General features: G+C 44.8%; 8 protein-coding genes, 2 long non-coding RNA genes and 2 pseudogenes across 20 annotated transcripts; 5 read left to right on the top strand and 7 right to left on the bottom strand.

Annotated features, from left to right (window-relative positions):
• Positions 1-1,669: 1,669 nt before the first annotated feature.
• Positions 1,670-3,303, bottom strand: LOC136481211 (uncharacterized). 2 transcript variants are annotated; one of them, XM_066478565.1, is made up of 4 exons: positions 2,771-3,303; positions 2,396-2,428; positions 2,109-2,298; positions 1,670-2,019 (listed from the first exon to the last, which is right to left on the bottom strand). In XM_066478565.1, exons 2-4 carry the CDS (start codon positions 2,425-2,427, stop codon positions 1,723-1,725), a joined length of 519 nt encoding a protein of 172 aa, XP_066334662.1. In that variant the 5' UTR covers position 2,428; positions 2,771-3,303; the 3' UTR covers positions 1,670-1,722. The 2 variants fall into 2 exon arrangements, with proteins under 2 accessions (XP_066334662.1, XP_066334661.1); XM_066478564.1 differs by having other exon boundaries at positions 2,396-3,303.
• A 17,091-nt stretch (positions 3,304-20,394) lies between these two features.
• LOC136481459 (uncharacterized) lies at positions 20,395-21,417 on the bottom strand. The gene is made up of 3 exons (XR_010764722.1): positions 20,972-21,417; positions 20,637-20,727; positions 20,395-20,466 (listed from the first exon to the last, which is right to left on the bottom strand). It is a non-coding gene; the product is annotated as an uncharacterized lncRNA (long non-coding RNA).
• A 23,064-nt stretch (positions 21,418-44,481) lies between these two features.
• Positions 44,482-50,051, top strand: LOC136483298 (protein STRICTOSIDINE SYNTHASE-LIKE 2-like). 9 transcript variants are annotated; one of them, XM_066480314.1, is made up of 4 exons: positions 44,482-44,971; positions 48,956-49,250; positions 49,438-49,521; positions 49,598-50,051. In XM_066480314.1, exons 1-2 carry the CDS (start codon positions 44,709-44,711, stop codon positions 48,966-48,968), a joined length of 276 nt encoding a protein of 91 aa, XP_066336411.1. In that variant the 5' UTR covers positions 44,482-44,708; the 3' UTR covers positions 48,969-49,250; positions 49,438-49,521; positions 49,598-50,051. The 9 variants fall into 9 exon arrangements, 6 of the variants coding, with proteins under 6 accessions (XP_066336411.1, XP_066336406.1, XP_066336410.1 ...); XM_066480313.1 differs by lacking the exon at positions 44,482-44,971 and adding an exon at positions 45,012-45,988; XM_066480310.1 differs by lacking the exons at positions 44,482-44,971; positions 48,956-49,250 and adding exons at positions 45,013-45,988; positions 46,706-46,932.
• Positions 50,052-60,009: 9,958 nt separating this feature from the next.
• On the bottom strand, positions 60,010-66,782 carry LOC136483296 (suppressor of mec-8 and unc-52 protein homolog 2-like; annotated as a pseudogene).
• A 1,584-nt stretch (positions 66,783-68,366) lies between these two features.
• On the bottom strand, positions 68,367-72,741 carry LOC136479076 (uncharacterized; annotated as a pseudogene).
• Positions 72,742-77,967: 5,226 nt separating this feature from the next.
• LOC136479075 (E3 ubiquitin-protein ligase RING1-like) lies at positions 77,968-78,381 on the top strand. The gene has a single exon (XM_066477055.1). It carries the CDS (start codon positions 77,968-77,970, stop codon positions 78,379-78,381), a length of 414 nt encoding a protein of 137 aa, XP_066333152.1.
• Positions 78,382-79,283: 902 nt separating this feature from the next.
• Positions 79,284-81,537, bottom strand: LOC136481210 (uncharacterized). Its single transcript, XR_010764649.1, has 3 exons — positions 81,496-81,537; positions 79,569-79,636; positions 79,284-79,370 (listed from the first exon to the last, which is right to left on the bottom strand). It is a non-coding gene; the product is annotated as an uncharacterized lncRNA (long non-coding RNA).
• A 2,558-nt stretch (positions 81,538-84,095) lies between these two features.
• On the bottom strand, positions 84,096-85,393 carry LOC136479074 (disease resistance protein RGA5-like). The gene is made up of 2 exons (XM_066477054.1): positions 84,669-85,393; positions 84,096-84,363 (listed from the first exon to the last, which is right to left on the bottom strand). Exons 1-2 carry the CDS (start codon positions 85,391-85,393, stop codon positions 84,096-84,098), a joined length of 993 nt encoding a protein of 330 aa, XP_066333151.1.
• A 2,050-nt stretch (positions 85,394-87,443) lies between these two features.
• On the top strand, positions 87,444-93,089 carry LOC136479073 (uncharacterized). The gene is made up of 4 exons (XM_066477053.1): positions 87,444-87,585; positions 91,514-91,714; positions 92,362-92,456; positions 92,544-93,089. Exons 1-4 carry the CDS (start codon positions 87,444-87,446, stop codon positions 93,087-93,089), a joined length of 984 nt encoding a protein of 327 aa, XP_066333150.1.
• Positions 93,090-95,399: 2,310 nt separating this feature from the next.
• On the top strand, positions 95,400-100,772 carry LOC136481209 (2-isopropylmalate synthase A-like). The gene is made up of 12 exons (XM_066478563.1): positions 95,400-96,509; positions 96,867-97,080; positions 97,173-97,253; positions 97,386-97,475; positions 97,568-97,654; positions 97,971-98,071; positions 98,635-98,668; positions 98,777-98,851; positions 99,130-99,213; positions 99,296-99,430; positions 100,123-100,268; positions 100,358-100,772. The coding sequence occupies exons 1-12, from the start codon at positions 95,815-95,817 to the stop codon at positions 100,497-100,499; spliced, it is 1,884 nt and encodes a 627-aa protein (XP_066334660.1). The 5' UTR covers positions 95,400-95,814; the 3' UTR covers positions 100,500-100,772.
• A 3,485-nt stretch (positions 100,773-104,257) lies between these two features.
• On the top strand, positions 104,258-104,782 carry LOC136479072 (uncharacterized). The gene has a single exon (XM_066477051.1). It carries the CDS (start codon positions 104,258-104,260, stop codon positions 104,780-104,782), a length of 525 nt encoding a protein of 174 aa, XP_066333148.1.
• A 15,709-nt stretch (positions 104,783-120,491) lies between these two features.
• LOC136481208 (protein FLX-like 3) lies at positions 120,492-123,782 on the bottom strand. 2 transcript variants are annotated; one of them, XM_066478561.1, is made up of 4 exons: positions 123,648-123,782; positions 121,208-121,735; positions 120,882-121,015; positions 120,492-120,803 (listed from the first exon to the last, which is right to left on the bottom strand). In XM_066478561.1, exons 2-4 carry the CDS (start codon positions 121,726-121,728, stop codon positions 120,562-120,564), a joined length of 897 nt encoding a protein of 298 aa, XP_066334658.1. In that variant the 5' UTR covers positions 121,729-121,735; positions 123,648-123,782; the 3' UTR covers positions 120,492-120,561. The 2 variants fall into 2 exon arrangements, with proteins under 2 accessions (XP_066334658.1, XP_066334659.1); XM_066478562.1 differs by having other exon boundaries at positions 120,492-120,792.
• Positions 123,783-143,326: the final 19,544 nt, after the last annotated feature.

Here is a 143,326-nt window from a genome sequence, read left to right as displayed (position 1 = left end):
ATTATGCCCCGTGGTGAAGCATATGCCAACCATTACGGTGTCTGCATTGGTTGAGATCATCTTCCAACGGTATAATTACTATGTCAAGTATGGGAAAGCATGGAGGGCAAAGCAGCGTGCACTGGAAATAATATTTGGAAATTGGGAAGAAGCTTATGAGCGCCTCCCTGTAATGTTGAACGCAATGAGGGCCGTAAATCCTGGGATGCACTTCGAGTATTTACCTAAGGAGGGTGAAACAAGGAATGGTAGCCAGGTATTTGGAAGGGCGTTTTGGGCGTTCGGGCAGAGTATCGAAGCATTCAAGCATTGCAGGCCCGTCGTCTCAATTGACGGGACCTTTCTTACAGGGAAATTTGAAGGCACAATGCTTATTTGTATTGGGACAGATGCAGAGGACCAGCTTGTGCCATTGGCCTTTGCGATTGTTCGGAAGGAGGACACGGATAGTTGGTGTTGGTTTCTCAGGCTAGTAAGACAAGTGGTAATTGGTCTGGGACGTGATGTTTGTGTGATATCCGATAGGCATGCTGGCATTCTGAATGCCGTAGAACAAGAGATTCCTGGTTACGGCAAAATACATCACCGGTGGTGCACCAGACACCTTGCTCAGAATCTTATAAGGCGTGATCACACAAAGGACAACTTCAAATTATTTGAGGAGGTTTGCAGGCAGCAAGAGGTTCAATTATTCAAAGATAAGTTAGATACCCTGAAGTTAGCCACAAATGTTGATGGCAGGCAATTCTTGAGCGAGTTGATGGCGTCGAAGGATAAGTGGTCACTTGCATATGACACGGGTGGTTGGAGATGGGGCTTCATGACTAGTAACATGGCAGAGATGTTCAACAGCCTTCTAAGAGGTTGTCGTGGTCTGCCTGTGACTGCTATTGCCTCATTCACCTTCTACAAGTTGAATTCTTGGTTCGTTTCGAGGAAGAAGCATGCGAGGTCTCTATGGACAGCAGGCAAAGCTTGGCCACTTTTAGCATCTCAGGAACTAGCTTTCTCAAAGAAAAAGTCTAAACGACAGAAGGGTTCATGTTTCGATCCGATCAACCATGGATATGAGATTCTAGAGGGTGGCGGAACTAACATTGGTGGTGAAGACCGTGGTGCTCGAAAACATAAAGTAGTGATCAATGAGAACAAGTGTACGTGTGGAAAACCGATCATATACCATAGGCCTTGCTCCCACATGAAGGCAGGTTCACCATGAATGCTACGTGACAAAAAACATGTGTGCCTACTCATTTATTGAATCTGAAAAGGCTAGATGCTTCATCTGAAAAGCCTACAACCATGACTGGTCATTTCATCTGAAAAGGCTACACCTGTGTTTTGTCACTACATCTTAATGCAGTACATCACTCTGATATTAATTCATTGCGTCTACAGATACAACAGTAAACGAATCTAGGCTTTTCAGTGAGTTTTCAAATAGACTAGTACCCCTTTCAGTGACTGCAACAGTACTTGTAGCCCTTTCAGTGACTGCAACAACACAAGTAGTCTTTTCAGTTATACAAACAGTACCACTACAGTCTTCGGATAGTTAACGAAGTACATGGCATAAGACCATCTGAAATAAAATCATAGTGCATTACAACATAATAAAAAAATTCCAGGGAATAAGTTCATCTGAAATAAAAGCAGAGTGCATTACAACATAGTAAAAAAAGTCCAGGGCTACACGACATCGCTCGTGAATGAACCAAATACCTACTGAGTGCAACGGGGCCACTTTCCCTTCCTCTCGGCATCGGGATTCTCCTCCATCGCTGCCTTCGCTCGGCGCACACGCTCAATCTTCTTCTCCCTCTCCGCCCGGTACGCAGCAACACGCCTCCTTTCCTCCTCTTCCTTATGCTCCTTTTCTATAGCCTCCAGTCTGCGTCTCTGCTCAAACCTCTCCTTAACCTCCGCATCCCACTCCTTCAGGCCTTCTAGACGCTGCTTGTCCGACTCCTTGATCTCAGTGTCAATCCACTGCTCAAAGTCACACAGTGGTGGAACGGTCTGCAAGAAAAACAAATTGTTACAAAACAAATAAATAAGCAATACTTAATATCACAAGAAAATTAATTAACAAAATAAAAATTCCTCACAAACGATGCACGGCGTTGTTGCTTTGTAGGTTCCCATGCATAATTGGGACACATCCAGTACCTCTGCCTATATGTTTCCTCATCTTCAGAGATGTCTACCTTGCAAGGATCACCACAAAAGCACATTGGTCGAGGAACACCTTCAGGGAGAGGCTTTAGGTCGTAGGGATTTGCCCTCTGGCGACCATAGCTACAATTGAAAGAATTTAGTCATATTAACGGAGAACCAAACCTAAACCTAGGGTTTTCTATTTGTTGCACAGATAATGAATAAACATTGGGATTACCTTGGAATACGAGCTTTACCACGTCTTGGCATCCTAACGTTACGAAGAAAACGTCTTGGTCATAACAAATTGAAATGTAATGACCAACAAATTAATAAAATACATAGTAACCCTAATGACCAACAAATAACTAACCCTAATGACACCTATAATAAACAAATAACCCTAATGACCAAAATAACTAGAAACCAAACTAACCTAACATGTTCATCACATATAACAGTTAAACAACAATGCACTCAATCATCCTAAGCCATACATTTTGCAAATGCATACACAAATATACCAAATCACCAAACAACCATGATTCCAAATGATTAGGGACAATGTAAGCACATCTACGCGGATAGAATGGAGGAGGGCAGGGACCATTACCTCGAGGAAGCTTCGGGAGACGAGATCCGGGCACCGGGGGTCGATTTTGGAGGTTAGAGTTTCGTGGGGGCCGTGGGGGATTTGGGAGCCGTGGGGGAATGGAGGAAGGGAGGGAAGAAGAAGAAGGGGCCTCGGCGCGGCCTAAAGGGTCCAGACCTCGGCGTTGAGTCGGATCACGCCGAGGTCTGGAGGCTCGGCGTTAAGTGACCCAACGCCGAGCTTCTGGGCCACCGTCCTCTGTTGGGCCGCCTGGGCCGCGCTCCGGATGGGGCCAGAGCTCGGCGCTCTGTCCGACCGCGCCGATGTTGGGTACTTGGCGTCGGCTGACACGACGCCGACGTCTCGGACCCACGCGCCAACGTGGCGACGACGACCCCGGTCGTCCGTGACGTGGCAGAACCTCGGCGTGGCGTGACACGACGCCGAGCCTCATATCTCGGCGTCATGTGCTAAGACGCCTAAAAATGGTCTATTTTCAGAAATTGTTTTGGCGTTGGTATTTTTCTAGAAATTGTTTTCAAAAGAGATCAAAATACGAAAATTTCACGACCTAGGTAGGCAGGTTTCACTCCAAGAGACCCGACCAGCTGACCTACGTACACTTTCACTTTTGAGATTCGAGGGTGGGTTAGGATGTACGTTTAAATCCTATTGCTCAGAAAACAGCATCACTTGTGTTGCCCTGCGAGATTTTCTAACATGTAGCTGATGATGATCTATTGAAAATTATGGTCCGTCACGGTTCCAATTAATCCCCTTCTGTCACGACTAATTTATCTGTTGCAGGGGCTAAATTAGCATGGAAATCAAGGTGTGGTTCACCCCTCAAGCTAGCAATACATAAATTTTCCTTGTGATATATATGGTGGATACTGGATATTAGTCATGTTACTTACAAAGTCTTGCTAATTAAATTGTGTGGTGCCTATATGAACAGCCAACAGGGGGTAAAATAACATGGCGTCCCTCCTCTAAATGGGCCTATTTTTAACGAAGTATTTCTCATATTTGAAAATCCGTGACAGATGAGGAGTTATTACTCTTTTGTGTACTGGTGGTACATGAATCACTGATGAAACTTTTTGCTCCTCCTTAGCTTGTTCATTCAGATTGCATTGGCAACACTCCTGTCTCATGTAAAAATAATAAAAATTTACTGGCATAATTTGGTCTTACAAATTAAAATGACTACTTGCGTATATATGTACAATGTAAGCGGTCAGCTACCTGATATATATAGCGTTATACGAACGCATGCATGCATGAATGGAAGTTACAGTAACTTTTGAACTTCCTTTTTTCATTATAGCCTGCACTAGTAGAAAACAGACCTTTTGTCTCGGCACCATTTTTGGAGTTACTCCCGGCATTTTTTTGAACCCGGGAGTGAAGGAGATTTAATCCCGGCTATACCCTCGAGCCGGGAGTAAATGTCGCTGCCCAACGCTGCTGGCTCGGCAGGCAAACCTTTAGTCCCGGTTAGAGGCTATAACCGGGACTAAAGATCGATATTTAGTCCCGGCTAGAGCCACTAACCGGGACTAAATGTTTAGTCCCGGCTGGAGGCTTTAGACGGGAATAAATATTGCTCTTTGTTCCTGGTTATAACCTCTAACCGGGAATAAAGCTTCCGCCTGTAGTTATTAAAAAAACAAATAGTTTTAGTTTATTAGTTTCATTTATATTCTTTTCTTAAGTATACTTTGATTTTTAGAGTCTTTTGTTGAAAAAATAGTTTTAGATTTTAGGGGAAAATTATAATTTTCACACATAAGTTTTTAAGTTTTATTTTACCGTATTTCGACACAAAATTCTAGTGTTTTCAATCTATAATTCACCGTATTTCGTCTCACGCGGCACAAAGAAAAATGTAATAATAAAAATAATTATCAGAAAAACCTAAGATCTTGTGTGGGCCCATATTTTGGGGGTAAATGACTGCCAAAAAAATTTCAAGTCATTTTGACATAGGCGGAGTCAACGTGCTTCACAGAGGTATATAGAACCTTTCGTCGAACCCTATCTATACACCTAGGTTCTCTAGGATTCTGAGGTCCATGTGCTTTCCAGTGCCGGATTGGTCTCAAACTTTTTCTCAAGACTGCAAATGCCCTGTGTGAGGCCACCGCCAAGTTTGAGATTTTTCTGAGCTGGTTTGGTGCTTTTTGCACTTTAATTGAATTTCCACGCGAATTCACCGATTAATTATACGTTGAACTAAGTCCACCCCCGAAAAGATCCAGAATGGTGCCAAACTTTGCCAAATGGTCTCTTGTGCCCTAGGTGACAAATCTCTGTGGAGGTCAACGCAAAATTATAGTGTTTTCAATCTATAATTCACCGTATTTCGTCTCACGCGGCACAAAGAAAAATGTAATAATAAAAATAATTATCAGAAAAACCTAAGATCTTGTGTGGGCCCATATTTTGGGGATAAATGACTGCCAAAAAATTTTCAAGCCATTTTGACATAGGTGGAGTCAACGTGCTTCACAGAGGTATATAGAACCTTTCGTCGAACCCTATCTATACACCTAGGTTCTCTAGGATTATGAGGTCCATGTGCTTTCCAGTGCCAGATTGGTCTCAAACTTTTTCTCAAGACTGCAAATGCCTTGTGTGAGGCCACCGCCAAGTTTGAGATTTTTCTGAGCTGGTTTGGTGCTTTTTGCACTTTAATTGAATTTCCGCGTGAATTCACCGATTAATTATACGTTGAACTAAGTCCACCCCCGAAAAGATCCAGAATGGTGCCAAACTTTGCCAAATGGTCTCTTGTGCCCTAGGTGACAAATCTCTGTGGAGGTCAACGTAAAATTCTAGTGTTTTCAATCTATAATTCACCGTATTTCGTCTCACGCGGCACAAAGAAAAATGTAATAATAAAAATAATTATCAGAAAAACCTAAGATCTTGTGTGGGCCCATATTTTGGGGGTAAATGACTACCAAAAAATTTTCAAGCCATTTTGACATAGGCGGAGTCGACATGCTTCACAGAGATATATAAAACCTTTCGTTGAACCCTATCTATACACCTAAGTTCTCTAGAATTCTGAGGTCCATGTGCTTTTCAGTGCTGGATTGGTCTCAAACTTTTTCTCAAGACTGCAAATGCCCTGTGTGAGGCCACCGCCAAATTTGAGATTTTTCTGAGCTGGTTTGGTGCTTTTTGCACTTTAATTGAATTTCCACGCGAATTCACCGATTAATTATACGTTGAACTGAGTCCACCCCCGAAAAGATCCGGAATGGTGCTAAACTTTGCCAAATGGTCTCTTGTGCCCTAGGTGACAAATCTCTGTGGAGGTCGACGCAAAATTATAGTGTTTTCAATGTATAATTCACCGTATTTCGTCTCACGCGGCACAAAGAAAAATGTAATAATAAAAATAATTATCAGAAAAACCTAAAATCTTGTGTGGGCCCATATTTTGGAGGGTAAATGACTGCCAAAAAAATTTCAAGCCATTTTGACATAGGCGGAGTCGTGCTTCACAGAGGTATATAGAACATTTCGTCGAACCTTATCTATACACCTAGGTTCTTTAGGATTTTGAGGTCCTTGTGCTTTCTAGTGTTGGATTGGTCTCAAACTTTTTCTCAAGACTGCAAATGTCCTGTGTGAGGCCACCGCCAAGTTTGAGATTTTTCTGAGCTGGTTTGGTGCTTTTTGCACTTTAATTGAATTTCTGCGCGAATTCACCGATTAATTATACGTTGAACTAAGTCCACCCCCGAAAAGATTCGGAATGGTGCCAAACTTTACCAAATGGTCTCTTGTGCCCTAGGTGACAAATCTCTGTGGAGGTCGATGCAAAATTCTAGTGTTTTCAATCTATAATTCACCGTATTTCGTCTGACGCGGCACAAAGAAAAATGTAATAATAAAAATAATTATCAGAAAAACCTAAGATCTTGTGTGGACCCATATTTTGGGGGTAAATGACTGCCAAAAAATTTCAAGCCATTTCGACATAGGCGGAGTTGACGTGCTTCACAGAGGTATATAGAACCTTTCGTCGAACCCTATCTATACACATGGGTTCTCTGGGATTCTGAGGTCTATGTGCTTTCCAGTGCAGGATTGGTCTCAAACTTTTTCTCAAGAATGCAAATGCCCTATGTGAGGCCACCGCCAAGTTTGAGATTTTTCTGAGCTGGTTTGGTGCTTTTTGCACTTTAATTGAATTTCCGCGCGAATTCACCGATTAATTATACAATTATTGATGAAGAACTTAAAGATTTACGTTAAAATGACGTGAAAACAAATTTCTTGTCGAAAACCAATAGATTTATTGATTTTAATTAAAGTCTATATTTTTGCATTAACGAAAATAGTGATTATTAGTTGCATTATGTTCAATATTTATAATTAAAAAGACAATAGTTTAGGTCACATATTTTCTTGTGTGCAGTAAATCAAAATAAATTTTATTACTTTTTAAAAAAAATATTATGCCTAGTATTTAATTTACTAAGCAAATAATAAGAATTTAACATTTAAATAAAAAGAAATATATATAATACACTAACCAACCAAAAAACTGACGCGAAGTGAATTTTCCGGCCCCCTTTAGTCCCAGTTTCGATCACGGCCCGGGACGAAAGGTGGGCTGCATTTGGCAGCCCGCCAAAAATTACCTTTAGTCCCGGCTGGTTATTGGAGCCGGGACTAAAGGTGGACCTTTAGTCCCGGCTAGTGGTTGGAGCCAGGACTAAAGGTGACCTTTAGTCTCGGGCAGTGTTAGGAGCCGGGACTAAAGGTCCCTCTCCTATATACGCCAGCTCCCTTCTCTTCCTCCTCTCACTTCTCGTCTTCGACTTCATCGTCATCAGTGAGCTGCGCCGTCACCAACCGTCGTCGATTCGGCTCCCTGTCACTAGATCGTGGATCCCGGCCACCCCGACGTCACCCTCCTCGCCGGAGGAGCCCCCGACACCGCGCCCGTCACTGGAGGAGCCCCCGAGACGACGCCCCACGCGCGCCGCCTCTCGCCGCGGCCACCACGCCGGCCTACACGCGCCACCGGCCTCCCCATCGACGCCCCCCCCCCGTAGGCACTCCACGACGCCGGCACGCGCCTCCCCACTGACGACGCCCCGCGCGGGCACTCCACGACGCCCGCGCGCCGCCTCTCGCCAGCATCTGCATGACGCCCCGTGCGCGTCGCCTCTCGCCGCGGCCCACGCCGGCCTCCACGCGCCACCGGCCTCCCCACCGATGGTGGCCCCCCGCAGGCACACTCCACGTGACGCCCGCGCTCGCCTCCCCAGCCACCGACGCTGGCCGGCCGCCCCGCGCAGGTACCACCGCCCCCGGCCATCAATAAGTATATAATTATTTATAAATTTTATTTTTTATATATATGAAATGTATATGGAAGTATATGAAATTATTTGTATGAAATGTATAAATTTATGTTATATATAATGTTATATATAATACTAAATTTCATTTTATATGTATGAAATTATATGTATGAAATGTATAAATTTACAAGTATAATACTAATTAAATTTCATTTTATATGTATGAAATTATAATAATGGGTTATATATATATATATATATGAAATGTATAAATTTATATTTATATCTATGAAATGTGTATGAAATTATATGGCTAAACCCTAAACCACCCTATATATATGTAATCCATTAAAATTATATATATGACATGTATAATTTTTACTTAGGAAAAAATCTATTGTGGAGTATGAAAAAAAATTATATATCTATGAAATGTGTATGAAATGTCTATGAAACCCTAATTGCATAATTATTGTTTTATAATTGTTTAGGCTCTCTATGGCCGACCCGAGAGACGATGACCTGGAGGCGGAAATGATGGATATTATCAACGCCGGCACTGAACATTGTGCCGATGTTGATAATGACCAGCAGGAAGATGACGGGAGTCAATACTTGAATCTCGTTCATATTGTTGAGGAAGTTGTTCATGAAGATAATTCTGACGAGGTATATATTTCTCAATATCTAGCTCTCATTTATTTATTATGCATACATGTAGCCCACTGAATCTCGATCATATTGTTGAGGAAGTTATTATGCATACTTGAATCCAAATATTTTTTATGTTATTTGGTAGTTGTTGGAAAAAGGTCTGTCAGGAACACCATATGAAACGCAAAGTGCCACTGAAAGTAGTGCTATACAAAGTAAGTACTATATACCTACCTTAGTTTAATTTCCCTATGCTCGGATGATGACGAATCTTTTTTCGTAAAGTGGGTTCTGCGGTAGCCCCAGGGGACCAATCTCTGTGGATACTATGTTTGTGAGTTTATGAGAGTATGCTAAAAAAGAACTAGTCTAGAGGAAAAAAGGGTAAGTGTACACACACACACACACACACACACACATATATATATATATATATATATATATATATATATATATATATATATATATTCTTCATACATATATATATATATATATACTAATATACTTTTTCTTTATCTCATATCTCAAATTGAAGACTCATTGGTTGAAGGAAAAAACCCTAGACACACATCATCTCAAAGCAGTCCAAGAGACAATAGGTGGATTTCTGAATGATCAGGTCTTAACTCCCGGCGGCGAGTTTTACTATGACCCAAATATGTGATGATGAAAGCCAAATTTCATATTGATCCAAAGAACATGTGATGATGAAATGTACAATTAATGCAAACTTTACATGTGACGATGAAATATAATATTATGTTTTAGTTTACTTTTACTTGTGTTGCTTGCGTGCATTGATCGAGCGAAAACTTTACAGTACGCGCGCGTATACGTATATTACTTTGCAGCGAATAATGCGTATTCGAAAACCAAATTAAAACAAAAAAGAATCATCAATTGAAATAAGCAGGAAAAGAAAAAAAAAGACCCTTTAGTCCCGGTTGGTAATACCAACCGGGAATAAAGGGGCTAGCCCAAGCGCTGGCGTGGCTACCTTTTTAGTCCCGGTTGGTATGACTAAAGGTCTACTTCTATTCCCGGCTACTAACTCTTTATTCCCGAACTCCTATTCCCGGCTACGTAACCGGGAATAAAGGGGGTTGGCAGCCAGGAATAGAAGCCTTTTTTTACTAGTGCTGCTGTTATTTTGGAAAATGGTTACCAGTCTTCGCTAGCGCAGCATGCACAAATGCACGATCTTTCACTCTCTCATCACGGTATTTTACTGTTCACTTGTTCAGTACTCCACAGTCCACACACACATTTATTTATAAATCACTGAGAGCAACACTCCAGCAGAATTTGAGAAGCCTCCTCAAATATCCCTCTCAGCCCCCATTCCTGCATCCGTCTAGATGGAGCCCCTATACTTTACGATTGTTTTTGTCCGCCCCCCCCCCCCCCCCCCCCCCCCCCCCACGTCCGTGTGGATCCAGCCACGTCTTCTCCGCCGTCCTCTCCTCGTCATGTGTCTCCCCGGCAGTCTTGCCTGATTTGCACCGCCAGCTACCCCTTTCTCGGGCCCCTCCTCAGCAGCTCAAGCGACCCTTCCCGCGCTCTCCGAGCTTGGTGCACCCTCCCCGACCGACAAGCCATCTTGGCATGGCGCCCCTCCACCGCGGGAGTCCCTTTGGCATAGTGCTCCTCCCCGGGTGGAGGTCCTCCGCGCCGACCTCGACTGGCAATGGGCCCTCCTGACGTAGCGAACACACAGGCATCATCCTCCCTGGCAGGAGCTCCTCTGGCATGACACTAAGCCCCACCATGATGAGAGGCGCTTGCGCCTTGAGCTTCTCGCCCTCCCGCCCAACTCCTCGTCAGGAAAGTCACCGTGGTCGTGCGCATCGTGACAAAGGGAGAAGAGAGGGAGAAATGGTAGATGGTGGGTTCTAGAGGAGTAGAAGCTCTAATTTGAAGGTTGTTATTAGAGTTGAGCCCCCCAAAAAAACAGACTTGAGGTCAGGAAGCCCTCAAATCTAAAACAGAGGCCCTGATTTGATGATCGTTGCTAGAGATGCTCTAAGAAAAGTTGTTCCTACTTTATTCAGATTGCATTGGCCAAATGCTCCTCCCTTAGGTTAAAAGTGATAATTTATTATGCCTTAGACTTTTTGTCACGCGCGACGGGAGGCTGCCTCCTAATCCCCCTCACACACCGCCCCTACGATTATTGTGGTACCCCTTGTAAGGGATCGTGATGCCTAAGAGGGGGTGAATTAGGCAACTTAAAAATTTATTTCTAACTATGGCCTCTAATTCTACCTTAACAAAAACTATGCAAGAAAGTAATATATCTAAACGTGCAACTACGGTTTTACTAATGTGTTGCTATCTCTACCGTAAAAGAGTCTTGCAACCTAGATTCCAACCCTATCAGCTAGCCTATCAACTAAACTAGGAAAGTAAAGCACACAACCTAGGTCACAATGTAAATGCAGAAGGTAAAGATGAGGTAGAGATACAAACTCCCGTCGACAACTCCGATATTTTTACCAAGGTATCAAGAAGCACTCAAGCTTTCCCCTAGACCTCGTTAGAGCCCCTCGCAAGAGCCAAGCTCCTGGTCGGGTAACTCCGTGGATAGCCCCTGGCCTTCCCCACGCGCAAGTGGGTCTCCGGTGTGCCTTCCGGCAAGCCTCTCCTGGACCGCTTCCCACCGTCTTCACTATCAAGTTTCCGACCAAACCGTCGTGGGCCTTGTTCCCTTCGGTACACGGTGGCGGCCACACCACAAACGCGGTTGGTGTGATCTCGCAAGACTACAAGCCCATCCGATGTACAATAATGGTGCCCGCAAGCACCGAGTGATAAGAGGTCTACAAACCTCACTAAACACTAGGCCTAAACCTAAGGCAAGCGCATAAGCGGTGGTCTAATCAACCAAATCACTTCGCAAAGCACCTACGCTAATCACCTAATGAATCAATAAGCACTATGCAAGTGGAGATCACTAAAATGATGTATCAACACCCTTGGTATGTTTCCTCAGCTCTTCACTCCTCAATTGGCCCGTTGGGGGGGGTCTATTTATAAGTCCCATTGAGAAAGTAGTCATTGTGGATGAAAACCAGCTTTCTGCCATTGACCGGACGCGCAGGTCGTCCTGATCAGACGCATCCAGTCGTCCTTACCATTGAAGCCGGTTGTTGGCGCTCACTGTTGATCGGACTCTCTAGCGAGTCCGGTCGCTTACCATCTGACGCGTTCGGTCAACATTTTGCCGCTCTGGAACCTTTCTAGACTCGATCGGACGCCACTGGCTGGCACGCTCGGTCGTCCACAGCTGTTGTGTCCAGTTCTCACTGAGTTGTTGCCGCGACGATGAACAGTGAAGTCCGTGCGTCTGGCCACTACATCGCTCAGCGTCCGGCTAGGTTCCTATCTTCGTGCGTGGACTTTGCTTGGTTTCTTGGGTCTTCTCTTGTGCTTCTAGAGTCTTGCTTATGGTGTTGATCGTCGGATCATCATATCGTCTTCGTCCAAGTCACGTCTTGCACCCTATTGAACAACAAAACAATTACTTGCAAAGTCATTAGTTTAATTTAGTTGTGTTGGTCATCAAACACCAAAATCCAAAGTAAATAGGCATAGGGTTCATTTTCCTTACACCTCTCCTTAATTCTCGTGCGACGGCCTCGCCAGCGCTAATTAGGAATGGGGATTCCCTCTGTCGTTTAAATATAATAGTTTTTTAGGCTTCTAGATTACATTGAATAAAGTTTGTTCTATGAGTTGCCGGTTACCATCACCTTCATCGGTTGCTTGCCAGATCTTATTTATCCTAGAGATCTTTGGTGCGGGTGTGGCTCTAGGCATCCAATCCGGTGGTCTTCACGTTGCTCCTACTTTTGCAGGGTCAATGCGATTGGAGTGGTAATCGATCGAGTTCCTCATTTGCATCATTGTGTTACAGGTTAACTAGATTCCGATCTCATGACGGTCGAGTAGGTATCCGGGCTTCAATAACCAACAGTACTAGTATTGGCAGCGGAAGATTGATTGTCCCTTGATCATCTTCAACGATGGTGCGGACGATGTTGTTCTTTCAACGTATCAGATGCGTCCTGGGAACTAAACTTCCCGTGGCATATACGGTGTTTTCAAGTTTTGGTACCTGTCATTAAGCTAAGGGTGATTGGAGGGTTATGCTCCTTTGGCTATTGTCCGCGTTGTTGAGTTCGTTCCAATAGGTTGGAATTAGATACTTGTCAACATGGTTTAGAGGTGAAGATTGTTATCAGGGAGGCTAATATACCCTAAACAGTGATGTATTGTGCTACCTTATTAATAGAATTTGATACCTTCCCCTTCGAAAAAGAAAGTAATAAATTATTGGCATGATTTGATCTTAAAATCACTACGTGTATGTTTAGCCACTTCTGAGCGAGGCTGCTGCAGCTCTGTTTTAACCATTCTGAACAAGATGTAGAGATAAATACACAGTGCATGCAGCCGAAGCACGCACAATCCTGAAGCGTACGATCCGGTATGCTTTGACCGCGGCTCAAAGTGCACACAGAAGTTAGACCAACGCCCCGTTCGCTTGGCTGATAAGTCATGGCTGAAAATACTGTTGGTTGATTTGTTGTGAAAGAAAAATATTGTTCGTTGAATGAAAAAGTACGGCTTATAAGCCAAGCGAACAGAGCGAAGGAATTGATCGGCGGGCCTCCAACCAGAATTGGTCCTTGCAAATGAGGAAGAATCGGTCGTGCTGGGTGTAGGGTGCGCAACATATATCATGCTGAACTATTGTGAATGTACAGTTAGGGAACACAGTAAAAAGCTCACCTCTTTATGAGCGAGAATTTTCTTGCTGTTTTTATTTCCAAGCATGTGGATTAAAGCCAAAGGTATGAGCTTTGCATACTGCATCAAGAAATACGTAATAATTCATCGCATCAGTTATATGAGTGAACCAGCTTTACATCGGTGCAGTTTAGTTAATTGGAGCGTCTAGTTATCTTGTACTAATATCTAATATCTTTATAGCTCTGGATCACAACAAAGCTCAAGAGAGGAATTTCTACAGACATTTTAGCATGATAACTACACATGCATGTGCTTTCCTATATGAGCATTTTTCTCAATTGCTTAGCACCTACCAAAGAGATAGGCTCACTTCGTGAAATGTTGATCAAGCCGTCATGGATGAGCCAAATGCTTCACAACATCAGCCAAAAATGAATTTGAGTTCAGTTAGAATAGGATTATAAGAGGCTACATTAAAAAATAAAAGAAAATGACAATGGTAAAACAGACTAAATCATTCATCGTGAAGACGTTACATTAGCCTATGGTGGATTCAGAAAACTTCTTGGTCTGCAGGGCTGAGTGGAGCACAGTAGCACACTGAGTTGTTTTTTTCTCCAACATCCGTTCTGTGCACGATAATGGCTAACCCAATCTGTGCACTTACCCTATCGTGCATGGAGAGGATGAGGTGGCCGGTGGCGTCGAGGAGGACGTGCCAGTGACGGACGCTCAAGATGGCGCTCTTGCCCCGCAGCACGACGGCGACGTTGGCGTTGGTGAGGTTGACGTCACCGTCAGAGAGGCTGATGTCCCTGGGCGAGGGTGGCTGCTGTGCACGATGGCGAGGACGACGGTGACGGCGCGCGCGCCATGAGGACGACGGTGACGACATGGGTGTGATGAGCGCGCGCACCACCGCGAGGGTGAGGGTCAGGGTGAGGACTACGGGGAAGAGGGAATGATCTTTCCTTTTGTGCTGGAGCGAGGCGTGGGGGAGACAGATCGATGATTGAGCCGCTATCTTCGTGCGGGGAACGACGAGATCAGAATTCAGAAGCACCGCACGCGTGATTTGTGTTTTCTTCTTTCGCTGGCATCGAGCGGCAGGTGGGGATCGCACGGGAGAGAGGCAGAACGATGACCCTAAAAATTGTCGCACCATTCGGTTCTCACTACCCCAGATCTTAACATCACTGTCGGTTTAAAAAACCCCTTCACTGTCGGATTTTGAACCGACAGTGATGTGGGATTGACACCACTGCCGGTTCTTATGAACCAACGGTGATGTGAAACCGCAGTGATGTGGTTTTTATAAAAGCCAAAAAATTCATTGAAAAAATAGGGAATTTTTTTAATACCAGGAGAGGCCCCACTGGACAGCCACACGGTCGCGCGTCGCAAGTCACAAGTCAAGCGATTTTTCGCCCGAAAAACGCGTGCTTCGCGGCCACTGGTGCTCGAACCCCCTGTCGTGCTGCTTCGCGTCTTCGGCCCCTAAGCACTCCACCTGCAAACTATTTGTATCCAAATGAGATTTTCGTCCTAGCCATTTTATGTTCATCTAATTTTAAAATGAGTATTTAGGACCGTAAACGAATTCAAATAAAAAAATTATCAACTACAAAGTTTTATAATTTTTGGAGATCTACAACTTTTATTTTGGAAGTTTCTACGTCCGAGGTCGTTTACAAAATTTAAATTTCAAATATGAGAAATTCAAACATAGTTTTCCATGAAAAGATGATTTCAAATCAAAAAGTTAACAACTACCAAGTTTCATAACTTTTTGAGATCTACAAATTTCATTTTTGTTGTTTGTCCATCCGAGGTCATTTAAAAAATTCAAATTTCAAATTTTTTTGAAATTCAAACGTGGTTTTCCTTGAGAAGATGGTTTCAAATCAAAAAGTTGTCAACTACAAAGTTTTCATAACTTTTTGGGATCTACAACTTTTATTTTGGTAGTTTCTTTATCCAAAGTCGTTTACAAAATTTAAATTTCAAATTTTAGAAATTCAAACGTAATTTTACTTGACAAGATGATTTCAAATCCAAATGTTGTCAACTATAGAGTTTCATAACTTTCTGAGATCTACAACTTCTATTTTAGTCATTTGATCATTTATTCATCTGATATAGTGGTAGTAATATTGTTCACAAATATTACATATCCCTCTTATTATTTATGAAACTATAAGAGAGATGTAAATTTTATGAACAATGTTATTACCACTTTATCGGATGAAGAAATAACCAAAATAAAAGTTGTAGATCTTGATAAGTTCTACAACTTCTATATTCATGATTTTTTCAGCTGAAATCATTTACTGTTCCAAAATGACGTTTGAAGTTGCTATTTTTTAAAATTCAAAATTCAAATAGATAAAACGGTCACATAAAAAGATGATAAAATAATAGCGATAAGAACACAATAAATTGATAGACCATGATTTTAGAAATTTTTAGAAAAAATCATCAAGTTTGAAGTTAGTATGAGGGAGAACGACTGGTTATAAGTTTTTGCCAGAGATTAAAAAGAGAAATCAGAGTTGTTCAACAATTTCAAATTTTAATTTCAAACAGCATTTTCAAGTAGTAAATGATCTCAAATGAAAAGGTTTTCAACTACAAAGTTGCATTACTTTTCGAGATCTACAACTTTTGTTTTGGGTGTTTCCCCATCTGAGGCCGTTTGAAAAATTCAAATTTTAAATTTTAGAATCAAACGTAATTTTCGTTAGATATATTGTTTCAAATGAAAATATTTGGACATCCAAATGATCTCAAATTTAAAAAGTTTGAACTACAAAGTTGTAGATCTCGTCGAGTACTACAAGTTTGATATAAAGTTCGTCTTCATCGGATATCATATGAGAAACTTATGAAGTTTTCTTGCAGCATATCACTATCGGTTCAAGTCACGAACCGATAGTGATAATATCATGACCCAATATCACTGTCGGTTCTTGGCTAAAACCGACAGTGATATGAACCGATAGTGAATACCCGGATATCAGTGTCGGTTGGTCCTATCACTGTCGGTTTTAGCCAAAAACCGACAGTGATGGTCTATCATTGTCTATCACTGTCGGTTTTTTTTTTAAATTCGGTAGTGATGAGGCCGACAGTGATGTCCAATTCTATAGTAGTGTCTCTTGGTTTTGTTCTTTTTAGTTATAGGAAGTAGGAAAAAAGAAAAACATTTTACTTGTGTGCCATTAAAAAAATTTGTAATTACACACAACCATTAAAAAAGGTGACCGTATACAGGTGCCACTGCTCTAAACTTCTTTGCCTTACAAGCCATTCCATCCAAATGCAGCGCTAACTGTGTCTAACGGATGGGAGAAAAGACAAGCATGCCCTTAGGAAGAAGATGCTATCTGATGGTGGTTTGGCGCCAATCTGATGGGCCTTAGGCGCCAAAAACTCTCCCTGGGTGGCTCCTATAAATAGATAGCACTGAGGAAGGTGGTCAGGCAGTGCCAGCACCAGCTGCTATCCCTACTCCAACTCCAATGGCTCTCATCCAGGAAGGTGGTCAGGCTGGTGGAGTAGTGCAAGATATGGTTATGCAGCAGCTCAGATGGATTGAGAAGTTGATCTTTGTTGCCATCTTCCTTGCCTTGTATGCAATTATGAAGAAGTAGGGTCCTATGTATGTGTGTGTCACTGTGTTTGTATGCTTGAATCAATGAATGAATGAGTCAATGATGGATGGATAAATGTAGTCCAAAAATATAAAATTCTCAGATTGTTCATTCACCAACATGTAAACCTTAATACATTACAAACATAAGTAGTGCTCATGGTTTAGATTGTTCACCAACATGCAAACCATAAACCACAATTTCATCTAACATCGGTAGTTTGTCCAGAGCAAGTCCCATAAACTACATGTCCTGATCATGCAAAATATTACAGCTCCATAACATCAGCATTTCATACCATACAAATGATTTCATACCACAAAAGCCAAGGTGTTCTCTAGGAGTACAACACCAATGCATCATCAAAACAACATGGTGGAGTCACATTTGTTTATTCCAGCAGCAGTTGTTTCTTACTTCTGGTATTTTCAACTGGGCTAGAAGGGTCAGCTGGAGCCTTGCTGCTTGTTCCCCTAGCTGGAGTGGTAGACAATCTTTCCTTGGTATAAGCTTCTTCTTCAATCCAATCTTTCTCCTTGGTGTATGAACTGTAGCAGTTTAAGCTTCCTGTGGCTCATGCTGAACTACAACATCTTCATTATAAGGGGCAAGGTGCACAACTTGAATAGGAATTGGTTCGTTGGATCCAGTTCCAGATCTTGTGGTACATGAAACATGAAGTTTAGTGTGGGCTGTTGGCATTGCAAAAAATTAGAAAGAAATGGAGAAGTGGCATACCTGCTAGAGAAAGGAGTAATAGTAGAGACTGAAGTACTTGTTGTTGTTCCCTTAGATTTGGAGACAGATAATGAAGAAGAGGATTTTCTCTTTCTTTTCTTGTGTACATCATTCTCCACTGCTTCATTGGGAGGGAACACCATCCCTATGGCCACAATAATGCTTGTCTCTGTGTTAGCTTTAGCTGCTTTTTTCTGCCTCTTCTTTGTTAGACCTATGTAGGTGAAATTTTAGTTATGTTAGATTATTTGCTGTTGCTGTACATTTGCTGGTTTCAAAAAAAAACTGATGAACATGCATGGGTGCATTTGAGTTTTTGGCAGATCAGACCCATTACAGCATTTGCTGTCAACCGTACATGTGTTGGGTCTTGGCCTCTCCGGTCTTGGTGAGATGCCACTACATTAATTAACTAGTGGAATGCGCGCGCCCTTGCACGCGTCGGGTAAGTGTATGTGCTGTAAATAGAAAACATGTCTTGGCAATGTTTACAACTGTCTTATGTTCTCTCCATACAACCTCAAAGACAACATGAATCATCCGATCGATATTTCACAATTCATTAAGGCCCAACTACAGCTTCGTAACAAAGCAAAGTAAATGTGGTCATTATGTGAACCTAAGGTAACAAATGTAGGTGTCTCAACTAATTTCAAAGTTACACATTCATGTACAATTATCATGTGCTAGATTCATGATCCAAAGAGTCCTTAGAGTTTAATCCCATACAAATCCAGACCAACGAAACGGGCTGTAGATGTTGGCGTTTGGTTGTTTTTATGCACTATTCACTGTAAGGAGCACATATTCTGGTACAAAACAAAAGTAGAGAATGGGGGTTCAGAGGACCAAATGAAGTGGAATGCTGAAGGGACAGGCATACGCCTTCTGTTTGTGTGCAAGAGAAACATACCTATTGAAGTGGCACAGATGAAGGCCGGAGCCACACAGGCGCCTAGGATGTGGAAACAAAATGTCGATCAATCTGAAATCAACAGGGAAAATGGTTGCCGAAACATTAAGTTTGGATCTATCTACTGTAAAAAAATACTTGTTTAAAAAGCACTTCAAATTATAGCAGAAAAAGTCACAGTTTTGCAGATAAATGTAGAGCATGATGACTGTTAGCCGTGTCAGTTTATGGCATGGTGAATGTACCTGCCATCCACGGTAGATGAGCCAATTCATGCTGTTTGCATCACGGTAAGCTTTGGTGGTATATATGTTACCATGAAAATGGCGACATATAAGTTAAATGGTACTGCAATCTCTTTTGCAATTTCATCTGGGTGCATGCTGTATGCGTTTAGTCTTCCAATGGCTGTGTATTGTTGATGTGTATCTGAAATTGGTTAATGGCGATGGTAATTCATGATGTACCCTTTGTATTGGGTATAGATAATTGGCATACGATGGTGACGTAGTACCTTTGCTGTTTTGTGGTGCTTCCATAGAGGACCGATGGATGTACCGTGCTTTGAACAGGTGTGGCTGAAGCCTGTAATATGCATTAGATATTATATGAATATGTCAATAGATGACATGTCAGTAAAAAAAGATCATGTTTTTTGGGGCTACAATGCTAATGGTTCACCTGTCTGGCAGCAAGACACTATTGTGTTTCAACCTATGTTCTAGAACTATAGTAATTAGGTGTGTTATTAGCAAGAAGGGAAGCCTTTTCTTTAAGGAAAGGGAAATACTATAGCTTAACTGTAGAAGTATGTGGCCACCTCAAACTATGCATGAAGATATGATCGGAGATACATGCAGTAGACGATGCATTTGTCTCAGTACTGTCAAGAGTGATTTGCTTGAATACAGTACTGAGACATGGATTCATTCTATGATAAGACAAAATAATTTTGATTGACCTCATTTGCTATCTTATTTAGTGAAGCGGAACTTTCCTTAGAAAATAAAAATAGCTGATGGGAGCATTTGCTTTAATTTGTAGCAGGTTATGCACTATGTAAAAAGAAAGTCAAGTTATGAACGTTTAAGGTTTAAATGAACCAGAAGTGTTCATTAAGCACATCGGTGACTTGGATTTCGAAAGGCATTAATATTAGTTGAAACTAATTAGAGTACCAGAACTGTCATTTGTCCAGTGCACGTAGCTCCCGCTTGCGCAAGGTCAGGGGAAGGGTCCGACCACTTGGGTCTTTTGTACGTAGCCTTTCCATGCATTTCTGCAAGAGGCTGTTTCCAGGACTCGAACCCGTGAGCTCATGGTCACAAGGCAGCAGCTTTACCACTGCGCCAAGGCTCCCCTTCTAAGACAAGCTAACATTCACAAATCATATTCCATTCATCGTATATCAGCAGTTGCTTTGTGATATAGGATTATGGTTGTTCACTTCTTTTCCCATTTTTCAGATCAATCTAATCCTAGAATATATGAATAAGTGAGAAGCTTTAAAGATAATAAGAGTGCAAAAAATCTGTGCGAAGTTACTGAAGCAGTAAGTATATATTGTAGTAAAGAACCCTAACAAATTTACCTGAGCAACCAATATCCAAAAATCTCAAATCACAGGCATCCATCAGACACAATCATAGGAGGGTACAGTTAAGGATTTAGCTGCAGCAACGAATGAAAACAATTTTTGGATGCATTACCATACTCAAAGGGTATTGTTGAACTAACCTGCACAAACCTCAGATTTAGAAACACTATAAGCAGTACCATATATGTGCAAGTTGGTTGAAATTGGAATCATAAAAAGATGTTAGGTTCATGTTGATCCCCACCTATTCGAGCACAGCATTCAGTACCACTCCGTAGGCTTTCTCTGTTTCCATTAATATGATATCCTTGTTTTTATCTTCAAAAGAGCTTTGCCTGAAACCAGGTATCCATAAAACAAAGGTAACGATTCATATAGCGGGATACAGATGCATTTGTTGGGAAAGATTTCATGTAATAGAATTACTAAGAACAAATCGGCTTCACACTATATATATGCGCAGCTGTTGGCATGGACTATTGCAAGGCTGTAGAAAAACTAACAACACCCGAAAGTAAGATCTTAGAGGAAACTACTGCTGAGAAGAACTATGACACACTAAGTAAATAAATGGCTCACCTTCATGACCATAACCCTCTCTGTACGAAATAAGCCTAGGCAGTAGTGTGAATTGCATGTACACTTGATCCCTAGGCACCAGGACGTATAACAACTGAATTGAAACAAAGTGCGAGATTAGTAGGCACAATAGGCTGTAATTAGATCAGATCCGAATACAAACGGATTAGGCTCGGGTCTGGGTGCTCGGCTTGGCACAGCAGGAAGGGAAGCGAAAGGGTGGGCGTACCTGGTGGAGCAAACACAGGCCAACACCAATCAGCAACACAATAGAAGAAAGAAGAGGAGGGTTCTAGGGAGGGGCTTGGGGAATGAGAATACATTTTTACGGGCGCAATAGAAGCGTGACCTTTGGACGCAGTTGGAGCTTGGCCGATGCAGCAACCAATGAAAGGAAAACATTTTATGTTCCCTGTTTAGTTTCCAATCCTTGAATAGAATCTGTATTGTTTCCAACAGTCACCAACAACAGTTTTCTAGCAGCAGTTCCATTTATGACTATTATCTAAACCAAACTATAAACTGTTGAGTCCACTATCATCATCATTAGTTGAATTTTAAACTAATAACTTCTATCAATATCTATAATTACTACAGGCAAAGCTATATATGCAGGATGATCGGCTTGATTTTCTATTAGCACCAAGCCCATGATTGATGGCTGAAACTTAACAGAGTTTATCAAACTTGGTGGCCCTTTCAGTCCACCTAGCTAACTAAGGTTCCTGAGGTAGTTATCTATCTACATGCACACATATTCTATACAACATGTTGTAGGAGTGTCAAATATTCGTAAACAAACTAATCCATGAGTTCTAGGATCTATCAAAGTCAAAGGCAATGGATTCTGATGTCCCAATTATCTAATAACCAAACAACTCAACTGAAATACATGGAGTACGTAAATTTAGAGCAACAACTAATGTTGCTGATGAATCGATCATCAGCTGACTTCCCCTTATCTAGCATATTTTCTTAGAAACTATGCCCATAAAACATGTGCAGGTCGGCTGTAGTTTGCAAACATTATGTGAAGCAAAACGAAACACAGAGATAAGTTAGAAAATAAGTTCAGCTAGGGAACTCATACTCATTTATGTTGTACATCATTTTGGGATAGGGAGCAGAAATAGGAAGTTGAAATCATGACGTATGGAAGCAAACGAAAGACCTCCTATTTGGAGAACCAAAGACACATGTACTGAAGTAAATTAAAAACAATAAAGAAAATTAACCTTTAGGCAGCAGGGTAGCAGCTAACATCTATGATCAGCTAAACAAACCTTGAGCGGTATAGAGGAGGAAGCTAGAAAATAAAATCAGGAGCTCATTAGACCTGTATTTATGAAAACTCTAAACATTTCAACTATACTACTGAATTCGAAGCACATGTGCTGTAGTAGCCGACGATTTTTTGGAAATGTTGTCGCTTGCAACAGAACATTGATTCAATTATCATGTAATAAAAACGCTATGCATGGCAACTGAAAAACCAAGTAGATGTTGGTTCTGTCCTGCATGGAATGGCTAGCATGTGTGATGTAATAAACTGGAATGATTGTAAGGTAATATAATGCATGATAAAAGAAAAAGGCCTTACAGCTGTTTGACTTTATAGGACAAATAGAACAACGATGCATAGTGGGCCCCTTAATGGTAGCATGGTTCATTCTAGATGGTCAAAATCCTATAGCTCACATTGACGCAAATTTGCAGGAAAGCAGTGAGCTATAAATAAACAATAGTGGTATTGTTGTACAACTATTTATATAGCGTATATGTCGAGATAAGTCATAAGTGGGTCGGCAGCGGCAAGGAGCATGTACTGCACGATAGTTAAATAAGCACATTTGGACCAGCTCAAACTTGATACCATCTTCAATTAGAGGAACTGGAAACTGCGAAATCCAATAAGATATCCAAAACAATTTGGAATTTGATTCTGAATATCTTCACGCCATCTGAACACATATTACACCTTATTTGAACACAGAAAACAAAGGAAAGGACATATATATGAGTACATAAGTAGGCAGCATTTCGATCTATTATTATGAAATAATCTAAACTAACATCTAAGGAAGGCAGAGGAAGAGGATAACATACCAAAACGATAAACTGAACCCTAGGTGTCCTCCCGAGGATTGAGTAGGCGTTCCCCCTGGATGATTAAGGGAGCCCAACCTACAAAATAGAGCCATATTAGAATTGGCGTTGAAAAATATGATGACACAACAAATATCCCATTGATTTCATTTTATGCATTTTTTGAGGTACACGATAGAGCGAAGGACTAACTGGATACATTTTGTCACTTTTTAATTGTACGGTATATGGACATTGTCCAATTAGTCAATTTGGTTGCATCATCTTAGACAGCAAGCAGTTGCATAGAACTTAGAATTTACGAATGTATCGTGAAATAGGTAGAACTGATAAAGGAGATGGTGCGAAAATACCAATAATCAAGAAACATGAACAATCTTCCTCTGAAATCATCAAATTCTCCAATGAAAACCGGCATGAACAAATTTTGTCATGGAGAGGCCTGCATTGGCAGCTGCCACCTGAGAAAAGGTAACCACATATTACCTGAGAACCTGAAGACAAAAGGAAGGTGAACTAAGACCATTAGGAATTGATAAGCTAAACTTTGGGTGGCAAGCATGCAGCTTATCAAGCTCTCTAGAGTATTAGCACATATATTTAAAGTTAACTTCTGAGGCAAATATGTGGACTGCTATATCTGGAATGACCATAGACATGAATAGTGTAGCATGGCATATACAAAACTTAGGATCTTAGTAACAGTAACAACATGCTATTAGTATGATTCCCGTATACAAAGACCAAATTTGATAGCGCAAGATTATTGACATCTCAGTGTTATAATATGGCTGGTTCAAAAAACAAAAACACATACACTGGCACTGAGATATGCAGAAAAGAGATTGAGACTGAATTTTCTAGACTCAGTATCTGCTCTATGCACCGAAAAGAAACATTCCTTATTATAAATGAGCCATCTGGCAAGTTGCCAACCTGTGAAGCAACCGTGTTATGGTTTATCCTAACATAGTTCTGTTTTTAATCTGCACTATTTTCATCCAGCATCATATTTTAAAGGGAGGAGGGTAAGGCGGAAGTGACTAAAAAAATAAAGGTAGCAGAAATTTTGACAGGGTCCATCATGCAGAAAATTGTTTTGAACTCTCAAATATCCATTTCAGCATTCAGAAAATTAAGCAAAGAAAGAAATAGGCGTTGACCATGTAATGTCCACCTAGCTGCATCGTCTGCGTCTTGGAGTCGGCAAAGCACTCCTTATTCCCCATAGAGTAATCTGAATAATGACAACAACCTTATGTAACCAAAAAAAAGGATTTCTTAGCTTGTTGGCAGAAGACTGAAACTCATTTTAAAATAGGGGAAAGGATCGTTAACTGAAAAAAACAGAGACCCCTACTTTAACAGCACACTAAAGTAACATGTGTGCACATTCGAGAAAGCACACATAGCAACATGTGTGCAAGTGTTGGACAAATATTTGTGGCAACTTGGCAAGGGGTTACAATATAACGAATGAGGAGAGAACGGATTCAATAACTGAAGTGGTAATGAGTTCCAAGTTATTTGAAGCTGCAATTGAGAGGAAACAGAAGTAAATAAAATGTGGGTATAGAACTAAAGCCGTAACTGTGTGTGGTTAGCTACATCTAAAAAAGTGTGGGACTGAGCACTAATTGAGAGAACAAATAGCCTAGTTATGCAACTGTAAAATTCAGCTCTGGATCATGTACCATGCACCCCTAAATTCCTTGATGCATGTTTGCCAACTGCCTCTTATGCTCGGAAACTCCAACCTTGTAACAAAATAACCAAAGGGACATTCTTAAACCATCGCTGGAACATATTTTTCATGGCAACAGAAGTAACATGTGACCACAGATATTTAGAATAAGCTAGCAACTCACACTCATATAATCATATTCATGGTAAGAGAACTCTTAAGACCGTAAAGCAACAGAATGTATCTTCATTAGTTGATATTGATCTAATATTAGGAAACTGTAACCATCCATTCATATTCTAGCTAGTTAATGCATTTTCATAACAAAACCAAAACCATCTATAAGCACAACTGTGACAGAGACACACGGTGTACTGCAGAAAAAGACAAATATGATATGAAACAACAGATCCTGTTAAGGCAAATATGAATATTCCTGGTAAGGCCAAAATACAAATCAAAGGTCAAAGGAGAGAATGCAGAGGTGTCTAACCTTCATCAGTTATGAAGTTAAACAGCTCTGTTTAACTATGTACACATGGTCAGTAACAGCTAGGAAAAAACATGAAGTAAGCCCAAAAGAAAGTTTAATTCTATGTCGGCACTAAATCTTTTTTGGTAGCCATAAAAAAGATATATAATGCTAACACTAATATGTGTTGCCTTTAAAACTGACATCAAGACCCTGAATCTTTTTGCTAGCCATAAAAAAGATATATAATGGTGACACTAATATATCTTACCTTTGAAACTGACATCAAAACTAATAGCACGAGCAAAGCAAAGATGGTACACCTTAGTGTCTTGACATTTGTGTCTAATAGTTCCATGTAGACATGTCATCAAAAATCATGAGGACACTCTGTAGGACATCATACCTACAGAGAAGGGGTCACATGGTCACGGTATTAGCAAGTTATCAGTGGGACATCCATATATAAAGACAAACCGATACTCTGTAAAAAAACTGATATGTACTAATTAAGTTATTAAGTGGCGACAGATTAGGGGGAACTAAAACTTACTCAGCAAGACTACCTGAGGTGTAATGAGTTATGAAGCAAGCAGTTGTATTTACCTATGGTACACATGATGAGTAACAGGTAGGGAAAAACGTGGACCATGCCTAAAAAGAAATTTAATTCGATGTTGGCCTTGAATCTTTTTGCTAGGCGTAACAAAGGTATATAATGGTAATACTAACATGTTTTGCCCATGAAACCAACGTGTAATTTTTTTTCTCAGTACATCCCTGTCAATGAACTTGCAAAAACCAATCAGCATACACGGCCACCACAATCCACAATGCACTGTGGTGTCTTTGGACATAATCAAGATAGGGATAAAAAAGAATAAATGGATAAAGTAGCAATTATCAATGTGACAATTTCTAGAGGAGGAAGGGGGAGCCGGCATCATCACTAAGGCACCTAGGCACATTAGTTGGCACACACCCAAAAAAAATAGACAGCACATCCCCATTAGATCGTTGGAAACAAAAATCAATAGCGAAAACAAAGATTGAATCAATACAAAAGGAAAAGATCCTGGACATATAGAATCCAAAATCAGAAGTAAGCACGCATGACCTAGCACAGTTTCGTCGAAGACGCCGACATGTGACAGCGATTGTTCAACAGATCAAGAGAGAGGGAGAGAGAGAGAGAGGAAGAGAAAGGCACCTAGGGTTTCATGGAGCACAGGAGAAGGCACGGCACTGCGGGGCGACGTCGAGGAGGATGGGGGAGAGGTAGAAGTGCCGCCGGGCCCCACCCGCGCCGGCGCACCGCCCGCAGGGGCGCCGTCGCCTGGCACCCGCCGCCGGCTCTCGCGCCCTCCGCCGCATCAGGAGGGAAGGGGAGAGAGAGAGAGAGAGAGAGAGAGAGAGAGAGAGAGAGAGAGAGAGAGAGAGGAAGGGGAGGGCGAGATGGAGGTGAGAGGCAGGCGAGGGAGAGCGGCGGCGGAGGAGGAGGAGGGCGTCCGACGCCGCCGCACCCCGGTCGCGCCCGTCGCCGTGATCGCGTCGGGATGGAGAGGGAGATAACGATGGAGAGAGAGAGAGAGGAGGGAAGACTCTAGAAGAAGTTGAAGCCGTAGTATATATTCGGTTGTCCGGATTCGGACGAGAAACGGGAGAAGCAGAGTATAAGGGGAAGAAGCCAACCAGAATCAAGAGAATCGGTCGTTTGCGAGAATCTGCTTCAAACGATCTGGACCATCGAACCGAAGATCCGATGGCCAGGAACATTTAGAGCGACGTGGACAGAGGTTCTGTCGGGAAACCACCGCGGGCTTGTCTAGGTAAATGTTAGTCAACCGTACATGTGTATATTACTTCTCTAATTGCTTAGATTTGCCAGCAACTTCAACGTCAAGTTGATGGAGTACAGTAGTACCGCTAGTAGTACCTACACTCCTAATTCCTAAATGTCATCGCAGCCTTTTATGTATTTTAAGGGAGAAAATGTCATTACTTTGCACATGATGGTATTAGATGGGACATTTGACGACTGAGCATCTCTATATCTCTATGGCCTATCACAGTGCTCCACTGCACAGTGTCCTATTAGGCATTAATTTCACTCTTCTTTTTAAGGAAAAATATCATCACTGCTACAAGATGCATCTGTTTGAAATAGAACTGAATTCTACCCAATGCAAGGACGACAAGAGAAGATGGAGTTGTCTAATAATGTAAACAATACAATACTCATGCTAGGAAGCGTGTAGTTTCACAACATATAAACTATATATTATGAAAATATTTCTACATAGTGAATTGAAAAAACATAAATCTTATGTTGTTAACCTATATAGATTTTTTTAAAAAAATTGATTGTCAAAAATAGAAATGATTGATTTATACAAAACTAATACGACATATAGAAAAACAGGAATACTTCAACCCGCTAAAAGAAGTGGAGATCAAACGGGAAGCTCAGGTACTCGTGCCAGTCCATTATCTTAAAAAAGGAACTCATGCGAGTGATGCTATAATAAATGAAAAAAGTACAACTATAATTTGAAATAAAACAATTTATTTTGGGGTTTTCTAGGTCATTTTACGAGTAAAATGGATAGAGCCTAGCTCCAATTCTTTTACAATAAAAAGCAACAAGCTTAACTTCCTTAATTGGTTGGTAGGAAGGATTTCTCGATCTAATTAGACATTAAAAATAGATAAGTGCCCCATGCATGTTTCCTATGAATATGGATTAAAAAGGTTTGTTATAAATTGAATTAGTAAAATAGTATATTCATAAAGAGAATGTATCTATAGCTATATCTCTTGTAAAGCTAAACCCTACTACAAGTTTTATCTCAACATGCAAGACATCCACGTCATTTCCACTACATATCCACATCACCTCCTACTAATAGCCATTTTATCCCACTACTTTTGAATCTCTTAATGCAAGCTGTTCACACCATCTCCACTAAGCACAATTTAATTTCAACATATAGGAAATATTGATGCATTCATATATTGCTATTTGTTTTGCCATTCCATCGCCTTGCCTTCTCTAATTTTGGTAAGAATGGATGTAAAAATATATAGGTTTAATTCATAAATGCAAGAATTTTTTATTTCTAAGAAAGTTCTGCAGCAACGCGCGGCGAATCCTTCTAGTTCTAAAGTCAATATCACTACTGGCCTGCAAAAATACAAACAATACTTATTGTTTGGCACATTCGAGGATTGATATCTCTGTGGCCTCTCCTAGTACTCCATGTGGCCACAGTCTTCCGCATTAATTAGCTCTCCACATATAGGATACAGAAGCATACTCCGCGTGTTGCCGTGGGATTTTCTTAAAGATAAATCTTTTTTATATATAACATTATTTTATGGTATTCTATATATATTGTGTATACATATGAATTTGACTTGCATGTTATTTTATTGTATTGGATCTAGTAAATAAATGGTAAGCTAATAGAAGAAAAGCCAATAGAATATTTGATCACATTATAGAAGAATAGGTGTGAAACAAATAGCATATGTAGATGACTTTACGTTAATAGATTAAAGATTAAAAGTATTGCACATAACAGAAATGACATGGATATTTTTTTGTAATTAATAAGGGATGACATGGATAGCTTGTATGAAAAGGATTGCAAATTAGTGAGACACTTAGTGGAGAATGATGTGGACACTTTGCATAAAGAGAGAAAACATCATAAAGTTCCGCAGCAACACGCGGGAAATCCTTCTAGTTCTAAAGTCAATATTACTACTGGCCTGCAAAAATACAAAGAATACTTATTGTTTGGCACATTTGAGGATTGATATCTATGTGGCCTCTCCTAGTACTCCATGTGGCCACAGTCTTCCGCATTAATTAGCTCTCCACATATAGGATACAGAAGCATACTCCGCGCGTTGCCGTGGGATTTTCTTAAAGATAAATCTTTTTTTTATATAACATTATTTTATGGTATTCTATATATTGTGTGTATATATATGAATTTGACTTGCATGTTATTTTATTGTATCAGATCTGATAAATAAATGGTAAGCTAATAGAAGAAAAGCCAATAGAATATTTGATCACATTATAGAAGAATAGGTGTGAAATAAATAGCATATGTAGATGACTTTACGTTAATAGATTAAAGATTAAAAGTATTACACATAATAGAGATGATGTGGATATTTTTTGTAATTAATAAGGGATGACATGGATAGCTTGCATGAAAAGGATTGCAAATAAGGGATGACATGGATAGCTTGCATGAAAAGGATTGCAAATTAGTGGGACACTTAGTGGAGAATGATGTGGACACTTTACATGAAGAGAGAAAATATCTAGTGAGGTTTAGCTTTATAAGAGTATTAGATATATTCTGTAACGAAGAAGGAGAGTGTGCTATGTCTTCCTCAAGAAACTAGCAAGACATAGAATACAACCTTTTTGCGAGGCCCATATAGACTTGGAACTAATCAAACACTACTTACCCATATGTTTTGCCCAATAATTAATAAATAAAAATATATAATATGATAATTAATTATGTGGTTCATGTGCTAGACACAACGCATCGGAATAGTAATAGATAATGCTCTCTACCGAGTGTCCGGTCAGCCGGATGCGCGCATTCACTGGGCCTGCGGATAAGGTCTGATCGGCCCATTATTAAAAGAAATCTGGATGCTTCCACCGAGGGAACCGCCTCGTGACGCGCGCCACTGTGCCTCACGCCGGACCCGCCTCGTGCCACGCGCACCCTACTTGTGCCTCGCGCCACGCGCCGTCCGTGCCTTGCGCCACGCGTTGCCCGTGCCTCACGCAACGCTCCCCACGCCCGCATCAACGATGCTTCATTGGGCGGCAACAAGTAGATGAGCACAGGTTGCAATTAAGGATGAAAACGGAAAGGAAATATCCCGAACCAAACCGCATCGTTTTCTACATTTGACCCGAGCGAATTCGTATTTTCGGACAAAATATGGAATACTAAATTCGAATTCGAAATACGGAATACTAAATTCGAAATTGGATCGAATTCGGTTTAGGCTTTATTCGACCGATTTCTACTTTTCTACATTTTATTCAGAGTCTTCCGTATTCTAAATTCGGTTCGAACCGAATTTGGTCCAGCTTGTGCACGAGCAGCCCACCTGCGCCCTCAGCCCAGACAGCCTTGGCCTCCCCAACGGCCCAGCCGAACCCCACCTCAGACGCACAAAGCCCAAGACGCTAGGCCTGCTCCGCGGCCTGTCCCTTCCCTTTGGCCCAGCGCGCACGCGCATGGCCCCCAGGCCCAAGCCAAGGCCCACATGGCCCATGAACGCGTGCCCCAGCACCCAAACCCTAGAGCAGAGGCGCTCCCGACCGCCCTAGGTGCCACCACCGCTGCCTGTCCATTCCTCGCCTGATACAAGTATGTATGTGCTCCGACCCATCCGTGGTTGCGAGATTAGCATGCATGCATACGCGTGCCATCGTCACTATTCGCGTGAAAGGATCTGCTGGTTTCTTGTGACCGATCCATGACAAAAGAGACGAAGGCCTTGTTTAGATGCCATCCAAATTCTAAGTTTTTTCACTCTCTCTCCATCACATCAATTTTTAGCCGCTTGCATGGAGTATTAAATGTAGGTTAAAAAAGTAACTAATTACACAGTTTAGTTGGAAATCACGAGATGAATCTTTTGAGCCTAGTTGGTTTACGATTGGACAATATTTGTCAAATAAGACGAAAGTGGTACTATTCATCGGGTTAAAATTTTTTCGCAATCTAAACGAGGCCGAAGAAAGGCTCGCTCGTACTCGGTGACTCGGTGTCGATTACGAAACACGTAGCAGCAGCAGCCATGACCTGTCACTTCGGACACTGTCAAATCGATGTCGCCGCCTGGATAGGGATGACAACGGGGCGGATTGGGATCAGGTGGAGTTTTTGTGCACCCGAACCCGAAACCCAAAACCACACCGAACACCGATTCAGGTGATCATCCGTCCCCAAAACCGAACCCACGGATACCCGAAACCCGAATGGATACCCGAAACCCGCTTTGTATGGCAACATAGTAAGAGAAATAAAGACTTTCTATAAACATATGTATGATATATATACACATATTCACATGTATAAACAAGAGCCAACAAATAATAAATATTTTCATGAGTCAACTTAGAATAAATTTAATAATATAAGTAAATAAGTTATTATTAGCATATTATAAAACATGAGTTTTAATTCCAAATGATTTATTTTGGATATCCACGGGTGGAAAACCAAACCCGAAACCGAACCCGATTGGTTTCGGGCCCCGAACCCAAAAACCGTGGGTGAGAAATCATCCCCGAATCCAAACCCGCGAGACCCGAAACCCACGGATATCCGACCCGAAACCGCCCCGTTGCCATCCTTACGCCTGGATATATTATATATAATATCTGGCGCGCCTTGCTTCTCAATATGTGACCTGAGAGCACTTGCTTCTCGGTGCGCTGTGCTTGGCCGCCTCGACGCCCATACCCAGCGTCGCGGGATGAGCGCCGCGTGTCCCGAAGCCCGCAGGTAGACGTTCATGTTCTGTTAATTGCTTGTTCTAGACTTGTTATGTATTTGGTCGTGCACTTGTTTAATGCTATGCACTTGAATTAGATCATGCACTTGTTAGTTGTGAACTTGTTATGTATTTGGTCGTGCACTTGTTTAATACTATGCACTGTGGGTCTGTATTTCGTATTAAATTTTCGCATACCGGCCGTGTTCGACATAATTCCGCTCGAATTGGTTCGTTTCCAAAATTCTAGATATTCCGTAAGTTCGTGTTCGTTTTCGTGTCCGGCTTGTCCGCTTTCGCTTTCGTATTTCAAATGTAAAAGTAGAAAACGGTTAAGGAGTTTTTCGACCAAGTTCGACCGTTTTCATCCTTAGTTGCGACCATATGTTTCATGTGTTTTAGATATATGTTGCAAATATTTTGGCTAGATGTTGCAAAAGTAGATTTGGTGTTACCTATATTGCAATGGCTATACACGAGTGTTGCAAGTATATGTTTTAAATGTTTTAGCTGTTTTAAATGTATGTTGCAAGTGTTTTATCTGGATGTTGCATATGTTGCGGTGGCTCTACACGTATGTTGCAAGTCTATGTTCCAAATGTTTCACCTATTTCAGACGTATGTTGCAAGTGTGTTTATCTGGATGTTGCATATGTTGCAGTGGTTATACACATATGTTGCAAACGTATGTTTCAATTGTTTCACCTGGTTTCAATATGTTGCACCACGCGCTCTGACACGCGGGCACACACTCGCTGCACGCACCCATCTAGCGCTACCTATCTTTGTTACGCGGGCTAGCTCCAATAGTCGGAAGTGCACGCAACGGACAGTCGGTGCATAAATCACCGAACACTCCCTAGTCAAAGTGCATGCGCACATGACGCAGAACCATGGGCCCTTACAGCACCAGGCTTGGTCCCCATGGTGGAGCACGCAACCGGGGTCAACACGGGTACGCGTGTTGTGCTCCCACCCTCTCTCTCGCATGGAGTTGGGCATGCCCCATGCACATGCTCTCCCGTGCAGGCGCAACAGTAGCACGCGCGGGCCCAGCAACAGCAGGCGTGGGGCGCAAAGCACGTGGGTAGGCGCAGCAGCAATAGTACGCTCGGGGCGCAGCAAGCCAACAGGTGCAGTAGCAGCATGCACGGATCCAGCAGCAGGCGGGGAACACAAAAGCACGCGGACAGGCACAGCAGCATGCGAGTGCGCGGGCGTCCGAACACTAGCATGGCCCAGTAGTAATCTATAGACTTTGCCTTGATACGACTAAGAAGCAACGTAAGACACTTTAGATGTTTTGGACTAGGATTTAGCAATGGGCCGGGCCATACCGAGACTTTGGACGGTGACTGTACGTCTTACGACGGATCAAAGACCCTTTGGGTTGGGCCGTCGCACCACCCTACCTTTCTCTCCAAACAAAACATGTTGCGTGCTGTCTTTTATGCCTTTTATTTATTTAATAAAAATAAAATACATATGCGGATGCTAAGAGCATCTTCAATAGTTCTAAAACAAATAATTGGTAAATCAATGAATTCTCCAAGTGGCTCAAAAAAGTTAAGAGCATATTTGTTGCTTCCTCCAATAGTTAAAAATTCAGTTTCTAAAATATAGAAGGCAATTTTGCATCAGAAATCCTATACTATTTTCAAATCACCTTAACCACATTTATACTTTATTTCTCTCTTGTACATTTACGTTAGAAACCCTGTTCTACTCCTCATTCTTCTCCACGTCCTTCCACCTCCAGATTGGCTAATCGATATGCACGCTTATATTTTCGTGTAATTTGAGTCGGTTTTCCCAGGTGCAAAAAGATTAGGAGTTGTTGCAGAGCAGTTTTTTCAACCCTGCTAAAAAATAAAGATTGGGATAGGGTTTTAGAAACTCTTGAGATGCTCTAATACACGAACGCTTATCTACTCTTATGAATGTGCGCACAAGTAATGCCCCTACAACTTATTCAAGAGATTGATTCGATATTTGTTTAGATAATAGAAAGAGTTTCTGGCTTCATCCTCGGTGAAGAGAAGTTAGACCAACTTGTTACAACTTACTTAACAACTCCGGTTAAATAAAGTTCTTATGAGAAAACCAACTCAAAACCCAATTCTAAACAAAGAAGGCCATTCATAGGACGTAAATAGACTTATTACCACGGTCTCAAAAGTTTGACAAGCCTCCACCATGAGCGTTTGTTGATCCTCACACCATTGTAATTGGGCCCAGAACCAAAGCCAATGGATACGGTCTCCTAAATAACACATGCAAAAAAGAAAATTGGGTCGACATTTATCAAAAACAATATTTTTATATTTTAAATCCACAAAGTTATTGTAGGCACCTTATAGAGAAGCACGTGACCTAGACACCTCATCGGAACACAATAAAAAATTATGAATGCGTACACAAATAATGCCAAAAATATGCTCAAGAGATCGACTCGATATTCGGGAGCATCTGGCCACGCTATCTGATTCCACCCGTCAGTCTCTACACAGAAAATGATTGGAGCGCTGGAGAGCATTTGTCCCCGCGTAACAGAACGGAGCGCGCGCGTCACACGCGGCGGCCTGTCCCCACCACGCTGCCATCCCCCACGTCACGCTATCCACGCCGTGCCACAGTCCTTCGCCACGCCCCGTTCCCCTCCGCGCTCGTCTCTGCCGTGCCCCATCCCTGTCGTGCCCCTGATATCTTGCACATACATATGCAAGATCTATTTTTGTAATATCCAAATGAAACACTTGCAACATACGTCTAAAACAGATGAAATATTTGAAACATACACTTGAAGTGTATAACCATTGTAACATATGCAACATCCGATTTACTTTTACAACATCGTTATAAAACAATTGCATTTGAAAACAACTGAAACATTTGAAACATACGTTTGCAACATGCGCTTTCAGCGCAACATCTCCTTGCTGCTTCGGCGAATGGAGGCTCGTCGGCGCGTGTAGGTCACCGGTGTAGAGCCCGCCGACAACACGGAGCTAGGGGCGACGCACAGAGGGCGGGGTGGGGGTGGCGGCACGGGCGGTGGTGACGACGCAAAGGGCAAGACGGCGTGGCAGCATTGGCGCAAAGGGCGGGTGTGGACGCGGCGGCAGCGACGACTACGTAGAGGGTGGGTGGGGACGGCAGCGGTGGCGCAGAGGGTGGGGTGGGGAGGGGCGACAATGACGCAGAGCACGGGTGGAGGTAGCGGTGGCAGCACACAAAAGGAGTGTAGCATGCGCATCTCGGGACGACGGACGCCCGCGTCTAAGCATTACACCGTTCGATATTATGTTTTTAGATGTTAAATCAACAAAGTTACTGTAGGTACCCTTTTTTTAAAAAAGAAGTTGTCGTCGGGACCATATCGACAGGCACATGACCAAGACACCTCGCTACAACGTATGAGGGCCTGTTTAGATTCCAAAAAAAATTTGCACAGTATCCGTCACATCGAATCTTGCGGCACATGCATGGAGTACTAAATGTAGACGAAAAAAAAACTAATTACACAGTTGGTTGAGAAATCGCGAGACGAAACTTTTAAACCTAATTAGTCCATAATTAGACATTAATTACCAAATACAAACGAAATGCTACAGTGAGCCAAAATCCAAAAAAATTTGGATCTAAACGGGGCCTGAATATTTATCGACCCATCACTGGTTGAAACTTGAGGCCCAGTGCGCGCCCGCACTCGTGCTCACGGCCCTGGTCCTGGGAGCCCCTGCACCTGTCCAGCCTGCATGCACGCACATGTTTGTTCTGTTCGTCAGATCAATCAGCTGCAGTGTTTTGTATAGAATAATCGCGGAGTATGTACTATCAAACTGTTTAGTACATCTCAAAATCATCAAATACTAAGCTTTCTGTTTACATCATTGACTAGTCAATTTTATATTAGAAAAAAAAGAGATAGTTGAGGAGATATCCTGTGACTAGTACAGTGTCTTTACATCCTTTCAGGATTTTAGCAAAATAATGATGGTTATATTTTGCTCATCATTCCTTTCAAGAAACAATGATATATAGTTATATTTTCATTTTCAACCTAATATATTTATATAGATATGGCTAGTCAAAGTAAACATAAAAAATGACTTTGGGCACGTCGTCGGCAAGGCTCCAAGATTTTCTCTTGCCGCCACGTAATAAGAGAAGAAACGTTTACCAAACATGCATGCAAAGGTTATATCCATCTCTAAGTCTCTGCATGCATGACCTCCGAATAAACAAAGACATCCATTTGTCCCGGGAGAGGCTAGAGGAGCAAAGAAAATAGTTTACTTATTCTCTTAGCATCTTCACCGTTTGTTAGTCGCAAAAAAAAAATCTTCTCCGTTTGTTCCCTTAAACTAACTCTCGCTTCTCCAGTGGAGCAACTTCTCTGATAAAGCTAAAGCCATTTTGGAAATCATTTAGCAAAAATGCTCAAAAATGGCAGCTTTGTTTATAATTGTGTGCCAAGTTTACAAAGAGCAACCTGAAAAAGCAATGCTTTTATAGCTCTAGATCGGTGGGGACGACGGGGTTAGGGTTCCGGTAGCGGTGCAGCTGCCGAGCCAGGTCAGGGCGAGGGCACCCATGGCCATGGCGGCAGCAGGAGGGGAGAGGGGAAGGAGGAGGCCGCCATGGGTGTAGTATGGTCTCGCGCGGAGCTTCAATGAGACCCTACTATGCCGCGTCGGGGCGGTGGACAGCGGTGGTGTGTCAGGAGGAGGAAGGACAGTGAAGAAGATAAAAATCGAGTGCTTCAACACTCACCACTCGGTAGACAGACCCTTCTTAAACAGAGGTACACCATGAGGTCTTCAGTCATTTTCAGCAGGGAATAACTTTTTTTTTCTTTCGAAGGGAAATTAAAACAGACGGGAAGAAGATGGCACGCCGACGAGTGCTTTATTTATGCGCCATTAATTGGACGGCCCAGCGCATGGAGTGCAACAGAGAGCTGCCATGATGGACGGAGACATCAGCGAGGAGAGGATTTTGCAGTAGAGATGGTGTCAAATCGCGTCATTTACACCCAAAGACCTGCGCACTGGTTCCTATCAATTTCACCATTACTTGCACGATGGCGGGTGGCAATCGTCAGCTCTGAAGTCTGAACTACATACAGCAGCAAAGAAAAGCTACCAGTACCACGCGCGCACACGCACGAACGGACGTGAAGCCCGTACCAGAGTCACTGATGAGAGAGCTAGGCTAGCGCACGTATGCATGGTGCGACGAACGAAGGAACGAAAACGAACGTGTGGCCATGGGGACAGGACGGCGGCGACCATGGAAACTTACACAGGTCGGGCGCGGAGGAGGAGTGCTCGGCCCACCGCCGCTCGGTGGCCACTCACCTGAGGACGCGCCCGTCCTACACGCCCGTGAACAGGCCGCCGTCCCCGTCTCCGTCCCCGTCCTCGGAGAAGACGAGGCTCTCGGGCCCCATGGCGCCGTCCAGCGGCAGCAGCTCGGCGTCGCCGTCGCCGATATCTCCAGCTGGCTGACGTCGCTATGCGAGTCCAGCGACAATTAGGAGCGCCGCCGCCGCCAGCAGCACGGCCAGCGCCACCTCCCCGCGGGCGCGCATGCATCGTATCGCGAGAGGAAGGTGGCGGGGCGGGGCGGGGCGGAGGCGGGCGGCATTGGAGTAAACGGTCTCAGCAGTGCGGCGGCAGTCCTTGAACAGTTGAACGTGCCGGCCTGGAAGTGGAGTGAGAGTTAGAGCCTTAGAGGCCCTCGAACAACTCTCCTCGCTCAGGTTGGAGATGGGCGTCGCGGTGGACCGTGGATCCACAGTGCGGTCGAGCGTGTAAATGCGCGAGGCTGCCTGCTGCCCCATCCACGACCACGACCGAGGGAACGGCCGGGTGTCCCGTCCGATGGGCGTACATGGCTCGTCTCGCCGTTGCAACCGCCAGTACGTCTCCCCTGCTCTGCTACCCTTGGCTTGGCCACTTCACTGCCCTGCCGACCGCCTACCATGCCTGTCGTCCATGGCCGGCCAGCGGCCGGCGGCGGCATGGCTTCCAGGAGAGCGCATACGCGTACGCCGCGTAGCGCCATTGCCGTAAGGGCACGGAAATTCTCGCCCAGGTGCAGACGATCGAACACGGTCCTCCTGCTCTGTTGACGCATGACGACCGACGACCGGCCTTTCCAAACTCTGGCCGTCGGCGTCCTCTCCTCTCCCCTGTGTATGCGATGCCTACTGGTACGATCGGTCACTGGAGCCTGCTGCGGATGCGACGACGACGACCGTGCGCGTGCGTGCGTTAGGACAGATGGAGGCGATGGCGATGGGGACTGCGGTGCTTGGCCGGACGCGAGCGGAGCAATCGCGGGCACTCCTCGGTGTTCTGTTCGGTGCGATGCAACGATAGACTTGCACTGCACCGGCACTGTCTGTCTCTCCTGCGGCGCCACACCCACAGATGACGACGCATGCGTAATAGATAGCGAGAGCGTCTACTAACAAATAAATATCGAAACCAGATTATATAAGATTCGAATTCAAATGGTTTCAAGAGTTGAAGGAGATCGTAAACCATTTTTTCAATGAGGGCGTGTTTGGATGCATGTGTATCTACTCCTATCCATGTGTGTTGGAGTGGATTGGAAGAACTTAGTTTAATTCCACTACAATCCACTTCGTGGATTGAGATGAATACATGCATATTCAAATAAGGCCTTAGGAGGGAAATCGAACTTCGACAGAAAGTTGAGAAAGGTTAAATATTTTCTGAAATGAAAATGCTTTTATCGGGTATCAAAATTAGGGATACCCGGAAAAAGGAAGCTAATGGCCGCGAACGCTAACTCACTCGGACGGTCAAGGGCGTATTTAGAGTCTCGCTAGACACCGAGGGCGCGGGCTCCATCTCGCCCGACCCAAAGGCGCGGGCTCCGTCTCGCCCGACCCAAAGGCGCAGGCTCCGTCTCGCCCAACCCTGGGGGTCTGGATTGGATCTACAGCGGGTACGCAGGCCCCACGGGGGTCCGTACCGTCTCCAACCACTACGGGTATAAGAGTACGAACTCAGGGTCAAACCTCTGACACTGGGAGGGAAGCAGGCACGTCTCCACGTGACCCGTGGCCACGATGGACCATACCTGGCGGCTCACGTCGCCAACAGTGTCGGGCATGCCGGCGCTCTGCTGTCTAATCCCCGTACGGCTTCTGACAGGAGTACCTATTGACCACGCCGTCCGCCGGAACGAAGTGGAGCGCCGCGACCGGCTAACGACGCCTGCGTATAGCGCCAATGATGAACAGTACCGTGATGTGGAGCCATCCCCGTCATCATCTACAGGACCGACGGGACCCGCATAAAGAAGATGAAGAATGCCGCGACCCTGGAGGCCTTCTTCTCCCTCGTTTCTCTCTCTCATGTAACTTGTGCCTTCCCCTTCATCTATAAAAGGGGAAGCGGGACGCCCCACGGCTGGGGGGAGGGGAAGAGAGGAACCAGACTCAACTCCGTTCGATCCTTTCATCAGAGACTAGGGACCTTCTTCCTCTCTCGCCCATTTGTAACCCCTACTACAAACTAGTGCCGGTAACACGAGCAGCAGCAGACTGAAACGTAGGGACATTTCGCCTGAACCAGTATAAATCCTTGTGTCCTCCGAGCACATCATCCGGGCCAGGCGTGCAAATCACAAATTTACACGTCTGTGGTTCGAAACACTGACAATTGGCGCGCCAGATAGGGGCCTTTTGCGCATCTCGTCGTCCACAAAAGGCCACGGATGGCTAGCCACGACATCAGCTGGGTCCCAGCCGCGCACGTGCGTTTTGGGAGCCTAGATTTCTTCATCACCACAGAGAGAGAGTTGGCACGGGCTCCCACCCCCATCCGGCCTCTTCATTCCGCCAGCCTCGACGCAATCGTCGAGGCCCTCGAGGAGCTGCAGCTGCACGTCCCGGAGGCTCGCGTCCCTAGGAGCGACCAACTTATCAGATTCGATTACGAGAAGTCGGCGCACCAGCTTGACACCTTCCTGGGACCCCGACCATCCCGGGAGGACCTACGCTGCCTCACCTTCTCGTTCGCCAACGTCATGATGTAGCTTGCCGGAGGGGAACCACTCTCCCTAGAATACCTCACTCGGAGCGCCCCGACAGCGTTCCCGTTCGGTCTGCGCAACGCCGTAAGGACCATTGGCCACCTCGCGGCACAGTGAATGCACCTGTCCCCACGGATGATGAATTCGTGGGTATGACGGACTACGTCATGAAATCCTTCCACGACCTTCTCGCGAGAGATTCAGAGATGATCTCCGACTCTAACTCCAGCAGGGTCATGAAAATACTTCATGGCAGGCACCCCCGAGGGACGCGTCGAAAGCGTCCATGAGGGAGCGGCTGCTCCCATGGATGAACCCGACGACGAGGTCGAGGGAGATGCAGGGGCCCCACCCTACCTACAGGCGGAGCAGCTGAGGGCGCGGCACAAGGAGATCGAGGATGCGCGACTCCAGCTAGAGCGAGAGTGTGTGGACCTTGAGCATGAGATTGTGGCCGTGCAGGCGCCGTCGCCCGTGACGTAAATTGGAGGATCATCGAGGACGACGGAGGCCTCCTGCACTTCGCCCGGGCAAGCCAGAACAAAGCTGCCATGGCGGCCTTGCTCCGAGGGCACCCAGAGCCCACGACACCCAAAGACCGTTGGGCCCATTACGAGATCCACACGCTGCTCGAGCGCGCGGAAGCGCAGTAGGCCGAAAGCTCGCTGTATTGGCGACGCGAGCTCAACACCAGTCAGCGCATGTCTTTGGGACGACATGGCCGAGACGTGTCCATCCACCAGGCACCACATGACGGCGGGGGGCTTGCCGTGGTCCCGGTGCGTGAGCGTCTCGACCCCAACCGTGACGCGTGTAACACCCTGGATGCCCATAGGCGCGGATGGGGGGACAAGGGAGAGGAGGCCGGCCGTGGGTACCACCCTCGTCACGGCGGATGCCACATCATTGATGGGGACCAGAGCTCGAGCCCCGATCTGCCGGCCCTAGTCTTTCGGTCGGCACATCCTCAACGCGGCTTTCTCGCAGCGGTATTGACAACCGACCAACATCCTGAAATACTTCGGGGAAACAAACCCTGGCCTATGGCTCAAGGATTACCAGCTTGCTTGTCAAGCTGGCAGTGCGGATAGTGATTACTTCATTATCCGCAACATCCCCTTGTTCATGGCCGATTCGGCACGAACATGACTGGAGCACCTTCTGCCCAACCAGATTTAAAACTGGGCGGACCTAAAGAAGATCTTTGTGGGAAATTTCTAGGTCACCTACACACGCCCTGGGAACCCCTGGGATTTATAGAATTGCCGATAAAAGTCTGGGAAAACTCTTCGCGAGTACATCTAACACTTTCTCTAGGCGATGCAATGAGTTGCCCGACGTCATCGGAGCCTTCCTGTTTGGAACCACCTGCGAGTCCCTATTCCACAAGCTAGGACGCAAGGGCCCTCAGACCACCAAGGAGCTCCTTAACATCGCGACCAGCCATGCCTTAGGCGAGGAGGTGGCCGGAGTGATGTCGAGGAGGCCGACATGCTAGCGAAAATGGTGTTCGGCCGAGAGCCGGTGCCGACGAGCATCTTCACCAATGATCAGTACAAGCCCTTAGTCCGCTGTGAGGAGCGGGAACAAATCGGTGATGGGCCGCCTGCCCTAGGCTCTGAGGCTGACCAACCGTCGGCTCCTTCTAACCCTGAAGTCATGGAGCTTGACGAAGATCTAGTGGCAGAGCCCGACCCTCTAGATGACTGGAGGGCACCTTACCTCGATTACCTCCTCCACGAGGTGCTCCCAACGAACAAAATGGAGGCCCGGCGGCTCGCACGCCGCGCTAAGTCCTTCGTCATTATTGAGGGGGAGCTCTACAAGCGAAGCCACACCAAGATCCTACAACGTTGCATCCCCATCGAACAAGGGAGACTACTGCTGAAGGACATCCATGGTGGGATCTGTGGACATCATGCCGCACCCAGAACCTTGGTCAAAAAAGTGTTCTAATAGGGCTTCTACTAGCCAACTACGGTGGCCAACGCTGAGCAAATTGTGCTTCAACCCTAGGAGTCTACCCGAAAGAAGGAAGCTAATGGCCATGAACACTAACTCACCCAGGGTATCAGGATTAGAGATACCCGGAAGAAGGAAGCTAATGGCCATGAACGCTAACTCACCCAGATGGTCAAGGGCGTATTTAGAGTCTCACCCACCCCTGGGGGTGCGGGCTCCATCTCGCCCGACGGGGGTCTGGATTCGATCTATAGCGGGAACGCAGGCCCCACGGGGGTCCGCACAGTCTCCAACCACTATGGGTATAAGAGTACAAACCTAGTGTCAAACCTCTGACACCGGGAGGGAAGCGGGCACGTCTCGACGTGACCCGTGGCCACGACAAACCATATCTAGGGGCTCACATCGCCAACAGTGTCGGGCGTGCCCGGAGCTGTGCTGCCTAATCTCCATACGACATCTGATAGGAGTACCTATTGACCACATCGCCCGCTGGAACGAAGTGGAGCACCGCGACCGGCTGACGACGCCTGCATATAGCGCCAGCCATGAATAGTACCATGATGTGGAGCCATCCCCATCATCATCTATTGGACCGGCGGGACCTGCATAAAGAAGATGAAGGACGCCGCGACCCTGGAGGCCTTCTTCTCCCTCGTTTCTCTCTCTCTCTCTCATGTAACCTGTGCTTTCTCCTTCATCTATAAAAGGGGGAGCGGGACACCCTACGGTTGGGGGGAGGGGAAGAGCGGAAGCAGACCCAACTCTGTTCGATCCTTTCATCTGAGACTAGAGACCTTCTTCCTCTCTCACCTGTTTATAACCCCTACTACAAACTAGTGCCGGTAACACGAGCAACAGCAGACTGGACGTAGGAACATTTCACCCGAACCAGTATAAATCCTTGTATCCTCAGAGCACACCATCCGGGCTAACACGCAAATCACAAATTTACTCGTCGGTGGTTCGAAACACCGACACCTTTTTTTCTTAGAGTACTCATTGAAATTTCAAATGTTCTCTAGGAACTACTGGAAATGCTCTAGTATTTGGGATAGATTAGTATCACACTAGGCCCCACCAAGCAATGAATATAGGGGGCTTGCTAGCGTCCGGACGTTCGGACAGATGGGGCGTCCGGACACCCATGCCTGCAGCCGTTTGTCGCACAGTTTCACATGCCCATGTGGGGGCCCACACCGTCCCAAACATCACCAGTATCGAGAAAGAGAAGGGGACGACGGATGCCCAACCGGTGCCGGAAGGAGGAGGAGACACTGAGGAAGGCATCGAAAAGCGGGAAAGGAGATGCAACACCCGATCTACTTTTAAAACATCCAGATGCAACAATTGCAACATACGTCTGAAGCTAGATGAAACACTTGAAATATGCATCTGAAACACTTGCAAGAACACATGAAAAGCACTTGAAGATCATTGTAAAACATACGCAACATCCAGATAAAACACTTGCAACATATGCGTGAAACATATGCAACATCCAAATTAACACACTTGTAACATACGTTTGGAAAAAAACACAAAGCTTGCAACATACGTGTATAACTATTGCGACACGTGGTAGCATCCCGATCTACTTTTGCAACATCTGCATGAAACACTTTCAACATACCTCTAAAACATCTAAAATACTTGAAACATACTCTTGCAACATGCACTTTCAGCGCAATATTTCCTTGCTGTTTCGGAATGGAGGCTCATCGGCGTGTGGAGTTCATAGGTCTAAAGCTCCCGGTGGCGTGGAACTCGACGCTCTGGTAGATAAGGCTGCGGCAAGTTTGGTGGAGAAGGCCGCCGCGGATTACCAGCTCCATGAGATAGCCACCGTCGCCTCCCTCCCGCGGGCGGGTCTCTGGCGCCATGCTCATCTCCCACGCGCCACTCGTCCCGCTCGCACGCAGGCCTCCAAAGCCACCGTTTCCTCCCACTTGCGCGCGTCTCGGAGCTGTCGTCGCCTTGCTTGCGCACCGGTAGCCAAACGCGACAAGCGCAGTGGGTGCCTAAGGGCGGCCGCCAGATCCCTGACGTTGCAGCGCTGGAGAACGGAGATGCGCTGCCATGCGCGAGGTGGATGTCGTAACTCTGCGCCTGCATTGCTGACCCCACGCCGCCACCACCGAATCTCTGATTCGCCACGGCAGCCGCTCGGATGAGCTGGGTTAGCATCTCGCCCACCTCCTTTTTTTAGCAAAATCTCGCCCACCTCCTAGCTCGATGAACAATGGGTTAGGTTATCTCGCTCGAATGGATAAGGCCACACTGACCACCGCTCCAGCCTGTTTTTTTTAGGCGGTAGTTGGACTGGCGCAAGCGGCCCACCATCGAAAGCGTCTGATGCGGACGGACGCTCTGTAGCAAGAATTACAGATGAAATAGAGGGAACGTAGGTCCTGATGTTCGTGGGCCACTACTAGGCCGCTGGCTGTTGCCCCGTGCAGGTCCAGCCCGCGCGTGCCCGCCCCTGTGCTGTGTGCTCCCCCCAGACGGAAGGATTTGCACCAAACTAGCGTCCTCTGCCCGCGTTTTCGGGAGGAGGGAGGACCGGAAAGCAGCAGCGCCCGCGCCGCACGCCGCGACCACGATATTCTCCCGATCGATGGACACGCCACGCCAACCGCAAAGCCGAGCGCATCCGTAGAGGAGAAGGAGACACACGTACGGGACACTGAGGCGAGCACGACGTCGTCGCAGCCCGGCTAGGCCGCCTCCGTTTCAGTTTCCCTCTCCCATAAAACCTCTGAACCCTCATCGAGTTTCTGTGGACGCCACGCCACGCGACCATACGTGAAGCACGGCATCGGCGTCGCATTCGCATCTGCCGCTGGACGGATCGGAGCAACGATCGGTGGTCGGTCCACGCCCAACCGATGAATAAGATGACCGTGCTCGCCGTGCTCGCAGCCGCCGCCGTCGTCGCGGCGGCCGCGCTCCTGTCCTCCCCGGAGGCCTCCCGGCGCGACGTCGCGGTGCTGGAGATAGGCGGCGGCGGGGACGGCCGCTTGGAGCTGGTCCCCGTGGACGCCGGCGCCGGCGGCGGCCCTTACGCGGGCGTGTCGGACGGGCGCGTCCTCCGGTGGGTCCCCGGCGAGCGGCGGTGGGAAGAGCACTCGTCCTCCTTCGCGCCGGAACTGTACGTACACGTCTCCCCATCTTCTGGTCTCTGATGAATGGTTTCGTTCTTTCTTTCGTGTACCCGGCATGCGTGCATTGCAATCCGGTTCTCTTCTTCCTTGCGATCTGCTCTCTGCTCCCTCTTGGGCGGACTCGTGTGCGCTCCGTTGCAGCGAGGTGCAATAGAGTTCTGGCTTTGGATTGATGGCACTGTATGAGTCAGGGTCCGGGTGGGTGCAACGTCTATCTACCCATTGACGACCATCAACCACGTCGCGCTCCTACCCTGCCCGTCCGAGTAAAAAAAAAAAACCAATCGCACGCAAGTTGCAGGAACATGTACGGGGCCGTCGGACGGGACACCCGGCCGTTCCCTCGCTCCCTCCGCAGCCAGAGCCCGGTGATTCGTGGACAGGGCAGCAGGCAGCCACGCGCATTTGCACGCCCGCCCGCACTGTACTGCGTGGATCTCTCATAACGACACAAATCCACCACGACGCCGGCCCATGCCCATCCTTCCTCCGCCGTTATATACTAAACCTTCCACCTTCCACTCCCAGGCCGGCACCGCGCGGCACACGTTGGAGGACTGCCGCACTTGTAGCTCCATCTGCTGCTCACCTAGAACTAGAATCTAGAAGCATCCAGTCCGGCCTGCGCCTCACAGTGCGTGCGAGCGAGCTTTACTCCGCTGCTCCCTCCCCTGGCCCCTCCTCTTCGTCGATCTTCCTCTCGGCGATATGATGCGCGCCCGCGGGGAGGTGGCGCTGGCCGCGCTACTGGCGGCGGCGGCGCTCATGCTGTCGTCGCTGGACTCGCGCAGCGACGTCAGGATGCTGGAGATCGGCGACGGCGATGCCGAGCTGCTGCCGCTGCTGGACGGCGCCGTGGGGCCCGAGAGCCTCGTGTTCGCCGGGGACGTGGACGGGGACGGCGGCGACAGCGGCCCGTTCACGGGCGTGTCGGACGGCCGGGTCCTCAGGTGGGTGGCCGCCGAGCGGCGGTGGGCTGAGCACTCCTCCGCCGCGCCAGACCTGTAAGTTTCGATCCTCGTCGCCGTCCTGTCCTGTCCCCATGGCCACACTCACCGTTCGTTCCTTCGTCCGTCGCACCATGCATACTTGTGCTAGCTACCTGGTCCACGTCCGTGCGTGCGTGCGTGGTACTGCATGCTAGCTTTCTGCGCTGCTGTGTGCAGTTCAGACTTCAGAGCTGAGTAGCTGACGGTTGCCCCCCCGCCATCGTCCAAGTAATGGTGAAACTGATAGGAACCAATCCACAGGTCTTTGGGTGTAAATGACGCGATTTGACACCATTTGTAGTGCCCTCGCTACTCACTATTAGTATTAGGAGCCTTAGTAGGATGATGGCTGTTGTCTCCGTCCATCGTGGCAGCTCTGCGTTGCACTCTATGGTGCTGGGCCGTCGAATTAATTGACGCATAATAAGAGCCCGTTTGGTAGAGCTTCGGCTCCGGTCAAAACAGCTTCAGTCGTGGGTTCTGTGAAGCAGATTCACTGGAGGAGTTAAAGCACTTTTTGTTAACCGTTTAGTTAAACAGCTTCTCTCGACAGATAAAAGAATGAAATGACGATGATATCCTTTTCTTTTTTTCTTTCCTATTTCCCTTTATTTTATTTTACTCTCCTTTTCCTTTATTTTATTTTCTCCTCCCTTATCTCTTACTATTTCTCTCTCCTCATCCCAACCACGCGTCGCTGGTTCTCTTCCATCGTTGTTCGCTGGCCAAAAGCTGCAAGCTCTGCGGCCTCGGGTGTCGTCTCGACCACAGGTCATGGCCACACCTCCGCACCGCCCTTGCCGGCCTCTCCGGCACCTCCGCGCATGCGCCGGCAGCGGCGGCCATGTCCCGCGTGACCCCTGGCGGCCCTTCTCCACGCCCGTCTCCTCAGCGACCGGCGACAGCGGCTGTCTTCTCCGCGCCCGGTGGCCGTCTTCGTCCACGCCCGTCGTCTTCAGGTGCGCCCACACTTACACCCGGGGCAAATCCGCACAGGACCCACACATCTGGTAGGAGCCGGGCGAAGCTCGATTTTTTTCGCTCCAACCAACGGCGCTGGCATGTGAGAGCACGAAATACGGAGATCCTCCATCGGAGCCGGTCCGTTTCAGGCCGTTTGGCAGAGGGAGCCGAAAAACTGCTCCAGGCTAATCACTGTTCGGCTGGATTTGTTGACCGAATTTGGACTTTTGGACCACTAACAGTGCCAGGCTAGGTGTTTTTTTTGTGTGTGTGCATTGAAACAGTTTCTTGAAAAACTGCCCGGTGCACTCTCTCAGCATCTCTCATGTTCAGGTTGGCAGATCGCTCACCCTCTCCTCTCTGCCTCTTCGCTCTCTCGGTCAAACTACTCCAGCTGCATGCAAAGCAGGGTGCAGGGAGCAGCGCGGCAGTTGACTGGGAGGCATCAATCCGCCCCGAATTTTTTATTTTTTAGCTCTTTTTTTTTCAAAGTTTGTCACAATTCCCGGAGGAAAGATTTCAGAATCTGAACCCTTAGCTCGACGCCATCGTTGCTGGTGCTGAGCTTACACGTCTCGACGCCAGTGTACCTGACGCCGAGCTCTTGGGCTCGAAGCGGACATGGAGGTGACATGGCAGGAAGCTCGGCGTTAGTCACCCTGGCGCCGAGCCTTTATTACGTGTGGGCCCCGCCCCTCTCTTCCTCTCTTCCTCTCCCTCTCCCTCTCTCGCTCGAGCAGAGCAGAGCAGAGCAGCGCCGCCTCCGCCACCCGCGCATGCGCCTCCACCGGCCGCCCTCGCCCGCCTCGCCTCGCCGCGGCCCTGCGCATGGACGGCCGCGCCGCGCTGCCACCACGCCCGCGTCGGTCGCCCGCGCCCCGAGGCCACGTAGGACGCCGCGCCCCGCGCCGTCCACCCGCGTCGCGCCGGTGCCCGCGCCCCGGTCCCCTCGCCGGTCCCTGCGCCCATGCCGCGCCCTTGCCTCGCCCGACGTGCCGCCCGCGACCGCCTTGGCTGCGCCCTGCCGCGCCGGTGCCGTGACCGTAACCGTGACCGTGCCGCCCGCCACCGCCGGCCTCGGCCGCAGCCGCCGTACCGCCCGCATCCACAGAGCCGGACTCGACGCAGGAAGCGCCGGACATCCTGCGCCCGCCGCGTGCCACCGCCGGCCCCGGCACCTACAGTGGCCGGCCGTGCCACCGCCACCCCGGCTCGTCGGCCTGACCCACGCCTGGCGTCCGCTGCGACTCCATCGACGTCCGCGGATCAGTCGTTGGAAAGGTAAAAATTATGAATATGCAATGTACCTACTTAGTTGGCATTTGTTATTTACTAGTTAATGCTATGACTCAGGTAGTTGATTTAGTTAGTGATTTAGTGAGATATATATGTAGATAGATAGAAACATAGATACATAGGTACATAGATATAGTTAGATAGCTACTTAGATAGGTAGTTACATATTTAGTTAACTAAATAGGATCTAGCTGTAATCTTATTTACTTAGTTTGTAGTTAGAAAGTACTTGTTAGGTACTATGTATCGTCTAATTTGGACTAAAGGACATGTGTTTCGTTATGTGTTTGAACTAGATGGACAACCTAGTGACCATATATCATGGAGGCACTGTTGAATACGATCTCTATAGATATGTTGAGTTTGTTGACATGCAAAGCGTGCCTATGCTATTCAATGATAGGCCTTCATTTAGTGAGATGGTTGCAAGGGCTCGGGAGGAGCTGCATTGCCTTGGAGATGATGTCATTGCAGTTGATGGTGTACTACACCTAGGTTCTCCTCCCAACATCCTCAGGCGAATGATCCCAATTAGTTGTGCGGATCAGTGGGAGAACTATGTGAGATCGGCTATGAAGAGCCAGCTGCAATGTTTGGACGTGGTTGTGCGTTGGGTGTTAGTTGATCTCATCCCTCATGGGTTTTCCCCACCAATGGGTCAGCATGCACACATCGACCCTCCCGTTCTGGAACCTGATATGGATGTGGAGGTTGCACGTGCAGGTTGGATCGTTAGAAGAACAGAAAGATTTTTGACTAGGAGAAGCACCACCAGTTCCACATTGAGCAATGGGAGGAGATGCACGACAATGTGGACGAGAACAACGAGCCGCACACGAACCGTGAGTTCAGGCGGTACCAAGCTTGGTACCAGCGTGCGACACGTTGCAGGCTGAGGGTACAGTGGACAGAAGATGACTACGCCGACATCGAGTCCTCCAACGATGAAGACACGGCGTATGACCAATCTACTCGTGGAGGAAGGCAGGTGGAGGCAGGATCGATCTTGGACAGAGTGGTAAGTCAATTGCCTTAGTTTTCTACGTTAAGTTGCATACCAATACATTAGACATTAGAGTTATCTATTTTAGTTAGTGCCACCTTCGAGCCATATCATCCTTATAATACGTTAGATTCTTGTACAAAAGAAAACAAAACCTATTGCTATCTGTTCAGAAGTATTTTTACTGAGAACTTTGATGCAGAGCAATACACTCAAATGCTCCGTTGAAGACATTGAGCGCATTCGCCCGAGAGTCAGGGACGACTACATGCTTAGCTTCCTAGACGTAAGATTCAAAATATTCTTTCAAACATATTATTAATATGTTAGATTCTTTCAGTTAACATAATTTTGTACAACAGAGGCTGTCACGTCGGCTACGCCATGCGGCTGCTTGTTGTGGTTGCAGGACAGTCACGATGCAAGATGTGTACGTTCCTTTCGCAGACCGAGAAGGCTTAGGTTTCTCTAGCCAAGCAGCTACAGGGGATGGGGACGGGGACGGGGACGACGACGATGTGGACCAGAGGCACGAGGAGCTTGGCCCCTCTCAGCTCCATGACGCTCCCTCGACTCAGCCTACACCGCCTCTAGGCACTAGGCGACGTCGTCCACATGACCCTTACACTCCAGGTACGAGCACTCTCGGTCACAAGGGTAAGGGCAAGACTAGGAGGCAGTGAGGGTTGTGGTAGATGTTAGTATGCACTATTATGGATTTTGTATTTACTTTCCTGTAACTATTTGGGATTGTATGAATATTGTGGACTATTTGGACTGTGCAAGACATGTTATATTGGTTGTGATGTTCGTTGAGGTTGCATTGTGCTTCTTGGATGATTAAATGTTTGGATTATATAATGATGTCTCTGTTTGTAACTGTGGATGCTCCTGAAACAAGGGAAACTCTTATGAATTTTTTTCATAAATCATTAATCATACTACACTGCTAAAAATACACAAATATAGTACACAGATTAAATGTAAATTCATTAGAACATGTATAGTCCAATCGTATCGTACAGATGCTTTGCAGATGAATCTAGGCTTACCAAGTAACAGTGAACGAATCTAGGCTTTTTAGACAATGATAATAGCCTTTTCAGATACAAGGACAACAGCGATTTATCACTTCACTGATATAGTACTGCCATGCAAGGAAGCACAACTCCACTCCATCTCCACCATCCATCTTATGACTGTTTGATCCAAGAGCTGAGGTGAAGAGGCACACGGATCGCTGACATGGCACATTGAGTGGCCTCCATTCCTCCTCTCAACATATAAATAACCCCTCACTCTCTCTCATTGACACACACAACAAGGAAGAAGAACACTCCTCAGTATTTTCTTTCGTTGCAGTACCAATGTCTGGAGGGTCGTTCAGAGAGAGAGGAAAGGGGAAGAGAATTACCATTAGGTGGAAGGATCCTCTTGGTTCCGATTTCTTTGAGGAAGCTCTTTATAAGAGGTTCCCAGTTAAGAGCAAAAGCGATTTCACCAAAGAGGCTCCACTGAGAGAATACGATGAACGAAAAGAAGAGTGGCCAAAATGCATGCATGGTGAGGACTGCCTAGTGCAGATGTTCACCGAGGGAATAGATGAAGGTCGTCGTTTCTTTAAATACCCGTGACCATGGGTAAATTCTATTAGTATTTGTTTCTTCAATATGTTCCTCTTCTATACAACTTACATGACATACTTATTGCAGTCTTTCTTGGCCGAAGAAAACTGTGGGTTCACTAGGTGGATCGATCCTCGACCTATTTATCCGCATGCGGAGTACATCTACTACCTGTAGGACCGTATCTTCGATTTAGAAAGGGAAGTTAGCAGTGGTTACAAGGACGACGAATAGAAAGACAACAACAATGGTGCCAGTTCACAGGAGGCACTCTGCAATGATCCATATTGCACCTACCCTAATAACAGGAACAAGGGTCCTCCGCCGCCACCACCACCAACAATGAGAGGCTACTTTGGAGAAGGTGCAACATAATTTGCTTTGTGGCCACACTACTAGGATGACTTTATCTTATTCACATGCCACATCTATGTGTTTGTTGTTTGGTTTAATTACCTAAGGCATGTTAGGTTTAGTCGAAGGAACTCTGTACCTTAGTTCGGTACATGTTCTCATGCCATTTCATGTATTTTGTGTGTTGAATTATATAATGCCCGACGTCGTTAGATTTTATTTGCAGCACGTGATCACATTTCAATACGTCTGTAATATTAAGCTGAATATTAAGACCACAAATAATGAAAACAACCACATAATAAAAAGTCCAATACTATGCCACATTAAACAACATAATAATACTAGAAGTACATGCCGACAGTAGACATAGGGGGGCAAATGCACTTTCAAATCCTCGGTCTGAAACATACTGAGTAAGTAACTCATCATCCGAGTACCAATCCTCTACCACAACCTTGTTGCTATGGCTAGGCTCACCTGTATTGCTCTGACCTGCCTATCGCCTGTAGTAAGCGGCCTCCGCTTCATCTGTGGCCGCTGCGGCCTGAGTGAAGAACGCATCGTCATCCTCCTTCGCCTGCAAGCCCGCCTCTGTTAGAGCGATGAGCTCGCTCAGTCTGCCTATGTCATCCTCAGTCTCCTGCGCCTGCAAGCCCGCCTCTGCTAGAGCAATGAGCTTGCTTAGTCTGCTAGTGTCGTCCTCAGCCTCCTACGCCTACAAGCTCGTCTCTACTAGAGCGATGAGCTCACTCAGTCTACCAGTGCCGTCCTCATCCTCATCCCCCTCATCAGACAACACAATCGGTGATTGAACGGTATGACCAGCATGCGTTATGTGCTCATCTAACTTCTTTTCCTCATAACTTGCATAAGCCACCTCTGCAGCATGGTCCTCGCTGCATCCAATCCCTTCATGTATAAAATGTAATCAGTTAGCAACGCGATTATATTACATTTAAAATCAGGCAACAAAAAAAGACTTTCAAGCACTCACTGGCATATAATGCAACAACATGCTCGTTCAAGACCTGCATCTATACTCTTGTCTCCTCCCTTGCCTCCTTCCTTGCCCTCTTCTTCTCTAACATCATACATCTCTCCTATCCCCATTTGTTAAGCCCAACATCGATCGGGTTACAAATACCGCGTTATCTAGCAAACTCACGCATCTTTTCTTTGTGATGTTTAACAAATAGGTTGACGTAGTTAGGTCCATATCCCATCTTACGTGTAATTACTTGCCTCTTCTTTAGTTCATCCAAGAACTTAGCTTGACCATCATAACATTCCCACCTGCATTTCCTAGTGCTCTGTTTAAACGAAAAATTATATCATATATGTCTTACCAAAAGAAACAAAACACGATTTCATGTTTACCACAAAAAAACGAACCTTATCATAGTCAACCATATGGCCACAATAATGGCCTATTCCAAACTCCGAAGAGACTAGGCCATAGTTGGATTTAACATCACAATCGCACATGACAGGAGGTGCTTTTAGATTACCCTTTCTTTCTTCTTTTTCTTAACCTTTCGCGGTTCTTCCGGCTATTGGTTCTTAGGACCATACAACCACTCCTTGAAACGACACTTTGCCATTGAAAACACCTAAATAAGATGACATTAGTACATGAACACAGATAGCTCAATATTTCAACACATACACTTTGCACTTACTTCATATTTGTTTGGACACATAAACTCCAACGTATTCTCAGGGTTTATCACAGCTCGATCTCCGTAATCACACAGAGCAGGTTCATCGAGTCATGTAACTACAGCTAGGTGCTTCTCCTTAGCCATCATTGGCGAAGGGTTAGGGGGTGGAACCCACCGCTTGAAGTGCTCACGTGGATGTCTCCCTCTAAACCAATCGTTGAAAAGGAGATACCTAGGGTCAAACTTGTCTGCACCGTCGATCCACTGAAAGAAAAAGCACCTCTCATGGTCCTACACAACGAGATTCTAACAAAATATTAGTAGCATACTTACACAAATAAAGAAAAAAAGATAGTGAAAACAATTTCTTACATTAAAACGACTGCATGTGTAGAAGCACCGCGCCGCTGTGTCCGGATGTTTCGATTGAAACACGTGGGCCGGAACACCACAGTCATAGTTAGAGACATGGAGGTCAGGAGGGACGGGGGCATCTTTGCTAGACGCGTCGGGGTATAATTCTCGAGGACGACCCCGTTTTCGCCAAAACTCCCCCTAATACATTTCTTGCATCTAACAAAACGGATGTAATTTACCAAACAAAAATCAAAACATCACAAATAAATGTCAATGAGAACCATAACTACAATACAACCAATTTCATTCTAAGAACCGAAAACAATTAACATTAAACCCTAAACCTAGGGTTTCCCATTTGATGCACAACAATGAACCCATAACATAACTACATGCGCTGCGGTTACCTAGGTTTGCTAGTTTTTTCACGCATTGGCATCATCCTACGGTTGTATAATACAAATATTGAGGGATATAATGAAACCCTAAGTAATGACGATTCTTAGATTGAAAAATCCAACTAATATATATCGAATTGATGCGAAAAAAACTAGGAGGGGAGCGACGATATCTTGCTCTCGAAGATCTACAGATCAAATCAAAGTTTTCAAGGTCCAATATGTCGATTCGTGATGTAGGACGAAATGGGGAGAGAAAAACCCAAGAGGGAAGAGAAAGAAGAGGAAGAAGGCTCAGACAGGAAAGATGGGGCCGGGGTTAAAACACATGCTCGACGCTAGTCACCCTGGCGCCAAGCTCGACACCAGGATCTACGCCGCCGAGTTTCCTGCCATGTCGCCTCCACGTCCGCTTCGAGCTCAGGAGCTCGGCACCAGGAACGCTGGCGCCGAGACATGTAAGCTCGGCGTCAGCAACGATGACGTCGAGCTAAGGGTCCAGATTCTAGAATCTTTCCTCCAGAAGCCTATTTATGATTTTTTTTTAAAAAAAGGCTAACAAATAAAAAATTCGGCAATCCACCCTGCGTGTGTGGGTGTGCTGAGGCGTGCGTGTGTGGGTGTGCTGAGGTGTGCCCATTTTCTTTTCTTTAAACCAAACACAAACGCACCTACTATATTTATGTACGCACATGTTTAGTATTTTCTTCATCTCAAATTATAATAAGTTTGACTTTTTTTACCCTAAATTTAACTGCTCGTCTTATTAAAAAAATTATACAAATATAGTCAAATTTAAGTCATTTTTGAAGAATTTTTATTAATAAAGCAAGCCACGACAAAAAAAAGTGATATTTTGTATAATTTTTTGAATAAGACGAGTGATCAAACTTGATGTCAAAAAAGTCAAACATCTTGTAATTTGGGATGAAGGAAGTATAAAACACTGGCAGCTACAAAACACACCAAACCAAGGTACTGGTACGGACAGGCTGACAAGCGTATATACACTGTATACGTCGCAAGCATTTGGCAAACGAACAAACACGCAAGCGATTAGAGAAACTATTTTTGCACAGAAAACCCCATTACTTTTATTTAAATTAGGTTCAAAAGCTACATTGTTCTATCAATAACTAGTGTCTTTTTTTCATCGTTTTTTTTCCTACACTAATCTTGCTCTAATTTGTTATTAGAAAGTTAATAATTAAATGTTTAGTGCTAAAGGCATCACGTAACACTAGGGGTGTACGTTTATGTATAATTTTGTAACATGCAAGAGAGGAAAAATGCGGGAATGATTTTTTCTCTAGAAAAGAAAATTGTGTTGATAAGTTATGTTTCGTAAAATATTATATATAAAAGTTATGTGCATAACTTTGCAACTTTCTAAGAAAATATGATGATAAATTTTGCAGAAAAAATTATAAAAATTATGAGTATAACTTTGTAATTTTTCAGAAAAGAAAAGTTGTGGAAATATTTTTTTTCCAAAAAAAAGGACAGTTACTAGGCTGGTGGGATCACTGATTAGCTGGGTCCGGGAACGACACTGTCTAGGGAAAGAGGTGGGAATTTATTTTTAAAAAAAAAGGAAACTCGTGGAAAGTGTTAGATTGATCACTAATCTAGAATTGAAACGTCCGCTAATTAGTTATGGGGTCGATAACTCGCGGACACAGCATCGAATCAAAAGAATAAAAAAGGAAAAAGGAGGCCCCGTGAAGCCGTCACACGAGCTGACCGCTAATCAAGATTTTGCAGCGCTTCTGACGACAACTTGCTTCACGCGTGGCCCTATAGGAGGTGAGCCCATCCTGTGCCGAAGGGCCAAATCGTTCGTTCCGAGCTAACGAACGTTAAGGGCCTGTTTGCCAGGGACTCGGATTGACCACATTTGGATTCAGAACTTTATAGATCACCAAAAATTTTCTAAACACGCCGGATCCTCTAAATTCGGATTCATCAAAATGGTGGATCTAAGGGCTGGATTCACCATTTTTAGTGAATCTCCTTAGGGAATGCTCCACCAAACTGAGTTGAATTTAGGAGAAATTATCCACCATTATCATTGGTTACGCACCTCTCACTCCTGTACCGGTTCATTTTCTATTCTATTATTGTCCTCCTCGCGTACGAACAGACTCCGTCGCCCATCTTTCTCCCGTCGCGGCCAACAGGAGGCCACTGCTCGACGGCGAGCTCCCCAACTCCAGCGCCGGCGAGCTCCCCCTCTACCTCTCCCACTCCCTTCTGGCCGCCGGCACGCGCCCCCTGGCCGCCGGAGCGGCTCGCTTGCCCAGCCCCTAGATTCAGACCGCGCGGCCCCTCCCCGAGTCTGCAACTGACCGCCGGAGCGCCTCGCCCGCGCGGCTGGGTTGGCCGTGTTCCGCCCCCTGCCAGCCCTGCTCCAGCGGCCGCGCGCCGTGGCCAACCGGCCTTGCTCCGGCCTCGCGCTCCCCAGACGGAAGAAGAACTTCTTTTTTTTAGTGACACATGGGGCCGGGCGTCAGTGAGATAGAGAGAAGTCCTACAGCCCAAGGGCAAATCTGGCAATTCCAACGAAAATGCCCCTACGTAGATCTGGATCTTCTACATTAGCCAAACAGTTAGTTGGTAGATCCTACGGTGAATCTCATATCTAAATTCACTTTTTCGGTGGCGAATCCCCTAAATTTGAACTAGGCTTACTCCTCACCGTATGAATTTAACCTAGGCCTTGTTTAGATTGAAACTTTTTTCAACCTGATGAATAGTACCACTTTCGTCTTATTTGGCAAATATTGTCTAATCATGGATCAACTAGGCTCAAAAGATTTATCTCGTGATTTCCAACTAAATTGTATAATTAGTTATTTTTTTATCTACATTTAATACTCTATGCAAGCGGCTAAAAATTGATGTGATGGAGAGAGAATGAAAAAACTTAGAACTTTGATGGGATCTAAACCAGGCCCTAGCTTAATTAATTATAATACGAGGCTTTTAGTCGTGAAGCCTCGCCGGGCTCGCCTTGGGACTTCACGCGCCCGCCACCTGTTGCGCTCGCTGGCTCATTACTACTCGGTGCCGCAACCCAAAGCCCTTCGGACCCCACCGCCAGCCTCGGGTCCCTCTCTCTAAACCCCAAATCCCCTTCCCTCTCTCTCCCAATAAAAAAAACCAACCCCTCCTCGGTGCCGGAGACGACCGCCGCCGATGGAGCGGACCGCGCGCCTCGTGCGACTCGCGCTCGCGGGTCTACCAGATCCACGGGTTCGAGGAGCGGCCGACGTCGCCGCTGCTGTGGCAAGATCGGGCGGCGGTTCTGGCCACGAGCTCGCCCACGCCGTGCTACGAGCGGGTGGCGGTTCGGGGCACGAGGGCGCCCACGACGCGGGAGGACCGGGCGGCGGATCTGGGCGCGAGCTCGCCCACGCCGTGCTACGAGCGGGCCGCGGCTCTGGGCGCGAGGGCACCCACGCCGTGGTAAGGAAGGAGAAGGGAGGCGGCAGAGCAAGTCAAGTTGGCGGCGAGGACTACTCAAAGGGAGGTCAAGGAGAGCGCGAGGCGAAGCAGTACCGTCCGGTAGATGATGCAAAGGGCGGCCAAGCGGAGGGCCGGGGGCTGTCGGATCCAAGGCGAAGGACGTTGCGGCCGCGGCCTCTCTTCTCACGCAAGGCCCCGACCCTCATCCCGCTACCTCACCTGCCTCAGGCTCATCTTCTTCTGCCTCAGTGAAGGTTTGCCCCATGACTATTCACGACAAGACCTTCCTGTCATGCAAGAAGATGGGGGGTTGTGATCTTGGTGCTATCTCTGTGGATGAGGCCTGGACTACTGATGTCGATGTTTCAGACAAGATTACTTCCTTTCTCACTAAATTGGCTGGGCCAGTTCAGAGTTTCCGTATTGATTCATCCAAATGGACCGATACCAGATGTTTAGATGAGTGGCTCGATTTGCTTTCGGAGAAATCAGTGCATGTGCTAGAGTTGCTTAATCTAGGCCACATGGTCACCACGGTGTTCCCTATCCAGAGCCTGCGGAGCAAGGATTTGAGAATTTTCAGGATTGGGTTTCTCACCCTACACCTAGACTGTTCTGTTTCAATTACAATTCATTGCAAATCCTGGATTTTTTCTGCTGTTCACTTGACAGTATCAAGCTATCTTGGGTAGTCACAGACTGTCTTTCATTGAGAGAGCTTAGAGTTCAGTACTGTTGTGTGGACCTCCACATCAACTCAAACTCCTTGAAGTTTCTGTACTCTATTGGGAACTCCGGAAACCGAATCGTCATGGCTTCTGCCCCAAATCTGCTGTCCCTTATCGCTGGAATGGTGCCTAAGCAGCGGTCTTCACTTGACAGGCAAAGGATTCAGGCTTGGGGGGGGGGGGGGGGGGGGGGGGGGTCAACTAGCAAGCATTTATCAGCTAGTGTTATCCGGATGCAGATTAACGTCAAACATCTCCCACAGTAGTAAAATATCAGAAAAATCCAGCAACAATTCAAAATGGCAAAACTGAACAGTGCTGATTTACAACTTTTACTTCGGTAACTCTTTTTCATGTACATAGAATGCAGAGGTTTACTCCATGATTGACAGTGTGGATCACTCAAAAGTGAACCGGCAGCCTTCCGAAGCCCGATCATAATTCTTTATCTCCTTCACTGCCACACGGATACTTCGCTTGGAAGCTGATTTACAGCCTGAGGTAGATAGCTCCACAAGGTTCGGTGCATTCTTTTAAGAGACACTCGATTAGATGCCTTTCTGAGGGGCCACCATGGAAATCTTCAAGGGAGAATGCTGTTAAGGAATTCTTGACACAGTCAACCATATTGATATCAACGAATGGTTTGTCAATCGTGATGTCAAGACCTTCATCGCATGCAACCTTATCCATGCGCTGACAAAGATAAAAGGACTGATTACTTCACTTTATCAGATGATGAACAAAATAAAAGACCAAAGTCAGAGATGTATACCGCAATAGATAGGTGTTGTAACCTAGGGAAAGATTCAAGGAGTTTCCGAAAACTCTGGAGTTGTGTTATGTTGTACATTTCCAAAAATAGGTTCAATTCTTCGAGAGAGGGTAACAACCCAATATCACTTGACAGGCAAAGGATTCAGGCTTCAATCTCACTTAATAGTGTCCCTACCTTGAAGCACATAAGGCATTTGACCCTTCCTTACCATAAGATCACCCGTAACAACAAGGACATCACTAAGGTATTGTATGATACTTCCCTTCTTTGGCTCTCCCCTTTACTGGTCACTTTGCTTGCTTTGTATGAAATTTCTTCTCTAAGTTCTGCATTAACACCTGTGTTTTGTGCTGACTGCACCGCCTTTTCCTCCTTGGGACTTCTAATCATGTCCCCTACATTGGTACATTCCAACACATGGGTGTCCTCGAGCTTATTATGTGCTTTGAGATTTGCCTTTGCAAGAGCTGTCCACCCGTCCTCCAGCTTATTGTCATTTGATTTGTAAAATGTGCAATGCTTCTTTTTCAATTATTAGTTTTCAATTTCTTGTGTGCTTATTAATTTTGTGCTTTACGGTTATAAATTTACATAATCCAATAATTGAACTTGTTGCATGTCTGTAGGATATTGGGTTGTTACCCTCTCTTGAAGAATTGAACCTATTTTTGGAAATGTCCAACATAACACAACTCCAGAGTTTTCGAAAACTCCTTGAATCTTTCCCTAGGTTACAACACCTATCTATTGCGGTATACATCTCTGACTTTGGTCTTTTATTTTGTTCATCATCTGATAAAGTGAAGTAATCAGTCCTTTTATCTTTGTCAGCTCATGGATAAGGTTGCATGTGATGAAGGTCTTGACATCACGATTGACAAACCATTCGTTGATATCAATATGGTTGACTGTGTCAAGAATTCCTTAACAGCATTCTCCCTTGAAGATTTCCATGGTGGCCCCTCAGAAAGGCATCTAATCGAGTGTCTCTTAAAAGAATGCACCGAACCTTGTGGAGCTATCTACCTCAGGCTGTAAATCAGCTTCCAAGCGAAGTATCCGTGTGGCAGTGAAGGAGATAAAGAATTATGATCGGGCTTCGGAAGGCTGCCGGTTCACTTTTGAGTGATCCACACTGTCAATCATGGAGTAAACCTCTGCATTCTATGTACATGAAAAAGAGTTACCGAAGTAAAAGTTGTAAATTCAGTTTTGCCATTTTGAATTGTTGCTAGATTTTTCTGATATTTTACTATTGTGGGAGATGTTTGACGTTATTCTGCATCCGGATAACACTAGCTGATAAATGCTTGCTAGTTGACCACAGCTGATTTCATTATAAAGAGACCCCCCCCCCCCCCCCCCCCCCCCCCCCCTTTTTTTTCTATTTTTAACTGTTACATATCAGTTCCAGTGTATCAGCTCAAGAACAGATTTCACACTGGCACCATAAACAAAAGCTCCTGGACATGGCAAGTAGTATATTCTAGGTATACAACGCTGCCAGGACGGGAAAGAATAAAGACTGACTAGCCAGACATATTGCTTCTTTGCGCTAGGTAAATCATCATCGTAGTGACCTCCATCATCCGCCCCGTTTTTCTCACCCTTCTTTCGATCCAGGATCTTTGTTTATCTTGTGGAGATCATTCGTGAACTTCTGGCCCTTGTGTTGCTTTCTCGTCTTCCTACTATCTTGCATCTTCACCCAAAACTGGAAGTCAGCCTTAGGCATGGCTTCTTTCTGATCGCTGTACTTTGCCCACTCTTCCGTCTTGAAATCCCACCTGTGAAGACGACCCTTAGCCTGCTTAGGAATCCTATATCAGAATAAACTACCGAGATGGTAAAAATATTCTGTATCATTCCACAGCAGATGTGATAATATAAGTGAGCAAATCATTTTAAACCAAAAGCCATAATTGCAGCAAAAGCAATAGCTACTACCTATTATACCGGTGAACAGAACATGTGCAGGTTAAATAACCAGAATAAAGTATTCAGCAGTTTTGGGATTGTGCTCAATACCAGACTGAATAGTAAGGTCTCACAAGAACAGTTAGAACACTTCACTATTGTTTCCTAAAACATTCAAATCCATAGCGAAGAAAAGATGCAGAAATGAGTTATCAGGCAAATCAACTAAAAAGCAACAGCAAGTCAGCAACATAACAAATCTTAGGTCTTAACTAGCTGATGGTTATCTACTGCAATTACACAGGATGGCAGGAAACTTGATCACAAGCATAGACTTGTTCCTGCAAGGGAACTTTTTGTGCATAAGATCCAAATCATTTCACCTAACCGTCCACCCATGACCCATATCCATCTTTGATAAATCACTTTCACCCTTGTTCCCTGCAATCTCCTTATTATACTCCTGGTAAACAGGATAACACTGTGAGTAACTATCTGAAATAAAATTTGGATCTCTCATGCATCTTTTTCCCTCAGCTGATTAAGCCTTTCCTTTGATCATCACATTTGGAAACAGAACCTAGACCCCGATCCTTGCCTACTTGAGTCATGAACGTTGGATCCTGGGATATGCTAGGGTCAGCTAGCACATCATATTCCTAAGTGCTTTGTTGCACGTACTGTTCTGGGTAACGCAACTGCTGTTCTGCATAGTGCACTATCAAAGTATATCATGGTGCATACAATGAACCTTGTAAGTTTGTAGGAAAATATATTCACATCTACAATATCAAAGAAATGCACTATCAAAGTATATCATGGTGCATACAATGAACCTTGTTTGGTGTTGTAGATGTTTGTGCATTTGAATGTAAGCTTAGTCAAAGCTAGAGAAGTTTGACTTACGACAAAAGCTAAAACAACCTACAATTTGAAGCTGACTTAGTATATCAGAAGTGAACATCAGAAGATGTGCAGGCCAAATAAAAAGAGAAATACCTGGACAACAGTTCCAGGATTATGCTCAATATCGGACAGAATAGTAAATTAAAAGTATTGTCTCACAAGATCAGTTAGAACACTTCACTACTATTTTCTAATATTCAAATTCATAATGAAGAAAAAAGATGCAGCAACAACTTATCAGTGCAAATCAACATAGAAATCGTTAACTACAGCATGATTATCTACTGCAATTTCACAGGAACCATTGTCACAAGCATACACTTGTATCAGCAAGGGAACTTTTGTGCATATGATTCAAATCATTTCACCTACCCGTGCACCCATATCCATCTTTGATAAATCATCTTCATCATCGCTCCCTGCAATCTCATTATTATACTCCTGGTAACCAGGATGACACTCTAAGTAACTATCCGAAATAAAATTTGGATCTCTCTCTCTCGTGCATCTTTTTCCCTCAGCTGATTCAGCCTTTGATCATCACGTTTGGAAGTAGAACCTAGACCCCGATCCTTGTCTGCTTGAGTCATGAACCTCGGATCCTGGGACATACTAGAGTCAGCTAGTACATCATATTCCTCGGTGCTTTGTTGCATATACTGTTCTTGATAACCCTATTAAGTTGCATGCACCGACCAATTCAACCCAAAAGCTTAAGCTGATGGGGAGAGGTGGGCAATTCACTTATATTCCAACACTCCCCCTCACGTGGAGGCTCCCTCAGGCCTCAGACGTGGAATAGGAGCGAGCAGCAATTATTTCATTTAATTGCGCTAACCAGGATTCGAACTCGAGACCTCTGACTCTGATACCATAAAGTTGCATGCACCAACCAATTCAACCCAAAAGCTTAAGCTGATGGGGAGAGGTGGGCAATTCACTTATATTCCAACAAACCCAACGGCTGTTCTGCATACACATAGCCTGACCAATCGCCTTGATATCCAGCAACTGCCATTTGGGCTTGAACGGCATCATACCCATTCTGGCATCAAAAGAGACAATAAGTATTACAATTGACAACCAAGTTGGACAAAATATAGAGAAAACTAAAAACAGGTTATGGCAGGTGTCTGAATATGGAGATTTTTTTTTTCAAGAACGTTTGAATATGGAGAAATAACAAATACGTCATCATCCTCTTAACATTCAAATTTCATGGTCCAAATTACAGGTATCCACCAGAACCTAAGTCACTGAAAATTTATAGGCTTACCGACAGTTGCCTGGCTTGAGCAGATTCAGATGGTGGCACTAAGCCATACATGATGCAGTGAAATAGGACTGCTTCGTCCATATCCACAGAAACAGGGCTCTGGCTCATTTCCTTTTTAGGAACTAAATAGTCAACTCCATCTCCGACAAAAATGCCATCACTGTCTACTGTAGCAATATGGACCGACTGTTTCACCTTTCCGTTGAAATTATTGTTCTGCGGGGGTGGGGCTGGTGGCGGTGACATATCTGCTTGATGTTTCAGAGCAGAACCATTAGCTTGCGAAGGTTTTACAGCATCGTCATAGTCACCGCTTGCCAAATTATTCTTCCCTGCATTCTAGCAAACAATAATAAATTAACAAGATGTCTAATAGATCAAGCACCAAAATTCCTAATAGAACCGTAGATATACAATTGAACAAGACTCATGTGCCCTGACATTACTTTTGTATTAACTAAAATATAAATACACAATTCTTCCAAAAAATTCACTTCAGCATACTTTTCTGATGTCTTTACCAAAAAGTTTTCCTGTTCTCTGTTTCTAACTCAACAGGCTACAGCATTTACTATCAAGAATAGACCTTTTATATCTCTCTCCTTTTTCTTTTTCTTTAAGACCTTCCCTGAAGATACAAGTTGAAGGCATGTCATAATTTTAGCAATCCTGTTAAGTACAGAACCATCAACGCTGACAGTTACCATCTCCTGCAGAGAAGGTTATTATGAAAAGTCACGATACACTCCAACATGGTATACATCATATTATCTAATACCTCTAGAACAAGGCAATCAGCTTTGCTCCTATGAAGAGCTGTTGGAATATCATTGGTTAGTTCCTCCTCCTGGTTGGATTAAAAGATCATTATCATGCTTGCTATGAGAAAGACAATAACTTGACAATATTAGCTACTCAATGAGGATAGCCTATGCTGGCACCTCTACTCTATTCTTCAGTTAACTGATTAAAGCTATACTAGTGAATATTATGCACACGATAGTCACTATTATGGGCAATTACAGCATTCAAAATGAAAACTACATATATAAATTTTTAAAACCGTACTCTGTTACAATGATATAGGGAAAAGTATGAGAACTTTGACATAAGGCTAAAACTATAAATGTTCAAAAAAAAAAGCTAAAACTATACAATGGTGGCAAGTAACTTGACTTTAAATCCTTCCCATCCTCTGCATCAGGTTTCTTTTCAATTTCACTCCTTTATGATGTAAAACATAGTCCAAGCCCTTTGACAAGATGTGTATGCTCCAATCACCATAAAGCATAAAGTGGAAATGGAATGTCAATCAGAGAGCAGTTCATATGATGGAAGTGCAAAAGTGGAATCTGAGTCACCACATCACACCATACAATGTCACCTTTCTTTTGGATTACAAGTATTCAATGACTAGTTGCTTAGGTTAAATTTCAAACTAACTACTTAAATTTCATTTAAGGGCCGTTTGGATCCCTTCATTTTGGAGGAATTGAAATCTACATAATGGATTAGGCTATTTGACTTGGAATTTGACATTCCATAACATTCCCAAGCTCACAAATAAGCCTATCTCAAATTCATAGGGCGGAAGATGGAAATTGATTCTATAGATCACTATGCTATAATTCTATTCTCCAACTTATAGCACACTCTTCAACTCACTTCCCTACAATAGAAATGCAACATATAAGTATGTCCCTTGTATGCTTAACAATAAATATACAAATATATTACATATATAACTATATTAGCTTAATTAATCTATGCCTAAATTATAATTATTAGAATGAATTCAATTCCAAGGACCCAAACGTGCCCTTAAGAAAATGATGTTCTGAATTGAGGACATAGGGCATTTACCAAATATGGAAGACTAAGTTAAACAATTCTCATTTTTCCGGTCATGATTCAGACAGCTCATGCACAGGTATGCCCGCTTTTTAAGACATATTAAAATCAGTCAAAACAGAGTAATAGTAGACATGCCAAGCGACCTTTCCCCATAAAAAGGGAAATCATTTCCTCCAAGAAAAAGTATAACATTAGCATTAGATAACCTGTAACATTAGAATCACATCATTTTCTCAATGGAAATCTTGTGTGTATCTGCCAGCCTGTAACAAAAACAGTGCAAAAATTTGAGTTCCATTTAAACATATGATAAACTAAGCACACATAAAAGCTTCAGACAAATGAAGCACGTGATCTGTTACCTCAAATCTGTTCCACAGGAGGTATCACAGCATGAAATGAACCAAGCTCCGCAGATTCATAGTCTGCGTTTTGATCTTCACGATGCTCCTTAGCACAATCACGATACCTGGGTCTGGGTGTATCTGGTTCTACCTTCTTCTCCTCTCTGAATGAGAAAACCAGAGAGATTTAGTCTCCAAATCACTTGTTGGAAGTATTTGTAGTCTGCATCTAACACGTCATTATCACTTACTACTTTCACATGATTGCGCATCTAAACATATCCTTAAAAGCTGCAAACGTTTATGAATCCTGTCCAAGACCACAATCCCTGAGTGTGGAGATCCTGTATATTTTAAAGAGGTCCCTTTTTTGTTATTCTTTTGCGAATAAAAGAGCTCCCTTGGTTGAACACTGTAGCCATTAAATGTGGCTCCTTTGCCACTTGCAACACTTACACAATAGAATTTATGTAAAAATGGATAGTACTTTACAGCAGGGGCGGGTCCAAGACCAAAATTGAGTGAGGGCCTACAAGCACTTTGCTTAATCAGCTATAGTAAAAGGGCCTAATTTCCCTTGTATTGCCGAATTTGAGTGTGGGCCTGGGCCCTCACTCCCTCTATGCTTGCTGGGTCCACCCCTGCTACAGACACATGAGGGTAGCAATTTTGTGCTATTTCAGAAGCTTATAGGAATGGAAGAATCGCCACCAAAGGATGGAGGTAAATCCATGTAGTATAGCAGGACAACTAGGTGATTAAAGGGTTAAGTTGAAAGAAAAGAGGAATCAGTAGTGATTGCACACATTGATGAAATCATGTTATAACCATCAAGAGTTGTGGTTTAGTATAATACTTCCTTCATCCCAAATTATAAGACGTTTGACTTTTTGGACACCAAATTTAACCACTCGTCTTATTAAAAAATTTATGCAAAATATCACTTTTTTTTGTCGTAGCTGGCTTTATTAATAAAAGTTCTTCAACAATGACTTAAATTTGACTATGTTTGCACAAATTTTTTGAATAAGACCAGTGATAATTTGAGGTCAAAAAAGTCAAACGTCTTATAATTTGGGATGAAGGAAGTACTGAATAAATACTGTGCATAAATATGTATCATAAATATGCAACATGAACAAGTTGTCCCCTTTCGAGTCTGATTCAAAAGTCGGCTCCATGAACTACAAGTGAGTGATTTTTTTTTTTGAAAACTACAAGTGAGTGGATTATTGGACAAGACCAAATAGGTCCCTTCTTCCAGCTTTACTCAATTTTCCCATTCCCAATCGGGCACTAAGAAATCCGCTGAAACAAATTGAAAAAAAGCAAAGGTACTGTGGAGTACTACTTCCACCGCACCATTCTCCTTGTAGCAGTTCTTCTTCTTCGACATCTTCTCTCTTTTCTGTACCCCTACAAGCAGTTGGCGGCAAATCAGAACCTGTACGACGATCGACGATAGCTAAAATTACAGAACCAGCTCACGGACTCAGGAGGCTCTTACTCGGCGACCGACTTGGTCCTACGGTACCTGCTCAGAGTAAGGCGACGGCATTTGTATATGGGAACGAGGCAGACAGCGGCGCTTCACAGACGGTGCCAGGCAGCAGCGTCGAACGGCGCTGCAGAGGGGATCGGACAGGCACAGGAAGTGCGAGCCGACCGTAGAGAAACCGGCGAGGCGGAGGAAGACGGCGGCACCGGCATGGCTCGGAGATGAGAGGAGGCTAGACCTGGACGAGCCGGCGGGAGACGGCGGTGCCGGAGTGGCTTTCTCGATTTGGCTGGCCCTCTTCGGCCACAACGGAACGAGCACGGCCGCACGGGGACGGGATCAGGATCGAGATCGAACATTGGGCACGTGCTCACACTTGCTTTTCGTGGATTTTTTCTTTGAAATAAGAGGTAATTTTTGGGGGGCAAAATTTGCCATGGGACGTTGAAAAAAACGTGGCTTTTGCCACTTACCGCTGAAAAAGAATGGCTTTGCCACGAACCATTATAAAAGTACGGTGATTTGTCGTTGACACTATAACTCTTATAATATAATTTCTCATTCAAACAGGTAAGTAAACATAATATCTGGATAGAAATACCTCTACCTTCAATTGAAGGTTCCAACAACATAACAGGTCATATTTTATCACCATAACATGCACACTACAGCACCATTTTAGCAGATCCGTGAACATGACAGGTTCAAAAGAATGTAGCAGGTCCAGCCCACAAAATAACATATTCTAGCAACAGTTCAGCCTTTCAAATGCAGCAACAAAATATAGGCTGAATAATAGATTTCAACCAACTAATACAGTACATAGCCTATGTTTTTTTAGACCTAACAACTTGCAGCTTCTTTGCCTTTCCCTTTTTAACACTAAATGGAGATGTGATTGGACATCCAACAGGCTCTACGGTGTCTTCAAGTTCCAGCAACCTTTTACGACTATAGTTGAGTATAGAAACATGTTAGCTAAATAGAAACAACAACAGGAACACATAATAAAAATCTGCAAGAGTTATACCCTCTTGTCATAGGACTTGGGGTAGAAACAGAGGTGGTGAGTCTAGTTGGTGTAGATGATTCTAGTTTCAGCAGCCTCCTTGTCATACTACATGCAAATACAATCATATGATATTGCATTATTACAAATTTGACAAGGGGACAAATATCTCAAATGTGTAAATTGGAATTGTACCTTCTTGTAATAGGGCTTGGTGTATGAGAACAAGTGATGGGTCTTGTGAGTGTAGCACTGTAAGTTGTTTAAATATATAAGGTATGTGTAAGTTAAGTGAAAATTGAAAATTCATAATGAAGTTCAAAAAGCTTACAATGGGTCAGCAGCACTAGATGGCACTACTGTGACACTTTTCTTGCCTCTCTTTCTCTTTGGCTTTGGAGCAGCAGGTGGTGGTGCATCAAAATCATAGACATATTCATCGCATGTTTTTGCCATGTGTCTAAGTTGTTTGCACCTTTTGCATCTTGTGGTTCTCTTTCCAGATTCACTTTCTGCAGCTAATTTAAGCCTCCTCTTCCTTGGTCTCCCAGCTGCTGGTCTCAAAATTGGAGGCCACAACTTAAATCCAAGGTTCGCTTGAGGCCACTGTTTCATATCTGCCATTGGCTTCACACACTTTTGGTATGCCTTCTTAAACTTTGCAACAGAGTAGTATTCATGAACATAGCCTTCAATATTACAACCTCAAATTGAGGTGATAACACACAAGGCACGTGTACATGGCAGACCAATAACTTGCCAACGTCTACAGGTGCATTTCCTCTCTTGAAGATCAACAGTATGCCTCCAATGAACTAGATCCCTTGTAAAACCTTTGACTTCACCTAACATTTCATTATCTCTGCCACCATCTTTGTATGCATACCTCCACATATATTTTAGCCCCCTGCTTCTTGCATTGAGGTCCTTCATGATGTTAGGCAAAATCTTATCTTTAAGCTTTTTGGCAATTTTTCTTCTCAAGAACATTTTGTCCATGCATAATTGACTTTATCCTATCCATAAGATCAATCAGAGGCACTGATTTCTCGTCCCTAATCCAGCTGTTGAATGTTTTAGCTATGTTATTTGTTACATAGTCACACTTGCTTGCTTTAGAAAATAGGTGCCTTGTCCATAGGTGCTTATGGTTTTCATGTATCCACTTCATAGCTTCAGGACATGCTTCATACATCAAATTGTAGTGCTCTTCAAACATGTGCTTTTGAAAAGCTCTACATGCTGGCCACAAGTGCTTCTCGAAGGCCTCACCTCTAAACCGTTTTTGGAAGTTTGCAACTAAGTGTCTCATGCACTCCCTATGCTCAACTCCATTTTTGAAGACTTGAGTAACAGCAGAATCAATTCCTTTGCCTGCATCTGTTGAGATCACTAGGCCTGGAGGTGATCCAATTGCTTGATGAAGTCTCCTAAAAAACCCAGATCACATTGTAGCACATTAGAAACATCCAATTCTACCCATCAATAGAAGTAGCAGATGCAAGTTGTCCCTTCCATTTCCCAGTCAAATGAGTAGAGTCTACACCAAGGAAAGGCCTACAACTATTTAGAAAACCATCTACACAGGCTTTTAGGGCAACAAACATTCTTGTAAATCTTATCTTCTTTCCCACTTGCTCATACTCAATATCAACCAAACTCTCTGGATTGGTCTTCTTCACTTCGGCCTTGAAACTAAAAGCATGCTCAAAGTTGTCATCCCACTTCCCTTTGAGTTGTTCCAAAGCCATATTCCTACCATCCCACACTAGATAATATGACAACTTCAGGTGATACTGTTCTTCTAGTCTTTTCTTTGGTTCTTTAGCTCCAATTGTGGGATCCTTTGCAAGCCAACTAAGAACCCTATCCTTGACCCAATGATTGGTTGCCATGCAGTTATGCTCAACTTTTCCAGTGTTTTGACAAGTATGCACATGAGGTATCTTTTTTATCTACACCAAATGGAAAAAATTGAAGTTGTATAAATCTGAAATTGTACAAAATTGTATACAAACAATAATGCAAGTTGCAAAATCATACCTTCCAGGTCATCCAATTCTGCAACTGTGAAGCATGTATCCTCCACTTGCACCGTTCAGCTTTGTAGTAGCCTCTGTATCTTGTTGACTCAGAATAGACAACTGCAATTTCATATTCACCCTTTATTGCATATTGCCTAATAGCCTTCTTAAAAGTATCACCATCCCCAAAGGTTACACAAACTTCTATTGTTGGGTTCTCTAAGTCAGTTGCATGGACAATGGTCTCACAATCTCGTGCATCCTCCACTACTAAGTTAGCCTCCAAACCAACACACAAGGCCCTACTAGGGATGATGCAATTTCAAGAGTAGGCTGCGTAATTAACTGGTTGGCAGGAGCATCAGTGCTACCCTGTAGCACACAAGTTCTGTTGTCGCCCAATATCAAGCTCCAAACAAAGATCATCCTTTATGAAAGTGCATCTAGCCCTTTAGTGGGTTTTTGATGATTGAATAACAACATGATTAAAGGTCTAACCCATTTGCTAAGTGTGGACAGGTAATAGGTTATCTCACAGGTACTTAATAAAGCTAAAATGATGTGTTGTTGTATAAACATTCTAGTTCAAGCACAAGACAACAATGCAAATAGAATTCATGCAAGGGCTTATTTATTGTGGGGTTTCCATGAACTATGTGAAAAGCAAGCACAATAAAAAATAATTAATGAGACATGAGGGATTGCATATGGAATGGTCTCATATTTGAAGCTTGCTAAATTGAAATGAAAAAGATAACAATACAAATGAATGGATAATTCAACACAAGATGTGACTTGATGGCTTGAGATGGTGAAGATAGCAAGGAAAGACTTCGAGGTACTAAGCAAGGATGAAGGGCAAGCGACGGCTTAGCGGCCGAAGAACCTAGCTAGGGTGAAGAAGGAAGTACTTGCATTTAGTTGAGGTACTAATCAAGCTATGATGGTCATATTGATATAGAGGATCAAATCTATATTGGACAAAGTGTTGGAAGTCACTTGATGCATTTGGAGTTATTCATATTTGATGAGTGAAATCAAGTCACATGCTCAAGATGGCTAGGCTCAAGTGAAAAAGATCAAAGTTGACATGTTGGCACCCTTACTTGATGAAGATTAAAAGAGACGGTATCAATTCAAAAGAGATCAACTCAAGCGATATAAATTTGTTTTTCCTTTGATCTTGAGTTTAATAGGTATGTCGTACTATTAAGAGGGATGCATCATATTGATAGATAATCATTCATAAGTGCTCATGCCAACCCATGTGAGTTTTGAGTGTTTGAGAGACAAAAGAGCTAACTAGTTTTTTGTTGGTCTGGGATACCGGACATGTCCGGTATGTACCCAGCCATGGTAAATTTTTTGATGTTCTCGGGTTGGTTCGTCGTGAATTCCGACGTGAGTCGGGAGTTCCGGCAATCATTGGAAGTTCCGATGTCTCGTGCTTAACTAACTTGGAGAAGTTCACTGTCCTGATCATACCGGACGTGTCTGGTATGGACGACCAGAGCTCAATGGCTAGTTTTCAAATGAGCTGAGGGTCGGAAGTTCCGACGTGAGTTGGGAGTTCCGACGGTCGGGAGTTCCGGCATGCGTCAGAAGTTCCGACACCTCGCATACTTTAACTTAGTGAGAGCCCAACGGCTAGTTTTCAAAAGAGATGAGGGTCGAGAGTTTCGGCATTCGTCGAAAGTTTCGACGCCTCACAACGATACTTTACTCAGTTACCATTGGCGCAGTGTAAGTCATACCGGACGTGTTCGGTATTCCAACGGCTAGAAATCGACTAGTTTTTCAAAGGGGTTATAAATTCCCCAAGCCTCCACCTTTGGAGGCTGCTGATTCTGCTGGTTGCAATACACATTTTTGAGCCTTGCAAACTCTCCCAAACCCTCTTTTAGTGAGTGTGTGATCCAAATTGCCAAATCCATTTGTGGGTTGAGAGAGAATTCAAAATTGAGAGCAAGCCACCACTTGAGCACTTGTGCATATTGTCTATTTCGTGATTTGCATGTTACTCTTGGACTCTTCGGTCCTAGATGGCTAGGCGTCACTGGAGAGCACCCGAGAGATTGTTGTGTGCCTCGGAAAGTTTGTAACGGTCGATTCCATCGCCTCAGAATCAACTAGTGGAAGGAGGAAAAGGAGTTAGAAAAGACTCCGGCTAGAGTGACCTTCGTGGTACCCTTTAGGGCTGACCTTTGATGGGTCGCCCGTAGCCCCCTCAACGGAGAGTAGGACTCAAACGAGTCTGAACTTCGGTAAAATAAATATCATGTCTCAATTTGTATTTTATTTGATATTTGTGTTGCTCTAGCTCTTGTGCAGATTACCTGTGTGTGGCACTATCTTTAGTGGGTGCCTACAGGTTGGATTGAAGTTTGGAATAAAAAAAACGAAGTTAGGGGTCACACTACAGAACTCGTGTATACCGAACGTGTCCGGTATAACTACCGGGCGTGTCCGATATTGCCTGAAGTGTTCTATCAAACTGGACGTGTCTGATACCTCTACCAAATGTGTCTGGTATTGGCCCCTGCTCTGTTTTTATCTATTCACTGCACTAATCGTTGTGTTGTGGGGTTGTGGCTCCTAGATTTATTTAGTATCTTTTACATACTCTGTGGCTAACTTGTCAGGGGTGGTATTACTCTTATTTGGAGTTTTCATTTTGGAAACTCCCTTCACTAATCATTTTCGCATTTAAAGGTGTTAATTTTCAGAAACGCCTATTCAACCCCCTCTAGGCGGCATCCTAGGTCCTTTCACTTTTATCATAACCCGCACTTGCACTGAGAGCCTTCTTATATCCCAATACATGTCAATTGCATGCATCAGTTGTTATCAGAATGAATTTCTTCATAGCTACGACTCATATTATCCCAATAGGTGACACGTAACTTATGTTTAGAGTCTATCTTAATTTTTGTACCAATGTCAAGTAGCAACTCATTCCAATTTGTGATATCCCTATCTAAAATCTTAGCAATGTAACAAGCATCACAATACTCGCGCTTGCCATCTTCAGTCAATTTAACAAAAGCACCTACACGTGCAACAAACCTATAGGACGAATTGGGATCCATCCTACATATATAAATATGAACAGAAATATAATTTGAATGAACACGCCATATAATTTCAATTAAGGCTAGGGTAGGAGATAATCTGAATGAACCCTAGGGTACGGATAATGGCAGAAATTAGTTACCCGTCGGGAACCCATGAGAGATCAGCATGCTCCTCGGGGAAAATGTCGCTCAAGAATAGTGGAGACTCCATCACTGTTGCTACCTTCGGCATTGGGTGCCGCCGCCGCTTCGTTCGCTGCTATAGAAAATGGGCGATGTTGCCGTCACGGGAAGCGAGTCCCGCCGTTGTCGCGCAGCCATTTACAGGCGCCGCCAGCGGTGGGGGAGATGGCGCGGCCGTTCATGCTGCTTTTCTGTGTGAGCGAGTTGAGGGCGACCGCACGCACCGATGCGCGGGCTCCCGAAGTCCCTATCCGTTCTAAATTGAAGGGATATAATAAAGAGGCAAGGGCATATCCATCATTTCGTGTGGCTGTCCGCTAAAACCAAATATAATATGAAAAATTGGTTGTGTAGTATGAAAAGATCACGATCTCAGTAAAATACCATCGAAAGTTTGCGTCCTTGTAAAATACCACCAAAAGATTGAACTGTGAACTGAAAATAGCATTCCGTTAAAATAAAGCGACAGAAGTGACGGAAAAGTAGCCTCTGTCACGTCATCATGCCCTTACGAGTTGTTCTCGTGGACGCTCCCCACGAACAGGAACGGCTCCTGCGGCACCACCGGCACCACGTGCCGCAGCGCCTGTGCTTGCGCACGTCCTTGCCGTCCCGGCTCTCGCCTCGCCCGGTCCTGCCCCGCGCCAACGCCTCTCCCCAATCCCGATCTATGTGCTTGTAACCTGCATGGGATGGAGGAAGAGGAGGAGGGCCCCCTGCAGCGGGACGTCCTCAACCGCATCGGTGACACCAAGGTGCTCGGCAGCTGCGCCCTAGTCTCAAGCTGCTTCCACGCGCTCGTGCTGCTCGTCGACTCTGTCTTTGTCCGCGTCGACTACGTCATCCCGACGACCCGCTGTCCTCCTCCTTCGTTGTACCGCGCTCCCCGCCGCACCAGGCGCTAGCTGCGGGAGAGGCACGTTCATGTACATCGCGCACGTCCTGGTCGATGGCATCGCCACGCGCTCGGCCAGATCCTGTCCCCTGCCGCGCCAGGCGTCTCCTGGCGCTCCGAGCCACTGCCCGTGTCCGTTGCAGACGTCTTCCACCAGTCCACCACTCGCGCTCCGAGGTGCTCCGCTCAGCTGCGGCGCCTACACATCGAGCTGGCACTGACGATGGCATGCTCCTAAAGTGGAAGGCCGACTTTGGCTCCACCCTCGGCAACAGGGCCATGGTCCGACGGTGGCGAAGGCGATGCGCAGCTTCTGGCCGCCAGAACCTGCTGCTGGATGAGTGCTTCTTCAACTCGGCAAGGACGCGTGCTTCTGGTCGCTGGAACCTGCTAGCGCTGGTGCAGTGGTTCTACGAGCCCACGTCCTAGTGCGTGCTCCTATAGTCCTATCTGGTAAGGACGTGCGCAAGCACAACCTGCGGGCGTTGCACGTGGTGGCGGGGTGCCACAGGAACCGTTCTTGTTCGCGGCGAGCATCCGTGACAACATCACGTACGGGCGCAACGGAGGCTTCCGTCACTTCCGTGACTTTATTTTAACAGAATGCTACTCTCAGTTCACGGTTCAATCTTTCAATGGTATTTTACGGAGCGCCAAACTTTCGGTGGTATTTTACGGAGATCGCGATCTTTGGATGATACACAACCAATTTTCCCAATATAATAATGAGTTGAGTGTTCGGTAGCATATTTCCCATGAATTTTGATGTCTTTTGGCTAAGACATGTTTTTAGTGGTTTTTGGCACATACCACATTCTAACGATGTCCCATGGCCAATTTTGCCTTCTTGGGAGGGACTCCTCATCTCCGGCTGATTCTTGACCCCTCGCCTCATCACTCGATTATTTTCCTATGTCACTGTCGCTCATTTTTTTAAGTCACAATGTTGGCTATACACAAACAATAGTACAACAAAAATCAGAGGAGACCCAGAGGAACTCTCGGGTTACCCAAACAGTATGGTTTTAGCCTTTTGGGGCAACTGGATTTATCCGGTGGTGATCCAGAGGAGACATCGGAGCATTGGGCAATCCAACGGCTATACATTTGAATATAACCATTGGATGTCAGCAATGTTTCTGGTGTGATACTTCTTCGATGACCACCGGATATTTCCGATAGTCCCACATGATCTATTTTGAGGCTTGAGGATATATATATATATATATATATATATCTGTGTGTGTGTGTGTGTTGGCCTGCCATTTGAGAGGGTTGAGATCTTTGTGAATCCACCCACATGTATAAGAGCCAAAGTTAGCCCTCCACTCACATACGCATAGTTGAGGTTGTAATTCGTGGTGAGATTGGAGTGATCTAGTATATTTGCTTGAGAGGGATAGCATCTTGGCACTAGGGGCTGTGAGCAAGCTTGAGTGCTTGTTACTCTTGGAGGTTGCCACCTCATAGACGACTTGGTGGCAAATGGCTCCGTTGAAGCATCGAAGAAGCTTGTGAGGTAGCTCTGGAGAGAGCATTTGTTCGGTGCTCTTGTGGTCGTCCCCGCCGGAGGAAGACAAAGATCAGCTCTAGTAAAAAAAAGAGGTGTGAAGAGTACCAAGATGATCGTCTAGCTCAAGAGGCTAGTGCTCACGTCAGAGCTCACCTTGAGAGGTGATTCAAACTTGCGGGCTTGGTGTCTAGCGGGAGGAGTAACATTCTTGGACTTGCCTCATTGGGGAGTAGATGGCTGACAAGCCACCAAACCTTAGAGGAAAAAATCATCGTGTCATCTATTGTCTCTCATTTGGTCTGCACTTCCTAACATTAGCGTTGTATTTGTTATACCTTGTGTTAATGTTGTTGCTCTCTTGATTGAAGGCTGCCTGCCAGCGCTTTTGTCTAAAACTTCTTTGTCTCCTTTTTCCAAATGTGAACCTTCTGTCGACTATCTTCAGAAATTTACTACTTACTCCGTCCATGAAAGAATCAATTCCTGGAGTTGTCATAAGTCAGCTTTTTAAACTTTGACCGAATTTATAGAGAAAAACATCAAGATTTATGATATCAAACTAATACCATTAGATGTATCATAGAATATATTTTCATAATATGCTCATTTCATGTCATAGATGTTATTATTCTTTTTCTATAAAATTAGTCAAACTTTAAAAAGTTTGACTGATATGGATTCTAGGAATTGATTTATTTGGGGGAACGAGGGAGTATTGAGGTATGAGGAACCCACATGCTTAAATTATAGTAGTAGCACTTAGTTTCCACTTGTAAAACTTCTTTTGGATAATAACATATGAAACATCCATGAACCTGAGTGTCACTACGACAAGTAATACCACAACAAGTGCTCATTCAACAATCTACGTGTCGCTGGTTGCTAAGTTGTGTAACATTGTAATTTGTATATAACCACAATATATATATATATATATATATATATATATATATATATATATATATATATATATATATATATATATATATATATATATATATATTGTGTGTGTGTGTGTGTATTTGAATGGAGCCCATAAATCATTTTTGCATTGGCGCGGTGTGGCCAAATCGGCTAACGCTGTGGAGCCTGATCCGTTGATGTTATTCTGTACGTATCGACCTCTCAAGTTAATTAAATTCTGAAATACGATTCGCTCGATTCATTCATATATACTCCATCAGTCATGTAATATAATGTATTCTAAGAATTTTAAAATAAATTAAGAGAGAACATAAAAGACGCATGTATCCTTATTTTATTTCCTAATCAAACTCTATCATCAATGTGATTAATGTTGATTGATTGATAAATGGAAAGTATTTAATGTAAAATTGGTTTTTGTCATTTAGAATGCATTATATTTGTGGACAAATTATAAATACTAGAATGCACTATATTACAGGACGAAGGGGGTATAGACACAAATACTCCATTCTTTCCAAATTATAAGTCATGTTGACTTTTTTTTTACATCCATTTTGCTATATATCTATACATAACATATTGTATCTAGATAAATAGTAAAATAGATGTATAAAAAAATGACTTATATAATTTGGAAGGGAGCGTCAGTCTAACATCTACTTAGTATCCGACAAGGAACGCACCTTTGCTCCGCCTACCTCGTTCCTCCACGGCTCCACGGGAGGCTTCAGGATTTGGGGCAGGCGTGTCGGTTTCTCTATGAAAAGTGGGCCCGTGCAATTTTACGCGCTAGATTGACGGGCGTCGATTCAGGCTGTTCGCCTGGTATTAAAGCCGGCTGATAAGCCGACTGAAGCTGTTTTATTGTAAGAGAAAAATACTATAGATTCTAGCTGATAAGCCGGCTAAAATCATGCTCTATCAATTTATTGTGTTCTTACGACTATTATTTTGGTCATCTTTTCATTTGACTTTGTTTTATCAATTTAAAATTTGAATTTCCAAAAATGACAACTTCAAACAACATTTTGATGAGTTGTACAACTCCGTTGTTGATGACTTTTTCAGCTGGAATCATTTGCTATTTCAAAATTTTGTTTGAAGTTGACATTTTTTTAAATTTAAAATTTGAATTATTCAAACAAAGTCTGATGGAGTAATGACCAAAATAAAAGTTGTATATCTTGATGAGTTTTACAAATTTGTGGTTTATGACTTTTTTGTTTGAAGTCATTTGCTATCCAAAAATTCTGTCATAGTTCTCATATTTTGAAATAATATTTATAAAAAAAATTATTGGCCGGGCCTTATTTAGCTCAGCCCTCCATCTCCCCCTGCCTGGGCCTGTTTGGCCTACTCGTTCGTGTAGCTCTCTTGACCCTCTGATTAGATCGGACGGCTCACATCACACCCTTAGCCGGTCAAAACCTGGGTCGTCCCGGCTTCCTGAACCCTAGCTTCTTCCTTCGTCCCTCCGACTCCTCCACTTCTCCCGTCCCACACGTAGCGGCGGTGCCTGGTGAGCCCCCTCGCGCGTCGGGACTCCTAGATCCAAATCGAAATCGGAAGCCGACTCCAATTTGGAGGTCTGACTCCCGACGATATAAGCCGAGGCAGAGCAGATCCCCTCGCTCCCTGTTGTCCCTGGTAAGGTTTGCTCGATCATCTCGTTCGATCCATCCCGTGTTCATCCATCTTACTACTCTCCGCCCGCCGCCATGTCCTTTCCGACCGTCAGTGGCCGCCGCAGGAGGAGCCGGGACTGGCTGCAGATGGATGATACAATCCCTACTTTCGACTGGCTTCCAATGACTATGCCGGTGCTCGTCGATGGCGAGATCTACTTGGTCGACGCAGAGTTGCCAATAATCCCCGACGACGACCGCCGCAGGCTGGACGAAATCCGGGACGAAGTCCGGCGACAGCGGGAGGATCTGGATATGGTTTTATACGGCCTCAACCGCAAGCGTGCTCGAGTCCCCACCTCCAGCGATGATGCCATCCAGGGTCTGCTGCGGGAGGCGAGGGCCGGCGACGCGGGGATGCCGGAGGAGTGCGCCGTGTGTCTGCAGGATTTCGACGCGGACGCCAAGGAGACACTCAAGGTGATGCCGTGCTCCCACGCCTTCCATCCGGACTGTATCTTCAGCTGGCTCCGGGTTAAAGCAGTCTGCCCGCTGTGTCGTCACGCCCTGCCCACGCAGCAGCATAAAGACCCAGACTTTGAGGACGAAGACGACTCCGACGAAGACGACTCCGACTCCGACGAAGACGACACTGCCTCCGACGAAGACAACGCCGTAAATCATCAGGAGGAGAGCACACCGGCGGTGACAGATCCAGAGGGGCCCTAACCCTAAGACCTGCCAACAACAAACATTGGTGGAGCCGTGTGTGCAATTGTTGCCAAATGTACATGTACCCAAGCAATCTTATTATCTATCAGCAGTTCCTTGATCTACTATTATTATCACTCTACTACTTGTAGCAGAGTTGTAATAATAATAATGATAGAAAAACTGTGCCTGCTCATGGTACAGTACATATGTTCTAGTCCAGTGGATGAACTTTGCTTCGTTGTGCTATTGTATACTACTATGACAAATGGTAATGAAGCACTAACTACCTGCTAATTCATTACTAGTAAATAAGCCCAGAAGGCTTAGATACAGAGGTGAGTCTGTAGCTTTTTTAAAAAGACCACAATAAGATACATATGGGACTGATTAAAAATAAAAACGAGCACACAACTAAGTAACATAGATGGTATCAAAAATCTTTGCATCTGAAGGACTAATTTATTAGCACGGACAATGCTTCAAATTATTCAAAAATGGCAAGGGCATAAAAGTAATGTTTATATTTAATGCTACAAGAAAGAAACTTCTAAACAATTCATCGAACACCTGCATTCATTCTCATATGGATAAGACACATTGGGAATATGCTGAGTGGCAGTGACACATATTCCTTGAAGAAATGTCTCAACGCTTACTGAAATAATGCTATTTGGCGATAGGTCCTTCACTGTAAGTATAAAACCATACGTCCTGCAGAACAACAACACATCCGGTAATTAGGTTACAGGCAAAACCAGTTAATTGGAAATGTAGATAGCTGTTTATGATTTGAAGTTTGAAAGACCGAACAAAGTTGCTATTGGCATAATACCAGACTGAACTCCTTCACATATGCAAATATCTAAAACTGAATTTGTAAGCAAAATTAAATCTTACTCATCTAAGATAACTCTGTTAGCTGCAGAGAAGGCTTAGAAAATGAGCTTAGTATATTTACTTTTCAACCATCTTGTGGAGTCCACCAAGTTTCTTCAGAAATCACCCTGTTCAATAACAACACATAGCATGACCAGATAAACAGCAGAAAAATAAAGTGAAGTACCGTTTTTGCATAATAATGCTGCACAACTCTCAGTCTGGTTGTTTTATCATTGGCTAACACATCACTTTTACTAGCTCTTGATCTTTTTAGAAGAAATACTTTTGGTACTTACAAATGTGTGGTTTTGTGGAGTACTTACGAATTCTGTATAAAGTGCTGCATATCAAAGGCACGGCTCAAAGAATTTTCCAGCTCAACTTTGTATCTCTGCACATACAAACACACACAACTGTGATCCTCCGGTTGATCATAATAGTAACGTGAACCATGTATTTAATTGAGGTTCAAAAGATGAGCTTTAAATGTTAATCCAAGTCAGAAATAGATAATAAGTGGAATCAGGTAGGACCATAGATGCATTTGTTCAAGGGAGAACTCCTGTCATTTTTCTTCGAAAAATATAGATGCAGCTGTTGGAGGTTGCAGTTATTTGTTAAATAAACATTATACTGGCTGTTGATACTTCAGGTTAATAATTTTCAGGTGGAGAAGGATGCTTGTTGCTTTGAAAAGTTGACCAATGTTTGATGGTTGTTAGGAACATATAAGCTATTTCAGAGTTCTGAAACAGTCTGTTTATCAGGCTGTCAATCTATTACAACACAGTGGATACAGACGAAACAATGAATTATCATGATTTTTTTCCAGATTTCAAGTTTTATCAGTCTGTTACATCCCAGAGTTCGCAAAAGAACAAACTTTTGTCAGACTTTGTATATAGTTACATACAGAAAATAGGGAAAATACATCTTCAGCATTCGGAAGAAAAAAACTACTCTCCAGTAGTGACACCTTTAGGTTCACCGTTCACATAAAACTAATCACCTACATAAGGTATAAATTATATACTCTTCAAAGAAAAGAAAATACATCTTCAGCTATTATAATTTAGTATCATATAAGCATTGTGAGTTGAGTGCCAATGAAGTTTCCGCAGATAGAGCATCGCTAATGTAGACGAACAAAATTGGATTCACCATTTTAGAGCCTCGGATGAATTATTTATATAATATAAACATGATATACACAATTAAATGATTCTGGAGGATGCCAATACAAGGATATATAAAGAAACAAGTTTCAAGTCATTTGGATTTTTTCTATAGATTTTGAAAGATCTTGAATGCACAAGCACAATTGGACAGGATGAGAAGCACTAGAGGCGTAATTTAATCCACCATAGAAAAGCAAACGAGCTATTCTTGCCGATTGATCAATCCTCTGTGTTTCGCTGCAACTAATGAATTTAGAAAGTGTGCAATAGGCTTGGATTCCTCAGCCTCTGCCCTCTTTTACTGTTAAGCTCAAATTTTTGGACTTGAATCGAGTGCACGTTGGGAATGGCCAAATGGAAATTAACTCACTGTTTTAGTGTGTACTTCATTTAGATGTGCTAACCATAGAGTTGTCAACAAGACACACTAACAACAACAACAACAAGACACACTAACTCACAGAAAATTCAGTGATTGCAAATAGGTACTAAATTAGCACCAACATTCTAATGACTCAATTTAACTGTAGGTACAGGAAGTCATTTGCTAATTTTGTTATAGCAAAACTGGTGTCCTAAGGATCTAGTGCATGGAAAGAGCTAAAAAGCTTCAAATGACAGAGGATACAGACATACAGTTTGAAACTTACAGTCAGTACAATTGCAAACGATCATGTAAACAAAATATTTTAAGGTTGACTTGTGTCACATCCACGGCGTGAGTCTGTAAAGTAATGGTGTACTCAGTAATCACCAACTCTAGATATTGAGGTCAGGTAGTTTAGCTTGTTGGACATTCTTGGATATTTACTAGCAGCACTTAGCAGCCTAATTTTGTAGCAGAAACATTCCAATTCTTAGAATTTTGGGATGTCAAGGACATAGATGCATGTGAGTTAAGGATGCAGGCAGGCACTAAATAATTTATGAAGCACGATCTGACAGCTTGTGATTCCAAATTAGTTTATGCATTTCCAAATGCTCAAGGAAAGCATGGAAATGCTGAACATGTCGACATAGGATTAACTAGTACTGAGCAATGGATGAATGTCTTTGAGAAAGGAAGGCATACCAATCCAGGAGCTTCTGCTAGTGTTGTTGATGTGCTCCTTATCGTCGTGGCCTAAGAAAAATGGCCAAATACAAGTGTGGAATCATCAATATTTTCAGGTAATTTGGGCCTGTCAGCAGATGAAAAATAATGCATCCAACAGAGTTATCAACATTATCATTCAATTTTAGGAGGCAGCTAGGCTGCGGCGGTGGCTCGCGCCGCATGGCCTTTGCCACTGCTAAGTTACTGTTGTGGACTGTGGCCACCCCACGCCGCGGCATAAAGCATGGATACACTGTGATATGGTGGGCACGCATAGCTGCATGGCCATTGCTTAAAAACAAGTAGCCAGGAACACAGGCGCAGTGCAGCCATGCGCGCGGCCCTGCGACATCTCACCATGGCACATGAGCACGAGCCTGGATTCGAAAGGAAGAGATTCCTAAAAAGAAAGATTGATGTGTTTATCTTCCTTCAATGTAAATAAAACAAAACAAGAAGAGTGTGGTCCTCGAACTTGTTCGGCTACGTCCCGATCCCTGAACTCGCAAATCGACCGTTTAGGATCTCAAACTTGCTGGTCCCTAAACTCTCAAATCGCTCGTTTAGGTCCTCAAGCTTTTTCGGCTGTCCTTAAAGTTGCAAGCACCCGTTTAGATTCTCAAATTTGTTCAGTTGTGTCATTCCAGTCCCTAAATACTGTAAACTTGTAAATTCAATATATATTTATAGAATTGTCTAAAAATTGTAAATCTAATTTTGTTAGACTCCTGATAACATGTACTTTAAATTAGAAAAAAATAAATCACCATGTACTTTATATTTTTTAACTCTATAGTCTATAGTCAATAACCAAATAGGCACATATATTTTTAGGATTTATAAAAATATACGTGCCTATTTAGTCATTTCACTACGGAGTTAAAAGGAGAAAGTACATGATGATTCCTTTTATTCCAATTTAAAATACATGTTAGCAGGAGTCTAACAAAATTAGATTTATAATTTTTGGGCAGTTCTATAGATATATATTGAATTTACGTGTTTATAGTATTTACAACATTTAGGCACCGAGCTGACACAGCTGAAAGTTTGAGGACCTAAACGAGTGATTTATAATTTTAGAGACCTAGATGATATAGTCGAACAAGTTTAAGGACCTAAACAAGCGATTTGCGAGTTTAGGGATCGGGATGACACATATAAACAAGTTTGAGGAACTAAACGGTCGATTTACGAGTTTAGGGACCGGAATGACACGGCCGAACAAGTTCGAGGACCGCTAGTGGACTTTACTCAAACAAGCAGCCTGTTCGTTTGGCTGTGGCTTGTCGTAAACGATCGTAAATTTCCAGCCGGAACAGTATTTTTCTCTCACACAAACAAGCCAGCCGTACTTCTTCACGAACCAGCCAACCAAACAGGCTGAAGAAGCACTGGGTCATTAACCTCTCCAAACCTATGTTTCACGGCGGCACCTCGAAGTGGCCACGTCACCCCGAATTCACTCAGCGAGCCATGTCTTCCGGAATGGATTTGCTTGGCTAGCAAGGAGCCACGTTGTCCGGGTAATTTCGTCCGCAGAAAAAAAAGCGCTGTCGGTCCTCTCTTCCTCTCCTCTTCCTCTCTTTCGCTTTCTTGTCTGTCCCTTTGGCTTCGCTCAGCTATCGGTTGCCGCCGCCTGCTCTGCCTCCTGGGTCATCGCCATTGGCCACCCCGCCGCCGTACGCCTCGGCCCTCCCGTGGTTGTGCCTTCCTTGCTTCTTCCTTACCCGCCGCCCTTCCTGCCCCCGCTTTCTCCACCGTACGCCGCCGCGCGGCCTGCTTATCCGTCTGTCCCTGGTCTGCCCTCGTATTATTATCTCTCTTCTTCCTTGGTGTACTACTCTAATTTAAGTGACGTACTGGCCCATTCCGTTACACAAATCCTTCATGTTTGGTCAAAATGTGATCAATTTTAGGAGGCAGCTAGGCTGGGCTGTTGGCTGCCTTGTCGGACTCCTCTCCTTTTCCAGATCACTCACAATTCCCACATCCACCGTCGATTTAACACCAGGCCGCGGCGACGGCGCCCGCCCGCCCCCCTCCTAAACCCCGCGACGACCTTGAGCGAGCCGAGTCCCCGACGACCAACCATGGCCTTCTCCGCTAAACCCTGTTGTTCCACCACCACCAAACCCCCCACCCCCGTCGCTCACCTCTCCCCCTCCCCCTCCCCCTCCGCCTGCGCCGCAGCCTCCGCCCGCGCTCCGCCCATGGCCTCTCCGCCGCCGCCGCTGGCAAGTCGACCCCCACCATCATCCGCCTCCACGCGTTTGCCCAGCGCATCCGGGCGTCGCAGCAGCGGCGGCGGCCCGAGTACGTGCCGAACCGCATCGACGACCCAAACTACGTGCACATCTTCGACACCACGCTCCGCGACGGGGAGCAGTCCCCCGGTGCCACGATGACGAGCGCCGAGAAGCTGGTCGCCGCGCGCCAGCTGGCCCGCCTCGGCGTCGACATCATCAAGGCGGGGTTCCCGGCCTCCTCCCTCGACGACCTCGACGCCGTGGTTGCTTGATTAGCTAAAAGGCTAGAAATACTAACAATGGCAAGTGGCAAACCACTACATTTGTCTAAAATTTCTGTTGAAACTTCTCTAAGTTGTTCGGGAAGGCATCCTCGGAACCAAATATTCTTTTTAAAAATAATCTTTTTGATAGTTGGTTATCAAGTGGCTCCATCTTATAAACACACTCATTGCGATAACTGCAACAAGCAATAGCTACAGTTTCAATGCGTGTAGTTGTTATAACTCTACTGGCCCACTCATTTTTGGGGAGGGCACATCTAAGAATATCCCATGCTGATTTGTCCCATATGTCATCAAGTATGACAAAATACCTGCACAAAAATTCATACAAAGCATATGATTTCAACTAGGCTAATAGAGCGTTCTTCATAAGAGGACACTACTTTTTCCGAGAAATAAGAGAAATATAACACTGTGTTCATAGTTAATTCTAAACAGTATGAGTGCCATACTACTCATTTTCAATTCGATAATATTAGGTAATACTAAGGAGCAGAAAGGGACACTATTTGGAACTAACCTAACGTCATATACTGACAACACACTAAATGATATTTAGGAACCATATTTGATCACAAGATTGCATGAAACATTTTAAAAACATGAACTTAAGTACCTTTTGTCTTGTAGATGTTCTCTAAGAACATTAATGAGGTTCTGCACCTCGCCAGGTTGAGAAGGTGGCTGTTGCCCAAGTTGTGAAAACATATTAGTGAGAATCCTTGTCAGGTCTGGTCTTTGCGAGACTGATACAAATGCCTGACAATCGAATTTCTCTCCAATCCTTTTGTACACCTCATTGGCCAGCGTGGTCTTCCCAAGACCGCCAATTCCTACAATAGATACCACCCTCAACCGTTGATCTCCATCTAGCAGCCACTTGACCAGCTGATTTCTTGGGCCATCAATGCCCTCAAGGCCATCTTCATCAGCATAAAGTGCGTGGAGGCGAGGGTCAACAGGCACATATTTAGATCTAGAGGCGCTCACATCGATCTTGTATCTTTTGCGACGATGACTCACCTCCATGACACGAGTCTTGATCTGTTGCATTTCACTGGAAATACGAATTTTGGTTCTCACCATATTGATATGCTGAATGATCTTCCGAATGAAACCAGCTGTGGTACCATCCTGGCTGGCATGACGAATGACCTCATCAATCCAGTCCTCGATATCATAGGCCATCTCCCTTACTTGGCTCTTCCAATCCTTGGTCAGGGGATCGAGGTCCTCCTTGTGCGCTAGAATCTCTAGCAAGGCATTCATGGTGCTGAGTTCATCCCTGATGAATGACAAGTCCTTCGACGTGTTGCTGAACTTGCTATGCTCTTCATCCATGAGGATAGTAAGCTTATTTTTTGAGAAAACGATAGTAAGCTTATTAAGAAGGGAGTTCATGATTCTCGTGGAGATGCTCACCAAGGCTTGCTCTACGCCTGCAGACATATGTGTATCTAATCACACTCACAATAGATGTGCAGAAGCTTGATTTGGTCTGGACATGGACACAGATACACAAAGAGAAAAGGAGATGATGCAAGAGACACTGTACATTTTTTTTTTCCAAATGTCAACACTGTTAAAATATGCCTGCTTAACTGGGTTCTTCTATACGTTCTAGAAAAGATATTGGTTCGGTGGATTATGACATATTGATTGAGGAAGTAGTTTAAAGAAACCACGTGAAAGAAGAAGAATCCACAAAAGCCAACGGTTTAAAGACACCGGGTCAAAGAAGAACAGTCCACCAAGATGAAAAAAAAGGCATCGACGATGATGCGGCTGTAATTTGAGTGACAGAGAAATCATGATAAAAAATTGAGGCATCAGCATAAACAAAAGCTTCATCCACACATATTTCTTTATTATATATGAATTACTATGAAATTAAATATTGTTTAACAGTGATCAGAAAGCTACTGCAACGGTTTACACCAACAAAAGGTGAACTGATTGCAATGCTCGGGCAGCGATTAGCTGAGTGGGACCAGGACGAGGAATGCGTGAGGTCAAGCTAAGCCATCAGACTCTATCAATGCTGCTTGTCAACATGTCTCGTGGTGTTTTTCACTTGAGTTAAATACGCCAGAGATCCATTAACTTATGAGGAGGTTTCAGTTAGGTCCATCAACTTTTAAAGTGACTTTTTGGGCCCATAAACTTAGTATGTGTATCACTCAGGTCCATAACTGTCCACATTAGCTTTTCGTGCTGACATGGCACGATGCCGTGGCCATGCAGGCGCGAAAACAGGCCCGCCGTAGCCCCGCGGGCGCGCGAGCAGAAGCCGATGCCGTCACCGTGGGTGCGCGAGCAGGCGCGCCGCCGTCTTCCTCGTCGCGCTGCTCTGCCTCGGCGCCGCCAAGCTCATCTCCACACGGCGACGACGCCATGGCGCCGGCGGCGCCCTGAACGGCGAAGACAAGCAGCCGTTGCTGGACAGGGCCGTGGTTGTTCGGGTCGGCGTCGGGTTCGTCGTTGCGCTGGCTGCGTCCGGTGTCCTCGCCGCGTTCTACGACGTGCTGCTGGTCCTTTCCCTGGTCAACAGGGGCGGCGAGGCCCTGGAGGCGGTGTTCCTGGCGCTATAGTGCGCGGCGCACCTGGCCGCCGCGGCGGTCGTCGCAAACGAGAAGCGGTTCCGCGCGGCGGCGCACCCGCTGACCCTGCGCCTCTACTGGCTGGCGGCGCCCGCGCTGACGGCGCTCCTCGCCGGCACCTCCGTGGCGCGCCTCGCATCGGGCGCGGCTAGGCTCCCGGACGACGCGCTCGCCGTCGCGGCACTGGTCCTGTGCCTTCCCCTCCCGCTCCTCTCCATCCTCGGGTCCACGGGCGTCGTAGCTGTGGTAGCGGTCAACGACCACGCCACCGGGGCCGCGGCGGCGGATGAGGAGACCACCACCACCACCGACAGCAACAGCAAGGCGAACGTGACCCCGTACGCGACGGCGTCGTGGGCGTCGCGCGCGACGTGGGCGTGGATGAACCCGCTGGTGCAGCGCTGGTACCGTTCACACCGCGCGGGACGCCTTCCTGGGGTCTATGGCCACACCGCGCGGGACGCCTTCCTGGGGGCGCGCCTCGCGTGGACAACCGCCGGGAACGGACGCCTCGTGCTGCGTGTGCGCCGCCACGACCGCACACGCGTGCTGCGGCCCTACCTGCAGCACCTCGAGTCCGTCGCCAACGAGATGGAGGCGCGCCGCCGCGAGCTGCGGCTCTACGCCAACGCCGCCGGTGATTGCGCGCAGCGGTGGACGTCCGCGCCCTTCACCCACCCGGCCACGCTCGACACAGTGGCCATGGACCCGGACCTCAAGGCCCGCTGTTCCGCACCTTCTGGGCGCAGTTCCTGCTGAACACGTCGCTGGCGCTGCTCCGCCTCACCGTCATGTACGTGGGGCCGACGCTGATCCAGAGCTTCGTGGACTTCACGTCGGCGGCGACGAGGAAGACGGCGGCGCGCCTGCTCGCGCACCCACGGCTGCGGCTGACCTATTTTCGCGCGCTGCATGGCCACGGCATCATGCCATGTCAGCACGAGAAGCCAATGTGGACATCTATAGACCTAAGTGATACACATACTAAGTTTATGGACCCAAAAAGTCACTTTGAAAGTTGATGGACCTAACTGAAACCTCCTCACAAGTTAATGGATCTCTGGTGCATTTAACTCTTTTCACTTTCCCCCTGTCATACTCATACCATGACTTCCCTCCTGCTCCTGCGTGTCCAAGGAGGGGAAAAAAAGACTTTTCGAATGGAACGGCAACTTTTGAAGGAATTTGTTTCGTTTCATGGAGATGTTTGTATCAAATCAAAGGATCTAAAATGTCACTATGTAGAGGAGAGCGAAGACCTGCCATCCAGGAGGTGTGAGCAGAGTTTTAGATTTGGAACCAATAGCTACCCCTTTTCAAATCTCCCCGTACGGATATGACTATGAGCAGCAAAGCATGGTACACGAGCAGGAAGAGGAGCAGTAGTCGAGTATTGGGCTGACTGAGTTTATTACCGGAACAGTCGAGCATCTGGGGCTCTCCGTCGACGGCGGGCCGCCGCCGCGGGCCCAGGGCAACTCCCCACCCTCGTCCCGGACTAGACGAGATCTACTACAGCTCACCCCTGACCACCGCAGCGATCACAACTGCGAGCACCGCGCCGCATTGATTTTTTTTTAATTTTAATCTTTTTTCGAAACTAATTTTAAATCTAACACGTCTGTTTTTTTTAAACTGGGCCGCGCCTATTGCCCTAGCGCGGGCAAATGCCTGTGCCGCGCCATGCAGTGCTAACGTGTCAGCGACAAGGAGCGATGACCGCTGACGGGGCAGGGCCTGCCGCGCCACCCATCTTGGCGCGGCAGTGCCGCGCCAGGGGTCATGGCGCCGCTGGGCCAAATAAAACCCCGCAGCCAGTCATGCCAGCCTAAGCAGCAAGCTTGCCCGCCGTCAACCCGACGGTACCTGGACGGTTTAATCGGAACGCGTCGCGCCAATGGTGGGAGTTGTTGTAAGTATTGTTTGACGTAAAATGAATAGTGAATTTGTTTCTATATTTTGTTATTTTTTTCAAGGCCGAATAGAGAAATTGATAAGGCAATTGATATTTTTCTGTCTTTCATAATACGGTTAAACACCATGTTAACTAATCGATTACGAAAAATTGGATCGGATTGAAACGAATATTTTTTGAAAACCGTTTTTTGAACTAGTTGCTACTTAATCTCGCAAACAGTGATGCCGCGACGCATTGAAACGAATATGAAGCAAATAACATAGGTTGACAAGCTGCCACATAAGTTTGACTTAAGTTCGATATGACATAACCAAATAAGCCTGCAAGTTTCGGACCCCAATAATAGTTCGATCTAACAAACTAAGACCCAGGAGTGTAAGGATTCCTCGGACGCCTATGTCTCTTCGGATTTGTTGGCAACACATTGGGAGTGTAGCCAACGTCGGTGCAGTCGCGTCGCCGGTGCGTATGGCTCGTACCCTGCAAGTATGTGATATGCACGATTACTTAGAATTCTTTGTGATCGTTAGTTCATGTAGCCTACGTATTTAAAGAAACTACCTTTGTTAGTACCTGTGATGCTCCTTGGGTGCCAAGCGGGGCACCACCTAGCTGAGACATGCCGATCTCGTCCTGTGGCCAATCTTCCCACTCGTCGTCGTCGTCCTCCTCCTCGATTGCAGGGTCCTTCCCAGTGCTATAATGTGGTGGTGTACGCACTGCGGAAGTGGCACCTGTCACCGGCTGAGAAAAGCCGGCTGGCGTCCTTAAAGAAGTTGAAGACGTACCACCCGACTGCGCTGAGAGTGGCGGTTCCTCATAAGGAGTGTCCATGCAGCTCAACTTTTGAGCTAGCTTCCTGCAGCTCTTCTTCACCTTCTGCATAAATAGATGTTAAAGTTAGCGCATTTCACAAACGCATATACACTAAAGAAACAATTTCGAAACAGACTACTTTATGTTTACCTCCACAAAAGCCTCGAGAACGCCTGACCCCTGCCCTCTAGACTCGTGAAGCCGGTACGCTGCTTCGTTGGACAGTCTCGACAATTGTGTCGCCTGGGTTTAGAAACGCGGTTGAACATTTTTAGTATACATAATTAATACCAAATGGATAACAAATTGTACCATTCAAGTATCTTACCACGTATCTTTGTAGCGGGGCTCTTTGTAGCTGTGTGTCCTCTCTAGTGGCAACGTTGTACACATCTTCGATCATATCTTCCTCCGAGTCCTCGTCAATCGCCTCCTCAGTGTACGGGGGCTTGATATGTGTCCTCGTAGACCTGTGAAGCCAGCGCAGGTACTCGTCGAAGGTGTGCTGGTCGTGTGGAGGACTCACATGGACCGGCTGCCGTTCCCTAGTCTCCCACAAGTGGATGTACGCACTGTGTGTCATGCGCCAATCCTTGGTCTTGTACCTCTTCCTGCGGTCAAACCTGCAACAAAACGATGTTAGTTCTACCACATACACATCTGGATTGTAGCTCTGTTATTAATAAGTAACGCACCCGTGCAATACTTGGTTGGTGGAGTAAAGCGGTGGTGGACAGCCTGTCATTCTTCCAAACTGTCTGCAGACCCTGACGGGGAAGTGAATCTCGACCACGTGGAAGAAAATAAGAGGGACGTTGCAGCGATACTCCTCTGACTCGTCCCTAGTGACAGGACTGAGATAGTTCTGGAACTCCGGAGCATCCCAAGGACACCAATGCACCTAAATATTTCGTAATTGAGTTAGGCTGTGATATAGTATAGATCGAACAAGACACAGGTATGATAGTAAAAAGAGCGTAGCCTGGTGCTGTGTCAGGACGTCGAGACCGTCCATGTACTCCCTGTACTTGCGCCTCGCATTCCCTCTAACTAACTCTGATTCCGTCTAGATAAACAGAGCTGTAGAGAGTGTATCCTGTCCGTTCCATTGCTGCATTGAACACGATAATGAATTAGCCATTAATAAACTCATCATATGTAACCATATCGAAGAATATAATGAATCCAAGTACTTATCGGTAAACCCATATTAAGGGGCCTCCCAACTGTCTATCGTTCTCAACACCAAACCTGGAGTAGGTACGAGCAACCCCTAAGGTTCGCATACCCTGAGGTGCTGAAAGCTCTAGTTTGGTTTTGATGAATTGATGAAACCCTAAGTGCTAACCTAGTTCATCAAGTGATCATGAGATAGGTAGCACACTTCAAGTAGAGAAGCAAATGAAGATCATAACATGACAATGGTGATAGCATGGAGATGATCAAGGGCTTAAACTTGAAGAGAAGAAAGAGAAAAACAAAAAGCTCAAGGCAAAGGTATAACTTGTAGGAGCTACTTTGTTTTGGTGATCAAGACACTTAGAGAGTGTGATCACATTTAGGTTTGATAGCCGTACTATTAAGAGGGGTGAAACTCGTATCGGAATGCGGTTATCAAAGTGCCACTAGATGCTCTAACTCATTGCATATGCATTTAAGATCTAGTGGAGTACTAACACCCTTGATAATATTTGTGAAAATATGCTAACATATGTGCACAAGGTGTGTGCAGGGTTGAGATGGGTTTGGGTCCCTCTCTCTCTCCCGCCGAGCAAGCTCGGCGGGATTCGGCACTTTTGGAAAAATGAAATGTCTATTTTCTATTGCGCCGGATGCAAAATTCTTGGTGGTTGGCACATTTGAGCAAGGGTGAAGAAGTTAGAGTTGAAATGGAGTTGGTCGAAATGATGCTGGCGTCGGTCTACTGACCGGACGCTGGATTTGTGATGTTATCAAGGCTATGATTAGTCGCATGTGCACATCTTGCCAGAATTGTGCACCACTTTGGTATTGCTCAGAATGACTTGCAATTTGGAATGGAGAGAGTATCAGGTATACTGATATTTACGTGTTGGCCAATAACATCACCTTGCTCCTGATTTCTTGCTACAAATTTGTCATTGCTAGGTTATACTACTAAGGTTGCCGGAGGCCTCTCATCAGGGCATGATCGCAGGGATGGACTGGCACATAATGCTACTTTCTCGGCAGATTTTGAGCTTGTTTATGTCCCCAAAATTTGTGCCCTGTTAGTAGCTGACAGAGGAAATCGAATGGTTAGACAAATCAATCTAAAGGCAGAAGATTGTGTGCATGAAAAACAGTTAGGTAAATACTGAATGGACCTCCAACTTGCTTTAACTTAATACTGCTGCATAGGTGCTGTGACTTAGTAACTTATGTTTAGTGCTTGACTTTATTGTGTTTTACTCTGGCCACCTGTTATGTCAACAGCATTTACCTGTCATGGTACCAATGTCTTCCAATTTAAAAATTTCATGCATAGCCTGAGATTATTTGTGCACAAAGGCTGGTAAAATGTGCTGATTGTTCCGGTGTATATAAGTAGCTTTTCTTGATAACATGTATTCTGCCTTATCCGGATATGCATCAGGGTTTTTGCTCCATCATTCAGCTTATATTTGAGATACTTTATAATTAGTTTCTACTAACCGCTTTGGGGATTCAATGATGACAACTTCGTTTTTCCTTGTCTCGTATTTCTGGCCTCAAAACATTTTCATCTACAGTCTGTTAGCAATGCCTGACAGGTTTCATAAAAAAAACCTGACAGTGTTTTACTTAGAATAGTGATAGTGATATGGTGCTATGTGGACTCCCTGCTCCAGTTTTTTGGAGAAATAGTAAACATATACTACAGTGAATAGCCTATGTAGTTGCTAGTCTTGCTAACGGGTTTGTTGTGAAAGCTGTGACAATATCACGCTGCTGATGTTCGGCTTATGGATTTGCAGGCTTGGGGACTACATCGGTGTCGGTCATTGCAATATTGTGTGCGTTGCTCGGTTCAATTATCGGGTTCTTAGTTCGTCATTTTTACCCTGTCAATGTGAGTATTCTTCTGCTTCAATTCTTAATTCAGAGGACATGAATACATGCACAAATTAAGATAGTGCAATCTGAAACATATAGGCAGGAAGTCTCCATCAACCACTTTTTCAGCAGGATACAGAAGCAATTCCTCAGGACACAGAGGAAGGCAACTCTGATCAGCTTCTACGACATAAAAAGCGCAGTTACGAGCTCCATGGCCTACACCCTCCTGCTTAGACTGATCAGACTCGGCCGTGCCTATCTAGCCATGGTGTTCCCTAGTGTTAGGTTACAGCAAGAAGTTCCCCTTAGGCCTTCTCGTCGTCGTCCTGAGTTACGCAAAACTTGCACTGCTCCTAATATTGGTCTTAACAACAAAGCTCCCCTTCCTCCTACTGGGCAACTGGGGGATCTGATAAGCTTTGCTGGAGATGCCGGTGATAAGGAGGGTAGTGGTAATGCCAATAGTCAGGAGGGTAAGGTGCCATCTTATGAGGGTGACTTGATGGGTCTTCTCTACATCCCACCTGGCAGCGTCAAGAAAATTGATCACATGATCGAGACCAACCTATCCGGCTTTTCAAGCCGTGTGAATCGTCGTAGATTAACTGTTAGTATGGATCTAGACAGTGTGGGTCTAAGTGCATAGCAAAAATAATATATATCTAAAAAAGCCAAAACATCTTATAATTTGGAATGGATGGAGTAGTAGAGTTGAAGGAATGAGGGTTCCTCACGATCTGATACATATCAAATGATGAACAGGTGGTTGTTTCTTTAGTACACCTGTTTACATAAATCCTCGATTTTTTTGGTAGTATTCTATAGCAGCCAGTCAGTTATTCTCTGTACCCAAACACCCCACAGTCCTATGTATAACAAATTTACTAGAGTCATACCACTTGCAATCTTTTATGAATCCACTGAAATAGCATTAGATGATAGAAGTCATTTAGTACAGGAGAAATATCATTTTAGATGATAGAAGTCATTCAGTACAAGAGAGTATGTTTGCAACAGAGATGATGTGCCTTTATTGTTGTTTTTTTGCAGGGATTTTAGCATGCTTATTTTTGTAGTAGATTAACCAGTTTTGCAAGCCTTTTTCCTTCTGAAACCAGCCAGAAAGATGGTTTGCGCTGTATATAGTCTGTTGACCTGATTTATGAAGTTATTAACCTTCTAGCAGAAAGGTAGCACGATCTTGTGGATTATGAAAAAGTTATATTTGTTTTAACAAGAGATTAAACATTCTGTATAAATAAAGAAGATAGGATGTTAAGATCTGGAAATAGTTAATTAGTTGCTTCCGTATGGATTTACAGTATTCAAGCAAGTTCAGATGCCTCATCACAATTCACAGATTGGCTATTTTTAATCCAAAATTATTTTTCCCATAACTGCTGTACCTAAACTTAACACTAAATTTATGGCTGATGGCTTAAATGCAGAATTCATGGGTGTAGGCCACGAAGACGCAAATACACGTTTAAGGTAAATGCCATTTCCTTGCTTTTTCCAATTTCTAATCTCTACGTGACTCTAGAGAAAAAAAATACTCATGCTTCATGCTCGGTGTGAAAACAGAAGCTTTAGAATATTTCTCATGTAGTGTGAAGACCTAAAATAGTTTATTGCATTGCCTTCTATATTTTTGCTACGAAATGTCATCTACCACATCAATCATTTCATGTTTACAACAATTCTGAATAGTTTTACCATGTTAAATATAAAAAGAGCTCCAATCGTTTAGTTCTTGTGCATGACATATCTACATTAAACTTCTAATATTATTTTCATGCAAATATTAAACATATTTTTTACCTACGTCTTAACCAAGTGATTTGCCGCCGCGCGCCATCACGCGTGATGGACTAGTTATTATAATAACAGAGTTGCCGTGAGCGTCCGCCAGTCTTCCCCTTCAACGCTTTCAGCAGTCACCACGGTCCATAGACGACCACAGCACACGGGTCTGCTCGAGAAATGGGCCTCTTACGCGAACGGGCCTTGGTCTCTGGAGCGATGTTAGGCCCCGTTTAGATGCCAATTTTTTTTTTGGCTTTTGGCTACTGTAGCACTATCGTTTGTATTTGGCAAAAATTGTCCAATTATGGACTATTTAGGCTTAAAAGATTCGTCTCGCGAATTACGGGCAAACTGTGCAATTAGTTATTCTTTTTACCTATATTTAATGCTCCATACATGTACCGTAAGATTTGATGTGACGTGAAATCTTGAAAATTTTTGGATTTTGGGATCTAAACGGGGCCTTACTTGGAGCTGGGCCGTCTCGCCCGAGTTTGCTTGGAGACTTGGAGTGGCCTACCAAAAAAAAACACCTTTCCTTGCACACCAGTGTTGCTAACGCTTGTGGCTCCTGCCCTTTGCCCTGAGAGATGGACTCTTGTTGGCTCAACAGGCGGCGGCGGCGGCTATTTTACGATTAATGTTGCCGGATTTCGCTATTGTTTCTATTAGTCATTGTAATAGGGAATGCAATTCAGTAGCTCATGAGTCAGCAAGACAAGCTTTGGTAGAGAAAAACTCTTTTGTTTGGATAGATGATCCCCTAATTCTATCCTCCAATTACTTGTAAACCATGTAACCATTTTATCAAATCAATAAAGCTTGTCTGATTCTCAAAAAAAAAAAAAAAAACGCTTGTGGCTCCTGCTCTTTGGCTGGTTCCAACTATTTGGTAGCGTCCTTCTCCGGCTTTAGCTCTGGTACCTAACGGTTTATTAGTAGGAGCTATTTAGAGCCGGTTTTCAATGGAAAAAGAGAAGGTGGAGCTGTTGTTTTGGAGGAGCTCCAACTCCTCCGAAGAAACCATTCCAAACACACTCTAAGACAGAATACATGTATAATCTTAGCATAGTGAATGATTTTAATAATCAAGTTTCTTTTCCACGAACCGTATATATGGTGTGTGCGGTGACGAAGGCCATCCGAGTCCGGGTGTTCCCACCCCAAACGCAAAATGAGCCAGGTACTCCGGCTTCTTGTGCTGTGGGACAGGTCCGACTGCACGAGTTGGTAGCGGCGGCGCTAGAGTACAAGTCGCGCACGACCACGGCACAGCACACCGCCGCTCCCCCTCACGCCCTCACCGCTCTCGCGTGCTCGCCGCGGCGGACGCCGTGTTGCGTGCTCCGGTGTGTCAGCCAGCCCGCCGCGATCCGATCCGATCCTGCGTGTTCGGCTGTTAGGTTGTACAATAAATTTTGGATGATTTAACAGCGTTCTACAGGAGAGAATAAGCTAAAAACAGTCGATTTTTACACAAGACCCCCGCGTCCCCGCCGCCGCCGCCCGCCCCCTCCTAAACCCCCGCGACGACTCTGAGCAAGCCGAGTCCCCGGCGACCAACCATGGCCTTCTCCGCTAAACCCTACTGCTCCACCACCACCAAACCGCCCATCCCCACCACCCACCTCTCCCCCTCCCTCTCCGCCCGCGCCCCGCGCTCCGCCCATGGCCTCTCCGCCGCCGCCGGCAAGTCGACCCCCAGCATCATCCGCCTCCGCGCGTTTGCCCAGCGCATCCGGGCGTCGCAGCAGCAGCAGCGGCGGCGGCCCGAGTACGTGCCGAACCGCATCGACGACCCAAACTACGTGCGCATCTTCGACACCACGCTCCGCGACGGGGAGCAGTCCCCTGGCGCCACCATGACGAGCGCCGAGAAGCTCGTGGTCGCGCGCCAGCTGGCCCGCCTCGGCGTCGACGTCATCGAGGCGGGCTTCCCGGCCTCCTCCCCCGACGACCTCGACGCCGTGCGCTCCATCGCCATCGAGGTCGGCAACCCGCCGGAGGGCGAGGGCGTCCATGTGCCCGTCATCTGCGGCCTCTCGCGGTGCAATAGGAGGGACATCGACGCCGCGTGGGAGGCCGTCAGGCACGCGCGCAGGCCCCGGATCCACACCTTCATCGCCACCAGCGAGATCCACATGCAGCATAAGCTTAGGAAGACGCCTGAGCAGGTCGTCGCTATTGCTAAGGAGATGGTGGCGTACGCACGCAGCCTTGGGTGCCCTGATGTCGAATTCAGCCCTGAGGATGCCGGCAGGTACGGCTCTTCACAGCTTTATTACTGTTGGGGAACACTAGTACTTGCAAATTTTGTTGATTGTTTGACACTGTTGTTTCAATAGTAGGCGTAAAGAATAAAGGTCCGAGTATTAGGTACTACCGAAATTTTACCGCCACGTTCGGTCTTAAATGAAGCTTGTAAGCTTATTAGTGCATCCAAATTATTTTGGTTGGTCTTGGCCAATTTACTTTTGTAAATGGAATGCAAAAGTTTAGCTCATCCTGGAACACCCTTGAATTGTTGTACTATTTCACAAACAAAGGATCCGTTTTTCCCTGATGTGCTTAATAAGGCTGTGGCCTGATAGATTTCACCTTGCCAATTACCATCCAGGTCAAATCGAGAGTTCCTGTATCATATACTGGAGGAAGTCATAAAAGCTGGGGCAACCACTCTTAATATCCCAGACACTGTCGGATACACCCTTCCTTATGAATTTGGGAAGTTAATTGTTGACATAAAGGCAAACACTCCTGGAATTGAAAATGCTATCATCTCCACTCATTGCCAGAATGACCTTGGTCTTGCGACTGCTAACACATTAGCGGTACTACCTTCTCCTTGTTTGTTTCTATTTTATATATAATTTATTATCATTGGTTAATCTTTAACTGGGTTACTAATTTGACTTACCTTTAGGGCGCTCGTGCAGGAGCACGACAGTTAGAGGTGACTATTAATGGTATTGGTGAAAGAGCTGGAAATGCTTCGTTGGAAGAGGTGAACTCATGTAGTTGCCGTATTATATGCTGACATACCTTACAAAATAGTGTATGATGGATTTTGGAAAAGAAATCTGAATTGGCTTCATAGAGTGTTTTTACATGCCTAATATTTCTGATCATTGTTCAGGTTGTCATGGCAATTAAATGTCGTGGGGAGCTCTTAGATGGTCTATATACGGGAATCAATTCCCAACATATTACTTTGACAAGCAAAATGGTACAATAATTGTCTTTTTTGTCTGTTTTCTTTTCTACCTCTTTTGAATTTTTCAGATGACTGAAATTTCTGGCGCAAATGCTCTATTCTAGGTACAAGAGCACAGTGGACTTCATGTACAACCGCATAAAGCTATTGTTGGTGCCAATGCCTTTGCTCATGAAAGTGGAATTCATCAGGTAAACATATTCAGTCTCCTTGCTACCATCAACTTTTTGGAATTGTAGTTCTGGTGGGTTGGTTGTTTCTAAATCCTTAGCATTTATCTTTTTCATCTGTTCGGTAATTGGTTCTCAACTTTTAGATAATTATTTTCACCTTTGTGATGGATCAATCATGGTTTCACCTTGCATCATTGCTCCGAACCTCTGAGATATATATATTTTTTAACTGATGATATCAATGCTGTATGATTTAACTATTTTTATAAACTGTGTTGGTTATAGATTGGAATGGTTCTTCATGTTCACTTTTCTTTTGTTTTATTTTTTACAGGATGGGATGCTTAAATATAAAGGAACATATGAAATAATATCGCCTGATGATATTGGTTTAACACGTGCAAATGAATTTGGTATTGTTCTTGGGAAACTCAGGTATTATGCAACTTTCTACTATGATGTCATTTTCTCCAATAATTCTGCTATGATGTCTCTCAATTGGATTTCTCTTACCAACTTTCTACTTTTTACTTTTGCCTGATTTGGTATGCATCCTCTTAACTAAAGAGCCACAAATGCTTAGATTCTGAATGCTTATGTATTTGGCTACTAAATAGGTATTAACTGTCGTTGACATTAGTATAGGTAGTGTTGCAGAAGTATTGGTTGTAGGGTAATGATGTAAACCATTACACTTAAGTCACATCATAGACATATACCCTCTAATTCTGTAATTATGCAATGATGTATTATATTCTTAAACTTGAACCTTGATCGTTTAATGTGGCAAATGTTTGGTCTTCCATTAATCTATTTATCATGTTTATGCTTCTAGGACTAGGATTGTTGGCTTGGTATAGTTTTATACTCTTCTAGCTTCGATGAACTAGATTTTTCATGCTAAAATACAATTGGACAGGCATACAATGGTAAAATAAGTCAAATTTTAGAATCTCATCCATAGTAATGTACTAATGTTTTCTTTTCTTGTTGTCCAGCGGAAGGCATGCAGTGAGATCTAAGCTAGTGGAGGTACAGCTTGAATATTTCTTTGTTGTTCTTGCTACAAGTCCACAGCTAGAGGCCTTTCATTTCAGTTCTTACTGTTACTGAATGGCATCCTTGTTTTTCCACTTGTAGCTTGGATATGAAATCAGTGACAAGGAATTTGAAGATTTTTTTAAACGATACAAAGAGGTCGCGGAGAAGAAAAAGGTGACTCTTTGCTTAAGTATACTTTGTTTATTGCTTGTGTGATACTTTCTATCCTTCAATTATTGTCTTTCTAAAAATTACATGCATTTAATTAATAACTTTCACCTTTTATTTGCCATGTTATTTTCTCTCTGCATTTTTATTGAATCGTTACATTTGCATTGAGGACTGCTTGCTCTCATGCTCAATTTATTCATCAAATCTTTATTATAATCTGTAGCTGTAATTTCTGACATGCACTATGCATTGAAACTCACCAGTTAGTTCACCATTTGCAGCGTGTAACTGATGAAGACATAGAAGCGTTATTGTCAGATGAAATATTCCAGCCTAAGGTTATTTGGTCCCTTGCTGATGTACAGGTATAACTGAGCTGCAGTTAACGAAACTTTGGTTAATAGAAACATGATATTCTAAGCTTGAAATGCTATGCATCCCTTGCAGGCAACATGTGGAACACTTGGCTTATCTACAGCAACTGTGAAACTGATAGCACCAGATGGAGAGGAGAAAATAGCATGTTCAGTTGGAACAGGTCCAGTTGATGCAGCTTACAAGGCTGTTGACCAAATCATCCAGGTTAGTTGCTTTCGGGATCTTGGTCTTTCTTGTATTGGTACACGATATCTAACAAGATGGTATTGATCCATTATGTTTTAGTTATGAAACTACTTGTATCTGGTGAACCTGTAGTTTAGTATCGTCATTATAAACCCACTAAAATCAAACCCAGTGTTTACAAGGATTTGCATCAAATTTATCACCACCAGATGAATTTCATGAGAAAGGATACACTAGTTCGATGTTGAAAATGAAATTGCATATATATATAGTGGCATGACTTGTTGATATGATGATTTAGCAGAGTATTGAGTCTGGTTATAGTTTAGCAGCTTGAGAAAGAAATGAAAGTGTCAGTTGAGCTACTTGGAAAGGTTCCAAGGTCCATTTCAATGTTGTGGTATCATGCAATGTAGCATGGGATGCTATTCTATCGACAGCACTTTCCAACTTTGGCTTTTTGTGCATCTTCTGAAATAGTGTCTACTTTGGCTGGTGTGCATTTTGAGTAGAAAACTGGGGTGTCAAAAAATGCTTAGATGTCAACATGGTTTGGCACCTATCAGTTTTGAGTAGAGAAATACAAATGGACTAAGTAACTAACTGATGCAGCCAGGATTGGGCCCAAATGCATCAACTCAATTATTTTGTTTCATTTATTATCGCTGGATCAAAACCAAGAGAAGTCTAATAGGACTTGCTATCTGCAGATTCCAACTGTCCTCCGAGAATATGGTATGACTTCAGTCACAGAAGGCATTGACGCAATTGCGACAACTCGAGTGGTTGTCACTGGAGATGTGACCAACAACTCCAAGCATGCCTTGACTGGTCACCCTTTCAATCGCTCCTTCAGGTTATAGCCCATTCAAATCCGGTTTCATTTTTAAAATGCTTCTGCCATCCCCTTCTCTCTTAACAAATATCTGTGTTTGCTGACTTCAGCGGGAGTGGGGCAGCAATGGACATCGTTGTGTCCAGCGTCAGAGCTTACCTGAGTGCCCTGAACAAGATGTGCAGCTTTGCTGGTGCTGCGAAAGCCAGCAGCGAGGTACCTGAGAGCGCAAGCGTTCAAAGCACAGAGTGAGCTTGGCAATCGTTTTGGTTTTCATGTGGGCTGGGTGATGTAAGAGCTTGAGCAACTATAGAGTGACATTTCGTTTTAGTAACAGGCTGTTCAGTATTGGGGTTTCCCCTTGTCAGTGTGGTGATTGTGCTGTTCCTTTTTGGGAGGATAGTCCCTTTAGCTTAGAACATGCAGGAAATTTTGGCCCTATGTAGTGTACAATTTGTATCTTATATTAACCATACTTTCAATAATGAAATAATATTAGGGCCCATCTAGCCACCCATATATCTACCCCAAATTTGTTGGGGTTTTCCCCAGAAATCCAACGTACCGGAGAACCTCCCTTTTCCGGAGTGGTGGTGGATGTGCAATACACTTGTTGCTTTGTTAGTGTGGAATAATGGTACAGAGTTACCATGTGGCGGTTTATGTTGACGCCTTAATTCAATTTGATGTTGTTGTTTTATTTCTTTTGTTGCTTGCGGTTGTTAGTTTGTTGCTTTTTTGTCCTTTATTAAAAAGCAGCTTTAGAAGAATATACTTGGGGCCTCACCTACTTTTTGGGGTTGAGTGGCAAAAACCTTACTCTAGTAAGGCCACTGCTAAGACCGTCTCTAACAACACGACTCTATTCAGGAGACATATTTACAGTATGTGTTGTACCGAAAGAAAAAGGTTATGGACCTAAAAGCTGCCTTCTCCAACATCAACGCCAAATTTACCGGAGCTAGGAGCAGCATACAGCCGGACACGGTTCTGGCCATGTGAGCAGAAGACTGCAAAAGCAACGTGAACCATACATTTTTGGATTGTGCCCAGCCTCTCACCCAAAATGGGTACTGCGTTTGCCTACTCTGTTGGACCCGTTTACTGTCGTAGAAGCAACGTGAACCATGTATTTTTTGATTTGGGTGCCGTAATGGCTAGGCTGTTGGAGACGGTCTAAGTCCCTCAAATGTAGGGGACCCTTAAATCACTCTCAACCCCCATATTTCTTTTTTTTCGAATTACTCAAGTACAGACATAGACGCACGTGCACTTACCCTTATGAATACACGTACGTAAACCCTACCCCTATGAGCACCTCCGTAAGACTGTGCCGGCACATCTCGAGATTAACAAAGTCATCATAGACGCCTCGCTGTCGACGGGAACATCGCCTACCACTAAAAGCACAACGCCGTTAAATCGTGTATTAAATTCAGAAAAATGAGAGCAACCTTGTCAAGTCGAGGACTTGAGCCAGGGTGGACAGGTTCCACCATAAGGAACCTAACCAACTGAGCTATGCTCATTTCGCTCAACCCCTTATTTCCAATGGATTAAAAAACCCTATTTTTTATGACTCTATCTAAGGCCCCTACTTTACGGTTTCTATCCTTCCCATCTCCCTTTTAACCCCATATCCGCACATAATCACCCCGCTGCTCGAGCCCCCCTCTACTTCCACCGTCCACATTTGCCTCTTCGATGTCGGTAACCAGATTCGCACCCCACCATGGGTCCCTTGTGTTTTCCCTGCCTGATTTGGTCCCTTAAGTGAAACCCTAAATCATGCCTTCCACCTATGACTTTTCAAGCTCCGATTGCCCTAACTTGGCCTTTGAGCTCCGCTCGCCTGCCATTGAGATTCGGCCCCTACCTCTGCTCTCCTGCCCCCAGGGGTTCGGCCTCGAGCTCCAGCCTCCTCCTCGACCCTGGTAGTACCCTAGCCTCCACCTGGGTCTTGGTAAGTCAAACTTGTATCAAATTTTATGTCAACCCATGGACGTGTCAACCAAATGTCAATTTGGAGTATGAAATGTAAATTCTTGCATGGGAGTTTGCTTGTGAATTTATTTGAGACTAAATGTTCCTATGTCATTTTTGATTTGACACTTTAGATGTGTATTTAATTGTTGTAGCTGATGTTGTCGGATGATGAATATTTAATTGATTTGTATGAACTTTTTATTATAATTTATTAATTTGAATTGATGTAGTGTCAAAAGAGAGAATACGTGTATGTGTGCGAAAAGAAAGTAAAGATGAAGTAGGGGGCCTACGGGTCCTGCGGGAAAGCACGAAGCGTGATCGAGCTGGAGCCATGGGCTGTCAAAAAAAAGTAGAAACGAGCTGGGATGTGTATTGACTTGTCGACTTGCAACGGAGTATGATGGCTAAGCCTGTCGTAGGGCCGTAGGGGTTAGTCTGGTCCTTAACAACCATGTTTCTGTTTCCGGAATGGGAACGGGAACTTAAGGTATCATTTTATAACGTGGGAATGAGAATATTTGCGTTTTCGGAACGTAGATGTTCTCGGAACGTGGAACATGAAAACGGGAACGTGGGCCATGTTTCCATTCTTAGGCTGCTAAGGTCTGGTCTACGACATCATCGACAAACGATGCAAGTGGCAACGATGGCACAAGTGCTATATGGCTTAGAGTTGACTACGACGGGGTACAAGGATGGCTCGGTGCATGACATCGCCGAAAATGATGGCACAAGCAATGATGATGGCATGTCAACAACTCAACATGATTCCTTTATGTTTCTCTGACGATGGTGTAGTGTAGCGACCGACATGTGGTGGTGTGGTTCTTCTGGAGTGATCGTGGTGCGGTGCTTTCCTAGAGTGGCGGCGTCGTTGCTACCTTGCTGGGATTGGGGAGAAGAAGGGGTAGCCCCGTTCGTTTGGCTGAATTTGACTGAAAAAATAAGCCAAAATACTGTTTCGACTGAATTGTTGTGAGAGAAAAATATTGTTTCGGCTGAAAAAAAAAAGCCGAACAAGCCGGATTTTAAGACAAGCGAACGGGGCCAAAAAGTGGTACTCACAGGAGAAGTCACGAGATGAATTCGGACCGAATGCCAGATGGTGTAAGACCAAAATACCAATTATAGAAAATCTTTTAGAAAAAAATACAAGTTGTATACCAAGTGGACTGCAAAGCTTGACACACATCCCAAAACAAGATTCAACGGTTGCATGTGTGTGAGCATGAGCCCTTAAGGGCAGAATTTCCATATCTGGTGTCAGCCTATATGCTGCATTGCGCCCTGTTCGCTTGGTCGTAAACGATCCCAGCCAGAACAGTATTTTTCTCTCACACCAAACCAACCAACAGTAATAATCCACGATCGTATACGATCGTTTCAGCCCCAGCCAAACAGAGTGTTGTTGATGAAGGCGGCCATAAAAATAACACACTCTCTCTCTCCTCCATCTTGTCCATGGTGGCCGGGCGATTTGTCTATTATTATACCTGTCCTTATAGATCCATTATTGTTCTGTTCAGTTTCCTGGTTGTTGTTTTTTTTAAAAAACAAAAACAAATCTCTACATAAGCTTCGTTGAGCTGGACGATGAATTCATTCACCTCCATGAGTCATGCCCGCTGATCATATGCTGCACGCCGAGCGGCCGAACTGCGCAGTACGTGACGGCCTGGTAGGCCTTCAAGGTGTAGTGCAGGACGTAGGAACTAGCGCCAGAATAATCTTGCGCGGCCGAGCGGCCGAGCCAATGATGGCCCAAGCGTATCGCCGGAGTCAGGACGGAGCGTCGCCGGAATCCTGTACCGATTCCGATTGCCCGAAGTGGAAAGGACGCCCATATGGCACATCGACCACGGCTGCGAATCGGATTTGCCGGCCTGTTGGTACACCCACGCCTCGGATCTACAAATATCACGACACCTGGCCGGCCCGTTAGTTCATCCTCTCCGGCCGCACGCTAGCTGCCTTCTTGTCGGCCCGCCTCCGGTGCAGTGTGTAGGGAGAGCGAGATCAAGATGGACGGCACCGGCAGCAGCTCCGGCGACGTTTCCTCGACGCCCGCCACCGACGAGGGGCCTCGTGCGGACCCAGATCAGCTGCCGCAGCCGACGGACGACGTCTATGTCATCGCCGTCACGCGCAACCTCGCTCCCGTCGCGCCTTCCAGGGGGGTGAGGGTGCAATTAGGCCGAAACGGCATGCAGCCTACCCTCATCTTCTTAGAGTCTCGCGACGGCGACGGCGACGGCAACGCTGACGCCGGAGTGGACGACGACGCGCACGGCAGGTTCGGCTTCGGCTTCGGCTTGGGCGCCGTCCCGGTCCCGGCGTCCGGCGTGGCCATGGCCTATCCGCCGGAGACGACGGTGGGCGAGGGAGAGAGAGGCGAGTGCGCGGTGTGCCTCGAGGAGTACGAGGCCGGCGACGCGCTGAGGACCATGCCGTGCGCGCACGGCTTCCATGAGCGCTGCATCTTCGGCTGGCTCCGACTCAGCCGCCTCTGTCCGCTCTGCCGCTTCGCGCTGCCGCCTGAGCCCTGAGGAGGGCACGGAGGCCGACGTGGACGAGGATATACGATGATGACGAAGGCCGGGGACGCTGCTGACGACGGCGGCGGCGCATTGGATAGTACCTACGATTCATGTTTGTAACGTGATGATGGAGCAGATGAACTCAACATGGCGCCAGAGGATGGACATGTGGAAGATAGTACTATGGACATGACTACCGATTATGAAGTGTGGTGCTGAGGAATGAGAATTATGCGGCTATGGTTGCAACATGTCAAGCGAGTGTTTGGGCTTAGGCGATCTAAAGATCATAGTTAGTTGGCCTATTCCTTTTTTTCTGAAGAAGACGATGATAGAATTTTCAGGACCTCTATGTGCAGATTTAGTAGGTAAAACTTGACTTAGATGGGATGACTTGCTGATGTATCTCACTAAACCGTGTCGCGGTCGAGACGCCGGTGACGTAGTAGCCACAACGGGTCGGAGTAGAGGTATCCGTGACGCGCATGCTAGGTCGTCGTAGGTAGCAGCAGTGCAGGCGCTGTGCTGTGGCGACGGTGAAGGCGATGGAGCTTCTCGTCGCTTACAGCGTCCATCTCGATCGGTCTAGGGATAGGACATCGGTGAAGGGCTGGCGGCTGCGGTGAACCTTGTACCTTGCACCCTAGCCCCCACCTTTCTCTTTATAGTGCTACGCGATGGGGGCCTATCAGCCAGGAGAACGGCTAGGCGTCCCCGATCAGGGCACGGATAAAGAGCCCAATTGGCACTTGGGCCAACTTGGTGGAGATCAATCTAACATTCTCCCCCTTGATCTTACCTTATGACTTAAACTTTACTTACTTTATCTTTTTCCCATTCCATCACATATCAGTGCATAGAGCGTGCCTCATCATCACGGTCAGTTGCCATTAGATTAAACAACTACAATGCACCTCTTTGTTTTGAAACAGATTCTCAACTAGGCCCTTAGTATCCAGAAATCATAGGCTTTTCCGTAAACCCATGTCGACTGTGTGTTCTCTGAATGCACTGGGTGGTTAGCCTTTGGTAAGCGGATCCGTAAGTACTTGCTTGGTACTCATATGCTCAATACTTTTAAAATGATTCTGGATTTTCTCCTTTATAACATATAACTTAATGTCAATGTGTTTGACAGCACACTTGACCTGTTGTCTTAGGAGTTAACTACTTTAAATGGTTATTGCTGTTGACTACCATTTTTGCCCGTTCCTGAGGCCTCATGACAAGCTATACTATGGTATGCATCATTGATGACGCCACAACAGTTTCATTGGAGCTTTTTCATAATAATACTCCAACTGCGAGTGTTAGCAACTACTGTGGATTTCACTACACATCTCGCCAAAACTTAACATTTGTACCCATGACTATTTGAGAGTACTTATTTTTTTCTTACTCAGCATGAGGCATATGATACTTTGCAAAAATTGCAAGGCATTCTTAACTCCATTCCAGTGATCTATATCTGGACTGGACTTCTGCCAAAATATCCTAGATACGTAACCTACGTCAGGGTAAGTTCTTACTTGTATATTTATTAAGCTTTCAACGGCTGAAGCATATGAAACCATGTTCATTTTATCGATCTCATATCGGTTCCTGAAACACTGAAAATTTCTAAATCTATTACCCTTGACTATAGGAGCAGGCGTAGGTTTACTCGCATGCATACCTTATTTCTTTAGAATCTTTTCTAAATATGCCTTTGCGATAGTCCTAATACCCTTTTTTTTATCTCGGTGAATTTCGATTCCTAAAACCAATGATGCTTCACCAAGATCATTAACATTGAATCTTGAGAATAAAACTTCTTCTTCTCCAATGACAGATTAACATCACTACTAGTGAGTAGAATGTCATCTATTCAGAGGATGTGGAAAATGAATTTTCTATTCTTGAACTTCGCATAAACACTATTGTCCTTCTCATTTACTTTAAAACCCAAACTTTCTTATCGTTTCATTAACTTCAAATAATATTGTCTAGAGACTTGTTTTAACCCATAAATAGATTTCTACAGGCGGCATCCCATATGTTCTTTTGCTTTCACGACAAAACTTTTGGGTTTTGCCATGTAAATGTTTTCATACAAATCCCCATTGAGGAATGTTTGTCTTTACATCCATCTGATCTAACTCTAAATAGTAATGTGCCAATAACACCATTATAATTTAAAAGAATCCTTGCATGAGACTGGAGAGAAAACTCTCATTGTAATCTATTTATTCTCTTTGCGTAAAGCCTTTTCCTATAAGTTGTGCTTTATATCTTTCTACATTCCCTTTGTAGTCACGTTTTGTGTTGTAGACCCTTTTACAGCCTATTGTTTTGGCTCTATTAGGAATTTCTTTTAAGTCCCAAACATCGTTGGTATTCATCGAATTCATTTCAACTTCCATAGCTTCTTACCATTTAAACGAGTAAACGCTTCTCATGACTTCTTCAAATGAGGTGGGATCACCCTCCATTTGAATTTCTTCACTAACATAGACTTGATAGTCATCAGAAAACTGGTTTACTAATTCTTTGAGACCTTCTGTGACCTCAGCTACTGGCACTTTCATGTGGGGCTATTGTTGCTCTTCATTGCCAAGAGACAATTGATTATATAGGCTCCTATATCACAAGATCCTTATTTACATTATTCATCTTCTTCGAATAGCCAACAACAGGTGTTGTATAAGTCATACAACATCAACAGGTATCAAGAAATTCGTTGTTTTGAATCACTGAAGTGGGCACGTAGTCCTGCTTCTCTTCAAGTCATAGGTCTCTACATACCTCTACATACCATGCTCTCCCAGATCTTCCCATCTTTTCTAAAAATGGTGTATCTTCAAATATCTTATTTTGGGTTTAATTTGTTAAAACCTCATATGGCGCTTTAAGCACTACCTTAACATCTTTGAGTCTGACTACGCTATCTTCCTGTCAGAACTTTAAAAGGTCCATAAATTTAGCTATTTCTCTGCTTAGGGGTATCATTGTTGTGACCGTTGTACTCCTTCAACGGTCGCATTCATCTTAATTAAATTTTATCTCACTCTTAATGAAGAGTATCTTTCTTAATTGATCTTTATCTCACTCTTAATGAAGAATATTTTTCTTAATTGATCTTAATATTCTTCCTCTTGAAATATAGCATGAACTTTACTGCCATAATTTTGAGAACTATTTAGAAAACCTGTGAACGAGGAGACACTTATAACTTGCTTCATTCAGATGATTATGTAATGTAAACAAAGTTATTTCTTGATCCGTTTAGTAGTACACTTTCCTTATTTCACTTCAAGAATTTAACGAGGTCTTTCATTAGCAGTACTTTTACAAGTCACGCTTATATCTTTTCTTATCTTTTGGTTAGTATTGACCATGATGATGCATTTCTATTGTGCCACGGTCAATACTAGGACAACATAAGAGCTACCCAAACTTCTCTCGCTATGCGGGATATAAAACATGTGAATCATCACAAAACTTCTCCCGCCATGCAGTATTGACTAGCATAAGTATTATGCCAAATCTTCTCCCCATGCGGGATAAATCTATACACAATTTACTGTAACAAAAACTTAGTCATGACGACTCAAACATTCACTTATTTCTTCATTTTCCAATTAAATCTTACCATTGGTTCCAATTTAATCAGAAAATTAGTAAACTAATAAAAAATAATTCTAAACTGGCTTGACTCAAGCCTTTTCATTCACATAGCCCAGCATTGCAGCCCGTTGGCATGCAGCCGAGTGATTTCATCGGTTAAATAAACAAGGTGCTTCTACATCAATTCTACATGACCGTCTGGCAGAAAATAGAATTAATACATAAAACTCATAAATCTACTTTAAATACATATAACCACTCTTCAAAATTAAATTCTTCCATTGGTTCAAATTTAATTAGAAGATAATCAACATCATTGCAGTGGAAACTTGATAATAAAATACATTCTTTTAGTTCAGGAGCATTTCTTGGTCCTTATCTACTCTCTGAAAAATTGAGCAAATTGGTGTAAAATTTATCAGAGATTTAAACTTTAAACTTAAATTTATTATAATATTATTATCATCAATGTTGGTCAGAAAATAACAATACCATAATCTAACATAAACAAATCGAACTACTCCTCTAATTTAAAATTTTCCGTTGGTTCCAATTTAATTAAATGATAAACATAATCATAATTTACTAAATGTAACAACTCTTCAAATTAAATTTTCCCGTTGGTTCGAATTTAATTGGAAGATAATCAACATTAAACTTTACAGCGAAAACATGAGAAAATTATTTATCTACTTTTCAGAAGCATTTTACTGTACTCAACTAGTCTCTAAAAAATGACCCCGTTGGTTCAAATGCTGATAGAGATTTAAACTAGACAAAAAATCATTAAAATTTGCTTCTGAAAATGAATAAACATAAATGTGCTACTGTTCTATGGCGCTCAGCGAAATTGGCCCATCCGCCAGCGCGCCCGCACACACGGCCCAGTGCGCTCAGCATGCCCGCGCGCCCATGCTTTATCGTGGCCCAGCAGCAGAGACCGGCCCACGACGGCCGCTCGCGCCGCGCTCCCCCACGTCCAGGCTGCAACCTGGGCCTGAGCCGAGAATTCACTACCCCGCTTGTGCTCCTTTCGGTCGGAGCACACACAGCCGTCTGTAGCGATCCAACGGTCCTCCGTCATTCTCACAAGATTAAAACCGGCAGCCATGGTGGTGCGCCTAAAACCCTAGCTCATTCGTGTTCTTCACTTTCTCTCTCTACACCGCAGTGCTTAGTGTAGCAGCTCTGGTAGCCACCCGTAGCGTAGCGGGAGAAGAGAGAGCAGCGGAGCGCCGCCGCCGTCGGTCCCCTCGCCGATGCGCACGCTCGCCCTAGGCAGAATGCGCTGCCATCGAGCGGTCTTGGCAACGGTGCTCTAGACTCCCACACGCACTGCGGTGGGGTTTATCCTAAACCCTAGTGCGACGCCATCGTGGGTCCCCTCGCTGGAGTGCGCGCTCCCTAGTGGGTGAGCGCGCCGCCATCGAGCGGTCCTAAGACGGTGTCCTCGGCCAGGGCTCACGCGCACGACGACGAGCGCGGCTCACCATATCCCTGTGTGCCAGTGAGGCAGCGGTGGGTGCATCTTCCCGCGCGCGGCGGTGGCGACGGTGGCAAGAAACCAGGTAGGTCCTCCCCTTCTCCGTCCATCTATCTAGGGTTAGGGTTAGGGTTTTGAGTTAGGGTTTCAATCCATTTCTACAAATTGAATCCCCACCTACTTTCTTGTTCTGATCTACTCCAAGAGCTAGATCTATGCCTAGTTAACCTAGCTCTGATACCATTGATAGGACTTATTGGAGCCTACTACTCCACGCTGGCCTACCGACCTAGTCCCACAGCACGCCCCGCTTTTCCCACTTGTAGCCTAGCAGCAGCGCCGGGCCATTCTTTCCTTTCCTCGACGGCCCAACTAAGCAAGCCTTCAGGTCGGCCTGTGTCGTCCACGCCCTTCCTCCATTTATGTGTGGCTGATAGCCTAGGCCCCCTCGCTAGGGTTGTCCTCTTCCTTCGAATCGAGTCCGAGCCAGAATCCACCGCGCCGCCGTGTCCGGCTTCGCTACGCTGCTGTCCATTGCCGTGTCGCCCAAGCCGTCCCCGCCTCATAAAAATCGGATGCCCCGTGCCCGTGCCTCCCAATCCGAGCTCCAGCGCCGCAGCCACCTTCGCCTAGAGCTCACAGCCACCTAGCCCTAGCACCATCGCCGCCATCGGCTTCAAGCCACTACTGCACGCTGTCGTCGCTTCCCCACTCGTTTCTTTTAGTTTCGGTGAGTTCCCCATCCTCTCCTCTCTCTCCTGGATCTCTCCATTCGAGAAACCGTGCACTATAGGTTCTAAACTGACGTCGCCGGTGAGCTTTTTGCCGCTCCGGCCATGGCACCGCATGTCCGTCCTATTCCGGCCGGCCGCCGTCGCCTCTTCCCCGCCCGATCCAATCCCGGCCGTCCAAATCTAATCCAGCGGCCCAAGATCAAGGATACCTGAAAGGTCCTTGTGTGGTTTTGGTAATTGAGTGACAACCCTAGGTGGACTAATTGTGTTTATGTGAGATACACAGGTGATTAGTCCACAAGTACATGTGTGTGAGCAACATATGCCATGAAGGTGAATATGGTTTGTAGATGTTGCAAATCTCACACATGTGATGATGAAGGAGCTTATTGCACATGAGACATCACATTGAGTCATGTGATCAAGGTGGAGAAGATCAAGACAAGACTTGGCTTGATGGACCGGTTGCAAGCGTGAAGGGCAAGTCGGAGGCTTTAGAGCGATGGACCGCGTGACGGTGAAGCTTGAGCAAGACTTGGCGCCGATGGACGAAGTCAATGGTAAAAAGCAAGTGAAGTCAAGATTGATGAACCAATATGATCACGTGATGATATGAAGTGGATCATATCATTGTTGATCATGTTGGTGCATGTGTTGCATCGACATTGGAGGAGATGGAATGAAATGCGCAAGGCAAAGGTATAACCTAGGGCATTTCATTTCACCGGTCATAGGTGTGTAGAGAAGTTGATGACCGGGTTTAGGATAGATGGCTGTACTATCAAGAGGGGCAAACTTGTTTGTGTATCGGTCATCTAGTGCCACTCGAGTGATCTAACTTTGCATCATCGCTAGGATCGAGTGGCGTGGCAAGTTGAGTGGCTAATCCTTTGGAAAATATTTGTGAAAAGCTAACACACATACACATGGTGGTGCACACTTGGTGGTGTTGGCAAATTTGCAAAGGAGAAGAAGTTAGAGTTGTCGTGAATCAACTTAGAGAAGAGAAAAAAGGTTTTTCGGTGTACTCCGAACTATAGGATGGTCCTTGTATTGGAATACTATTTTGTTTGATCCATTGTGATTTGCATCAAGTATGCATGTGGGATGTGTAGCCCTCTGAGTAAGCTTTCCAAAATGTCCAAGATCATCAAAATCGAAGTTCGAAGCTAAGAGTTATAGCCATTTTAGCGCTGAAAGGTCTATGACCGGATGCTGGCGTGAAAAACGACCGGACGCTGGGTCCAGCGTCCGATCAGCACCTGCGAGTCCGGTCACAGCGTCCGGTCAGTGTTTTTAGCATGTCCAAAAGCGATCGGACGCTAGGAGAGTCCGGTAAGTGATGATCGGACGCGTCCGGTCGCTGAAAAACATCGCTGGAACCTCTTTGTAAGTGACCGGACGCTGGGTTTTAGCGTCCGGTCGTTATGACCTGCGCATCCGGTCAGTACGCGCTTTGCCCAGTGAAGGGGTAACGGCTATTTTAGCCCTTGGGGCTATAAAAGGAGTGTGTGGCCGGCCTTGGGCTGGTTGCTTAGCACCCTCACGCCTATGTGGCTTGTGTAGGAGTGCTTGGATGCCCTCTAACTCACATGTGCTTGCAAGAGTACGAATCGATTGCGAGTGAGTGTGATTCTAGTGCGTTGCATTGTGAGATTGCATCAAGTGGCACTAGGTGATCGAGTTGCAAGCTGGTGGTGCTTGTTACTCTTGGAGGTTGCCACCTCCTAGACGGCTTGGTTGTGGTCTCCGTCAAAGCCCACAAGAAGCTTGTGCGGTGCTCCGGAGAAGAGCTTTGTGAGGGGCATTGTGCTCGCCCCGCGGGAGCCACGAAGAGCAACTCTAGTTGAGCATGTCATTGAGCTACCCTCACTTTCGGGGTAGGTTCTTACGGTGCCCGACGTGCGGGCTTGGCGGGTGATGCTAATTAGCCACCGAACCACCAAGTGAGCGGTCGACACAACAGAGACGTAGCGTGTTGGTAAGCACGTGAACCTCGGGAGAAAATGACCGTGTCAACCTTGTTCTTCCCGTTGGTTTGTAATCCCCTTACACAAGCTTGTGATTACTTTTATATATATTGTGCTTGTGTAGTTGCTCTTGTAATTAGTTAGCTTGTGTAGCTCACTAGTTACCTTCTTGCTTATGTAGCATAGAAGTAGCTCCCTTGCGTGGCTAATTTGGTTTGTGTAACCTTGTTAGTCACTTTGCTTAGTTTGTGTAGCTAAGTATTTGCGCTCTCTAATTTGGTATTGGTTGCCTTGTTATTGAGCATTGCTAGTGAGCTTAGTTGGCTTTGTGCTTTTGCTTACTAGCATGTGTAGGACCTCCCTCATTGCTTGAAATACTAGTGACATATGTTTGTGTGACCTTGCTTCTAGAATTGGTTAGGTGGGCTCTAGTTAGCCCGGCACCTTTGTTGCTTAATTAGGATCTTTGCAAGGTGCTAGAGAACATAGATAGAGGGGTGTAGTCTTGGCTAGACCGATAGTTTTAATTCCGCACTTATTTCGGTTAGCCGACGCGATTAAGTTTTAGAAACGACTATTCACCCCCTCTAGTCGCTATCTCGACCCTACAATACCTCTTCGCTGGCGTTTTTGCAAAAACCCCCTTACAATTAATTAGATCTTAACCCACAGTCCATAGCGTCTTTCTAGATTTTATTTTCTTCTTTTGAAAGCTTACTTTGTTTCGGTTAGATCTAAAATGCGTTTTCACCAATTCACAGTTTTGCCACTAATCTTGTTTTAGCCATAAAATCTCCGTTTTAACTCCGATTTGATCCATTCAACTTGCGTTAGGTTTGTAATTCCATAATCTACATGTTCATACTACTATTAAGTAGGTTTTCAACTTTTAAAATTCGAGGTTAGATTTAATCTATTATTTTACTAAAGGAAATCTTGTTTAATCCATAACTTCTTCGTTTTAGCTCTGATTTTTGTGATCTTCGCATCTGTGAGTTCGTATTGAGACATAGATTCATTTTCTAAATTTTTCATCTTGATTTTATGATGATTGGTGTACTATTCTAATCTATAGCTTTTGTTTGCTATGCATGATTGCTTCTGGATGCTTGTATGTTGCTGTGATTATCGAGTATAGACGGTGAGCAATTCATAGGAGATCAAGGGTACTACTTTGAAGAGTAGGATCAGCAGGAGTACTTTGTTCAAGACAAGTATAGCATGAGATCATCCTTGTTTCCTATTCACTTTAATACATTAAATTCATGTTGCATGTGTCACCTTGATAGGGATTCCCTAGAATTGAACTTATACCTTGACACCTACGGGATATGCATTGGGTAGCTTTGCTAGTGCTCAATTAAACCATGATCTTGTAACTTGACTAATGTTATATGCAATAAATATTAAAATATGACTTTTTAGTAACTTGGAAACAGGGGGCTGGAGTGTTTAACTACTTTCTAAATGCTTTAGATTCCTTTCCCTAAGGACTTATCTATAAGTGATCATCCAGGACTTACAGTACAGCTGTGAGGGTTGCATGGCTCTGGCTTTAGCTGAGTATGAGGACCTTTTCTAGCTTGTTAGTGGTTATCTTCATTGGCGTAAGAATGGCTTGATGAATCGGATATAGGATAGCCTCTACTCTTATGTGTATAGCCGCGATGGAATTATGCCATTCGATAGGAGGGTTTCTATATCTGTTTACCGAGTGAATCTAATGGCCCTAACTTGTTAGATGAACCTTTGAAAGGCTTCATAGTGACCCCTGCCTGCTCACCTTGGAAGTATTTTGGGAGTAATTAACCCGAGCATATGTGTATCACGACTCACAGTGAAAGTGTACAACCTCTGCATAGTGTAAAACTGGTATATCAGCCGTGCTCACGGTCACGAGCGGCCTTAGAACCCTTATGGAATAGATTAACACTAAGAATTATCTGTTTATGCTATTCATTACTAATGTTTACATTGATCATGTATTTTATTTTGGAAATTGAAATAATTTGTTGCTACTCTTATGCTAAAATTTTGACAACTAAAAGCTGAACGATGTTAAACCTGTGTCAAGCCTTTTGAGCCTCATGAACCCCATGTTACACTTGTTTAGTACGACATGTACTTACGCTTGTTTATTTTCATTATTTGGATAAAAATCCTATATGGGTAACAGATGGCTATGATAATAACGATTTCCCTGAGAATTATTAGACTTGTGGTCAACCAGTTGACGTCCCTGTGATATGGAGCTTTCACGAGAGATCTTTTCTTTATACTTCCGCTATATTTATGTGAAGACTCTGTCTTTTTCGTGATGTAATAAACACTTGTGATGATACTATTCATAATTTGTCGGCTTATGTGTGTGACTGATCTCTGGGCGCACATAAGATTTTGCATCCCATTTTATCCTTAAAATTGGGTGTGACATAGATGGGATGACTTGCCGATGTACCTCACTAAACCGTGTCGTGGCCGAGGCGCCGGTGACATAGTAGCCACAGCGGGTCGGAGTAGAGGTAGCCGTGACGAGCCCGCTTGGTCGTCATAGGTAGCAACAGTGCAGGCATGGTGCTGTGGCGGCGGTGAAGACGATGGAGCTTCCCGTCGTTTGCAGCGTCCCTCTCGATCGGTCTAGGGATAGAACATTGGTGAGGGGCTGGCGGCTGTGGTGAACCTTGTAGCTTGCGCCCTGGCCCCCACCTTCCTCTTTATAGTGTTACGCGATGGAGGCCCATCATCTAGGAGAACGGCTGGGCGCCCCCGATCAGGGCGCGGATCAAGGGCCCAATTGGCCGTTGGGCCAACTTAGTGGAGATCAACCTAACAGACGATACAAACATATGGTAATTAAATTAAATTGCTTAAACAGTTGGAAACGTAAAACCACAATCAATTTCATCTGTTTTACGTTTTCTTAGAATTTATTCTATATATTTGTGGTTTGAGCTACCATTTTCGTTTTTCTAAGAAAAAGAATGTAGCTAAAATTTTCGTTTTTCTAAGAAAAGAATAAATTCTCGAAGATTGATCATAAGTAAACGATAATTACCACTTCCGTTTTCATCCTACACACCACACCCTAATAATCAATTTCCAAAGACTTGAGATGGGTTGCTGGAGTGCGTTCTCGCATCTTCTTGCACTATGGCAGCGGTCAATCTTGCATAGTGGTGGTCGTTCTGACACAAGGAGGCTCTTTGAGGATAGCTAGGGATGGTACTTCTAGTGCAATTGATATCTACGATATGTTGGCGAGCTGTGGGCAATATAGGCTATTAGATAGATGAGATGCGTCGGCCATATCTCGAAGGGCGTGAAAAACTTAGTGGTCGCCCAATATGGTGCTTGTGTATTGGCTTGGCGGCTTTGCAACGGAGTACGGTGGCTAACCCAATGTGGCAGGGTAAGTATAGTGTAGGATATCATCGACGGTGTGAGTGCCAATGACGACACGAGTGCCATATGGCTTAGAGCTTACTGCAGCGGGTGGAAATGGCTTGGTGTGCAACATTATCGGTAATGATGGCACAAGCAATGACGATGCCATGTCCACATGATCGACCAGACTAAATGGCAAATGTCCGTCTAAATTATATCTAGCGAACAATTTCTGGATAGGCTACATTTCCTTTTCTAGCAAAAAAAAATCCCACCTTTATCCTTTTCTGGATGGAACCACGCGTGCAGCAGACACTCTCCTCTCAAGACACGCTTTCCCAAGCTGCTGACATCATTAAAAAAAAAAGAAAAAAACATTTATTTCAAAATGCTATAACTTCTCAAAGGGTATCCGTTTTTAATTCTATCTGCACCGATGTGTTCTATGCGACGAGGCGAATAAAATTAGACCTCACTTACATATGTTTTGAAGATTTTTTTTTCTAATAGCAATTTATGTATACTAACTTATAACTTATATCTTATAACATATGACTTATGCCAAAAGCTTGTAAATACAAAAGTTATGAAAACACAACTTATGTACAAAAAATTATGAAACACAACATATGTTAATAAGTTATTCTAAAAATTTATGTACTTAAGTTATTCTATACAACTTGTCAACGCTGCCTAATAAAAGTTAAGATAAAAACTTGTGTTAATAAGTTCTGCTCTGTAAAATTTTATATTATAAAAGTTGTGACATATAAGTTGTGGTAATGGCCCTGTTCGCTGGTCTGAATCTTGGCTGAAACTGGCTGAGAACATTGTTCTGGCTAAATTGTTGTAAGAGAAAAACACTGTTTCAACTGAAAAACAACAAGCCGAATATGGAGTAAGCCAAACAAGACCTTAGATGTAAAGTCGGACATATAAGTTATATTCCATAATTTAGTTGTACAAATTAATATCATAACATAATAGCAGAAATATGAAACTATGTACGAAAAATAACTATATAGTATAACTTATAAATATGTAACAAAAAAAAGATAAAAAATGGTAGAAAGAAAAAATAAACGTTCGTCCAGGTGCAGCCAATAGTCAATGCCATGGGACAAATCTGACCAATGTACGGAATATATCTACATACCATGGAAAGGGGGGAAATATTTAAGAACGAAGTGGAACCTATAAAGAAAGAAAAAACAGCACAGAATAATTAAAGGAAAAGGAACGGAGAGATCCGTGCGGATGGACGCGTCGTTCGCTGGGGAGAAATCCAGTGAACGACCGCTCAACTGGATTTGGGCCACACGATTCCTTTATGTTTTTGTGACTATGGTGTAGTGTGGTGACCAACATTTGGTGGTATGGTGCTTGGCGGTGGATGCGCAACCACTTGTGTAGAGGTGTTGTACAATGCATGTTGAAGCCTCAATTCAAGTAGACACAATTGTTGTTTATTTATTTTTCCATTGCTTACGGTTGTTAGCTTAGCAAGCATCCCTCTTTTAGTCCTTTGAGAGCAACTCCTAGGACTCACCTACTTTTGGCAATTGAGTGGCAAAAAACTTACTATAGTAAAGTCATTCCTCAATCCCTCAAATGTAGGAAGTCCTCGGATCACCCTCAAGTCTTTATTTCCGTGACTCTCTCTAAGGTCCTTACTTTACGATCTCTATCCTTCCCATATAGATGACCATTCGGGCCGCCCAGCCCAACATGGCATGGGCCCGTGCTTGGCCCGCTCGGTGGTCATGGGCCAGCACGGCTTGTCAAGTTCATCGGGGCGTGCTGTGCCAGCACACGAGAGGCACCAACGGCCCAAGCACGGCCCTAAAGGGGCTAGGCCGTGCTGAGCTAGCCCGACGGCCTGCTGGCATGACGTGCCTGAGTCGGCCCAGGAGCGAACTGCTACGCTGCAACCGCGGGAGCTGTTGCTGCGCTGTCGCCAGGCGGTGGCCATCGAACGCGGAGGAGCTACGCCGCCGCTAGGCACTGGCCGTCGAGTGCGCTGGGCGGAGTCGGAAGAAAGCGAGGAGGTGGTGGCGGGTGTGCGTGGAGTCACGCTGCGGCGCTGCGCGAGCCGAGTCGGGGTACGGCGGCTAAGTGTGGGAATTAGGAATTAGAGCTTGGTTTTTATTCCTAAGTTGAAGGTGGCTGTGAAAGGCCTTAACAGGCCATCTGCAGATCGGGCTGGGCGGCACGACGGGTTGTGCCCAGGCACGGCCCTAGGATCGGGTCGCTGGCCTGGGCCCAACGGCCACCGGGCCGTGCCGTTCCTGGGGCGGACCAAAAGAGCAGGCTGTGGGCGGGCCATCAGGCCTCGGGCCTTATGGCCAAGTTTACCTTCCTATCCCCCTTCTAACTCTACACCCCCATAGAATCACTTCATCATCCGAGCCCCCCCCCCCCCCCCCCCGCCTCTATTGCCACTTGTTGGATCCACCTCCCCGCCGCCGGTAATTAGATCCTTACTCCACCCTGCCCCCCTGATGTTTTCTCTACCCGATTTTGTCCCTTAGGTGAAACCCTAGCTCGTGCCTCCCACCTCTAAATTTCTATGCTTGAACCGCCCCCAACCTTGACCTTTGACGCTTCGAGCTCCACGCGCCCACTACCAAGGTTGGGCCCCCAGCTCCTGCTCTCCTACCCCCATGGTTCGGCCTTGAGCTCCAGCCCTCTCCTCGGCCCCAACAATACCTTAGCTTCCACCCAGCCCCACGTAAGTCCGTATCAAATTTTGTGCAAATTTATTCAGTATGTTTGTACATGGATGTTGCTATATGAACCCATGGATGTGTCAACTAAATGTCAACTTGGAGTATGAAATGTGAATTCGAGCATGGGAGTTTGTTTGTGAATTTATTTGAGACTATCCATTCCTATGTGTGTATCTATATGATGTTGACGGATGCTGAAGATTTAATGTAATAGTCGTGGGATTATGAAGAGTTAATTGATTTGTATAAACTACATATTATAATTTGACTTGATGTAGTGTCAAAAAGAGAGAATACATGTATGGGTGAAAAGAGAAGATGAAGTAGGGGCCTGATTCGAGGGACTTCAACGGGGTTAATTGTTCTGTTCTGTTCAGTGTGAGCTGGTGCTCTTGCCTGATTGTTTTTAATGAGAAAAAGAAACAAGTCTCCACGTAAGTTTCGTTGAGGTGGACGATGAATTTATTCACCTTCATGAGTCATGACGCCGCCGATCATATGCTCAACCGCCCAAGGTGTAGTGCAGCACGAAACGCCCTAAGCTTAGAGCCGGAGCCAGGACGGGGCGCCGCCGGAATTCTGTTCCGATCCCGATTGCCCAGAGTGCAAAGAACACCCATGGTCGACCCGGGATCGGAATGGACTTGCCGGGCTCCCACGCCTCGTCTTATAACTACTAGGACTAGGAGTCCAGCGAGCGCGCAATCGCGCATTGTTCCTGTTACAACTACCCGGCCCGCCCGTTCATCTTCTCCGGCCGCGCGCTAGCTGTCCTCTTGCCCGCCCGCCTCCGGTGCAGAGCGAGATCAAGATGGACGGCGACGGCGATGGCAGCAGCTCCGGCGAAGTTTCCTTGACGGTCGCCGACGAGGGGCCTCGCTCGGACCCCGAGCTGACGCAGCCGAACGCGTCGCCGCCGCCGCCGGACCTTTCCCAGAGAATGCCATCGCTCAAATGCGGCTCTACGATCGCACCATGCTGCCTCACAGGGTGCCATTAGACATTTAGACCCAAACATGGAGGCTGCTGAAGTCTTCGTCTTCGTCTTTGGGCCTCGCGATGACGGTGACCGGGGAGACCATCCGCGGCACGGCGACGCCGACGCCGACGCCGGAGCGTACGACGACGAAGAGTACGGCAGCTTCACCCTCGGCGCCGTCCCGGCATCCAGCGTGGCCATAGCTTGTCTGCCGGAGACGACGGTGGGCGAGGGAGAGTGGGGAGTGCGCGGTGTGCCTCGACGAGTACGAGGCCGGCGACGCGCTGAGGACCATGCCGAGCGCGCACGGCTTCTACGAGCGCTGCATCTCCCAGTGCCTCCGTGCCAGCTCTGCCGCTTCAAGCTGCCGCCTGAGGAGGACAGGGAGACCGACAACGAGGAGGACGAAAGGGAGGCTGGCCATGACAACGACGACGGCGATGTAAGAGAATGAACAACTGTTCAAAGTGACACTGATCCCTCTGTAATGTAGGTTCATGGCATCCATCTTCCCCTCTATCTATGATTGTAACTTATATAAAGGGGTTAAGGGAATGCTTGGTCTCTATGATTTGGCCTTTATTAAAGTTCATGAAACTTCTGTTCAGATTGATTTTGTTTGTGCAGGTGTAGGTGCACTGTATCTCTGTTCTTTTTGTTATGCATCTTAAAGTCATGTTCCCTAATAAGGAATCAAGCCAAAACTCACCGCTGCAAAATGACACAGTGACCAAACATCTAATGCTCCGGTAGTCCGTTGCATGCACAACATATCAGCACACATCATCAGTGTGTGCAACAGGGGTGGGCGCCAATTTTCTAATGAGAAAAAAGGGAACCAAGGCAACCAGAGTTGGTATATTGCTGTGTATTTATTGACCAGCTAGGGGGGTACACCGCATGTTATACTACTACAAGAAGCTTAATCAAGGTACTCAGGGACCTGTTCAGAGGAGAACACTGGTCAGAAGCACAATTACAGATGCAGGTAACCATGGGGATCATGCGAGCTCCAAGGCCCAGTGCCACTGCCATAGCGGCTCCCAACCGTAGGATAGCTGCCATCATACATGCCTTGCAAACCCATCCCAGGAGTCGACAAAGAGGCGCCATAAGCCCCACGGCTGCTGAAACCTGAAAGTAGACTATGTTATAGGACTCGATGTGTTATTATTTTAGTAATAACCATGCAAATGGGGTGGGGGGGGAGGGGGAGGACTTACTAGGTGTGTTTCTCTTTGCAATATCAGCCCTCAGCTTCTCAGCCTCCTGAGCCATAGCTACAAGATCATTCTCCATTACCTGAACCTGTGCAGTCAGCTCTGGCTTTGCCTTCTTTTCAAACTCAAGGTTCGCCCTACAATGATACCATTAGTTAGCTGCTCTTCAATCAACTAAATACAAATACAAAAGGCAAACCAAAGGGACACTGGACTAAAAGGGCCTTGGAGGCAGCCATCAGAGTTAACACATGAACCATCATGAAAATCAACAGGCTGCATCTGTTCTAGAAGAAAGACAGTAAAATAACATCTCAATACCTACTTACCTAGCCTGGTGCAATTCTTGACAGAGAGCATCACGTTCAGCTATCATAGCAGTCATTTTCTGGCTTTCAGATTTCTGATGTTCAAGCTCTTTCAATAGACCTCGAACCTTGGCAGCCAACTCTTGCCTCAAAGACTGTAGTTTACTTGCTTCAGATTGCAGATACAGAGCATCTTGCCTAAGGGGTTCTAAGGCACGCAGTTCAGCTTCCAGCTTCAGATTCCTCTGAGTCAGCTCCCTCGATTCAAGCTCTTTCTCTGCCCGGAGCTTCGGAACAGCCTGACTTGAGACTTGGAGGTCTTCTTCCAAACGCGGCTTGGTTTGCCTGAGACTAACAATTTCATCTGCCAGACGCTGATTGTCTTCACGGATTCTACGCATCTCGGCACGGTGACTAGATAATTCCTCCGCCAAGCGACGCGGAGAGAGAGGCCTTGTTCGTGCAAGTGGAGGAGGTGGAGCATCACGATATCCTCGAGGGTCATCATGGTATTGGCGGGATGCACGGTGCCTTCCTGCCATTTATAGCCTAATGAAGAGTAATCAGAATCATGCGCAAGAGAGTAAGGATATGTAAAATAAAGAATCGAAATATAACTCAAGAGAATATATTGTGTTCATGCTGCATGTGAGGTATAAATTCATGAGAACTGTGCAGTCACAAATACTCGAATTGAGGCCTTTCTGAAAATAACTGACACTAGATTACATGAAAACTCACTTTTCAGGACAGGTTATATCATCACAGTTCAAAGAAAAGTAAGCGAAATCAATTTGTTCAGTTAGTTGATGAGATCCATCTAACTAACAAGACCCCCTTTTTCATGCAGGTATATTTGTATCTTAATAACATCTCAATAAGTATGAATATCACAAGTTTGCAACAACCATCTTTAGAGGAATATAAACAAGAAAATCGGCCACAAGCATAAAACATACAATTACAACGTTAGCTACTATCATCTATCCATCAACATGGATAGAAAAAAATAATGTGGATATGCAGCACATAACCCTATTAACAAAATAGGGGTAAAAGTGGGTACTTTCAGTTTTCATGCTGAAAACTCAGCACAGACAATTTGCATGGGCCATTGAGTATCACTATTTTTCACTTTCATGCTGCTTCAAAAAAGAAGCGACTTCATAACGCATAACCATCCAACTTCTATGTTTGCAGAAACATGCCGCACAAGGATAACTAAGCTACATCCATCACCCACATCCAAAAGACTGAGCAACCTGGAGGTTGGTCGATCTGCTGCAATAAACATTGTTCTGGCGAACCAAGCATAAGCAATCAGATTTAGAGCAATGCAACCGCAACATAATAGCATGTCTATGGTACAGAATACCGAAGCAACAACGCCATTGGAATATCATAACATTGCAAGAAAAATACTCTTTTCTTGCATCAGTTGGCAACTTTTATGGTGTATAACTCAGAGGATGCCTTATCTTTGTTATGTCTGCGTGGATACTCATATCAAGATAAAAAGGTGAGAAGAACAAGGTTGCTTGGATTACCCTGTTAAATCTTCACAAGAACAAGCGAATAACAATAGCATTGGGGAAAGATAGGCCATGCTGCAGGCTGCAGATAAAGAGGTATCCATAAAACTATACAGACCAAAAGCTGGATTACAGCTAACTGAAAACACTGTTTGGTTGGCATAATGAAACGCAAACGCAAAGGAATGAGATAACAGCGCTAACGTAAACATGGTAAGGAATTACTTGATTAGTTTGGTTAGCCTTGGTAACGGTAACGCCTAAGCTACTAACTGCAGTCGATCGGATACTTGCATCTTGTCGTTTTGTTTTCCCTTCACTCAACTCGATGACCACGTGAGCGAACAAGGTGGACCACGGTGCCCAGGCTAGCGGAGACGGCACCCAGTATCGGGGATAGCGTCATGGTGGCAGCGTTATCGCTTTTGTGAAGTTCAGCGTGATTCGATTGCAGGAGGCCATACACCCATCGCTCGAGTCTCTTGCTAAACCTCTGGGGGTGAACCAAGCCAAGGATTTCCATCCTCGACGCTCATAGCCAACAACAAATGTATCAGTTCCTCGCCCTCGAAGCTTTCTATGCAAATTCCAGACCCTATGCCCCATGGCTCTTACATTTATTCACTTTCCAACAAAGAAGCAACCAAGGTATACTGCAATTCACAGGAACTTGTCCGATCCACACACACTTCACTGTAGGGGCGCAAGCCCCTCCAGATTTCTCAAAAAAAAAAGCACAGGCGAACCCAGAAAAGGGCATGGCTGTACACATGTACGCCCGATAAAAAAAAATCGAACTTGGTAGGCATAATACATGTATACACTTGAGATTCGATCAGATCCGAATACAAATAACAAAATAGATCGAGTTAGGGTTCGGGTACTCAATTTTGCAACGCAGGAAGGGGGGAGAAGGGGCGGGGCCATACCGGGTGCGGCGGGTTCTCGTCGCCGGCACCGGCAAAGGGCGCGACGAAGCCCTGGGTCAGCTGCGCGTAAGGCGGCGGCCGTCGTCGCCCCCGGGGAGAAGACAAACAGCAGTCAGTGTGAACCCAGGAGAACAATTCTTCGGGCTCCCCTTGTTTACAGCTTGCTTCTCTCGGCGAGCGCTACTGGGCCAATTTCCGTTGCAAGAAAGCGGCCCATGAAACTGGCTCATTCTTTCTCCGTCATTTTTTCCCTTTCTTTTGCCATGATTTGTTTTTCTTTTTTTTTTCTGTTTTTATTTTGCTTTCAACTGCTTTCATTATGATAGCTTATATCACTAATAACATTTCCATATCCACTAGTGAATATTTTTTCCTTTTCTATCACTATCCTAGGGTAACATTTGGTAATGGTCTTTTTAAATCTATGTTTGATTCATTTTTATAGTATTGTTATTTCATATAAAATATATTATAATATTTTTTATCCCAAATTTATAGCATTTTTGGTGATGTTGGAACAAAATTGTTCATTGTGCTGGAATAAGTTTCTCCTAAACATGGAACATTTTGGTCATGAAGCTGGCAAAATTTCTTAGAAGCTGCAACATTCTCCTAATGAAGCCAGTTTTTTTTTCATGAAGCTAGAACATGTTTTACATTTTTCTTCTCAAGTCTGAACATTTTTTTAAGAAGACACATTATCATATTAAAGTATACTTGTATTTTATCATATATCATATCATTTTACTACATTTTAAGGTTAGGGTATCCTAGAATTTTTAGGACATATATTATGTAATAAACTAAATTACTCATGTAACCCTTCATGTTCACTATATTTGGGTTAGTAAAACTATGGTATATATACATGTGAATGTTTTCTTTTTAAGTTGGGTTAGAGGGTTAGTTCACCTAGAATCTCTTATGATTTTTAAGCTAAATTTTGAATGCTTATAGATCACTTATATTTCAGGACTAGGACTCTAGGAGAGTATTTCTAAATGAAAAGGTACAAGCAGGCTCATTACGAACTAGATTAGGAGCACAAATCCATTTAAGTGATCGTTCACCATATTTCTATTTAGCGAACGACGATCCTACAACGCCACGCGCGAATGCATACAGGCGACGATTAAGCTGCTGCTGACGTCAGTTAAAAAAAAAGTGAAACGTTTATTTTTAAATTGCTATAACTTCAAAACGGTGTATCCATTTTTAATTCCGTCTGTATTGGTGTGTTCTATGTGACGAGCGAATAAAATTAGACCCCACTTACATATGTTTCAAAATATTTTATTTCTAGTACCAAATTTTATGTAATAACTTATAACATATATATAGTTTACAACATATAACTTATGACTTGCAACTTATGCATACAAATTGTATTAAATAACTTATGTACACAAGTTATATGGAATAACTTATGCACACGTGTTGTATTGAATAACTTATATACACAAGTTATATGGAATAATTTATGTACACAAGTTGTGTTAAGCTGCGTTTCATAACTTTTGTATTTCTAAGTTTTGGTATATGTTATAAGTTAATCTGTTTCTTTGTGTGTTAATAACTTTGTGTTTGTAAGTTTTGGCATAAGATATAAATTAATTCGATCATTTGTGTTTAATAACTTTTTTTAAAATAAGTTGTGTTTCTAAGTTTTCGCATAAAGTTATATGTTATAAGTTAGTACACATGGTTTTCCTAAAAAAAGTTGCTATTAGCAAAATTCTTCAAAACATATGAAAGTGGGATCTAGTTTTGTTCGCCTCGTCGCGTAGAGCACCTGTATAGATAGAATTAAAAATAGATACACCGAAGTTATAGCATTTTAAAGTAAATTGTTTGCTTTTTCGTCGTTTGTGTCCATGGTGACGTCAGACAAAAAGAAAGCAGGCGAGTGGAATTGGCGCGCATGCATATGTCAGAAAATTGATCGCTGGGATTAAATCCAGTGATCGTTCGCCGATTAGTGTGATCGGATTAGGAGACGACGAGACTGCGATGATCCAATAATCCAATCCAATGTGCACACGGCACACGCTGTTTACGAATTGGGCTAGGAAACGCCCGGCCCAGACATGGTAGTCGACACTTGACAGGCTAGCAGGAATAGGCTTTCCTTGGACGCTCGACAAGATTTGTTCGGATTCGGAATGGTAATACCATAAGCTAGCGCAAGTATAAAACTCAGACCCCTATCAACGGCGCCGATGACCATGATACTGAAGAAGAAGACATTGAAGGAGAGGTGACGCTGAATGTTGGGCCAAGGGCGACTAAACCGAATCGACGCTACGTTGGGCCAGAGTGGGCCGAGTAGGAGCTTAGCCCATGTAACGGGCGGGTGCCGTGCATCCTATAAAAAGGAGAGGGTGATGAGGAAGCAAACTTGAGTTTTATCCTGTAACAGAGAACCCGGACGGTGGCCTGGGCGACGGCGGCGTCTGGCTCGTTACCAGTGACCGAAACTGTTCTAAAGATACATCTCCACTACCACTATCAATCGATTGCGGTGACAAACTGGTATCGGAGCGAGCAATCCTGGCGTAGCACTCCTACTGCACCCATAGGCAGATGTCGATGGCGACTCCAGAGGAGCAATTCAGGCAGATCCTCGCTTTGCTCGGCGAGAACTCCAAGGGGATCACCGAGCTCAAGCACTCGATGGAAGAGATGAAGCTGGCGAAGACCGACTTGGAAGTATGGAAGCCGGAGGTGAATCATCGCGTTGCTGATCTCGAGCACGTGTTGAACTACTTGGGGAGCGCATGGAGCACTACTTCGGCAACAAATCAAAGCAAGTGGTGATCGAAGGCGAGATCCATTTGCCGCACCCCGACCTCGATTTTGACCCCAAACTAGAGTCGGCGAACAAGGCGACGAGCTCCGCTCACCTGGGGCCATCCTCGTCCGAGGCGCCGTCTGGGCCAAGTGGCCACCGTCATGAACCCCACCACCGGAGCGCTGGATTTGGGGTGGTGTACACCATCCCAGATCCACCTTTCGTCATAGGTGCGAATGCTCATCACAAATCTCCCTGAATCTATGTTGATGATGATTTTACAAGCTGTGACCCGAGAGTTCATACATGTCATCAACTACCACCCAGTGCTCTGCCAAATTATCCTTTCCCCTCGTTCGATGGGTCATATCCTCGTTTATGGGTTACAAAAGCTGAATCCTATTTCGATGTTTACTCAATCGATAGCTATAGATGTGTTAAGATTGTTGTGATGCACTTTACTGGGTCAGCTAGTCTTTGGCTGCATACGTGAGGGGAGGGGCTAAATCTATGAAGTGGGATCAGTTTACCACCGATGTTTGCCATAAATTTGAGAAGGATGAGCATAATCAACTCAGATCCTTTTTCCACATCAAACAGGGCACTAATGTCACTGAATACATTGAACAATACAGTGATATCCTCCACCAAATCTTAGTTCATGATCCTACCTTTCATCTGTTGTCATTTGTAACCGTTTTATTGATGGCAATTCGTGTTGTTGTTATGATGCATAGACCTACCGACTTGTATACTATGAGCTCTTTGGCATTGTTGCAGGAAGAAGCATTGCAAGACAATCCAAGCAAAGAGACAAGACGACAAGAGTATTCAAGCCTGAACAAGAAGTATTCTGTTGTGGATGGCTCTAAACCAGCAGTTTCTTCCAGTCCTGCTAGAGCTACTGTAAGTGAAGAAAAGAAGGGAGGTGATCAACAGAAGCCCAAATCTTCAGAGGACAAGTCGTCTGCTCTAAAGAATTACAGAAGAGCAAAAGGATTATGCTTCAAATGTGGAGAAAAGTGGAATCCTTCACATACTTGCTCTGCTGTCTCTGTGCATGTTATGGAGGAAGTGTGGCAAATTCTTTCTGAAGAGCATCCTAGTCATCCATCCCAAGTGTTGGGGGAATCTGACTCTGGTGATGATCTGATGGCTCTTTCTGTTCAAGCTCTGAATGGAACTGAAGGCAGTAAAACTATCAGGCTGAGAGGGTTTGTGGCTGGGCAAGAGGCTTTTATGTTATTGGATTCTGGTAGTTCTCATTGCTTCATCAATGAACAGCTAGCTTCCAAGGTTTCTGGTTGGCAGCCTTTACCAAACCCAGTTCAAGTTCGTGTAGCAAATGGAGCTGAAATTCTGTGTGCTTATGAACTTCCAGATCTTATGTGGGGTATCCAAGGCCATACTTTCAAATGTTCATTCAAGATCATACCTCTAGGATGTTATGATGTGATCTTAGGCATGGATTGGTTGTCTGTGCACAGTCCTATGCAGATACACTGGGCTGATAAGTTGTTGCAATTTGATCATGAGGGTAATTCAGTGAAACTTCAGGGTATACAGCCTCACACTTCTTGGGGCTCACCCATATCAGCTGCTCAGTTACATGCCATGTATAAAACCGATGCTGTCCTTCATCTTGTGGAGTTACATTCAGTGGAAGATCACAGGACTGTACCAGTTGCATCTGAGCCAATTCCTCTATATATTCAAGAAATTATTGATAAATTCTCTCCAATTTTTCAGCCACTACCTCATCTCCCTCTTTCAAGACCTGAAGATCACTCCATACCTTTATTACCTGGAGCTCAACCTTTTAGAATCAGACCCTATAGGTATAACCCTTTTCAGAAGGATGAAACAGAGAGACAAATTGTTGATCTCTTGCAGAAGGGTTTGATCCAACAAAGCACTAGTCCATTTTCCTCACCAGTGTTACTGGTTAAAAGGAAAACTGGTGATTGGAGGTTATGTGTAGATTACAGGAGACTGAATGCTTTGACTGTTAAAAACAAGTATCCCCTACCAGTCATAGATGAATTGATTGATGAATTATCAGGAGCTCAATGATTCACTTCCTTAGATCTGTGCTTCGGGTTTCACCAAATTCGCATGGCAGCTAGTGAAGAATTCAAGACTGCTTTCCAAACTCACGGTGGGCATTATGAGTATAAGGTCATGCCTTATGGAGTCACTGGTGGACCAGGTACATTTCAAGGTGTAATGAATGAGATATTGGCTCCATTGCTCAGGAAATTTGTGGTAGTGTTCATTGATGATGTCCTTATTTACAATAAAAGTTGGGAAGAGCATTTGTCACATACTGCCCAAGTCTTTCAACTCTTTCTGGAGCACTAATTCTATGTCAAATTGACAATGTGTTCTTTTGCAAGAAAGCAACTCAATTATTTGGGATATGTGATTAGTGCACAGGGTGTTGGTACTGATCCCAGTAAGGTGCAGATTATTGCTACTTGGCCAGTACCTACCTCTATGATGGAACTCAGGAGTTTCTGGGTATGGCATGCTACTATAGGAAGTTTGTCAGATATTTTGGAGCTCCAAGCCTCTTACTAATCTGCTCAAGAAGGGGGTGCAGTATGTGTGGACATCTGAACATTCAGCATCATTTCAAGCTCTCCAACAAGCATTAATGACTGCTCCTGTTCTAGCTCTCCCTGATTTTTCCAAGACTTTTGTCATTGAGACAATGCATCTGATAAGGGGATTGGAGCTGTGTTGCAACAAGGAGGCCACCCTATTGCTTATGTTAGTAAAGCATTGGGTATTAAAGCTCAAGAACTGTCAACTTATGAAAAGGAAAGCATGGCAATCTTATTGGCAGTTGATTACTGGAGGCCCTATCTGATGCAGGCTCAACACAAAGCTTTGACCAAATTGTTGGGACTCAACTATAAGCTAGTTTATAAGCAAGGTAAGGACAACAAGGTAGCTGATTCTCTGTCCAGAACTACACATGGTGACATTCATGATTTAGCAACCATGGTGTCTGTTCAGTCCACCTGGCTTCAAGATATTCAATCAGCTTATACCAATGATCCTAAGTCTGCTCAACTCATGAAAGAGCTTTCAATTCACTCACCTTCTGGTCATTTCTCCTTGGTAAATGGTATCATTTATTTCAAATCTACAATTTGGGTTGGAGAGAATTTGAATGTCCAGCATCATATTATGGAAGCTCTTCACTCTAGTCCTGTAGGAGGTCATTCTGGAGTTGAGGCAACTTATCACAGGATTAAGAAACTATTTGCTTGGCCCCATCTCAAGCAAACCATTCAACAGTTTGTTTCTCAGTGTTCTATTTGTCAGCAAGATAAAACTGAGAAGGTGGCATACCCTGGGCTCTTAGCTCCACTACCTGTACCCATTGGTGCCTGGCAAACAGTATCTCTGGACTTCATTGAGGGTTTACCCAGATCTGAAAAGTACAACTGCATTCTTGTGGTTGTGGATAAATTTTCAAAGTATGCCCACTTCTTACCCTTGTCTCACCCATTTACAGCTTTCCAAGTGGCACTGGTCTATATGACTCAGGTATACAAGCTGCATGGCCTGCCTAAGATATTGATATCAGACAGAGATAGGATCCTCACTAGTCAAGTGTGGAAGGAATTATTCAAATTACTCAAAGTCAATTTGCACATGAGTACTGCATACCATCCACAGACAGATGGTCAGATAGAGAGGGTAAACCAATGTCTAGAAACATACTTAAGGTGCTTTGTTCATGCCACACCTAACAAATGGGCTTTCTGGTTACCTTTGGCTGAAATATGGTACAATACATCCTATCATTCCTCACTAGGATACACACCATTCAGAATACTGTATGGACATGATCCAAATCAACTTGGCATTGATATTGTTGAAGCTTGTCAACATGAAGATCTTGATACTTGGATGAAGGAGTGAGATCTTATGAAGCAGCTTGTCCAACAGCACCTGAACAGAGCCCAGATTAAGATGAAGAATTTTGCTGACTCCAAACGATCATTTCGCCAGTTTTCTGTTGGGGACTCAGTATACCTGAAACTTCAGCCATATATCCAAACTTCATTGGCTAACAGGTCCTCAAATAAACTGAGTTTTCGCTACTTTGGTCCATTCACCATTGTGGACAGGGTGGGTTCAGTTGCTTATCGATTGGCTCTACCAGACACATGTTCAATTCACCCAGTGTTTATGTGTCCCAACTGAAGAAGGCTATTTCAGCATCTCACTAGGTATCACCTGAATTACCTGACCCTTCCATTCAGTTACAGGGGTTCCTCTTCGTATCTTGGATCGCAGAACTGCATCGCAATTCAGAAGAAGTGATACCTCAAGTGCTGATTCAATGGTCGAACCTTCCACCTGAGCTGTCGACCTGGGAAGATGAAGCTCCTCTTCGCCAAGAGTTTTCACGGGCTCCGGCTTGGGGACACGGGGGTGGGGGGTGGGGGGTGCATCCTATAAAAAGGAGAGGGTGAGGAGGAAGCAAACTTGAATTTTATCTTGTAACAGAAAACCCGGCCAGTGGCCTGGACGATGGCGGCGTCTAGCTCGTTGCCGGCGACCGAAACTGTTCTAAGATACATCTCCACTACCACTATCAATCGATTCCGGTGACAACCCCCCACGCTGCCTCGACTCGTTCTTCTAGCTATAGATCGCTTGTCCTACGACCAGTCGGCGCCGGGAACAACCGGCAGTGCCGGTAGGCGCGTGCAGAGATGGAGAAAAGAGATGGAGACCGTCGTGCGCCCGCCGCCGCCGCCGCCGCCGCCAGCAGCAGACTTCTTGATGCCACACCAGATGTGCAACGAGAGGCCGCCGGGAGGTTTCCCAATGCCACACCAGGTGTACAATCCGGGAGATATCACTGCTAGAAACAGGACCTTCGTCGAATGCAAACTGCTTTGCCGAGTGTTAAAAATTAGATACTCGATAAAGACCTTCTTTGTCGAGTGCCGCACTCGGCAAAGAGTTCTTTGCCGAATGTCGCACTCGGCAAAGAGTTCTTTGCCGACTGCTGGGCACTCGATAAAAAAGGGCACTCGGCAAAAGCGCAGCACTCGGCATAGGCTGTTCCGCGTAACGGTATTCGGTCACGTCCTTCTTTGTCGAGTGCCTGCTGTTAGACACTCGGCAAAGATTTTTTTTAAAAAAATACTTTGCCGAGTGCCCCTGACATGGCGCTCGGCAAAGATTCAATATTTTTTTTGAAATGTCTTTGCCGAGTGCCCCTGTGAAGTCACTCGGCAAAGAGGAAATTTCTAAAAAAAATTCAAAAATTCTCTTTGCCAAACGCTTTATTCTTGGCACTCGACAAAGACCCCCTTTGCCGAGTGTCATGCCCCGGTACTCGGCAAAGTTTTTTTTTGACCTCTAAATTTTTTATGCAACCCTTTTAGAGTACCAGGAACTCGTCGTTAGAATTTGAGGATTTTTTGTGGCTTTTTGATATATTTAGTTACTTTTTTCGTTTACTTGATTTTTTTTAAAAATATAAATTTGAACTGCACGTGGTTCGAATAATGGAATTTAATGATTCAAAAAATGATAGTCATGTTACTGAGTGTAGTGTGAGGCCGTATCCAGGAACGGACCCAATATTTCGGACATCTTGTTCACGAAACATGACCGCGAACTTGCGTGCGAAGTATTTTTAAATTCTATAAAAAGCAAATGAAGTCCGAAAATCATGAAACTTGTTGAGAGGTCGTGATTTTCGGAGTTCGTTTGCTTTTTATCATAGCCTCCACATACGATATTACGACCTCTCAACAAGTTTCATGATTTTGGGGCTTCGTTTGCTTTTTATAGAATTTAAAAACACTTTGCACGCAAGTTCGCGGTCATGTTTCGTGAACAAGATGTCTGAAATTTTGGGTCCGTTTCTAGATACGGCCTCACACTACACTCAGTAACATGACTATAATTTTTTGAATCATTAAATTCAAGTAAACGAAAAAAGTAACTAAATATATCAAAAAGCCACAAAAATCCCCAAATTCTAACGAGAAGTTCCTGGTACTGTAAAAGGTCTGCACAAAAAATTTGGAGGCCAAAAACAAAAAAAAAAAACTTTACCGAGCGCCGGAGCATGGCACTCGGCAAAGGAGGTCTTTGCCGAGTGTCTAGAATAAGGCGCTCGGCAAAGAGGATTTTGATTTTTTTTTTTGAAATTTCCTCTTTGCCGAGTGCCTTCATAGGGGCACTCGGCAAAGACATTTCAAAAAAATTGATTTTTTAAATTCCTATCTTTACCAAGTGCCGAATCAGTGGGCACTCGGTAAAGACATTTCAAAAAAAATATTGAATCTTTGCAGAGCGCCGTGTCAGGGGCACTCGGGAATGTATTTTCCAAAAAAAATTACTTTGTCGAGTGCCAGATCTGGGACACTCGGCAAAGAATTTTTTTAAAAAAACCTTCTTTGCTGAGTGCGAGGCCAGGCGACACTCGGCAGAGAGGCGGTTAAAAAAATTTAAAAAAACCTTTGCCGAGTGCCAGATCAGGGGCACTCGGCAAAGGGGGGATTTTACCCCGTCGGCTGGGCCGGCCCACACACCCCGTACACACGCACACGCCCGCGCCGCCCGTGTGCCCATGCCACCGCGACGCCAGGCCACCCGCGCCGCTCAGCCACCCGCGCGCCCGCCAGCCACCGGGCCGCCGCCGACGCCGCGCGTCGGCGCCTGCCCCCGCCCCCACGCCCGCATGTGGCCGAGCGTGGCCAGCTCATCCACGCCGGCCCGCCAACGCCGGCGGGTGGAGGAGGGGAGGAGGAGGAGGAGGAGGAGGAGGAGGAGTAGGAGTCAGCCCTGCCCCCGGCCACGCACCGTGGACCGCCCGCCCCGATGCCGCCCGTGCCCGACCCCTTTCCCGACTCCGGTGACCCTGACCCCGACGCCGCCCGCCCCTACCCCCGACGCCCGTCAGGTATGCCCTCTCTCTTGTTATTGTTGTGGCAGTGATAGTTGTAGTAGTATTAGTTGTAGTAGTAGTGCTAGTGGTAGTAGTAGTATTAGAAGTAGTGGTAGTAGTAGTAGTAGCAATAGTGGAAGTAGTAGTAGAAGTAGTGGTACTACTTGGATATATTCTTCACCATGGATTGATATCCAAACTACATGGCTTCTCTTGAGACATATGTGCATGTCGGGCATCGTGCCGTTGTTTTTTGCAGGTTTTGGAAACCTCACCGTGCAGGAGAGGTTCTGCCGATTTTTTTTAAATGATAGTTTTTTATTCCATTTTTGTAGAGAAGAGCCCATCAGAGCCGAGTCAGAGTTCCCATCGCCGTGCCGGTCTGCCTGCACCGCGTCGCCTCGCCACTGCACCGACCCGCCATAGCCCCGCTAGCCTGACTCCACCACCACCCTAGGTATAACCTCTCTTTCCGTATCATGGTCATAGATCGCGTAACCCAGTTAGGCGTCTCCCGTTCGAAAGAGATACGGTTGGAGGTATGTGTAACAGAACCGACCAATTATACGAAATTAAGTAAGAAAATCATCCACCAGAGCAGACGATTTAACAAACTTAAGCCCGTATAACCCGGTAGTCCGTGAAATCACGAAGGATTTCAAACCAACTCGTGTCCCAGCCATGATCGTAATAAGTTTAGCGGTCACCATCACATATTACATAAAAGTTTGCATCACGGATACATCAGAGTTTCAACATAGTTATTACAAAACCAGTTCGAATAAAAGTAGCGGAAGTCATTTGTTCAAACCACACACACACGCGGAGTTTAAATAGAGTGCCAGCGAATGATCATCTCCAACAAAAGCATCAGATGAGACGTAAGGAATGACCATGCCCATGGTCCTAAGCATCACCCATCGCAGGATACAGGCAGTTGATACAGTAGCCGTAATACATCTGCCCATCTGCAACAAGTGGGAATAAAACCCTGAGTACGAGAAGGTACTCAGCCAGACTTACCCGACATAACCAAAAATAAATGACACCAAGGATTATGAAGGGCTTTATAGTAGGGTAGCTGACTCATTTGCAAAAAGAAGCATTTTAGCATGTCAAGAACCTTTCTAAAAGCATTATTGCCAAGTTAATTATTATTAACCTGTCAACTAGGTTTGCACCTATACTAGAGTAAACATGTGATTAAGCAGATAATGATAACCAATGATCATTAAACAACTTCCATACTGTCATATTCACTATAACTGTCCAAGTGTTCCATAACATTTACTACGATGAAGTAACTCAAGTCAAGTGCTCACTATCCAGGAGCGATGGCGATTCGAATCGATTCCTAACCAGCTGGTGATTTATTCCTTACACAAACCTCACTCACCCGCTAAAGTGAGATATTGATCACCGAGTCAACTTTCCAGGAATCTTGAGTTTGCCAGGAACCACAAGTACCCGGGGGCCGACCGACTGCACTTTGGCCTTATCATCCCGTCCCCGTGTCCTACCACACCTGCTTCGGCACAGTGCGTTGCGGGCAATCTGCTCGGCCCGAAAAATCTCCCAGCTTCGCGGTCGGAAGGTACTTTATCCGGCCAGCTAAATGTAAGGCATGCGTTCAACATGACTCGAGGCCCAACAACGGTCGGTCCTTAATCGACACAGACGGAAACACTACAGTCCAAAACTCTGCAAGTCTCCGTCCGGTCTCAACTTCATTTAACACTTAGTTATACCATGACTTCATAGTCATCCAAGCAGATCCAGGTAACCACCTATAGCTCGTAGGTGATAGGAAATCACCCGACTTCTACCGGTCTAAGCCAGCTAAGCATTTACTCGACTGCGGATACCAGGGTAACAAGGATATAGTATAACAAAGGTAAGCAAGGTATAATGCAGCAACGGTTGCAAACAACTCCTGAACGTAATGCATTACTTTAAAGTAAAGTATTTAATTAAATTATTGCAAACCGGGAGAAAAATGCTCCGGGGCTTGCCTCTCTCGAAGGAGCTCGGACGGTGATCGGGGCACTCCGGAAGTTCCTCAACGTCCTCCTCGTCGGCTTCTGGCACTTCCTGCTGCTGCACCTCGAGCTGCTCCTCGGGCTCCTCGGGTATGACGATTGGGTTCTCGGTTTGCGATCCTGTATGATGCAATGCGCGTAAGGGATTATGCAAACGGTGCATCGAAGGAGATGAATGCAATGGATATGTTGAAATACAAGGTAGTCAACATCATCCAAGAAACTATACTATAAGCACATGTCATCTACTGCATTCTCTTCTACTACTAATATGTTAAGTTAACATATCTTATGAAATGCTTCAAAGATACACCAAAGCTTTACTAATTTCTTAATCACACTTAAAGCAACACTTGCTTAAACCCTAATTAATAATAGGTTTGAATATCAACATATATTTCTGATGCTCCTAAAAATCTGAGAAAATTACAGTAGCATAATACTACCCTAAACAGACTACCATAAAAATTTCATGGCATTTGGATAAGTAAACTATCCTACACAAAAATGACAAGCTATAGCATAAAAATGAGCATGAAATTACTTTGTACTATGAAAAGTGTCAAACAACAGAATTAATATTTTTCCTAGGTTCTTCATAGCATATAATGACTGTCCAAAATTTATCACATGCATGTTTTATACAAAATTTGTTCTCTAGCAAAAACAACAAAAATCAGCCATTAAAGATACTTGAACTACACCTCCAAAGTTTTCCACAGCACATGCATGAAACATATTTTTCCTAGGAAGTACATGACACAAGAAGGTTAACAAACTTGGGAATCATATTTTTCTGAAGCCTATAGATTTTTCTACATATTTTTCAAGTTATCAGCAATATCCATGATTAAATAAAATCCTACAGAAAAGTATCCCAAAAATGACATGCAATAATTTTCCCAAGTAGATCTGGTGATAAGGAACCTAGCAAATTTTGTTTCAACAAATTTGGAGCAAGTTTGATCACCCAAACATTTTTCAAACCATTTTAGATTTCAAATAATAAAGAAAAAAAAGAAATCAAATCACTTAAACAATACTGGGCCGGCCCGAAGGGATCCGACGGCCCACGACACAGCGCAGCCCAAGCCCGGCTCCCTCTTCGGCTCAGCGACTGACGCGCGGGACCCCCGTGTCATAGACACAGAACAGGGGAGACGGCACACGTCGGCGCGGCGATGATCGAGCTCGCCGACGGTGATCTCCCCGGCGAAACCGACGGCACCAACGTGCCCTACGTGAAGAACCGCGTCTATTGGTACTCTAACTTGCTCCCTACTGACCCCTAAGCACCCCAGCCATGGAGCTCGGCGGCAATGGCGGTCGCGGCGGCGCTGCGCGAGGTACGCCGGCCAACTCCGGCCCTAGCGGCCCGATCTGAGCTTGGCGTGAGCAATAAGGTGATGCAGGGAAACTGATGGAAGGGAGAGAAAGGAGTGAGCAGCTCCGGTGGTGCTTGGCCACGGCAAGCACGCACTCCGGCGAGGCGTCAGCCATGGCGGAGCTCGCAGAATCAGCAAAAGGGATTCTCACCGGGGCTCGATTGACGCAGAAACTGGCACAGCAGGTGCGGCTAAGCAAAGCGGGGCTCGTGGCTCACTGGAGGCGGCAACGACACGGAGGCGAGCGAGCTGAGCAGCGGCGACTCACCCTGCGGCAATGGCGGAGGCGCGAGCTCGGCTCGGAGTGGACTGACGAGGCGAAGGGACGCGGGTGAAACAAATAAGCCAGCTGCGGGGCGCGTGGCGTCTTCGTGGCGGCGATGGCCTGACCGGTGGGGGCAGCGACGGCGTACGGCCACCACTTGGCCACCGCGGCCTGACGATGTCGGCCAGCTAGCCGGCCTGAACCGTCCATCAGAGACCGTCGAGACCGACTGACAGCGCGTTTTCGTTGCTTCCAAACTCCAAAACGGTGACGAGTTAGCAATTTCTCCTTGAAGCAAAGTTGCAGATCTACAATAGGGCTACATTTGTTCTATAGAAATCCTAAGCTAATTCGCAAAGGACAGAGAGTAATTTCATGCCAAAGTCGTGTTCACGAAACTGAAAACTGAAGTTTATACTTAGAAAATTTCTAAGTATTGAAACCAACCCAAATTCTGACTTGTGGGACCATTTTGAGCATGTTGTGCACATTTTCATGACTTGGTCACAAAATACTTTTTGTTCCTCATATAATTTGCTACAACTTTGTTTTAGGTTGCTCAGACATGCAAACATTCTAAGTGGTATTTTTTGCACAGTCAAACCAAAAAGTCCTAGGGTCAAAACAAGTCAAACCATGATTTGAAATCTTAATTGGGCAAAATGATCAACATGAACATTGTTCCTAATGACTTTCTAAGCATAGCTAAAATGTTTAACAATATAATTAGCCATACCACACATTGGTCATACAAAAATCAAGCACTAAAGGTACTGAAACGATGAAAAACAACTGAAATGATACTTTTGTTTCAAAGTCATGTTTCCCATGTTTCAAGTGATATATGCTCATGAATGGATGAATGATGCTCATGAATATGAAATGCAAGTGTAATTAGGCAAGAATAACACCAGGGGTGTTACAGCCCTCCCCCCTTATAAAAATCTCGTCCCGAGATTTGGGTTACGAACCATTTGTTATAAAAATCTTCATAAGCTTTTTGTAGATACTCTCCTGTTTCCCAAGTTGCATCTCCCTCATCATGATGATCCCACTGTACCTTATATGTTTTCACCACACTATTCCGAGTAGCATGTTCCTTAGTGTCTAACACCCGGACTGGTTGTTCACGATACACCAAATCTAATTTGAGTTGGATACCTCGAGGTTCTATTCTTTCCTCCGGAACACACAAACATTTCTTGAGATGTGATACATGGAAAACTGGGAAAACGGTACTCATTGTTTCAGGTAACTCTAACTTGTAGGCTACCGGACCTCTTTGTTCCAAGATCTTATATGGTCCTACGAATCTCGCGGCAAGCTTTCTTCGGATTCCAAACCTTTTCTTCTTCATTGGCGTGACTTTCAGATAAACATAGTCACCAACTTCAAATACAAGGGGTCTCCTTCTTTTGTCTGCATAGCTTTTCTGACGTGATTGGGCAGCTTTCATATTCTGCTGAATAATATGAACTTTCTTCTCGGCTTCTTCTACAAAGTCAATGCCATAATACCGTCTATCACCAGGCTCGACCCAATTTAATGGTGTTCTACATTTTCTACCATATAAAGCTTCGAATGGGGCCATCTTGATGCTTTCTTGATAACTATTATTATAAGAAAACTCAGCTAACGGTAACCATGACTCCCATGATCCCTTAGAAGACAATACACAGGCTCTCAACATATCCTCCAAAACAGCATTTACTCGTTCAGTCTGACCATCTGTCTGAGGATGATAAGTGGTACTGCGAATCAAACTAGTTCCTAAGCCTTTGTGTAAATGTTCCCAAAAATGAGCCGTGAACTGTGAGCCTCTATCAGACACTATGGTCTTTGGTATTCCATGCAACCTCACAATTTCTGCGATATATCTCTCGGCATATTGAGGTGGTCGATAATCTATTTTGACAGGCAAGAAATGAGCGGTCTTGGTAAGACGATCCACAATTACCCAAATCGAATCATGTCCTTTTTGAGTAGTGGGCAAACCCGTGATAAAATCCATACTGATATCGTCCCATTTCCAACTAGGGACTGATAAGGGTTGCAACATACCAGCAGGTTTCATGTGAATTGCTTTCACTCGACAACATGTGTCACATCTGACAACATATGCTGTAATTTCTTTCTTCATTTTGGTCCACCAATAGCGAGACCTTAGTTCTTGATACATCTTACTACTTCCGGGATGGATAGATAGCTTAGAAAGGTGAGCTTCATCCATGAGTTTATTCCTAAGCTCTCGATCCTTGGGAACCACAAGACGGTTGTCAAACCACAACACTCCCTGCTCATCCACTTTGAAGTGTTGAGACGGCTTTTCCTTTATTTTCTCTTTGATGTGGAATATTCCCTTGTCAGTTTTCTGGCCTTCTATTATCTTACTCTCCAAAGAGCAACTAATCTGAATACTATGTAACACAGCAGGATGCATTAGATCGAACCCATCTTCAAGTAATGGCTACACATTCAAGTAATGTGACTTTCTGCTCAAAGCATCGGCCACTACATTGGCTTTACCAGGATGATATTGCACATTCAAGTTGTAATCCTTAATCAATTCCAACCATCTACGCTGTCTCTTGTTTAGCTCTGGTTGGGTAAAGATATACTTAAGACTCTTGTGATCCGTGAAAATATTGCACACATTACCAAGTAGGTAATGTCTCCAAATTTTTAGGGCGTGCACAACTGCAGCAAGTTCAAGATCATGTGTTGGATAGTTGACCTCGTGCTTTCTCAATTGACGTGATGCATAAGCTATGACTCTCCTTTCTTGCATAAGTACACAGCCTAATCCAGTTTTTGATGCGTCGCAAAACACATCAAATGGTTTCTCAATATCTGGTTGTGCTAGAATAGGAGCAGTGGTCAACAGTTTCCGCAAAGTGTGGAAAGCTGCCTCACACTCTTCTGTCCACACAAACTTATGATCCTTCTGAAGGAGGCTTGTCATCGGTTTGGCGATCTTCGAGAAATCTGGTATAAAGCGACGGTAATAACCCGCTAGTCCTAAGAAACTTCTAATCTCAGGAACTGTGGTCGGTGCTTTCCAATTCATAACTTCTTGCACCTTACTTGGATCGACTGAAACTCTATTCTCTGACAGAATGTGACCAAGAAAAGGAACTTCCTTCAACCAGAATTCGCATTTGCTAAACTTAGCATACAATTGATGATCTCTAAGTCTGGTCAAGACAGTTCTCAGATGCTCTTCATGATCCTTTTCATTCTCGGAGTACACCAGAATGTCATCGATGAACACTACCACAAACTTATCCAATTCTGGCATGAAAACTGTATTCATCAAGAACATAAAATATGCAGGAGCATTTGTCAAGCCAAAAGACATGACAAGATACTCATACAACCCATATCTGGTGGAAAATGCAGTTTTCGGTATATCCTGTGGCCTAATCTTAATCTGATGATAACCGGATCTCAAATCTATTTTTGAGAACACCTTGGCCTTGGATAATTGGTCAAACAGAACATCAATATGTGGCAAGGGATATTTATTCTTGATGGTCACAGCGTTGAGTGGCCTATAATCTACGCACATTCTCAACGTGCCCTCTTTCTTCTTCTTCACAAACAAAGCGGGACATCCCCATTCAGACTTGCTTGGCCGAATAAACCCCTTTTTTGACAAATCTTCTAATTGCTTCTTTAGCTCAGCTAACTCATCTGGAGGCATCCGATAGGGTCTCCTTGAAATCGGAGCCGTTCCGGAGACTAACTCAATTCCAAACTCAATCTCCCTATCTGGAGGAAGACCAGGTAGCTCATCTGGGAATACATCCGGAAATTCACACACTACCGGAATCTGATGAATAGGAATGACTGCCATAGCACATGTAACACTTATCAGGTCTGTTCTCCGAGGCAATGGTACTTGGAAAGTACCCTCACCTAGTGGATCCTTAAGGGTAAGTACTCGACTTCCAGTATCTATGACTGCTCCCCAATCCTTCATCCAATTCATCCCTATAATGACATCCAAGACTAACCCAGGCATAACTATCAAGTTCACTCGGAACTTCCTGCTACCTAACTCAAGGGTTACCCCTCGAACCATCCGGTTGGTCAAAACATCAGCCCCTGCTGAACTTATACGGTAACCATAACCCAATTCTGTGCATAGTTGTTCATGCTTCTGTGCAAATGCTTGACTCATAAAAGAATGCGATGATCCAGAATCAAATAGAACAACTGTAGGGTTTTCGTTGACAGGAAACTTACCAGCAGTGACGGGCTCTCCCTCTGGAATTTCATCCACTGTTGTACTGTGCACTCTAGCATTATAAGTCTGCTGCTTCTTCTTGGGCGGGTACGGACAAAACTTCGAGAAATGACCGGGTTGATCACAGTTATAGCAGGGTCCTCTCACTGTCCCGGCAGATCCCACAGCTCCCTTGGAACTGCCTTGCACCACAGTTGCGGCTGCTCTGTTGGGCTGTACTGCCATCTTGTACGGCTTTTGAGGTCCACGGAAATTCTGGCTTCTTGGCTGAGGTGGCCTGAATCTAGCGCCAGGTGCCGATGGGCGATAAGGAGGACGACCTCCCATAGGTGCTCTAGCTTGAGACGGCCCACCTTCAAAGGCTCTCTTGCGTGTCTTGGCTGCGGTACTGGCGTTGTTATTCTTCTCCTGCTTCAGACAGTCGCTGATGAAGTCATTGAATCTGACGCGGTTGTTGGTACCAACATGCTTCATCATTTTTGGATTGAGACCCCTCTTAAAACTGGCTATTCTTTTAGCATCTGTGTCAACCATGTCGGGAGCATAGCGACATAAGTTGTTGAAGGCATGCAGATATTGCGTCATGGTTTTGATGCCCTGGTTCAATGCCAGAAACTCTCCCAACTTCATTTCGGTCAGCCCCGGTGGAATATAGACTCCACGGAAGGCCTCAGCAAACTCTCTCCAAGAAATTTGAGCATTTGGAGGAAAGGTGGTGCGATGGTGCTTCCACCACATTCCCGCCGGTCCCTGCAATTGAAGTGCAGCATATTCCGTTTTCAGCACCTCAGTCATCCTCAACACACGGAATTTATCTTCCATCGTGTTGATCCATTCCTCAGCATCGAGTGGCTCTGTTGCTTCCTTGAATACGGGTGGCCTGGTGTCCATGAAATCTTTGAAGCTGCTATATTGGTTTACTCCCATGCCACCGCCTTGATTGTTACCACGTTGCACGTTGTTGGCGATGGTACGCAGAAAATCTTCCATGTTCTTCTGAGATTGTTCCGCGTTGCGCTGACTCCCGAGTAGCTGTGCGAGAAACATCTCGGGGGTAAACGGGGGAGGAGGTGGCAAATGTGGTTCATGGGGAGGTTCATTGTTGTTGCCGTGGTTTCCACCACCACCACCACCACCAGTCCCCGTACCGTTAGCACCGGGCTCAGCGGCCTCATACGTGGTTCGGCGAGTGTTGGTCATCTGCATATTTCAGCAACAAGTAACGATTGAGTGAAGCTGTAATAATTGCGAGTGAAGGAAAAATTATGCCGTACTGAATTTACTGGAGAGAATAAATTCATGCAATAAAACAGAGGCACAACAATCGCATCCCAATTAAAACAACAGCACTTAATCAAATTACTTCAACGGCAAACATCGCGTCCATACAATCACATTGCCAGCATACATACACTGGACTTTTTATGCGTTCAGATATCGCATTCGAGAATCAAGTTCCAACCACATACCAAGTCTCATACGTTCGAAACAACATACGATGGATTACATGCCAACAAAAGAAAGGTCATCGCGACAAGACCTAGATACTAGCGCCAAGCAACTAGCCTACTCCTCGGGGCCATCATCGGGATCGGAGACGTCACCGTCGCCTCCAGGTGAAACTACAGGCTCGTTCTGGTTGTCGTCATCGATGTCCATGCCAGCGGCGTTCGGTGGAGCATATGGGCCAACCCCATTGTAGAGCGCGTGAAACTTCTCGTGTAGGTTGCCGTTGTATTCCTCTAGCTCATCGACTCTCTGCAACAGAAGGTTTCTTGCGTTCTAGGCTTCATTCCTTTCCTGAACCAACTGTCCAATCATGCGGTCTGCATTGTTGTTGGCTTGAGTCAACGTATGCACTCGCTGTATAGCTCTATCACCTCTCTCAACCGCCTGATCTCGCTGTAAGTTCATATCAGCCAACTGCTCCTGCAAGCTAGCTATAGCTCATGCCTGTCTCTTCTTCTGCTTCTTCCCTTTGAGCTTATCCTCACTACGCAAGCCAGTCAAAGTCCAGTA

The sequence above is a fragment of the Miscanthus floridulus genome, chromosome 9, assembly GCF_019320115.1.
Source record: "Miscanthus floridulus cultivar M001 chromosome 9, ASM1932011v1, whole genome shotgun sequence".
Classification (NCBI taxonomy): Eukaryota; Viridiplantae; Streptophyta; class Magnoliopsida; order Poales; family Poaceae; genus Miscanthus; species Miscanthus floridulus.
This window is presented reverse-complemented; position numbering and strand designations above follow the sequence as displayed.

What these genes read in the sequence shown, in the direction of transcription:
- LOC136481211 (XM_066478564.1), bottom strand. Translation starts at nt 2,427, where the DNA reads ATGCCAAGACGTGGTAAAGCTCGTATTCCAAG. An exon ending in GGTAAAGCTCGTATTCCAAG is followed by an intron (nt 2,299 to 2,395) that starts GTAATCCCAATG and finishes TTTCAATTGTAG; the next exon opens with CTATGGTCGCCAGAGGGCAA. An exon ending in AACAACGCCGTGCATCGTTT is followed by an intron (nt 2,020 to 2,108) that starts GTGAGGAATTTT and finishes TTTTTCTTGCAG; the next exon opens with ACCGTTCCACCACTGTGTGA.
- LOC136483298 (XM_066480308.1), top strand. Translation starts at nt 45,693, where the DNA reads ATGATGCGCGCCCGCGGGGAGGTGGCGCTGGCCGCGCTACTGGCGGCG. An exon ending in TCCTCCGCCGCGCCAGACCT is followed by an intron (nt 45,989 to 46,705) that starts GTAAGTTTCGAT and finishes GCTGGCCAAAAG; the next exon opens with CTGCAAGCTCTGCGGCCTCG.
- LOC136479075 (XM_066477055.1), top strand. Translation starts at nt 77,968, where the DNA reads ATGGTTTTATACGGCCTCAACCGCAAGCGTGCTCGAGTCCCCACCTCC.
- LOC136479074 (XM_066477054.1), bottom strand. Translation starts at nt 85,393, where the DNA reads ATGGATGAAGAGCATAGCAAGTTCAGCAACACGTCGAAGGACTTGTCA. An exon ending in GAACATCTACAAGACAAAAG is followed by an intron (nt 84,364 to 84,668) that starts GTACTTAAGTTC and finishes ATTTTTGTGCAG; the next exon opens with GTATTTTGTCATACTTGATG.
- LOC136479073 (XM_066477053.1), top strand. Translation starts at nt 87,444, where the DNA reads ATGTACGTGGGGCCGACGCTGATCCAGAGCTTCGTGGACTTCACGTCG. An exon ending in TGGCCACGGCATCATGCCAT is followed by an intron (nt 87,586 to 91,513) that starts GTCAGCACGAGA and finishes TGTCATTGCTAG; the next exon opens with GTTATACTACTAAGGTTGCC. An exon ending in TGTGCATGAAAAACAGTTAG is followed by an intron (nt 91,715 to 92,361) that starts GTAAATACTGAA and finishes ATGGATTTGCAG; the next exon opens with GCTTGGGGACTACATCGGTG.
- LOC136481209 (XM_066478563.1), top strand. Translation starts at nt 95,815, where the DNA reads ATGGCCTTCTCCGCTAAACCCTACTGCTCCACCACCACCAAACCGCCC. An exon ending in AGCCCTGAGGATGCCGGCAG is followed by an intron (nt 96,510 to 96,866) that starts GTACGGCTCTTC and finishes ATTACCATCCAG; the next exon opens with GTCAAATCGAGAGTTCCTGT. An exon ending in GAAATGCTTCGTTGGAAGAG is followed by an intron (nt 97,254 to 97,385) that starts GTGAACTCATGT and finishes ATCATTGTTCAG; the next exon opens with GTTGTCATGGCAATTAAATG.
- LOC136479072 (XM_066477051.1), top strand. Translation starts at nt 104,258, where the DNA reads ATGGACGGCACCGGCAGCAGCTCCGGCGACGTTTCCTCGACGCCCGCC.
- LOC136481208 (XM_066478561.1), bottom strand. Translation starts at nt 121,728, where the DNA reads ATGGCAGGAAGGCACCGTGCATCCCGCCAATACCATGATGACCCTCGA. An exon ending in CAAGAATTGCACCAGGCTAG is followed by an intron (nt 121,016 to 121,207) that starts GTAAGTAGGTAT and finishes GTATCATTGTAG; the next exon opens with GGCGAACCTTGAGTTTGAAA. An exon ending in TGCAAAGAGAAACACACCTA is followed by an intron (nt 120,804 to 120,881) that starts GTAAGTCCTCCC and finishes CCTATAACATAG; the next exon opens with TCTACTTTCAGGTTTCAGCA.